Source organism: Excalfactoria chinensis, chromosome 3, assembly GCF_039878825.1.
Source record: "Excalfactoria chinensis isolate bCotChi1 chromosome 3, bCotChi1.hap2, whole genome shotgun sequence".
Classification (NCBI taxonomy): Eukaryota; Metazoa; Chordata; class Aves; order Galliformes; family Phasianidae; genus Excalfactoria; species Excalfactoria chinensis.
The window spans coordinates 101,699,186-101,821,081 of record NC_092827.1 but is presented as its reverse complement, the minus strand read 5'-3'; the positions used below and the strand labels follow the sequence as shown (position 1 = coordinate 101,821,081).

The window sequence follows — 121,896 nt, the reverse complement described above, 5'->3', positions numbered from 1 at the left end:
ATCACCGCCGCTGCCGCCGCCGCCATTTTGTGAGAGTGCCTCGAGCGGGCGCCATGTTTGTAAGGAAGAAATAGGGCAGCCATCTCCGGCCACCAGCACTTCCCTTCCCCCGTGTGTGTGTCCTCTCGTTCTCCTGTGCCCCGGGCCTGCTCCTCGAGCCGCCGCCGCCGCCGCCTCCTCTCCTCCCGCCCGCGCGGGGCGGCCGGGCGCAGCTGTGCAGCCCGCCCTGCACTGAGTGCCCGTTAGTGTCCCACTAAGTAACCGTGAGTGCAACCTTCATCATCGCTCCGCACGGAGGGACCGGCCCTCCTCCTCCTCCTCACCGAGCCGCCCCCGGAGCGGCCGTGCGCGCCGCCGCCGCCTCCTCCTCCCGCAGCGGCGGTGTCCTGCCTTCCTCCACCTCCCTCCTCCTCACCACACCACGGCCAGCAGCATGGCCTTTGAAAGCCTGTTCTCCAAACCCCCAAACCCAGTTCTTGACCCAAACATGCCCGACTCTGACAGGCAACATGCAGGGGACGAAAGGTCGAGTAACATTCTTCTCTCTCTCCGCTTCTCATGTGGTGGTGATACGAGTGGGGTGATGGTGATGATGATGATGGTGATGATGATGATGATGATGCTGTGTTGATGTGCCGAGGGGGTTAACGCTGGCGGGGAGCGGTCACCTTGGGTGGGGGGCTCCGGGGGGGGGGCTCACCGCATCCGAGGTGCCTTTGATGCATTGGCGGTAGGGTTTTGTTTTTTGGAATGCATGCGTTTTACATCTTCATTTATTTGTTCGGGCTGGGAAGGGGGGGCTGTTTTTTGTTTTTCCATTTCTTTCCATAAATTGCACTTTCCAGCGGGTGTCTGTTGAATGTCACCATTGTTCTTTTTTCTCCCTCGCTCTGGTGCTGCTAGTCAGGTAGGAAAGGGTGTTTGAGTTGTTTTTGTTCATTGCTTTTGTTTGTGTGAAATTCTCACCAGATCCATATTTAACGTCATTTTCTTGCCAGATTGCACCTTCCACGTTTAACTGGATCTTTTTTTATGCAGATTATGGTCTGACTGACGTTATCTTTGCCACCTCTCAATCCCCATGCGCAGAACACCAGAGTCCTGTTCCTGGTGGAAGGACCTCTGTTCCTCCCTCCCTTTCTCTCCTGCAGCTGCTGGAAATTCAAACCCTTTCTCTGGGCAGCTCTGGCCTTCCAAACTAGTTCCAAAAATACCGTTGCAGGGCGACAGCTACCAGTCCTTCGGCATCCATCTGCTAGCACAAGGGCAGGAGTTAGCATGCTGTTTTGTCACAGTTGCCTGTTGGTTCTGTCCGCCCCACACAGCTCCACAACCCTGCTCTGTCCTTGTTTCAAAGGGCTGAACAACACCTAAAAAGCTCTGGAGTGAATGTAACGTTCCCTCACTGGAGGAAGAGTCATAAGCTCTCTGTTACAAATTGGGAGACAGAGGGCCGTATGAGCTGACTAACTTGTCCAAAAATCACCCTGTGACATAGCGAGGGGTTCAGCGCAGACCCCATTCCTGCTTTCCCCTTCTTACATTTAATGTTGAAGTAGTGTATGTTGTTCCTCACTGTGTGTTCCTAAAATCGTGGTATGTAAAAAGCAAAACAGCAGCACACTGGGATTGCTGAAGATGCAGCGCGTACTTGTTACATCTTTGCAGCAGGAGTGTTTTGTTGAGGGTTCACGAGTTCATAAAGCTGTGGCTTTTACTGTGGGTACTTTTCAGGCATGGTGTTTTGAAGTTCTCATTGAGGCCGAGCCCCCCACAAATGATCCCCTGTTTTGCTGTAAGCATTGTTTTGCTAGTTACTAGTTCCTCATGTGATGCGATAAGCAGAGTTCCTCTTAGCAGCTGTTCTCACCAGTGCTTGTTGTTAGGCTGGGAGATTGTGAAATAGAATAAATAAGTACTCCTTAACAGCCTGATGTGCTTCCAGGACGTGATCATTTATAAACATTGCTCTATAACGCTTTCGTTTCAGGAGAGCAGAAGACTAATGATATAATACACCTTCTAAATAATGCATTTGTAAAACTTCTGCTCCCTTCTGACTTATTCGTTGTCAAGTGGATCCTTAACACTGTTAGTGTGTTATAAAACTCCCCAAATAGAAATCTTGCTGTTGTATTAGATACAGAAATGTAATCCTGTGTAATACCTTGCCTAGCTGAAATGCAGTTTCCCCACCAGCTGCTAAACTTGCAAGGCCCAAACAAAAGCCAGGGCTTTCCCTGCTGCAGAAATGTGGCTGGCTGGAGGTGGGGGGGCAGGAAGCTTACAGCGGAATGCTTTGGAAGTGCTGAGTTGTTTTTGTCCAGTCTCCTGAATTGGGAGCTGAAAAGCAAGGTGTAGGATTTTAGGTCCGTTCTGTAGATATGTTGTGAGTATGCTCATGTTATAAGCTCACGTGGACTTTTAGTCCATAACTAGTTTGGTGTTTTAAAGCTAATATGTGTGGCTTTTAATATGTTCTGCTTTGCGTTCAGTGTTTTGCTGCACTTGTAGCTCAGACTGAGCGGCTTGCTATAGATACAGCCCATAATAGGAAGCTAGCGAGGTCATTAACAGATCAATTTTGTGCAGCATAAGTTAATGGCATTTCTGTAAACATTTATGAGTTTGGTATTGAGCTGATCTGTGGAGTTAGGAGAAAGCGGGTGAGTGTTTAGAGCAGTAGGAAATACTAAAAACCCTTGATTGTTCTGAAATGGAAGCTTTGTTCTAATCCAGGGGCTTTTTTCCCTTGTTTATACAAGGGGCATCTAATTGCATAAGGAAAGCTTTTCATTCTTTACATGTTTTTAGTTAACTCATGCTCTCTAATGTGTTTGTTCTATACACACAGAAAACAAGTGTCTCTTTTTAAGTTTATCCCGTACGGTTTTCTTTTATGAAGGGTCGCTTCTTCTGTAGGTCGTGCTTAGAGGATAAGAAGGAAGTCAGAGGAAGGGTGCGGGCAGATATCAACACAAGAGAATCTTCTTTATGGGCATGTCCTGTACATAACACTGTGGGTGAAATATACTGACTGGTTTCCCTTTGTGTCTAAGATGGGACTAAATGCTTGCAACAAATATACAAGAATTCAGTTCTCATGCAGGCTTCAGTGGACTTGGATTTTCCGACTGATGCTGAGCTGTGACAGGCATGAGAAGGATTTGTTTCTTTCAGCTAGTCCTGCATTTCAGAGCGGTGTCAGATTTAGTGTAAGAAACATTAGAAAACAACTTTTCTGTTAAATTTGAATTTATTATTTTTTTTTAAATACTTAAATCATCAGGTTGGTACCTGGTTCTTTCTGTTGGCCATCTCTGCTTTACTGTCATTTAATCTCCATGAACTGCAGTAAAAATAGCAGTCACCCTGATGATGGTCTGAGCACTGAGATAACTCAGAGCAGTGTAGGTGATGCTTTTGTGCTCAGTGTGGTCTTGGGAACTGCACTGCTAGTGTAGGGCAGCGTAAGGCCCCTTTTAATCAGCCCACAGTGCAACAAAGCAAGTGCTGTTAAAGCCAGCTCTGTGATGCACACCCAAATGTCCCGTGTAAAGTTCCTGGAGAAAACTGTCCTGATTTTATTTTGCCCTTTTGTTGTTGTTTGTTTGTTTGCCGATCAGACTTTTCAGTTTTATTTCAGCTTCCTTTTCCAAGAGCCGTGAAAATCATCCTTGTACACTTCATCATCATATTGGAGACAGCTCTTATGTTTTAAAATTACACGGATAGCTGCTCTCTGGTCTGTGATAAACCAATCTGAGTTTGATGGTGTAGCCAGAGGGTTTGGTTACTCAAGTTTGCCAGCTTCCAGAGCCTGCTCTGCCAGCTCAGTGTGGTGCTCTGCCCACTCTCCTCTGTATTATTTTCTCCCAGATTCTTCTTCCAACTTCCATCTCTCTCCTAGGAAGAAAGCATACCAGTTTTCTGCTCTTGTCGTTGGCAAATGCCATTTAAAACTGCTGATAGAACAGGTTTGTCTGGTTCCCTGTAATGGAGAGCTGTTCTGGGAAATTACGGTCAGTGGGAAGCAAAGGGAAAAGCGCAAGTGGCTGGTTGTAAACAGGCTGGGTAACAGTAAATTGAAATCCGTATTATACACCTCAGTTAGATGTTTTCTCAGTTACTGCTTAGCCAGCAATATTTTGCATGCTGCTCTGCCTGCATCTTGCCTTGATCCCTGTGGCTCACCAGCTCTGTGCTGCACCGCAACAGCACAGATCAAGGAAGCTTTTATTGAGCTGGAGGGCTCAAGATCTCCCTATAATCCTTGCTTGTGCTGTCCAGCCCTGCCACTCTCCCAGGCTCCCTTGCTGTAGCCATCTTTAGTGTTAAAGTAAGTGATTTCAATGTGTCTTTTATTCTGCCCATGCTTTGATGCCCTCTGTCTGTATGTGCACTGTTTGACTTGAAAATATTTACTTACAGCTGCCTTTAGAGAGATTTTTTGTTGTTGTTGTAATAGTTAATCACCAAAGAATGCATTCATATGCTTTGTGATCCCAGCAGGCAGTCTTGTCATGATTTATTGTCTATGAGCGTGATTTCAAAACTCATTTTGACATTAAGAAAATAGGAAATGAAGAGAGAATCGCTCCCTGATGTACTCTATGGGTAAAAGAAGCTTAGTTACCATCCAGCAAACCCTGCAGGAGTGGCAGAAGTGCATCTGACTTGTGTGGCTGTTACTTCTCATCCTGTTGGGGCAGAGGAGGTGGTCTGTGCAAATGTCTGTAACTTAGTGCAGTGCCCAGCCCCCGTTAGCAGAGGTGGGTAGGTGGCAGGGTGAGAAAGCAGGCCTTGTAGCCTGCTTGTTGGCCTCTGCTGCAGGAAGCTGGGTTTTGGCACGTCTTATCCCTGCCTTTCTGGCTTCCTTCTTCTTTATATGGGAGCACAGTATCTGCTAGAGCAAGCTTGGGGATAAAAGTAGGAGGGCTTGAAAGCCAAGCAGTTTGCTCTGTTAACTTCTCACTGCCAGGCCGTAGGTTAATATCGCTGTGCATTTGCAGAGCGGTCAAAACTAAAGGACAGCTGAAAGCTCTGCCCTAAGGTACCTGTGAAATGCTGTGGGAAAGGCCAGTGCTCATTAAACACTGGCTTGTTGCTAACTACAAGAAATCTACTTTTTGTAGTTTGTGTTCATTCATAAAAGCTGTAGTGTAGCGGATTGCAAGGAGTCAGTCAATTTTAGCCCTCTGGCATCCTATTTTAGGCATGTGATTTTTGTGATGTGGTTGTGAGAAGCGATGAAGTAAAGGGCTGTACAGTCACTAGGGTGGTCTGGAGCAGCGGGAGTGCACAAGAAGCTGGAATAAAGGGGTTGAAGGAGAAACCTATTTTAGGGTACTAAGCAAAGTGTCCCCATAAAGGAGTTAAAGAGAGGAAATACCCAGGGTGGCCTTCTTGCTTCTGGGCAATGCCAAAAACACTTGAGTTTTCTCTTTCCTGCATTATATGGCATTATTACAGATGGTAGCAGGATGCGTGTGTGAGGCTGTTAAGTGGAAGGCTCTTAGTTTGATGCTTCTGTGTGAGACTGAGTTTTTGGACATCCTGCATGTTTTATGATAACATGACTTTAAAACTAATTGCAGGAAAAAGAGGTGGAGATTTAACATTGTGCTCATTTTAGGAGGAGATAAATGTTACTGTATTTTATTTTTGGACTATAAAATTTGGTTATCACCAGAAATTAATAGCTGCTTAAAATTAATTTATTACTTAATGCATTAGGGTTCTGCTCATTTATATTTGCAGTCTTGTTCCTGCAGCCTTTCTCTGCAGCAGTTCTCTGTGCACCAGAAGAAGAGAGAGGTTTACAGCCTGTAATTGACTTTGTCTAGTTGGGGTAATTCTTTTGGAAGCTGTTGGTCATTAGTGTTCTCCTTAGGGCTTATCAAATAGATGCAGTCAAATGCATCACACTGTAAACCAGGGTGTAATTATTTTTAAATAATAGAGAGTAGAATGGCCTGGGTTGAAAAGGACCACGGTGCTCATCTGGTTTCAACCCCCTGCTATATGCAGGGTTGACAACTACCAGACCAGGCTGCCCAGAGCCACATCCAGCCTGGCCTTGAATGTCTCCAGGGATGGGGCATCCACAGCCTCCTCGGGCAACCTGCTCTGGTGTGTCACCACCCTCTGGGTGAAAAACATCCTCCTAATATCTAACTTAAACCTCCCCTGTCTCAGTGTAAAACCATTCCTCCTTGTCCCATCACTATCCACCCTCATAAACAGCCATTCCCCCTCCTGTTTTTGTGCTCCCTTCAAGTACTGGAAGGCCAAATTAGACCTTTCCTCGGCTGTAATGAAACCTACCAAAGATGAACTTAAAATAGTATTTGATGGAGATTTACATCTCGGCCATGTGATTTCATTCAGTAAGTTCTTAGTATATACAGCAGTGTGAGTCTTGTGTAGCACCTGCTGTGTTTGCATGCCTACTGAGTAACTGTGCTAAGGGAATTAAAAAGGCAGTCCCAAAGGGAAAACCCTTCTGGTTTCCTCAGTCATTGGTGTGCTGAGTAGCTGCATTTACTTTTTGTGTCTTGGGCTTTGGAAACTTGAGTTGTGTATCTTTGAACATAAAGGATGAGGTTTTTAAAAGTGACTTGGTGTAAGGGCAAGAAAGCATTGAAAGCTGAGTCTGAATGGTAGAAATTAAACTGTAAACATTAGAGTAATGGTGAGTTACTTCTCATGTTATACAATTGGTTTAGCAATGGTTTTACCAGACTGACTCTTCTGCCCAAATAATTTGGCTTCTGTGCCTTTCTAATCCATTTTGGAGATGCACTAAAATACATTTGAGGCAGTGGAAATGCTTTCTGATTTTATTCCACGTATCCACCGAGTTCCAAATATCTGGAAATGGTGGGTTAGGAAGTGATCCATCAGCACTGTTGGTTCTTTCTCCTGCCTGGTTCCTGGAGGAACCTCTTCCTGGAGAGGACCCAAAGCTTTCTTTAATTCCTTGGTACGTTGTCCTCATACAGGGACCATAGGAAAGGATCAGTGCCAATATGCTGCCTTGGCTTAGGCTTTACTTCGTGGTGTTTGAGTGATGTTATTTAGTTTTGTATTGCTTGTGCTTTGGATATCAAGATTACCTTCGCTCTCCTCTGGGTTGTGAGGAAATAGTAGAACCAATTGCCAAGTTGTTTTAATTAAACTTCTCAGGAACTTCTCATGAAGTTCCAACAGGTCAGGCAGCAGTAGCCAAACAACCTCCAAGTAACTTAAACTGGATATTGAATGAAAATGCTGTGGTTTCTCTTCCAAAAGGGCTTAAAATGCAATAGGAGGTGTCTCATCTGTGCAACGGGGCTGCCATGTGAATCCAATACGTGACCTGTGGAGTTGCTGCCAAATGTTTGGGATAGGTCACCCATGGGTGAGCTGGGTGCTGCAGAGAGGAGTGTGCTTTTTCCTAAGAGTCTGCTGCTTAGGATGGTTGACAATGTAAGGAATAAAAAGATGATTGGTATGCCCTTACAGCTTGAGTATTGTCTTCCAGCTGTCACTTTGTGCAAATGGATGAGGAGCGCTGTCTCAGAGCTTGGTTTTCCAGCTTCTGATTGTGGTTCGGGTGGTCCCTGCCAGCCTGGGGAGCTGCTTTTAATGGCAATCTGTGTTCTCATAAATGCATACGACATTCACTTTCGGTGCAGCATGTGTGGAATCCACTGAAGTGTGCCTTTCTTCTAGTGATGGCTGTTGCCCCTTCCCCATGATTTCTTTGCTCTGATTCTTTGTTATCCTTGGAAATGTAGAAGAACATGTACCAAATACAGAGGCAGCAGATGCATGGGGTTAAGTTCAGCCTTCACAAATGCAAGTATAAAATTCAGAAAGATAACATGTGGCAGAAGGTAAGAACAATTGGCCAGTGTTTGTTCCTTCAAAGCAGAGGCCATCTTTTGACTCCTGAGGTGTGTGGGTCGTGTAGGAGACACATCACAGATTGATCTCAGCGAAGGATGTTTCTGTGCTGTGTTGCAGGATAGTTGAAAGGTAGCTGGAGCCTTATAGAAAATAAATTGATGGTTTCCTGTTTTTATAGATCAAGAAAATGCTGTTTTTGTCAGACGCTTCCAGCAATAATATCAATGTGTTGGGATACTGTGTAACTTCGGAATCCTCTCTGTGCCCTGCAAAACAGAAGTTCCTATCATCTCTTGTTACATCAGCAGCGTGACTGTAGGGATGTGCCAGAGGGGAAGCTGCATGAAAGTAGAACCCATTTCCTAGAAAATCAGCCGCTAGCTCTGTATTTTCCAGACCACAGCTGTTTGTTGACTTTCATTACTCAGAGTGGGAAAGGAGGCTAGTCCTGGTTTGCAGCTCTGAAAGCCCTGTCCAGAGCTGCTTGCTCGTAGCCAGCTCTGTGCAATAAGTGCTGGAAAGGGGTAGGCTCTGTGCTAACTCAGTAGCGTAGCACTCCCATTCTCACTTCTAAGAGGAAAAAAGGTCTGAACTGAAGGTGCTTTCTGCCCTGTCACTTCCTTCAAACTTCCTTTGAATTAAATTATTTCCAAGAAATGGTACGTTTTGGACCATTATGTTTTGAAATTAGATTTATGCAGCGATTCTGATGTTTATGCATTCCTGTAAGTTTGGCAATTGGAAAATGCTAGTTTTTTTGTGTGGAAATAATGTAAGCATTTGGAGAGTAGAGAACTTTGGTAACCGTACCTTTGAAATGCAATCCAAAGGATAGTGTTACTGAGATTCTGCACAGTGGTTCTACCTGGAAAGTTACTTGAGCCCTGCACATATCCCAGAACAATAAATAACTCGACAGCAGCTCCCAAAGGAACTGGTAACTGGCAAATGCCTATTTCCCATAGAGCATTTACAGTGTGTATTTTACTGAATTACTTTAATTGGGTAGATGTCCTTGGTGGAGCCAGCTTTGCTTTCTGTGCATCTCTTCAGTCCTTTCTGGAGTCTTCTTCCAGAAGAATCAACTCTTAGTTGGTGATCCACAATCCTATGTTGGGTTTGTGCACCATGGTTGTTAATAGTATTGGGTTCTAGCAGGTTCCAGGAGATGCAGCAGGACTAAACACAGCAGTCATGCCTATCTTTTCCCCTTTTCTCCTCCCTGGCACATGCCTTTATTCTTCTTACATGAGGTCAGAACTGTGCCTTGCTTCTTTGTGAGTTCAGGACACTGAGGTGGACAAATTGCATGGTGATTTAATCTAGCCTAATTATTACCACTGCCCTAATACCTGTTAGCGCCCTCAGCACTCCTTTAAGAGTCACTGTGTGCTTAAGGGCTTCAGCAGTCCAAGATTGTAAACTGTTCTAGCTGGAATAAGCAAATTGTGTTCTGTTTCCCTTTTCTATCATTTAAGTATGGTCTGCTAATTTTAATGTGTTCAATTTGTATTGCTTTATTATGATCCAGGAGGCAAGGGAGAGGTGGATATTTTTCCTCATAGGAGGAAATACATCCTGGCTCCCCTCACTAACAAATCCTGAAAATATTAAAACCAAACCCAAAGCAAACAAAATAACTGACAGAGCTCTGGACAGAAATTAAGCACTTCGTTCATAAAGCTGAAAACCTGATATTACAGAGATGAATAGCCTTAACAATTGATGCCTTCCAACTCTTCTAAACCTTTTAAAGTCTCAAGGCAGTGAGAACTTCAGTCTCTCTCCACTAGCAGTTTATTTTGTTCTCACATAATAGGTACAAAGTTATCTTAAAGTTCTGTTGTTGGAAGGTTACCAGGATTATCTCTGGGTCCCTGGTTTGTTTCATTTCTGCTGCTGTTTTCTTTTACACCAGGAACAATTGTTGAATGGAAGTGGCTTGTTTAAATCAGGGTCCCTCAGGATCATTCTGGAGCAAAGGAGCATCAGATGTGGTGGATCATAAGTCCTGTTAAGTAGTTATCCCTAGCAGCAGACTGCATGCAGAGTGAGTTTAGTTCAGGCATCCTTTGGTTCGCATGCTGTAGTGGATATGCTAAGCCACAGCCTGAACCAGTGACTGAGCACCTGGTGGGAAAGCAGGGCCAACCCAGGGGATCCACCCCTTCCCAGACCTCATTTAAAGGCTGGACATCCCTTCCTGCCTGAGGCCTTCCAAAGGCGAGCATCTCTTTTCCTTCATTTCTGCCTCCACATCTGCTGCATTTGGGCTCATTCTCATTTTCTGTAGCCAAAGACTGCTACCTTGCTGTCATTGTGGTACTTTCCATCCCATTGTGGCATTACACATACCACATCATTTTACCTTTTTTCATCTAGCTCTGTTGCAAGTGGGATCAAGACCTGCCACCTGCCTTTTCCTTTTTCAGCAGCAAGGCACAGGCATATAAAAATGTCACCTCTTGGCAATGACAGCAGTATTCCTATATTGGCTTTAGGTCCCTGTATTTCAGGAAGACAAATCATCTCTAAATATGTGAAAGTCACAGGGCTTGATAAATCATAGCTTCCCTGAGCTTTGCGTTCTGTCCTGAGGTTCTTGTAGCTGTTCGTCACTTCTTCCTTCTCTGGCAGGAAAAAAAAGAATATCGGCAGCTTTGAGGGTTTTTTGTTACCAACTTGTTTCTGTTCAAAAACCAGCAGTTTTCCCAGACCTTGGACATGGATGTCAAACAGTTTTCTGCTTAAACAATTGTACGTTAAAAAAAAAAAGTGTCTGTGCAGTTCTAATGGTGTAATTGTTCTCAGCTGTTTCATAGCGCAGATCTGAGCAGATCAAAGATCCTCGTTATACCATGTGTAGAAAAGGCTTTGAAGGCCTCTGATGTCCAGTTTCTCCGTTGTTTGAAATACACAGATCACAATTTATTATGACTTACGGACTTGTCTTCCTTGTCTCCCATTCCTGCATTCCCACGGACATCAGAATATATCCTGCAAGGAACACAGCTGTCACTGACTGTGCACAAACTTCCAACCTTCATTAGCGTGTAGCTGCAGTCCTGTATCATACAGCACCAACAGTGCTGTTTTAACACTGGTGGATCAAGTTGTATGATGTTTGTTTACTAGTAAATGAGGATTCTGACTTGTAACAGTTTGTAGAGGTTTCTAAATAAACCTCAGTTTCCTATTGCGTTCTTGTATATGGTTTTCTGCTGTCTGTGGGCTTCTCCCCTTGCTCCAGTTGACAGCATTTCTTGAGCTTCTACTTAGTCTACTGCAGTGATGGGGAGATGGTGTTCAGCACCAGGCCACCAGTGGTGTTTTCTGACAACCTGCATAGAATTCAGGATTGAGTTTCTATAAGGTTCTGAATTCCAGAAGCAGTAGAAAGTAATGTAGAGATTGTTTTACGAAGCCCAGTTATTGAAGTTGGAAAGTAGTGTATTCTTTCACAGCTAGGAGCAGAAAGTGCCAATTAGTAGAAGACGAATTGAGATTGCTTCAGTAGTACTTAAGGTGTAGGGGTTGGAAAGACATTGGTTTGTGTTGTGTTGGATAGATTTCTTCCCAGGTGAAATATTTTCAGGGTTGTTACTTGGGCCAGAATGTAAAATGTGAAGACTTAGTAAGCATAAATTTTATTTTTCTCCCCTGCTACTAATAATTACTTTTAAAGAATCAGCGTAACCATGACTGTAGTTCTCCCTTTTGGAATTGCTCAGGATATTGGCTGTTATACCGAGGTGCTAAAGACACAGCTATAGTTGCAGGAACTGGTTGGTGTGTTGAAGGAGATGCATTTGTATTATGGTGCATTCTTTTCCCTGCAGTTCCCAGCTGCTGGTTTGTGTTATTGCTACTCTGGAATGTATGATTTCCACAGAGCTTTAATTGTCTTTGAATTGGATACTTTTAAAGGGACAATTAATGACTTAATTCCATTTTTCTTCAGAAGAAAACTTTGTTGAGTGTTTTTGGGGTGTTGGGTGTGTTATAGTGTGTACTTGTGTGCATGTGAGAGTGCAACTGGTGGAAAGGAATACTTCCTGCTTTGCTTTTTACTGTGCTGTTATACGGTTGAGCTGGGTAATAATGAGGCAATTTTATTGTATTGATCTTTTCCTCCTACAGAGAAGATGGAGAGCTTGAGGATGGTGAAATAGATGATGCAGCTTATGAAGATGTGAAAGAGCATGGTTCAAAAGATGATAAGCAGAAAAATGAGAAAGGACATCGAAAATCACGGAAGAAACGCAAAAAAGAGAAGGAAAAGAAGAAGTCAAAAAGGAGAAGACGGGATAAGCATAAGGTTAGGAACTGCAAACCGGAATAACGGAAGGGCCTATTTTAATAGCAGCCTCACAGGTTTAGACAAGAATCCAAGGAATTAGAGAAGTCATCTGAAAACAGTATTGCTATTTTAGACAGTCTTTGGACTCGGCATTTTTTGAGTGTCTTTTCTTAATGGTGTGTTTCAGTCTTGAAGAATTAGTTTAAATAGATTTTTTGATACATGGCAGTGCATATTCACGCGTTTCAGTGATAGTTTGTATGGGGTGAGAGATCGATGAATAATCGAGCTGTAGCACATTCCAGATGACAGGAAAAGCTAACAAGTAAGTTTCTAAACCAAATGTGTGTTAAGAAACTTGTGTTTTCATTGACTTCTCTTTAAAAGATGAACACAATCAGATTGAGTCTAAGTGTTATTTTGTGATACACATCTTCACTGGATGCTTGTTTGCTATCAGTAAGGGTGATGGTAGCTGAACAGTAAGGAATAAGCTTCCTTGCTCAGTTGTGTTTGTTCAGTTAATTACTGTAGTTACGGAAATGGAAGATTTCGTGCTAGGTGAGTAAATTCTTCAGTAAACTTCATTAAGATAATGCCTATAATGTACATTTTAATTGATTCTGAAGTAGATGCAAGAGATTTTTTACCTAAAAGAAAAAAAATTGATTGTCACTGACTAAAATTTACAGAGCTGTAGTATTTTGGTGTGGTTTTGAGGAGAGTGGCAGAAGAATTACAATTGATTTGTATTCAGCTAGTTGTCCCTCTGAATCTGCAAAACTACACAACTAAATGCACCTGGTGTGAACTAATGCTCTTTTCTCTCAGCAGAAAATGAGAAGATGCTAATCTGTTCTGTGGTCATATGCAAGTTCTTAGCCCTCTCCAAGATTTTTTTTTTAGCCTTCCAGCATCATCTCAACTATGTTGCAAAGAAGTAGGGCCTGGAGGCAGACCCTTGGGAAACTGATGTAACCCAGAGTAACTGCATAACCCTCAGTGTTTTCATGCAAAAGCATCATAGGATCCGATCTCTATCTGATAAATAGACTGGGTCATCAAAGAATGTGTTTTCTTTGGTCTCCCCCAGAGACAATTTGGGACAGTTAAAGAAAATGTTTTTGTATACCGGGCTGGTGCTCTCTTTAAGTTAATATGCAGCAGACCAGTTGCATAATAAATTATGTAATAGCATTTTAGACAGCTGTTTTCTTCTGCTTGTTGTTTTTCCAGCATAACTCCCCTTCTAGTGATGACAGTTCAGACTACAGCCATGACTCTGATATTGAACGTACAGAAAGATCACATAAAAAAAGTAGCAGTTCTTCATACAGAGATTATGATTCTTCCTTCAGTCAGGTAATACTTCTTTAAGCTGATTCCTCGTGTGTCTGTTTGGATATACATTTAAAAATGCCAATGTCAAAGTTGCAGTTTTTGTTACCTGATTTGATCGCAGTGCCCCATCTCACAGTTTCAGGAAATACATGTAGTTGTCATGTCCTCTGAGTGGATTTCAAAATCATCATCTCTAACTTAAATGTAGGTGGTGTAAACAAACTTGATGCAAGTTTTCTGCTGTGGGGAAGTAATTAAGGCTATGTTGGATTTAGGCCGTACTGAGAGGAAACAGGCTCTTGAAAAGTCACCTTTAAATATCTAGAGTTGACGCTGTCTTCTGATAGCTCAATTTGTTCTGGCTTTTCTTGGTCTGCGCAGCTCAATAGCTCTCCTGAGACCACTGGGTGAAATAAAATGCCATTCTTGACAAGTGAGATAGAGTAGCTGGAGGCTTGATGGAACTGCATTGCTTCAGAGGAAGGGATGCTTTCCTTTTAGCCTGAAACCGTTCCAGAAAAGTCCAAACGAGCTTGATTTATTAGTGAGCTGCAAATGCTGTCTGCTGAAACTGGAGAAGGGACAGTACTGGCTTGGGACTGGCCGTAAGGAATATTTCATCCCAACTGATGGAGACAGGACAGATTGTATCATCTGTGTCCAAGATTATCAGGATATGCAGAACATGAAGGGAAAGTTTTTATTTTAATCATGGTTCCAACAAACCGCTTGTATATTGGTTTTAACAAGTTAAAATTTAATTCTGCCTGCTGTTACTAAGAGAGCTTTGTTATTAATGTAAACACAGGAGTTTTGTTTCAGTCCTGCTGACTTTCCCTGAATGAATACTCTTCAAATTGTTTTACTCTGTACACCAAAGTAGCCCTAGTTCCAAGAAGTGGCTCACTTGCAGTCTCCAACAGTTAATCAGCTTTGCTTCTTGACAAATGTCCAGTAACTTCTCAATTTCCAGCAAAACAAGCATTAAAGAATCTTGTTGACATATACAAGCCTCCAAACTAAGTGTGAAAGCCTTGCAATTGTTTGCGTATTATATTGCCTATAGTAACATAAAGTAATTCTTGAAACATGAGTGCCACTGTGTATTCTTACATATGTAAGCTCATCTGTGAAGGATCTGAATATACAGTGTTTTTTCTGAACACGTTCTAAGCAATAATGTATTTGTTTCTCATGCTGTGCTACCTTCTGTTTGTTTTTAGAAGAACATCCTTATAGAAGTACCACTCAGAATGCAAACGATTGTCTGCATAGAAATTGTTTGTCAGTCCCTTTGAGAAACATTCCGGAGTGTAAATGCTGATGCTGTGATATTGGCTGGTTTCTTTTTAAGAAAAGAAAAGCCAAAAAATGTTTCCTTATGTGCATTCAGAGCCAAAAAGTACTAATTTATACTGGATAGCTGATTTTCTTTGTTATTAATACTTGCTTGTGCAGATGCGTAGACAGCATGACGGTGTAACAGCATAAAAACTATTGGTTTTGTAAGAGCAGTTTGGAGGGGTGGTGTTTGAAATAATTGAGCTGGTTCTAAACAGTACAATCCCTTTCATACAGCATGGACACGTATCTGGAAATTACATGAGTTCACAGAAAATGCAACATAAAAAAAATGTCAAAAGTAAGGATTATGATGACTATAGTCATTACAGTGATGAAAACTTTGGTAATTATAACGACGAAGAAAAAGATGAAGATTTTGCCGATCAGCTTAAACAATACAGGCAAGCTAAAGAGACGTCCAGTAGTGATTTAGGACCTCCATTTATGAAAGAACCAGTGAAAAAACAGGGGATGAAAGGGATCCAGAAAGGTAAGATGATTTGAATTGTTAGCTGTAGTATTGATGATGGTAGCAGTTGTGTACCGTGTCATTTCAGAGTGTTTGTTTTGAGAGGTGTGTAAGGATTGCTGCCAGCAGTGGCTCTCCTTTGGGCTTGCAGTCTCTCATCAGGATGTGGCATGCTGTTTATTGGGGAGGAATAATATCGTATGGGTGCACTTCTGCCTTTACTGAGGAAAAAGATCAAGCGTTGGGTAATGTGTAAATAGTCAATAAATAATCTGTTTAAAAACAAACAGACAAGATCTTGATTGTGTGGCTGCCTGACTAAGAAATCATGCAGCTGTAAAGTGACTTTCTGGTGGAGTTCATGAAAGGGTGAAGAAAAGGTTATGTGACCTGTGAATTCCGAAACATGACTTAGGCCAAAAATGTATACGTTTGTTTTAGGTATCTAGAAATTTTGATGAGTGCCGAAATGTATCAGTATGCCCTATAAGTATGCTACGATCCTTTTCAGTTTGCTTTTCTCAGATGTCTACAGAACTTGTTTTCTTTAGTTTTAAACTGGTAAGAAAGTAGATAGAAACTTGGTCTCAGTATTTTTAGTTAAAACCATGACTCATGATGTTCTGATAGCTGGAAAATTACCACCTTGAAGCTTCCAGACAGTTGAGTATTATTCTATTCAAAGATATTCTGTCCTACTAGGTTATGATCTTTGGTTTCTTTCATATTTTCAGGTATATGTGCACACCTGGGTGTCAGTTGTACAGATCAGTTTTGTGTTCAGAAAGTACTGATCAGTTCTGTGTTCAGAAAGTGCCCAAATAGCACAAAATGTTTCAAGTATTTGGGCTCGTTTGAAATAATCTCTGTGCTTCCAATTGTGAGAAGCTGCTTTGAATGGGATTAATTGTATGTGCACTTTGTCAGTCTGCTGTTGATTTGAAGAGCTCTTCAAAGAGCAGGCAGTTGCACAGAATTATAATTGGTTGTTGTAGTTCTACCTGCCAGCTCACGATTCAGGATAGCGTTTAGGAATTGACATGGCAAAAAGATATTGAGTTTTATATTTGTCTGTATTTGATGTCTCTAGATAACTGTAATTTTGGAGGACATTTTAGAAGGTTACTGCTGTGTTTCAGGTATTTCTCAACGAGGTAACAATTATGGTGTTGGTCGAGGACGTGGAATGCAAAAGAAATTGAAGCGTAAAGATCGTGGAAGAGGAAGAGGGGGCAATAAAGGGTCTGATGGCTTTCATGAGGTATGTGGAATTCAAGTTAAACTTCTCATGCAGTTGTTTCTAATGACTGGATGCCTTGCTTTAACAGAAGTGCACTTATAGCTATGTGTTTTTTTTGCTTGTTCTCTTCCCTAGAAAAGTTAAATCCCTTTAGTTGAGTTTTCCTGCACTAGATCTACAAGGTACAGTTGATAGCTGAAGCTGATAGATCATTTTATTGGAAATAATAACAATAAAAAAAAAGAATATGGTTTATAAGCTTTGGTTATGGATGGCGTATTGACTTAAATATTAACTTTCTGAAGGGTGATGTTTTGCTGCTACCAATTCACCTCAGCTTTTCCAGCAAAAAAAAAAAAAAAAAAAAGGCAATTTTCATCTGATTATGAAGGATTTCTCTTCTTTCCATAGCTAATTGTGGAAAAGGAGAGATGCATACCTTGCTTTTCATTTAGATGAGACTCCTCTGATGGAGAGCCTCATCCCTGGAACTCTCAGTTGGAGTGTTTCAACCTTCCTTATGCCACTGCTTCAAGTATTTCGAGGTGTGAGATGGTCACTGATTTTCACTGCCCCCAGAAAGATGTGGGACGTTGATTTCATGTAATATTTGTGATCGTCTTGAAGGGAATTATTTATTAGATCCAAAACTTTGACTGAAAGAAACAGCTGAGATTTCTCCAAGTTTAATGCATTCAGAAAAGAGAACAGATCTTAGCTGATCTAACTTGAGGATGTCTGCTTATGAATGTCACAAAATCCACTATTCATTCTTAGTGTTAATGTTTTGTGACATTGCATGGTTTGCCAAACGAACTGATGTTCACATTTTCAGTCCAGTTACAGTGGAGAAACATCAATTCCATTTCAGAAGTTCCTACCCAGCGGTCAGATCCCTGCCCGTTTTTGTGGAAGTCTGCCATTGGAAAAGCCTGATTTCTGTCCATGATCAGATCAATAGATGAGTGTCTTGTGTTGCAAAAAAGTCACATGATAAGGGAGTTGAGGGGAAGGATTGGCTAAATATAGTCCTATGGCTAAGGAGGTAGACTAGAGGTCTGATTGTTCATCTTCTGACTGGTACAGGCAGTACTTCATATTCAGTTAGACATTTGTTAAACTACTAAGAACAGTAAATAAACTTGTTTGAACATTAACACCATGCATGGTGGTAATGTGGGTAAGAAGGATTTGATAACAATGGACTTGTGAAGGAACTGTGAAGGTAAGTGGGCTGATGATCTGGGATTTCTTCAGCAACAAGAGAGGAATGCCAACAGGTCATGCACCACCTGAGCTGCTGTTCAGTCCTCTTTGCTTGCTCTCTTCCCAGAAGTGCTAGTGAGATGTCAGTAACACTTCTGTACCCAAAGTCTTACCAGTCATCACATGGGGGAGCAAGTCCATCACAAAAGAGTCATGCAGTTTGGATCCAGAAGGGCAGAGGAGGGTAGAAACTGGTGGTTCAGGCCAGGGCACACAATGCTGGAACAGGGTGTCTGGAATAGGGTGTCATCTTTCTGATATCTGTCTGTAGGATGGAAATGCCAGCTATTAATTGATGTGCTTACCAAATGGACTGATGAAGATTAAAGGCTGACTCCAGGTGTGCCAGCAGGCAGCAAACACTGCATGGTTTGAGGGAAAAATGGGAAATGTTGCATTTGGGCTGCTGTGCGACTTGAGAGTTACTTATTTGACCTAAGGGTTTAGAGGTGGTGACAGGTCACAGAAGTGGTTCCCAAAGCCTATGTGCAGAGGCACCCTGAATCAGGGGATGCTTGACTTGACTGGTAGCCATGAGTCAGCCCTGCTTTTTAGCATTGTCAAATGAAGTGTGAGATGTTCTGTCCATTCACTGAACTTATTTAAATCTTTTATACTGTAAGAAATTCCTGATTTGATTATATTTGCAAAAAGCTGTGAGACTTGGTAGTAAAGCAGCTAAGAAAAGGTATGTGTGTTTACTTTTACCTTGAGCTGTGGGTATAGTATTAAGAACTTAATCCTGGTGTAGTCACATTTTAGGGTAACTGCTGCACCAAATTTGCTCTTAACATTTTTTGCAGCTTCACTAAATAAGTAAACATCAGCAGAATGTTTATTTTTCTTACAGGATGGCAAACCAGTGAAGAAATGGGTTAACATGAGTCAGGAATTCATAAATCAACACACAGTGGAACACAAAGGCAAACAAATCTGTAAATATTTCCTTGAAGGGAGATGTATTAAGGTAAATATGCACTGTGTCTTGTTGGCTTACTTCTTTGCTGCGAGGGAGGGGAGGAGATGTGCTGTTCTTTGTTTGCTTCAGCTGATGCAAAGAAAACTCGTAGGTTGAAACTGTGTTTTGACTTCCTCTGTTTTATGTATTCATAGATAGATGCTAACAGAAGTGCTTGTGGAAAAATATCCCCTCTGCTAAACGCTTAGGATTATGACTGATTCTAAGGAGTGATTGTGTTTGCTTGCTAATATGTGCAGCAAAAATGTCTTTGATAGTATTACAAACTTAGTCTGACAGTGTCTCCTGTGTAAATACATAACAAATCACAGAACCTGTAGACAGTCAGTGATTTCTGAACGTATTAGATTATTTTTCTGTTGTTTTTTTTTTTTGCTACTGGTAATTTCAAATCACTGAAGAAATTAATTATGCTGAATTATTTCTGTCTGTAAAGAATGAGACTGTAGTAATAGTTCCCTTACCAAAAAATTGAAGTCATCTTCCTTCAGCCAGCAAGTGGAAGGCAACAGGAAGAAGAGAATCCTATTCAGAGCAGTCAGCTGTCAAGCAAAATCCCTAGCAGGACAGTCTGTTATTGCATTAGAACTTTGCTATTGCTTCATTTTGAAGCTTATGCTGCTGTGAAGTTGAATCCCGTGCTGTCAGAATAGTTCAGTCAGTTACAAATCACACTTCTTCTCAAATAAGTGAGTGCGCCATTTATATCTAGTTTCTCTGTGTATTTCATGATAGAACATTTTCTGTTGCTTTTTTTTTTTTTCATTGTGAAATTAAGGATGAAAATTAGCATGCTTTTCTTCCCAGACGAGGGGGGCAAATGAAATAAACACGTGTTTTGCTGGCTTTATGTCTTTTAGTACGTTGTGCCTAGTGAGATGAGTATTTGCTGCCACCTTCAGTTGTAAGATGAGTAGTTGAAAGAACTCTTAGTGTGTTTTAGTTGAAAGTGATTACAAAGAATGTGCAAAAAAAAAACAAACCCACAACCCTCTCTAGCAGCTTAACACTAATGTACAATGTGCCAGGGTTGGCAGCTTGATGTCCTACATGGAAGAGTCAAATATTTTGCTTACTGGACTTCACAGTTATCTCGTGCGTTGTTAAAACAGAGTCAGGTTTACTGATTAAGCACACTGTTGTTTATATGTGAAATAACTTTGAGAAGGCAATGGTTTAAATGTCTTTTTTAATGCTAATTGCTAGGTGGGAACAGAGAAGACAACTGGTATAGTTAGAGCAGCTTTTTTTTTCCTGTGACCATCAAATGTATTCTTTAGAACCCAAATTCCGCAGTTGTTTCTCTGTGTCCCACTTCCCCCTGTTGGTGTTTTTTTTTTTCAGGGACACACTTACAATATAATCCTGTGTTAGCAATTATAAGAAGCTTAAATTCAGTGAAGGAGAATGCTTTCCTTGAGATGTGAAATGGAACCACTCAGTATTTTGGACTGATAACATGTTTCTCTTCTTATTTATAGGGAGAGCAATGTAAATTTGATCATGATGCAGAGATAGAAAAGAAAAAGGAAATCTGCAAGTTTTACATACAGGGTTATTGCACCAAAGGAGAAAACTGCATTTATTTGCACAATATCCTTTAAAAAAAAGTACTTGTATTCAACCAACTGTTCATATTTACTCCTCGTTCACATAAACAATTGTAGAGGATGGCTGTTTCTCTTCTTAAGAGTCTATACCAGTTTCTGTGTAGATGCACTAGAAGAAAATAAGTTTTCTGTTCAAATTGGAGGAAAAAGTACGATGTGTTTATCCATATATTTTATATACCTTTATAGCTGTGTATTTTTAAATCCGTGCTGTGTTTCAGCTTTGTTTATTTTTTATCATAGTCAAGTCAAAAACAACGCTAAGTGACAGTAAGATAATAATTAGTAGAATGATGAATGAATCTAAAAGGTAAGTTGGTTGTTAGCTTTCAAGATTAAGATAGTGTTTTGGAAAGATGAAGTATTCCTGAAGAACTGAAGGATAACTGACAGCTGAGTTTCATACGTGTGTCACAGCACAAACTGATCATTAGCTTTTGTTAAGAATCCTTAATATATTGCTTACATGAATTCCCGTGCAAGTTTTACCATACAGGAGCAAAATGTTATCAAGGAGATAAGTGCAAATTTTCTCACGCTCCCCTGACTGCAGAAACAAAAGAGCTGCTGGATAAGGTGAGCAGTTTGTAGTCTGTAAAAAAAAAAAAAAAGCTTTGTTCCCAAAATGAATGGGGGGATACTCCTGGAAATTGTCATGGGGTTCTGGGGAAATGTGGTGCTATACACAAACAACTTTAAAACTTTTCTGTTGCTGTTTAGCACTGCAAGTCTGTGACTGGGTCCTACACATCAACCAGTTATTTTTCCTGCTGTGTTAGACTTGTTTAATTTGACAGCTTTTATTTTTAATCCAGAATTCTTCTTTACTCCCTTTCAGTAGAAATCCCTGTGCACTCTGTAAAAAGGAGCACGGCTTTTATGTTGCCTACCTTTACCTACCCAGCAGTCAGATATCATCTGGGTGGAGAAAGGAATGAGATGCCTCTTTTGCGTGATTCTTGACATACTGACCTTTGTGCTAAGTAGTTAACTTGAACAATTACTGTATGATGGGTCTTATCAGAAAAATGATGCAAACTTAATACTAAAAGGCATTAAGAATTCTAAAATTTATGTCACTTAAAGTGGTTCTGTGAGAGAAATGGACTTCTGTACAGTTGTCCCCTGGTGACTATAAACTATTTGCCTTATTACTTCATTCTAGGTTTTGAATAATGAGGAGGAACCGCAAAATGAAGATGAGAAGGAACTGGAGGAACTCAGAAAGCGTGGCATAGTTCCTCTCCCTAAGCCACCGCCAGGTGTTGGACTTTTGCCCACCCCAGCTGAGCAATATCCATTTTCTGAGTCCGATATAGAGAATTATCAAGATCCTTCAGGAGATTATAAGAAGATTCCATCTCTCTTTGAAATTGTTGTGAAGCCCACTGTGGATTTAGCACACAAAATTGGAAAGAAGTAGGTTTTTGCATTTTCTTTAGAATTCTCCTTAGGACGTGGCTACATAAATGCATGACGTACTCTTTATTTCCCTTAGAAGTGTATGCTTGTGAATACACTGCTAAGTTAATTATCTGTCAGACGCGGGCTATCAGTTATTTTCTTAATGCTCTTCTTGAAAGGATTACTTATTGAGCCTTGACCTGTCAGAAGGCTACTCCTTTGGCTCTTGTTTTGACTCTGTGCCTGCCTTGTCTGTCTCAGCTTGCAAGCTGAGCAAAGTTCAGTCTCCCAGTTCATTCTCCTCCTAAGAGCTTTTTATGGTTAGCTCTTGACCGAAGATTTGCTGAGATCCAGCAAGTATGTACAGACACTTGTAAGAGTGAAGAGAAAGAGGAGATAGCGAGTAGACTGTTGACCATTATAGATGCAGAATTTGATTCATTACATTTTTCTTTTGCTTACAGGCCACCAACCTTCTATAACAGCTCATCACCACCTAGACCACCATTTCAGGGAAATGACCCGCATTCTCAGCATATGTATAACCCAGGCTCAAGCCCAGGGCCAGGACCTGGCATGCCACAAGGACATAATGGACCACCAATGCATCCAGGTTCTCCTGGACATCATCCGTGTGGAGGGCCTCAAGGAATGCCACAGAGTCCTCCTATGCAGGGTGTTCCACCAGGCTTTCTAGGACCGCAGAACCAGAGTGGCATGCCTATGCAAGGACAGCAGGGCGGTCCGCCTATGACGCCACCGGGTCTTGGTGGATCTTACAATGCCCCTGGAGTTCAAGGACATATGGTGAATATGCCAAGAGATAATCATTGTCCTCCGGGGCCACAGTACCAGCAGATGCCTGGTGAACGACAGCCGAATATGAATTACGAGCCTATTCAGAACCCAGCTGATTTCTATGACAATTACTATTCTCATCAAGCTGTACATAACTTCCAGCCAGCTAATAACTCTGGTGGTAAGAACGTTTAAGAATTGTTGTTTCTTGATGTGGTGGTTTGTAGCAGTATAACATTGAATCAGCATGAATTCACTGCTGTGCAGCAGAAAGAATTATAGAGAGCCACACCTCCTTTAAAGTCTTCACCATGTATATATGTTTTCAGCTGATGCTTTCCAGTCATGTAATACGCCCCATTGATTTTGCTTTGTTGTGTTTTAACTGCTCTGCTGCAAAAGCCTGTGCAGAGTAGCTGCTGACTGCTTTGGTGTTTGTTTTTTTTTGTATTGCAGATGGAACATGGCATGGAGAATTTACAGATCACCAGGCACACCTCATGGCTCAAGAGTCTCATCAAGGTGGAAGCGAGTCAGACTGCATGAGTGGCCACATGGGCCATAAACCAGCCATTAATGTACCAGATTTTCTTCCAGCAATGCAGAAAGCCCTGTATGTAAGGCTTAGTCAGAAGCATCAGAGAGATGGAGACTCTGTCAGCAGCCAGGGTCAAAGGGCAATGAGCAAAGAAGAAGGTAGAGTTAATTTTCTTCACGTTCAAAACTTATTTGTTGACCTTATGTTATTCTTAAACAAATCTCTTGATTTGGATTTTCATCACGTTACCATTTGTTATTGTGAGTGCACAAGTAACAAGTCAGTATTATTTAGGTCAAGCAAGGTACTTGATTTTCTTTCCAGTTCATTCTAGACTGGATTCTGAACTGGTTCTAGACTGGTTCTGAACTGAATGCTTCTCAGTAACTGGGCCTTCTATTTAGAGGACATTCAGAGATCAGTGTAACAGGAAAATGGTCCTGCTTAGCTGCCTTCTTGCGGTTGTGTCTTGTCACTCCCTGGCAGTGAGCATTAGTGTGATGCAGCTAGCGCTGATCAAACTGTGCGTTAGGTTGTGCATTAAGTAATGCATTACTGTGCATTAGGAAGTGGTGATGTTGGTGGGTTTCATCTTCATTTCTCTTTTTGCTGAGCCAGAATAGACCACTCATCTCCTTCTGTGAGTATGCAAGTTCAGGTTACAGATCAGAGCGTGTGGCTGTGTTGTTTGGCTGTATTACTTTCCAGTAAATTGGGGAAGATGGTGGTTGAGAATTTAGCCTTTAAATATTCTTATTTCTCCCCATTCTGAATCTTGATCTCTCCCCAGATCCTTCTAATTTGGACTGTAATGAAGCAGCAAATTGCACATTTGTAGTGTGTCTGTTGTTAAGATGACTGTAAGGCACTATTCTATTTTTCACCCATACCGCAATGGAGGTCATTTTCATCTAGACTAAGATTTTAAGTGTTGTTTTCTTACTAGTACTGTTAGAAATGGTTGCTTGGAGGTAGGTTCTTGTTCTAGTTTCAGCTGGGATAGAATTATTTTCTTCATTGTGTCCAGTATGATGCTATGTCCTGGTTGTAGGAGAAAAACAATGTTGATAACACAGTGATGTTTGTAGATGCCGCTAAGCATTGCTGCACAGAGCCAAGGCCATTTGCAGCAAACGGCCCAAGGAGCTGCGAGGGGACAGAAGTAGGACAGCTGACTTAAAATGGCCAAAGGGATATTCCTTACTGTGTGGGATCATGTGGAAGGAGTTTAGATGGGGGAAGAAATAAGCAAAGGACTGTGTGGTGCCTAAGCTACCTGCTGGGTTAAACCACAACAGTAATTTACTCACATTAACGCAGAGAGAGAGAAATGTGGAGAGAATGCAGCAGAGTTTGGGAGTATCTGAGCTAACTTGATCTTTTTTTGTTACTTCATTTAAATTTGTTACTTTATTTAAATTAATTTCTGTCACGTTGCAGTTGTTTTAATACAGTGAATGAGGATTTGATACTGGATGTTATTACTCCATTCCTTTTCACTGAGAAGTTATTTCTTTATGTGAGTAAACATTGTTTTATTCCCTAGTGACCATTTGTTTCCGTAATCTTTTTTTTCTCAGATGACAATGTCAACTGGTACTCCAGCAGTGAAGAGGAGGAGGGGAACAGTGTTAAATCAATACTGAAAACACTGAAGAAACAGAGTGAAAACTTTAGGAATCAGCAACAGCATTCCACAGAGCAGCACATGCTTGGTATTCCTACTGATCCCAGGCTGGCAAAAGATAAAGGTGCAGGGCCTCAGGCTGCTGACCCAAGGCTTAGGGCCTCACCAAGATCAAATCCCAGAAAGCCTTCGGAATCCGCAGCCTTGGACCCCAGGCTGAGAGATCCCAGGATGCATAAAGTCAGCGATAGTGGTCACGCGAGCTCGTCTCTTGTGGGAGCAAAGTTAGATTTACACCACCCTCACACAGGTGTAAAAGTCAAGCAGAAAGGGATGGATGATGATGAAGAGGATTCAGAAAGAGAACTGAGAGAACGAGCTTTTCTGATTCCGTTGGAACCTTTGCCTGGTGTAACATTAAGGGATCCCCGATCTCAGCTTAGGCAGTTCAGCCACATTAAAATGGACGTTACCCTGATGAAACCAAACTTTGCTAAGCATATTGTATGGGCACCCGAAGACTTGCTCCCAATACCTTTGCCTAAGCCTGACCCCGTCTCTTCAATTAATTTACCTCTTCCTCCACTTATAGCTGACCAGAGGCTTAATAAACTGAGGAATCTGAAAAACGATCCCCATCCAAATGTAATGCCGGCTGACCCGAGACTAGCTGCAAAAGCAAAAAACAACTTAGTGGGCAGGAGTGGCTATTTGGATCAGCCTGCAGATTCTCATGCCAGTAGCTCCAGCAAGTTAGGAGATCCTCGATTACAAAAAAACGTTGACCCCAGGCTCCACAGACTGTCTAACACAGATACGTATCATGGGGTCACAAAGGAGTCACACCCTTCAAAGTTTGACCCTCGCCTTGCCAGATCTGCTGCCAGTTCATCACAGCCCTCAGAAGCTGCCACTTCTAAAGCTGACCCAGATGCTCTGCCTCCGTATGCGCCCAAGCTGTCGGCAAGCGGCGTCAGGCTGGGGACTTCGGGCTCCTTACTGAGTGGTATTAGTTTATATGATCCCCGAGATCACAGCTCGTCATCGGACGCGGCTCCAGCCAGTTCCGGGGAGAATGGAGAGAACCAGAAAAAAAGTATCTTGAAGAATTCTGCTAAGAATGACCCCAGCCTCTCGGAAGATGCGTCGCTGCCCAAGCCTGCTACCAACGTAGAAAAAAATCCTGAAGGATCAGCAGAAGCTACTTCAGATAAAGCAAACAGCAACAGTAAACCTCAGGCTAAACACTCCAGCGCTGCGCCCGCAGTGCATAATCTTCCTATCCAAGCTTTATCGGGGTTAATCAGACCGCAGTACAGTGATCCGAGGCAGGTGAGACAGCCTGGACAGGTAACTCAGACACAGGACAACGATCCGAACGGGGAATCAGATGACAAGTCCTTAAAAGATGTTTTCAAGACTTTCGATCCGACCGCTTCACCATTTTGTTAGCAGTTGATTTTAAGTCTTTTTACTGTTGTGAATATTGCAGTTTTCTGCTGTTTTTGTAACTGGTTTACCTCTTTGCTTTATTTATTTTTAAATTATAATTATCAACACTTTTCAGCTGCTAATCTCAGAACCACATGCAGTTATACAGTACGCTATAGTGTTGCAAAGCTGTGGTATTTTCTATAGAATACTTTTCCAATTTCAGGGAGACTAATAATTGACGTGTAGGAAAACAACCAACCAACCAACATGGATCGTGTTAAGAGCTAATGAAAGCACTTTCATTGTAAATAAGTCATTAAGAAAGTCCGAAGACCTGTATATGTGTGAGCCGTCTCTTTCATAAACAGCATTTAGATATGATTGCCACATTTGTATGATTGTATAGATACAAGCAATATTATGTACATTACTGTGAGAGACACTGTTTGACAAGGATTGTCTGATGCATCAAGCCAAACCGACTAACTTAAGTACACAGAAATGATCTAAAAGGAACACGGTGATCCTCCTTTTCCGATCAGTCAACGCAGGACATTGGTTTTTATTCACGCAGTCGATATTCTTAGTGTAAAAGAGACCTATATCACATATTGAGGAGTAAAAATGTCATATCTTTTGAAAGTATTTTATTCTATGCTGTATATAGAAGAAATTGTGAAGTACATAACTAGAAGAAAGTTACTGTTAAAAGTGGAGAATACCTAAGTTGTCTAATACAAAAAAGGTTTTTATTTAATTTCTTTTTTTTTTTTTTTTTTCACGCATACAACAATTCCGATTAGTGCTATAAGTTACATTGTGGTGTTCATGTATTTCAATGTATTTTTGTATCCAGCCGCTTAATTTGTATTGCTTTTTTTGTATGGATGTAACTGCAGTACTTGTATTCATTGTGTCTTTACAACATTTTTAACAAAAGAATTAAAAAGGGTACAGTTAACGTCTGGTAATGACTGTGGTGTTGACGTGCTGCCAGCTGGCTTAGGCTTGGAGGAACAGCAGAGGGGGTGTCTGAAGGACACGAGTGACGAAGCCTGGTTTCGCACCGCTCGCCAGTCGGATGGCGTTGGGTTTTTAAGCAGACCTCGTGTCGAATCCCAACGTAGTTTGTGCTGGCTGAGTGGTCCTGAGATCAGACCTTCTGATCCGGATGATGTCGGCGTCGTTCTCTGATCACGGTTATCATCACTGCTATGAGAAATGTCATGCATGTTCTTTAATTTGCAAAGATGTTGCATGCTGAGAGCGCGACTGTCCTCGAAGCCTCTCTCCTTTTTGCCTTTTGGGTTGCTTTTTATATAGAGGAAATGTAGTTATTCCTAGCTAGCTACATTTAAAATAAAATGTTGCAGTCTGCTCAATTGCTACCTGGTTCCCTCCCACTTGGAATGTTTCTTTGCATTAAGCCTCTTCCTTGGTGGACCTTTTCCTCTTGCTCTCTGCGTGTTGGCTGGGTAGTGCTGGCAACTGGGATATGATGGTGTTGCAGATTCGGTATTGCTGAAGGCAGTAGTGGTTTCAGTTCACCTTCCTAATTTCTGAAGAGTATAATTTGTATGAATGATGTTCTAAATAGCGCTCAGAATATTTTGAGATAACGAAGAACTGGACACAAAACATGGCTGTTAGACCTACGTAATTACTTCTGCATCTGATGATGTTTGTTTGGTCATGAACTCCATTGCAAAACTGAGCCGGCTGAATTGGACAGCCAGGAAGAGCAGTTTGGTGAAGCAGCACGTGGATTGATAGGGGTACAAAGAGAGAGAGCACCAAGTCTGAGTTAAGGCCAAATGCAGGGCTTCGTGATTAGATGTGAGAGGTTATTAGATCATACTTGCAGAGTGGACGGCAGTAACCTGAAGTTCTTTAGAGCAGCAACGAAGGAAAAATGCTGATACCAGGGATAAAATGTTATGCCTTGCAGTGTAGATAGCCGGAGGATCTCAGGTGGTTTGCTGTTGGCCCAGGTATGGATTTTGGACTTGCAGATGAAAATTGGTTGTAAGGGGACCCAGAACGCTAGTTTCAAACCCAGGAATTTGACTGCCGTGTTAGTACCTTTAATATAATTTGGGGCTTCATTTGTGGCAAGAAGGAGGACAAGGTAAGGAGAAAATGTAATCTGAAAGGGCTTGGGTTGTCCTTGCAACTTATTGTCTCTATGTGAAACCTTTCTCCTCCCATCCATCCATGATCCAGCTGGGCCTGGCCAGGAGCTCTGCGAGGGCATCCCCGGCTGCACTGCAAGTGTCCATGGGCTGCTTCCTCTCCTCTGCCTGTGCTTGTTTGTTTGTTCGTTGCAGATTTCTTCCCTGAGCTCGAGGTTGCTGTGGTGTGCCTGCTGCTACTGCTCTCTCTTGAAACATGGAGAGGATTCATCGCTCAGTGCAAGCATTGACCTATCCTGTAAGCCACGGGGAAGGTGCTGGGGGGTGTCTGAGCCCAACAGAGGGGCAGAAAGGTGTGTGGGGACACAGTCCTGCCACACTGAGCACAGGTCTGCTGTAAGAAATGATTGTATCTCTTGCAGGGAAAGCACTTGCTTCCATCCCTTCCTCCAGCAAGGAACACCCGTTTCCCTTGGACACTTACAACTGCTTTCTGAGGCTGTGAAGAGCAGTAACAGGAGCAGCCAGTACTGGGGGTCCCCGTGTGTCCCAGATGCCCATAGTTGCAAGGTGGGTGAGCATCAGCACTGAGTGTTTTACTGTGATGGTGTGCCCTGGAATTCTGAAGAAAAGGCTTCAGTTCAGGCTGTAGGATCTGCTGAATCGGGGCCAGCAGGTGTGACAAAATGCTTCTGCTGACCCTGGGCTATTGAAAGAGTAAAATAATCTCTGCCATTCAGAAAGACTGAGCATTGCTACATCAGCACCTGCTGTTGCTGCCCTGTAATGAAAAGACTATTAGGGAGTTTCCTGGCTTCCATATGTAGCCTGTCTACATATTTTTCTGCCACAAATGAAAATATGAATCCCTCACACTCAAAGTTATTTTCTCTATTGCAAAGTGCACAATGTTTAGTTGCATGCCTCCTTTGCATTTCAGAAGTCAGTGACCCCATCCCTTAGAACTCCTCACTCAGTTCTTCTTTTCTCTGGGGTTTGTAGTACCATGGGTTGTGTTACTGTAGAAGAAAAGGTGATGGTTGCTGTGAATGCCCTTCAGCTCTCCTTACCAGGGTGGTGTCTGTTGTGTAATACTGCTAGATGAAGAGTGTGACAGGGCCCTGAGAATGACCTCCCAACTCTGAGGCGTTCTGGTGCTGCAGATGAGCAACACCCTCTGATCCTACCAGCCGCCTTTGCTGCTGCTGTTACAAATGTGTTCCTGCATCCTTCTGTTTGCATCTGGAGAGCACAAAAACTGCCAAAGGTACCTCCTGAAATGGCATCTTCCCTGTGTCAGCATTTCAGGAGGCTCACAGACTGCCACAGAGCCCCACCTTTCTCACACCTGCAACGTTGGGCAGCTCACCTGCAGCAGAAATCCCTTCCTCTTCCTAGAGGTGGCTGCCCATAATTGCATGTCCTTTAATAAATTTAGGACACTTGAGGGTACCACTGGTCACAGGCAGCTGTCCTTGCACCATGGCTGTGAGTGTGGGCTCAGCCCATGCTTGAGTCTTGCGGAGGCCTAATTCATCCCTGTCTGAGTTTAAGCATCGCTTGGCTCTGTGCCACAACAGGTATTTCCTCCACTCGGTGCAAAAAGCAGCTGCTGCTGCTTCTTCAGAGTCAGGATCAGGCTGTCGCAAGCCCTGTTGGAAGGAAACAAATATTTATGTACTTGAATCCATTAAGACAAATGATATATGTCAGAATGTAGTGACATCTGTATGAGCAATGGGATGTTTCTTTTACTAAATGCTTTAAAAGTATTTCAAATGCTTAAAGACCTGCTTACAGAGAGAGAAAAATGAGGCTGTCTTGTCGGCTTATTGGTAAACAGGCCCGTACATTTTGAAAGGGGAGCAGCTGGGTGATAACGGACTTTGTAATCTGGACAGTTGAGATAAAAGAACAGCTCATTACATCAGGCTGCCAGCAGGTAACCCAGGCAGTATGCCTTAAACAGCATAGGTAATGATGGACAGGAGGAGCTTTCCCATGCTTTTTGCTGATTGTCCATCAACCAAGACTCTAATCAGTACTCTTTCAAAAAGGCACGGAGCTCAGCAGAAGTTGTAGGGCTACGTAGGAGATTAAGGCATGCAATGGAGAAGTACACCGGTACAGAGTGCAGTTGTATTTGTGCTTGTTTTCAGATTGCTTTCACATCAAGTCTGCTCTCACAAACTATTTACAGTTGGATCAGTCAGCCGTTGCTGGCAGCTGCAAGGCAAGCTCTTGGGAGTTCTGATCAAAGCCCGTCTTGAGACAACCCAGAGGCTGAGGCTGACACAGACTATTTCCAAATAAAGGCCTCCGTGACATGCTGCCACTCTCCTCTCCAAACATGAAATGGGAAATGGACCAGCTAAAGTTGACTTCAAAGCTGGTAGCAGTGACAGAGCAGATTCAATGCCTGGAAAAATTGCAGAGGAGGCTTTGGAAACAAAGCAGGAAGGCATAAAACAGAAACATAACGGATAGGAATCTTGACCCCTAGCTATTGCTGACAGAGGTCCCGCAGCAGCCAGCTTCTGCATCCCCAACACCAGATGTGGCTGGAGGAGCTCCCCATAGCACAAGCTCACCTTGCAAAACCTATTCAGTGTCATCAGCATTAACTTACTTTGATGCATGCTGCCTCGGTTGCCTTCAGAACATGTAAAACTGCTTGAATTAGGTTCTGTGCGTTGCTCACGAGCAGCTCAGAAGAGGACTTGCTCTCAGCTGTGACTGCTTTTACCCTTAAAGACACGTTGAGATATTTTACTGGAAGAGCATGGAAACACGCCTCTATGCCACCAGGTGCTCCAAAGCCAGAAGCTGCATCCCCTGCACTGTTGTAGTTTTCCAGGGGAAATGAGGCAGGCAAACAGGAGGAAAGGGCTGCTAGCAGCAGCAGAAAGAGAAGAGCCTGCTGAACTGTAACCAGGCTCTAAGCACTACACTCAGATCCAACACAGACCTCTGGAGCTCACTGTACACATCCCTTTGAGCCTCAGGGAGACTCCTTGTTTCCAGCAACTCACCTGGCCACGATGGCGAGCTGGCTGCTGATGGTTTGGGTCTGCTCTGCAGCACACAGCAGCTCTGCAGAACATCTCTTGTCCAGGCAGATCTTCGCAATGATGTGGCCGAATGTAACAAATGCCTGCCCATCAGAAGCTATTTGCCTAGCGCAGGCAACAAGCTGCTCCTTGCTCTAAAACAAAGTGGAAATATGATGGGAAGAAGAAAAAATAAAAGCCTTCCCTGTAAGATGGGAGTGTCCTGAAAGGCCAGGTGTATTCTGAAACGAGGACAGGACTGGTCGTGAGACTTGCATCTTCTTTCAGGAAAGTAATTCCTGAAATTACTGGGCCAGATGCATCCAGCGCCACTTTCAGAAGGATGGGATAACACAGGTTTTTCAGCAGGCACTGGGCATTTGGGTACCTTCTCTAGAAGGCATCTTCATACCTATGAAATTGATGGGGTGGAGGGGGGTGAGAAACTCCATACCGTGATGGGGCCCTTCTTCCTCAGGAACTGAGTCATGTGAAGCATCCTTACTGCCACGTCCTTGGTGATCTGGGACATCCTGCTGGGACCTCCCTGCGTTCTGTCACTGTCCTCACTCTCTTGCTTCCCAAAGCTGCTTGTGAAGGAGGTACAGAGAGGACTGTTCCCCTGCTGTCGAGACAACAACCGAATGGTTAAAAATGTAGAGTATTGCTCCTGGCAACTGGCAGCAATTGTGGGAGCAGGGTGGCTGTTACTCCTGAGGAAAGCTCACTGAGAGGTCAGGAGCTGAGCAGAGAGAGGTAGCACTTTAGGGAAAGGAAGGGCAGTGCAGCCCCCTGCTCCTTAGGAACAGTGTTTGGGAGATGGATTTATTTGTGCAAAGGTCTCTATTAGGTCAGATATCCAGAACTCAATTGTGTGGGGCACCCAGCAGCTTGAGCTTACAAAGAAATCTGCTCTGCCGTGGGCAGGGGTTGGACTGTTGGTCACCAGGAGATCCCTGCTAACCTCAGTTATCCTTGTACTGAAGAGTGTCCATCACACTGCACTAAAAGATAATGGGGGAAAGAATTAACCTACCATTTCATGTGCCTCTCTGATAGCTCTGCTTGCTTGTCCACTCCTGCTCAGGCAAGTTTCTGCTGACTTGGTGGGCCTCAGAGCATCAAGCTCTTGGGCTGGGGAGATCTTAGCTGTGCTGCTGTGCTCTTTTGGAGAGCACTGGTCCCCCATGTTTTGCAGGTGTCGTCTCATGAGCTCCAGGATGTGTCCACTGATGCCCTGGACAGCCTGAAGCTGCGTGGCAAGGTAGTGTGCTTTAGCTGACCAGTACCAGACAATGCTATCCAGGTGGAGATGCCTTTTGTCCTGGTGGCTTTGGAAGAGCTGGCTGGCACTGTCCACTGCATCAGAAGTGAGGACCAGGAGGTGGTCTGCAATAGAGAGCAGGTCTCCCCATGACTGCAGTTGAGCGGTGGTCTCCAGGACATCTTGGAGGGTTGTTTTGACCCACTGAATGTTGGCCATTAGCTGACTTGCCTTCTCTTTAAAAGCTTTTAGGCTCATTTCCCTGCATTCTTTGGGGAGGGAAGACAGGGCTGGTCCAACCACATCCCGGATGACTTGTAGGTGTTCAGTGTTGGCCTTCTCCAGGTGGAGCAGTAACGCCTTGGCCCTGAGGGCCAAGTCTCTCTGTAGGAGCTCAAAGCGAATGTACAAGCTGGCAGTAGGCAGTGGAGAGACCAAGAGGGTATTGGAGGCATCCAGCAGTGCTTCCATTAGCACCTTTATTTCTTCCCTGAGAGTGAGGATTTCACTGGGGCCGCAGTCTTCAGGGCAAGTGAAGTAAGAGAGTTGGGCAGCTTCCTGCAGCCTCAGGGAGGCCTCAGACACAGCAGCTAAGAGGCTCTGCAAACAGAGCTTGTTCTCCATGGCGCTTCTTAGCTCCCTCAGGAACAGGATGTCTCTGCCTATGAACTGATCCACAGCACCCAGGAGCACATGCATGCTGATAGCCCAGTGGACACAGTGCAGCTCCAGGCTGGCCTCTTCCAACTTGCAGGAGCCTTCAAAGGACATTGCTTTCTCAAGTAACACTTTGGTGTTCATCTGAGCATGTGAAAATTTGGCTTGGACCTGTAGAAAGTTTTCCCAGACACCAGGACAAATGGGATTCTGCTTATTACAGGCCATGCTTGCAATGTTCTCTGCTATCTGAACCGCTCCTGCTAAACCCATCATGGTCTCATCCAAAGCTTGTTTGCTGCTCGTAAAGTCAGCGGCCAAGATAAAACCAAGCACTTGTTGAGACAGACTGTACCAGGAGCCTGCCAGGGCTGCCAGGCACTCTTTGGTCTCACGGATGGTTTCTGAGAGGGAAAGTGCAGTTTGGAGAAGTCTGCCTTGATGCTGGAGCTGCCCTGGGGCTGTTTCCCTGGCCAAGCTAATAACACGCCGTGTCAGTAAGATAATCTTCTGGTACTGCCCCAGCATCTCCATTAGGGGAGAGGAAGCAATAGGCAGTGCTTCCTTTGCTGCATCAATACAGCAGGTAGAGACTTCAAGCAAGGCAGAGCAGGCAGCGTTCACAGCTTCTGTATCATGGGCTCTTATTGCTGCTAGGAGTGCTGTAATGACAGGGTGAATTTCTCCTTCCCTTGAAACAACATCTGGGTGTGAGTTACCTGCTTGTGGAGATGGATTACTTAAGACATCTTGCAGTTTAGCTTGGCTGGTAATGTTTTTTAACCCAGCATAGAATGAGTTGAGTTCAAGCTCCTTTGCAACGTCAGTGCTCCGTACTTGTTCCCGCAAAGGGCTGAGGATATCTGGGTGGTTGGATCCATCCAGCCCATCCTGAATGCAGTGAGCAGCATCCATCAGGGAGCTCACTGTCTTTGAAAAGACATCCCTAGTTTGAAGGCAGGAGCATTTCCCCGTGCAAAGGGCCGTGGCTGCTTTCAGCTCAAGAATGGACTTGGCCAGCTGCTCAACCCAAACCAGCAAGCCGTTCCTGAAAATGGGGTCTGTTGCTCTATCCACATACCTGACAGCAGCTTCAGTGACCCACCGAGCCCAACTGGTGAGGACAGTAGCATGCCTAGAGAGCCTTTCGGGGTCCTGATTTTGTAGTGCCTTATCACACCATTCCTTGTGCTTGGCCATTTCCTGGATGGACACCTTCACAAATTCATGCATGCTGATTGTGTCCTCAAAACACTGCAAGAGGTTTTCTGTTGTCCTGGCCCACGTGTGGTACAAGGACTGCAGCTGCTGAGCAGTGCTTGCGTGGGTTGGATTTCTGCTCATTTCTGTGAGCACCAGAGGGAGACTGGCAAGGAGGCTCTTCAAGTACTCTACCCAGTCGTGGATTTCTCTAGCTGCTTGAGGTTTGGTGCACCTGGCCAGTACAAGGTCTGTCACTCTGAGCATCTGTTGGGCATGTGCAAAGAAGGTGGCAGTGAGGGGCTGAAGCTTCTTCAATAATCCTCCCTGCCCTGCTGGAAAATACCCCGTACCTGCAAGGGTAAGAGCTTCCTCTACTAACTGCCTCAGGGGCTCCTTGGCCTCAGAGAAGGTGTTGAGGATTTCATGCAGAGTAGCTTTGAGCACAGCCTGATCAAGGTCCTTCACCTCCTTTCTCATGGTGTGACATTTCTCCTGCAGGCTGCTTTCTCCCCAGCTTGGCCTTGTCCATTCCTCCTGCTGACTTACGTGGCAGCAAATGCTCTTTCTGAGCTGCAGGAGAACCCAGCAACGTTTTACCAGGTCCTGCTTCAGATCTGCCCTGCACATCTCTGCTAGAAGCATGCAGTAGAAAACTACTGCTTCCACGTGAGCGCTGAACTCACTGTCAGAGAGGTGAACTGGGTCTGTGTGGTAGAGGAGAGCCAGCAGCCTATGCACATGATGGGAGAAGGTCTCGTGTCTGTCCTGAAGCTCGTTGCTGCCCGTGCTGTCGACAAGCAAAGAAACAAGCTCTTGGATGGTCCTCTCCATCAGCTGGAAAGCATAGTTTTTGGAGCAGTTGACTTGTTGAGGCCAGGAGCATTTAAGGTGGCTGCGCTTGGATTCATGGATCAAAGGAACGCACTTCTGAAGGAGCTGCAAAGTCTGGGCCAAGCCGTTCCGTCGAGGAGAATCTTGGAGTTCCTCGAGGCGCTGTGCTGTCAGGTTGCTCAGCAGAAGAAAGGCCTTGGAAAAGTCCTGGAAAGCAGCCAGCAGTCCTGGCACATCCCCCGTATCCCGCAGCGTGCCCAGGCACTCCAACAGCCAGCTGGCAGCCTGCATTATCCTCCTTGCCCCGGCAGCACCTTCAATCCGAAGGATCTAGCGCAGCAGAAAGCACAGTCAGGGTGGCTAAGGTTACGCATCACTGTTGCATCCCTCTGGAAATGATACTGTATCTGCTGCTGGGATAAAAAGAGGTGTGTTGTGCCCAGCAGGCCTGCTCTAGTGAGCACACAGGGAATCCTGGCATTATCAAGGTTGGATGAGACCAGCAGAATCATCCAGTCCAACCCCACCGTGCCCACTGCCCACATCCCTCAGTGCCACATCCCCACGGCTCTGGGACACCTCCATGGACGGTGACCCCACCACTCCCTGTGCAGCTGTGCCACTGCCTCACCGCTGAAGGAATTGCTCCTAATACCCACAGTGAACTACAGCCTGGCACAACATGAGGCCATCCACTCTCACCCTGTTGAAGAAACAACTGTTGCTCCAACTAGAGCTCCCCCAGCCTGTCCCAGCCATCTCATTCCTCCTCCAGCTGCACCCTCCCCTCCGGCATTACCTTCACGGTCTCAGTTAGGACGCCCTTTGCTGCTGCAGCCAGCACCTCCCTGTGGCTATGGCTGTCCGGCTGTCCCTGCAGCTGGCGGGCTGCCTGCAGCACGTGCCTCCCTGCCAGCATGAGGGACTCGGCTGTGAGGTGCGTCTCCTCCTGGTATCCCTTGTCACTGGACTGCTCGGCCAATCTGGAAGAAAAGCCACGGGGCTCAGCATGTCCCCATCCCATAAGTACCACCCATCAGCCAGCAAAATTACCTTCTTGCAGCAGAAGCGAGTTCATCAGTGGCTTTGGCTAATTTTTCTGCATTCTCCTCTATATTGGGTAAGGTCTGACACACTCCATCTTCCTGTTCTAGGGCAAGGATTAGATGACAGAGCTCTGCGGCCATGGGGCAAAGGATCCTCTGGATAGCTTTGTTTTCTGTCTGTATTCCAAGATTGTAGAGATAAAAAGGCTCCATTGTGTCCTGCCTGGAAAAAAAAAAAAAAAGGAAATAAAATCCGGAATGGTTTGGGATCCTTCACAACGTGTGATCAGTTTCAGAGCAGCAATCTCGGGTTGGAGGAAACCCTGGAGGCCATTGGAGCGTTGAGTGCAGCACCAACCTGCAGGAGGGAAGGTGTCGTGCTGTGAGTAACCCAGAGCTTCCCAGCCCTGCTGTAAGTGGAGCCCGTGTGTGTGCGTCCCATCGGCGCCCGAGGTGCCGCAGTGCTGACAGCTCAGCTCTTAGCAGCTCCCGTTGCAGCTGGTGTTACGTGAGCCTGGGCAGCACAGCGATCACCTGGCCTGGCCCCTTCCTTTCCCTGGTATTGAGTTCTGCACCTGCAGAGAGCTCTGGGGCAATGATCCAAAACCACGTGGGCAACTTAATTATTGATTGATTCATTCCCTTTGCGGATGCTTTGAAAAGCACAGGTCTGAAGGACAGGCTTTGGAGCTGCTGCTCAAAAAGGGCTGTGCTTTTAGCTGGGGAGCTGAAAGCGTGACTTACTGGCCTTGCAGATGCATTGCGATACCGTCACCTTAGCACCGTGCCGGGCTGTGCTTTGGGGAGGAGGGAACAAGGTGGGCAGGCTGTGTAATCTGTGTGTCCCCATGGAGCAGCAGCAACAACATGATGTGACACCTGGAGCTGGGCACACCGGGAGCTGCAGTCCAGAGGCACACAGCCAGGTTCCCCTGCGGGCTTTCTCACTTTGGAAGCAGCAGGTTGTGGCTCCTGGGCCTTTTGGCAATAGGTGAGACCCACTTGGCAGCTCCAACCCCCGCTGCATCATCCAGATGCAGCCCAGCACATTTTGGACAAGCACGCTGCAGTGATGGCGCTGGCATCCAGCACACCATGGGGATGCTGGTGCCAAACTGCTTTGCCAAGAAGAAGAAATTCATCTCTACTTTGAGGAAGGAGACAGAAAATGGGCAAACTTATTGCCTCTTCTTCTGGCTTTTCCTGTACTCATTTACTGATGGAGAGCAGCCGCAGGGAGACTGGGATCCAAGGCTTTGGCCCTGCGGGGAAAACCCTACAACCCGCTGCTCGTTCGCCTTTAGGGTGGGCATCGTGGCCCGGTTGCACCCCGTGCGTCCTGCAAGGTGCATCCACCGCGCGCCGCCTGCGGGGATGGTTTTGGTTGCACATCACCTGCAGCGCGCCTTGTGCAGCCCGAGGCCGTGCGCTGCGTGCACGCATCGTGCAGTACGCATCGTGCCCCGCCTCCGTGCGCGCTCCCGGAGGAGGAAGAGGAGGAGGAGGAAGAGGAGGCGGCTCCGGGCCTGGCCGAGCGCTGCCGCGATGGACAACTCGGGGAAGGAGCGGGAGGCCGTGCAGCTGATGGCCGAGGCCGAGAAGCGAGTGAAGGGCTCGCACTCCTTCCTGCGGGGGCTCTTCGGGTGAGCGAATTTGGGAGGGGAAGGGGGAGATGTTGCAAGAGGAAAAGGGGGCTGCAAAATAACAGGGTGGTGCGGGGAGGGGGGGGGGGGGGGAATTGCAAAAGGGAGATGCGATGCGGAGGGGTTGCAAAAAGGGGGAAATTGCGGAAATGTGGTGATCGGCGTGCAGTGGGGTTGCATAAGGGGGATTGCACGGCCAGGACGACACCCCCGCCCCATAGGCAGAGCAGGGGGTGGCGGCTCGGTGCACGCAGATGCTGTGCTGGGCGACTGTGGATGTGGCTGCATGGCAAAGGCCGTCTGTGTTTTGCTGAATAATTGCTGGCACGACACGGGGAGCGGAGCCTGGGAGCCGCGGTGCCCGCAGGGTGCTGTGAGCAGCGCTGTTCAGGCACTGTACAGTAAAAAGGCAAAAGCGGCTTCATGCTCTCTCCTGCTCTCGTCCAGGGGTAACACCAGAGTGGAGGAGGCCTGTGAGATGTACACCAGGGCTGCAAACATGTTCAAGATTGCCAAAAATTGGAGCGGTGAGTGTGGCCGGGGGGAGGAGGGGAAGGACCGGGTATTTGTGCTGTTAAATGGGCCCATCTGGGGACAGCTTACCACGCTAAACTGGAGCTATAGCAGCCCGCAGGGTGCTGATGTTGTGGGAGGAGGTTTGCACGGATGCTGCATCGCTGTGCTGACCTGGGTTGGAAATGCCTTTGGGGCTGTTGCAACTCTAAAGCTTTCCTGGTGCTGGGGAGTGCTGGGTGGTTGGCTATTTCCCTGCAATTCTATTCTCTCTGTGGAGTACACTCGGCGCTGTGCTTCTGTTCCAGCTGCAGGGAACGCCTTCTGCCAAGCAGCCAAGCTGCACATGCAGCTGCAGAGCAAGCACGACTCGGCCACCAGCTTTGTGGACGCTGGGAATGCCTACAAAAAAGCAGACCCACAAGGTACAGGGGATAAAATCCAGGATTGTTTAGTGCAAATCTTCTTAGCAGCGTAGGAGCGCAGCGCCACGGCTTTTGGAGTCAGCTGGTCCGTGTGCCTAGAGAGCCTCCGTGCAGCCTGCTGGGGATTACTGCCATTTCTTCCTTGTGCCATCTCTCCGGCATGAGAGAGATGCTTTCTGTTGGCTGGACGTGGCTCATCCTGATGGCTGTGTCACCACCTGGTGTTGGGGCTGCTGTGGGATGGTTGAGGTGGGCTCAGTGGGTGAGATTCCCCAGAAGCTAAGGGCTCAGGGTCTTCAGCCCTATGGACATTCAGATGTGCCCTCAGCTGTTCCACATCTCTCAGGTTGTTTTTTGGGGGGAGGTCTTAAAGTGGGCGCTCCGACGCGCCAGCTGACTTTGTGTTGTTTTTCTGAACACACATGCTGCAGAGGCCATCAACTGCTTAAATGCAGCTATCGATATCTACACCGACATGGTAAGAGGCTGCGCCGCCGGCTGGGGTTGGGACTGAGCTGTGTGTCCAAAGCACGGCCACTGTGCCCACATTATGACTGTGTGCCAGGTGGGGAGAAACCTCCCCTCATAGCACTTCTGTCCTCCCCAGGGGCGGTTCACCATCGCAGCTAAACACCACATCACCATTGCGGAGATCTATGAGGCCGAGCTGGTTGACATTGAGAAGGTAAGAGTGCCGGACCCTGTGTTTGCTAATGTAGGGCACTGAGATCCCAAAGCATCACCTTTATTAAACATGCTTTGGAGTTTGGGGCTGTTAATGAGCATGCGGGCAAACGTTCAAGGGCAACATCACGTTTGGAGTTTGCTGGGTGCCCCTCTTGACCCACAGCCCTGCAGTGTGCCGTCATCTCACTCCTTTCATCTGCAGAGCAGAAAAGCTTTTGTGAGCGTGGTCACTGTGCACTGATCTAACCCAAACCCCCACTTCAGAAGCGGTGTTCAAGCGTAATGTTTCTGTCCCCAGGCGATTGCGCACTACGAGCAGGCTGCGGACTATTACAAAGGAGAAGAGTCCAACAGGCAAGTGGGTTTTGGGAAGTGGTTCCTTCTAGCAGGGAAGGGTTGGAAATGGGGACTTGCCCTAGATTGCATACATCCTCACACTCCTCACCCAACAGGCTCTTCTAAAACATCCTTTGGTAGGATGCCTAAATCCTACGTGATTATTTTAAGCCTAGCAGGTGCCCGTGCGTCATGCCAGTTGGGTTTCTAAAGAATGCTTGCATTTCTGTGCAGGGTTCTTATGCTGCAAGCAGACTCGTCTTGGTTGGAGTGCCTGTTCTAGGTGCACAGAAAGCACAAAGAGATGAGTGATGTCTGACATCTGGTCGGGCTGTGGAGGTCTTTGTGTTTTTCCCTGGGTGTTTGTTAGTCACCTACATTGTAGCTTGTGGGTCCTGCCTTTTTAGGCAGCAAGCAGAGGCTGGGATGCATGCAGATGCTTGCAGGTGGCATGGATGCTCTCCCCCATGACTTATTTCCTGGTATGGATTGCAGCTCAGCCAACAAATGTCTGCTGAAGGTGGCTGCCTACGCCGCACAGCTGGAACAGTACCAGAAGGCGATAGAAATCTACGAGCAGGTGAGGTGGGGCAGCCTGTCCTTCTGTGCCTGCAGGCACCGCTGCCTGGGCTGGGCGCTGGGTTGCCCTGTTGGGCCTCAGTTAAAGAAATCTGAGGATGGGGATGGGTTTTCCTCTTCGGTGTCTCCCCAAAAACTGTCTGGCTGCCCCATAGCTGTTTGCACAGACACTGGCATGTGTCATGGCTTTTATTTGCAGACACTTGGGTGGTACTCTGTGTGATTAATCAGGTGTTGCGCTTTTAATTCAGTTCCTAATGATGCATATTTCTTTCCCAACTCCAATAATTCCTTTTTATGCCTAGGTCGGCACAAACACGATGGATAATCCTTTGCTGAAGTACAGTGCAAAGGAGTATTTCTTCAAAGCTGCTCTGTGTCACTTCATTGTGGATGAGCTGAACGCTAAGGTCAGTGGGCTCAGAGTGGTTGCCTCAACCTCCTGCAGCCATGCTGACCAATCCTTGACAGCAGGGAGGTGTTTCTGCAGGCTTTTACAGGGGCTTGTAGCTAGTGCTGTCACCTGCTGATAGCTGAATCACTACCAGATTCCAGCATAAGCAGAATTGAGGGTGAATGGCAGCACATCCAGAGTGATGCTCAGGGGTAAATCAGGGCACGTGCTACTGCAGTGTCCAGTGCAGAGTTTTCTGCTTCCTGCCCAGCCTGTGCTCTGGCTGTGTCTACTTGGTTCTTGCTTAGTGATATATTGGGCCATGGCTCTGAGCAAATTGAGGCCAGATCTGCCTCTTTCTTTCCCTGTTCTTACTGGGTTTGCTCCGAACGTTTTCTGTGTGGTTTTAGGACCAGAAGAGAAAAAAGTGAAATAAGAAGTGAGGAATTGTGTGTGAAAAGAGCCTGAGGGTGTGCTTCTCTCTTTCAGCTGGCGCTTGAGAAATACGAAGAAATGTTCCCAGCCTTTACAGATTCACGGGAGTGCAAGCTATTGAAAGTAAGTAAAGACAGCATTAAAATAACATGCTCACATTTAGAACTGCAAACTGCCCTTTGCTTTGTGCTTTTTTTCGCCTTGCCACGGGTTTGGCCTTCTTTTCAAAACGCCTGAAGGGACATCAGACTCGCTCTGCGTTGGATTCAGACCAAGCGGGTGGGAGTAGCAGCCGCAGAAAGATGATTATTGTGGTTAACTTGAACAAACCTGGGTTTGCGTTTGCTGTGGGGAGTTGGTAGGTTGCAAAGGTCCCCCCTCATGGACCTGTATATGGTTGTCTGACTTGTCATGGTGTTCTCCTAGAAACTGCTGGAAGCCCATGAGGAGCAGAACTCTGAGGCGTACACCGAGGCAGTAAGTACCCACCAGTCACTGCATTTCTATCTGGGGCTCTTTGAGGCGGCCTCCCTTTTTCTCTCTCTGTTTAACAGAGGTCTTTTCTACCTCGGGAAGAGCTGAAGGTTTAAGAGATTACACTTCAAGAGATGCACGGTGCTTGTTTTTGCGGCTACTTTCCAACTGCTTTTTTCTTTCCCTTTAATAGGTTAAAGAGTTCGATTCGATATCGCGGTTGGATCAGTGGCTCACAACCATGTTGCTTCGCATCAAGAAGTCAATTCAAGGAGAAGGGGACGGGGACCTGAAGTGAATTATTCGTGGTGTTTGTGGCATGCAGCCTAAGTCATTTGTTCTCGTGTTACAGCCAAGGACCACTCCAGGATACGTGATCAAATATCTAGCTTAATTTTGTTGCTTCTAAGTCCAATGACTGTGTGTTTCTTTAGTACCCTGCTCTTTGTTGTGGCAACGTGGGTAGATGAGAAGCCGTGCTCTGGGTATCACTGGCAGGTTTTTCTAAGGTGAAAGGAACACCTCTGGCAGAAATCTCTGTGTTTTTTGTTATTGATCAGCCTGAAGTTTGCACTTAGAACTCCTTTTTTCCCTTCCTGTTCTGTCTTAAGGTTCAATACCATTGAATTGAGCATGTACAATTTTGTGCAAGTGCAGTACAAATAGTAGATGCTGATCTGCTGCTGTATTACTGTTTCCTGTTTTTAAATGGACCTCTGCCAGATACACTTGGATCTTGTGGTTGTTTTGTTTTTTAACGATTGAGCTTTTTAAATGGTGCTAGTGAAAGGCTTTGTTACTCCTAGACACAGATACACGTGTGCTGGAAGCATTGCACATCAGAGGGCAGGAAGCAGACCTAGTTAACCGTGTATTTTGTATTTAAGATCTAAATATAAAGTGTAAGGCTCTTCTCTATTTTCTTGGATCTATTTTTCCACTTTGTTCTGTGGCACAGCCCCCGACCCCGCTACCCTACGATGACTTGACCCACGTAATAATATATTTTTCTAACTTCTCATTTAAATCAGCTCCCGTTGCTGTCTCCTGCAGGTCTTTTGTGTGTGCCAGGCACTACCCCTTAGCTTCAGTCCCTTTTGCTGTTGACTCAGCTGCCTCGTTGTTGTGACGTGCAGAGGTGTTGGCGGAGGCTTGGCACCGAGCAGGACCCTTGTGTTATTAGGTGTTTGGGTAACAGATGGATGGAGCGTGCTTTGAAGAGATGTAGGCGCTTTAGAAATTCTCCTTGTCATTTTAGAGATGTGTTTTCAAATGGCTGCAACCAAAGCTCCTCTGTGCAATGCGCTGTTTGACTAGCATTGATGAAGCTACCTACAGCCCAGCATATATACTGATGGACCTGTGAGCCTATGCAATCTGTCAGCAGTTGTCACTTGGCATTTCTCCGCAGTGGAGTGAGACACTAAGAATGGAAACATAGCTGCTTTGACAGCAGTGGTGGTGGTGGCAGCTCTGGTGGGTACTGCTGCAATTTGGAGTCTGTCTTTTGTTTCTCTTGCTGTAAGGATTGTGTCTGCTCCTGTCCTGGCAGCCCATGTGTTGGCTTTCACTGCTCTGTTACTAATCTTGATGTTTATTGGAGTAGAAAACTATTGGATTGACAGACTGACCTAAAAGGGTTCAGTAGTTGTGAAGCAGTACTGTTATTTCCTGCTTGCTCGAGCATAAGAAAACCAAAACTCACTGCTGCTTTGCACGCTTGGTTTTTTTCTGACTCTTCTCTCCTGTCCCTTCTTCTCCATAGGCTGTTCTATGCATCAGAACATGAAAGATGAGACCCAGGAGCTGTGCAGGTCTAGGGCAAGTCCAGTAAGCTGGGAAGATGCTCGGTCTTGCACACAACTTCAGTTTCCTCACTTCTCAGGTGTGTTTTTATGGCCAATGTCTGGTTGCGACAAATCCATCACTGCAGCCTAGCCCACCTCATTTCACATCTGTCGCATGTCCTTGCCAAAGAAAGTCTCTGAACTGCAGCTCTGTCTGCTCATCTTCATCAGAGATGCTCAGCCTGTCAGAAACATGAAATAAGGGGTGTTTTCCCAGCATGTCCTGGGGCTGTACCAGCATCCTCCATTTGTTCTATACCCAAAAATACTGGGCATGGGCATAGGACACAGCTAGTGTGGTTGGCAGGTAGAGAATCTCAGAGCAAGAGTTAGATTAGCTGCAGGTATGGTCCCATTTTGTACAAGAGGGCCCAAAGATAGTTTAATTTGTCTCTTTGCTAAGCATAGGCATAGCCTATAGAGAGGTTTGTCTTGACTTGGCTCCAGCACCTTTATAGCCCTGCTGAGGGGAGGTTTTACTTCTGTTAACGTCACACAGAACTGAGGTGAGCGTTTTATGCCTTTTTTTGGCTTGTTTTTCCAATTGTCAGTATTGTGCACAGCTGTGATAAGATGCTTCTGTTGCTGGTGGACCAGAAGACCGTACCCATGGGGTTCTGCGGTCTGTTACCGTGCTCTGGAGTAAATATCATTAAAATACAAATGTTAGTTCTGTATAAATAGGCTACAGCATGACCTCCGGTGTATCAGTCGTAAACTGTTAACAGTTTTAAAATGACAATCTGCCACTCTGCTGTCTTTTCCCCCCCCAGTACACATACTATGAGAACTTACTTATTAATGAAATGGCCTTAGCAAGAATATGTCTTGTGTGAACCTGTACATGAATAAAGTGAAAATCATGAACGTACAGAGCGAGCAATGTTCTTTATGGGAAAATACACAAGGCAGGGGAAGGTCCATCTTAATATTTTCAGTCTTTTAATAAGAATGGTTCATACGCGTTAACTCACATCTGTCCATTCATGGAGTACAAAAGCTTCCCTGGCTACAGGTACTAATGCTCAGATTTACTTATGTGTATCTACAAACTCTTCACATTGGTCACTGGGAATACTGAGTTTCAACAGGACGTCATGCTTGAATAAATATTTCAAATATAACCTCTTGGAATGTTCTCTTTAAAAAAAAACAAACAAAAAGAAAATCCCTTCCTCTAGATTAAGTTACGATTCTATGGAAACACATCAGGCATCCCTTTAAGGTTCAAAAATAGCTCTGTGCCACAGTTTGGATATCTTTATTGCTTTGCCAACCCCTAAGCCTTAGAATAAGCCCTAACCAGGCTTGATTGTGCTTACCTTTGCGCTAATGCAATCTTTCAGTTTTTCCTCACAGCTTCAGCTGAGAAAGCTTCTGTGGAAATACTATATTAATATTAAAATAAAGGGAAATGGAAAAGCAAAACAGAGAAGTGAATTAGATGAGCTCTGGGTTTTTAACATACTGACACTGGGAAGCTGGTGGAAGGGTTAATGATACAGGCAAATTGCTTTTGATTCGTTGCTGCTTCCCAGAACCAGAGTCATCCCAGTCAGAGTTGTCACCTGGCACCTATTTCAAAGCTTCTGTCCCTGCACAAGGACAGCACCCTACTCCTCCCCAGTTACTCCAAGGAGGTTAATCTGAAGCTAAACAAAGTAATGTTTTCATTTAAGTTCAGCTCCTGTGTTCGCAAAGATGCCCAAGTGCAGAAAACACAGAGTGTGCTCACCCTGGGCAGTGACTATCAGGCTTTACCAGCTACTGGCCATGATGGAAAAGAACAAGGGGATTTGCTCCCTGTAAGACTTACTTAATTTAAAAGGAGGCCTGTAGAACAGCAATGCTTAAGTGATGGTGGAGAAAAAGAACACTGCTGACCTATGTGGACCAGCATAAAAGTGCTTAGCTGCAATTCAGCAGGGAAGTGTCAGTAAGCTGTCTGTTCTATTCATTACCAGGTTATATCCTTCAACTGCTCCAGCTTATGTAAAGGCTGACTGAGTACAAGCATCCAAACTGCACCAAGATATACCGGAAAGTAACAAGAGCACCCCCACCTGCACTTGGCTTCCACTTGCCTATGCAGCAACCAGAGAGTCACAATTCCTGGAATGAAACTTCATCTCTTTCCAGAGCTTGCTCCCCCTCTCCTATTCCCAGGGAGTGAGCTGGTTTACTGTTCAGCTATTTGGCAAAAGCAGAGACTTAACCACCATTTCCTGAAATGCAAATCAGTGAAACTTAACTTATACAGAGGATTTCCACACGAGGAAATGCTGATTTGTTTAACTAAACTAGTGGGCTGAGAAACACAGCATGGTTTCTCTTGATTGTACAGGTGTCATCACAAACAATGTGCACCTTCTTTGTAGCCTAGCTGAATGCAGGTACTTAGGCTCAACCCACCTCCAACCTTCTTTTATCTGCAGGGAACAACCTTTCTTCAGCTGATGAAACCAAACTGGATTTGGTATTACTCTCCCCTGCCTTTAGGAGATAGAGCTACAGCTCCACAGTGGATGTGGATAATTACATTTTGGAAGAAATTCTGGTAATCCAGACATGTCATTCACATCTACTTCTGCTTCCTTTTCATAGCTTCTCCTAGTTCCCTCAGCAGGTCACTGGCAAAGTCAAATGACTATAAAAATCGTGCAGCTTGAACTGGATTTATAACACCAAATTACTCCATATTCACCAAAGCGTGAAGCTGTGGCTGAATAGAGTCTGTCTGTGATTGCAGTACTGTCAGCTCACTGAGAGCGGTAGCTATAAGGGCTCCCTGGGGTTCCGGAGTCCCATCTGACTTACAGTCTGTCCCCGTTGCAGAACTGCTGTCATGCAGTGCAGTCACACCCCCTGGGACAGCAGTGAAGCTCTGATAGTGGCCGTTTTCAGAGAAAGACAGCAGCTTGTCTGGCATCTTAGGTAACACATCATATTCTTCATCTGGGAGCTCTGTTTTGTGAGCCTCATCATTCTTAGATGCTCCTTCAACGATGACAAGGAAGGACTTCCACGGTGTGTTCTTATCATGGATCTGGAAAAACAAACCAACCAATCAACTCAGAAGGTTGAAGGCGTGGAGAGAAGCCCTCTCCAGGCACGGCAAAACTGACATCAGCACATGGCCACCAAAGGAGGCAGTAGGGTCTCACCGAGGTGTGCCGCCGCAGGGTGGACTTGTCGGTGAAGGTCCGACCGCAGGCATTGCACATGAATGGCTTCTCCCCAGTGTGTATGCGATGGTGACGCTGCAGCGCATTGAGCTGCGTGAACTGCTTCCCACACTGGTCACAGCAGTAGGGCCGTTCACCTGAAAGCACAGCACATGGTGTGTTACTCACTGGGTAACCTCCGTTAGCCCCTGTCCTTCACCACAGAAAAAGAGATGATGTTCCAGAACAGGAAAATGTCCATGTCAATATATATATACCATGTATACTATAGGATCAAAGTAAAATGAACAAATTGCAACCCATGGTATCAGGACAAAATCCAAGTAGAAAAGACTGCAAAAGTGAAAGCTGGGCAAGCAGACAAAAAGGGGTTGGCTCTCTGCAGTGCCTTGTTAAAAAACAGACCGCATCAAGAATCAGAACTGGTTTGGAGGGTAGAAGTTCAAGTAATGGAAAAACCAAGAAATGAGAAACATCCTGTCTGAACTAAGCACCGGGAGAACAAAGACTTTAAATCGTAATGGTTTGTTTCAAGCAGCATCTAAAAAAAGAGAACCTCCTACCTGTGTGAACTTTTATATGCTGGTAAAGTGAATTCCTCTGTGCAAACGTTCTGAAGCAAACTTCACATTTAAAAGGCTTGGATCCCGTATGGATTCTGTTGTGGTGCTTCAGGTACTCCTTAGAGGCAAAGCTCTTCCCACATGTTTCACACATAAAAGGTCTTTCCCCTGCAGCAAGGATGAAGAGAATTAAGCCAACATAGCATCTGGGAACACTACTATACAGAGAGAAGACTACTGCACGCAAATTAACCACCTCATAGCAGGATCTGTGCAGACTAAGGTGACAGCAAGGATCTCTGCGTAAGGCTTTCCCCAGAGGGAAAGCTGAATGGACCATGCTAAGCGTGAGGCCAACCATAGCCATCTAGAAGTACTCTAAAGTGCCAAGTCAACTTCATAATATTCCTTGGGCTAACAGTTCAGAGAAAGCCCTTTTTTAAAAGGAGTTAGCCAGACCCTCTATGGATGACTGACAGATCTCTGGACATTGCCAAAAACCCAAGGACACAAACCATGATTGAGGTGCCAGATCCTGAACGGGTGGGAGCTCCTTAATAAGCTCCTTCCACTGACAGCCTTTCCATCTGTAAGAACCTTTCTCACAGAAGTTCTATATCGGGATGAGAAAATCTAATGTTATATCAAGAACTGCAAGAAGGCATTTGGCTTCTGAGTGATGGTAAGATCTCCTGGTTTCACAGCAGGCTTCCTCCTAGGTGCAGCACGCTGCAGAAGCAAGCCTTACCTGTGTGACATCTTTTGTGATATATAAGCATGTGATTCTGAGTGAACCTGGCACCACATTCATCACAGACAAAAGGCTTTTCACCAGTATGGATTCTGAAATGAGAAAGCAACATTAGAACACCAAAGTCTTGTTACTTCTCACAGTCTCCACTGTGAGAAGAGTGACTGCATGCCTGCACAAGACTTCACTGTCTTTTGCAAACACCTTCAGCTGGGCTCAACTGTGCTTTCTGTAATGCTGCTCTCATTTTCTATTGCTGCATGGTCAAGGCTCAGAGGACTTTTTTAAAGGTAAAACACAAAACGTTAAAGTTAGAAATTAAATCAAGAGTAGAAACCTTATATGCAGATTAAGAGACTGAAAGAAGAACGTCACCAGGCTGTGACCTAAAGTGAAGTGGTCATCTTCCCATCGCTGGCACTACCAATGCAATATTCCACACAGAACACAAGTGATGCCTTCCTTGACACACTGCTCCAGCAGGGCCATCAGGAAGGAAGAGCTACAATGGACACAAGTGGCAATAAGGAGCAGAACAATAACACGCCACTTCTGTGTGGGCAGTTTAATTCCTGGCACTTCAAGCCAGCAGTGTGACCTCCTGTGAGGCTGTGTACAGGAGGGGCAGCTCAAACAAGTCTTGCCTGTACCAGCTTCCTAAAGCTTAGATCTTCACCCTGTGCACACTTCAGAGGTCTTCTGAGTAGCGTTGCAAGAACACTGCCTTAGATGTAAAAAATACACAGAAAGATGGAAAATTCTCACTGCAGACTGTCATGGTACACATATGAGCACAGTGCTCGGTTTCTAGCGTTCAGCCGGCTTACTGAATGTTCATGGTGGAGAAAAATCTGCTTATGTCAAAGTGCTGCTTGTGAGCAGCAGAAAGCATTTACTTGTGGATAGGACAGGACACACAATGGAAAAGTTTCAGTTATATCACAGGGATAGTTTGGCTGAAGAAGTCTGTTCCTGGGTGTGCTTCCTATCACTGGGAATAAACCCATTGCTCTCAAAGGCAGTGATAAAGCCCTTAAAAAGCAAGAGCCTTGCTAAAGAGTATCTCCTTTGAACCTCCAAGACTGTGCATTTATACCTCCTGCTTTGAGCCCACACCTTATCTCACCATTCTGCTCTGGATGCCCTCAGTGCCTCACTCACCTCCAGACACTGACGTGGCCTATTCCTGGGTAAATTTCAGCTGTTTGCTATGCTTAGCACCCATAATATGTGGCATTCTTCAATTTAATACACAGCTGTGTCTTTTTAGATTATTTTCATACTTACTGCATAACATTTTGCTACTGAATATAAAGAGGCATCCAATTAGCTGAAGTAATGATAGCCCTAAATGAACAAATAACTCATCATGGGGTTGCTTTACTCATAATACTCCTATGATCAAAATTAACAGTGCACTTCAGCAGCTGGCAGCCTGAGCCCACACACCTCTCCTTCGGCTGAAAGGAAATTACAGAACTCCCTTAACCTGAAAAGCAGGAGAAAAGCCACGAAACAAAGAAATACTGAAGTTTTCCAGTCAGTCACTTTTTACAACCACACTTCACTGGAAGGCTCAAGGTGTGATCCAGGGGATTCAGCTTCTCCCCCCAGAATCTAACAAGGCCAGTTAAGTCTGTTCATACCTCATGTGTGTTTTAAGTGCAGAAGGCTGAGAAAATTTAGCCTCACACTCTGTGCACCCATAAGGCTTGTCGCCTGTATGCGTCCTTTCATGGAGCCTCAAGGCAGTTTTGGAGCTCAACCCCTTTCCACACTGCTGGCACTGATGACGCTCCCCACCACCCTCATGAACCTGGAGAATGTGCCTCTTGACGTCCTTCTTCCTCTTGAACTTCTTACCGCAGAGCTCACAAGGGAAGTGGCGCTCGCTGCTGTGGACATGGCGCTGATGGCTTTTTAGGTTGCACCGGTTGGCAAAGGTCTGACTGCAGGTTTCACACCGATAAACGATTTCGGCTGCGATGCCGTGGCTGTGTTTTATGTGCTTGAGAAAACTTTTCTCATACAGGAATTCCTTCTCGCAGGTGCTGCACTTGAAGTTACTGCCCCGTTTCTTTTTATCCTCTTCTGATTTTTTCATGTTTTCTTCCGTTTCAAAGCTGCCGTCGCATTCTTCGCTTTCAGGTTTGATGCTGTCTTCTGCTTGCTCCTCCTCCCTCTCTATATCACACAAGTCCTGGTCCTGTAGGTAACTGCCCTCTTCGACAGCAACCTCTGCATTCTTCTGCTGCTCTCGCAGCCGCCTCGTGTATTTCTTCTTTGGGATTTCCACAAATACTTTCCTCCCAGCCAGTCTCCCGCTCGCCCTTCTGATTTTGGCATAAGGAGGCTTCATCATTTCCTTCTTTTTGTCTGCTTTCTCTTTGGGTTTGGTAGCTGGCACCTCAAGAGCCAGTCCAATTCTGGGCCTGCCACCTGGGGAGCCTGCAGGATCTGGAGGACGGCCCATCTGCTCGGGTTCTGCCACAGCAGCTGCTTTAGACTCGAGGAAACTGCTTGGCTGGGCCGCACTCTCTTCCTCAGAGTTCTGTGATTCAGAGAAATTCTGCAGCTCCAGCAGCACCGATTCAAGCATTTGCTTCTTTAACTGGAAGCAGGTTTCTGAGAGGTCCAAACACTTCAGCTTTTCGGCTATTTCTAGCATACGCTGCACTCTGTCTTCTTCCACTTCTACCTTCGCAGTATAGACAAACTCAAGAAAGGAAGCAAAATCGGCAACCTGGACCTCGTTCAGGAACACGTTGGTTCTCGGGCCATCCATGCTCTTCTCATTAAGGAAGACCTCCTTGAAAAATTTGCTCGTTGCTGCCAATACAGCCTTGTGTGCTACAAACTCTGCCCTGACACCCTGGTACTCCACGCTGACCGTCACATCACAGAGGTGGCCCAGGAGACGCAGCTGGTGCATTTCATTCAGCAGGTTGATGGGAGAGGACTTGGATTCCAGTAAAACCGCATTACTTTCCATCTTTCTTCTCTCTGCAAAGAAAAGCTGTTAACAACACAGCGCGTTAGCTGTTAGCATGAAAGCTGATAAAGTTCAAAGACAGCAGCAGCCCAAAAATCACCTCCAGATTTCTAAGAGTGCTTCATGTCAGGTTTAAGCACTTCTGGTGCTGAAGCGAGCACACTTTCAAAAGGAGCACTGTGAAAAGTCTGGCTAGGAGCACAGACAGGACTCCAGAAGTGTCACCCTGAAGTGGCAATATCTAATAGCACGCTGTCAGTCACACACATTTCTCTGAAGTTAGTTTGCTTTTAAATCTCAACCGTAGTTTCACCTGAAACACTAGAGACTATCACAGAACGTAACAGGGGCAGAACAAACAGGGAGATCAAAAGAAAAGCTTCCATTAAGGCATGTGGAATTAAGCAGTTCTCCTCCCCCACAGTCAGGCAGTAAGAGGAAGGCAAGTTTAACTCAGTAACAACTCCTTTAAATAGGCTCTTCAGTTAAGACTTTCAAACAAGATTTGGATAAACTTCCAAATGCTCATTAACTGACAGAAGCACAGGAAACTGCATAAGCACGTTCTCCAATTATAAATTCAAGAAAGCAGAAAGCTTCCCCAATGCTGTTTCTCCTATAAAGCAATTCACCACTCAAATTAGGTTTAGGTTGGTTATTAGGAGGAAGTTTTTCCCCCAGAGGATGGTGATGCACTGGAACAGGTTGCCCGAGGAGGTTGTGGATGCCCCATCCCTGCAGGCATTCAAGGCCAGGCTGGATGTGGCTCTGGGCAGCCTGGGCTGGTGGACAACAACCCTGCACACAGCAGAGGGTTGAAACCCCCTGCTTGTGGTCCTTTGCAACCCAGGCTATTCTATGATTCTATAAAACTAACCTTACTGCCTCCAAGTTTTGAGCACCTACGCGTAGCCCTACACCATTTCCAGAACCATTCAGGTAAGGCCTTGCTTCCAGCTACTGTTTTACATTGCTCTAAAGTTCTCAAAACAAACAATGAAGAAAACCTCGAGGTTTTAAGGCACTTTCAGCAACGTCTTCCCCTGCAATGCATTGACTTCGCTGTGCCCCTGCTAACTGTGAACGCACACCCTTTGCATCTAAAAACCTTCTCTCATAAGCAGTACATTGAAGTTTCCGTGATCGACCTCAGGCACAGCAGACTCGCTGTATTTTATACGTGGCACACTACAAACCTTACTCTGACACATAGCAATCAGAAAATACGTGTTTAAATGGAACGAAGTTTGTATCAACGTAACGGAAATAAAGCCGACTTCGTGAATAAAGAGACGCCAGAACAACAGTCACAGAGTCACACAGAGCACACACGGAGCGCGGCGCACAGCGCGGCCCCAAGGCGGGGCGGCAGCTCCCCGGGACAGCGCGCTGCCTCCCAGGCCTGTCCAGCTCACCGGCCGCCCGCGCCCAAGAGGAGCCGGGAAGCAGCACTGCGGCGGCTGCGGGGCCGTCCCCAGCCGCGGAGCCCCTCCCGAAGACCCGGCACCCACCTCAGCCGCGCCGCGAGGCAGCGCCTAGGCCTCGGGCCCGGCCCGGCCGCGCCGCTCCTCACGGCCCGGGCTGCGGGCGGCGGCCGGAAGCGCTGCAGAGCTAGCCCCGCCCCGCCCCGCCGTCGCAGCGGAAATGACGTCACGAGCGCGACGGCTGTTGCTAGGCAACCGCGCGCTTGTGCCGGCTTCTAGTAATTAATGAGCTTGTTCTTTATTTAGCTGTTCACATCACTCCTGAGAGAGCGCATCTTTATTAAAAACCCGCAGTGACGCACAGTGACAGTACGGATATATGCGCATATACACATCCGTACACACTTTCCTAAAGAGATACCGTATAATGCAGTCATAACTTGGAAAACAATTAAGCCGTATACAGAGCTAAAACCTACCCGGCCTAAATACCTGCACTAGGCCTCACGAAGCCTCCCCTGCCCGCACGGCCTCCTGCTGTTACAGGCATCGGTCGGTATGTTCTGTGTCGCTAACGCTAGATGGCACATGCTGTACTTGTTTAAGAATGACGCTTTCTGGTTTATAAAGTTTACCTCGGTCAAATGACCACATTTCTGGTCCGGAGTCTTCGGCTGTGCAGGATCCCGAGAATGTCTCTATTTTGGACCAGTTGTGGGTTTTTTTGGTTGTAAGGTCTATTAAGAAGCTTCTCCAGTGAGCGTTCCGGTCATGAATCTAGAGAGAAAGGGGAGGACAGTGACATCTGAGACCTCCCAGCAGTCACTGCCAAACATCGAATTCAATGCAGCATCACACAGCAGTGAGGTTTGCTCACCGTGCTAAACATGCTACTGTGTGCACAGGAAAAGCTGGGTTTGCAGCACAAGAACAGAGCTGTTTTTGCCAACTCCGTGCTGATTTTCTGCCAGAGAATGCTTCCAAAAGAAACCAGATGTTTAGCATGGAGGCAAACATTACACTTACAACCTTGCAATTGGAAAAAGAACCACCTTATGTTCTCCCTTATGTTATAGTGTGAGGGTACGGAGGTATAGCAGTTTTCTCAGTGTATCACAACTCTGGAAATGTGTAAAACTATATTCATGGAGACGCTATAAACCATCACACTACAGGCTTAAAACACTGCAAAGCGTAGTTAGTATATATTATACTAATACTGCTCCTTTTTGTTATTTAAATAATTAAGATACTTAATATAAGCATATTAAGTAACACACTGTCCTTCCTCACCTCTCTTAAGATTTTCCTTTTGAAGACAATAAAGCTATTTGGGAGCTGACTGATTCGGCAGCCAGCAGTGGGAGCTGCTGTGCTGCTAGATAGGAGAAAATTCTGCTCACTGCAGAAATACATTTTTAAAAGCCATGTACACACCAGGTCCACCTCCTAATCTTAATCTTCATTCTTCCACAGTTATTAAAGACCAAAACTCAAGCAACAGTGTGAACCTACAGTAAGCCATGAAACTTCTCTCAGTAGCTAAGAGTCACCACCACAGCCTGACTCTCACAAAGGTTTGAGGGTTCATAGAATCCTGGAATTACTTGGGTTGAAGGAACCTCAAAGCCCATCTAGTTCCAACACCCCTGCCATGGGCTGGTTGACCCTCACTAGATCAGGTTGCCCAGGACCTCATCAAACTTAGCTAGAATGGGGCATCCACAGTTTCTCTGGGCAGCCTGTGCCAGAGCCTCACTGCCTCCTACTACGTAACTCTCCCCCCTTTTTGTTTTAAACCAATCCCTCTTGTGTCTCATCTGCCCACATTAATATAGAAATCATTTTCCCTCCTGTCTGTAAGATCCAAGGGGTTGGCGTACCAACACGTGTCTCCGCAGGGTGGACATGTCCGTGAAAGTTCTCTCACACGCTCTGCACTTGTAGGGCTTCTCCCCAGTGTGAATACGCTGATGGCGCCGGAGAGCACCCTGCTGGGTGAATGTTTTTCCACACTGTTCACAGAAATATGGACGGGTCTCTAAATGGCAAAGAACAGCAATCAGTGACTTTGAAGGCAGTTTCTTTTGGCTCCAATTTCAGCAGACAAAAAGCGTATGGAAGTTTGAAAAGATGAACATTGGGATAAAGCTACGTATCTAGGAGGAATGTGCTTAGGGCCCTGGCTTCTAAGGTTAGGTGATAGATGTTCTCAGTCTCCCCTGGCTGTGATAGAAAGCCCAAGAACAGGACCCTGATCTTGCAAGGGGAATAGCAGCACTAATAACAGTCACTCCGACGTCCTCCAGCAGCACACAATACACCTCACTCTTCTGGACAAGTGTCACTTGATATAAGATGGTATCTTGCCCCATTTAACAAGTCAGGATCAGTAGCAGCCCTGTGTCTCCTCACCACCTAACTCAAGAAGCTTATAAAAGTGGTTCTGGAATAACATGTCACCATCTAAACTATAAAGTATTTCAGATCTCAACTTCCAGTGCAGTTTATTTTCTCAGCCCCAATTTGTGTTTCATTACCTGCGTGGACATTACTGTGCTGAGCTAGTGAGGCTCTCAATCCAAACGTCTTCCCACAAACCTTGCACTTGTACGGCTTAGCACCCATGTGGCATCGTTTATGGCATTTTAAATATTCATTGGTGGCAAAATGTTTTCCACACACATCACACTTAAAGAGACGCTCACCTGAGTAAGAAGGAAAAGGCACTCTGAATTCTTGCAGAAGCTTGCACCTACCCATAACTCCTTTCTGGCTCTATGCTGAGAAAGATTCTCTTTCTCCATGTTTATCTCGTAGAATCATAGGATGGCTTGGGTTGGAAGGGACCTCAAGAATCACCAAGTTCCAAACTCCCTGCCACAGGCAGAGTTGCCAACTACTAGGTCAAGTACTAGATTAGATTGCCCAGGGTACTATCTTTCTGATGGCTTCTTGATGGCACCCACACAAATGTATTTTTTTTCCCTGAAACTATCATGCTTCATCATTTTTATCTTTTGGTTATCCAATTTCCACGTGTCTTTGTCCCTTAGTTCTCTGTATATTCTCTGTACACATGAACTTACTCACTCACTTAACCCTTTATCATAATTTCATTCCACAAGACTCCAGCCCCACCCCCACGTATCCAGTTTTGTACTTCAAAGTTACTTTTCAAGTGTCTCTCTGTCCCTGGTAGTTCCCTCCTGGTACCCTTCTGTGAGTTAGAAAAAGAAGTGTTCACTTCCAAATCCCCACTGATTCTTATCATGCAGCAATGGGAGGTGATGGAAAGAACAGAAGTATTTAAAGCTTACCTGTGTGTGTCCTTCTGTGGCCAGTGAGTTTCCCTTTATCAGCAAAGCAAGCACCACAGTCCTCACAAACATATGGTTTTTCCCCTGTATGGGATCTAAATGAAACAAAACACAAAAGGCTATTAATGAAAGAGTTCTTGTACTTAAGAGAATATATATCTCTATTTTAAATTATTTTCTATACATAAAAAAGTACATTTGTTCAGTCAAGAAATAGAGCATTTACCACTATTTGTGCTACACTGAAGTGTTCCCATTTAAGAGTTTACCTTTTTCTCACTCCAAGGCCCTAGAAAATCCCCTCCCCCTCCCCCCCCCCCCCCCCCCCTTTTTTTCCACAGGTTATAGTTCATAGCGTAGCACTGGTAGGGAGGAAGCAAGTAAGATGACATGCTGCTGTAGTGCACATCCATACTGCCTTCAGCACAATGCCAGCAGCAGATCTTAAGACACTGCAGGCCACATTTTCAGCTTCCATAACCCCTCAGCCCTACATCCCCTGGCCTGCAAAAGCTAAAAGGCATTAAAAAAAAGTCAGGAAAGCTTTGTTTCCAAACACATACCAGACACCTGACTTTGAACTATCTCAAATCAAATAATTCTGAGGCAGGGATCCTGATGCTTGATCTTAACATTTGATCTCTCCTTATTCCAAACCAAAAAGCATGATTTGAAAAATCATGCCTAGTTCTTGAGTCGTCAGGAAAAACACTGCATGTATGAGACAGACAGTTACCCAACACAAATCCCAGAAGTCACTGTGACAAAACAGCGTAGGCTCTGCTGTTTCAGCCGACACAGATATTCAGATGTTTCAGATGTTTCACTGCTCCAGAATCAGCACACCTCACAATCTTTAAAATCATTGCAAGAACACTCAGGAGACAGAAAAGACCTACTGACCCCATCACCTGGGTCCACAGTCTCAAAGGATAGGAGTTTATTTTTTAAGTTTAGCCCTCAAGCACTACAAACTATCTGCTAGGCTCACTGTTTGTTGAGAAAGATGGGACATTCCATGGCATGATTCACTGTCTCTTGGGGAGGACGCATTTAACAGATACCACCAGAGAGCAATTCATCTATCTAGCTCTGCTGACTACAGAGGGAGCCTAAATGAGAAGTCCAGCTTTTGTAATGTGTAGAGGAAATGAAATCCCAAACCAAATGACTTGCTCAGTCATACAGGAAGGTCTTTTCGTCCTGATCTCTGAAGTCCTTGGCTCATTTTTCAGCCTATGTCTCACCAGTGAGGGTCACCATCTTATTCTGAAGGCTCCATTTCAAATGACTAGCTTTTGCTTCTAAGTTCAGACAGAGCACCTGTTTCAAAATCCTGACCAAAATTTATGCAATGACCAGCTGCAGACAAAGCCTTTAGACAAAAGAATTAATCACAGATATTATATCATATCCCAGCACTCCTGTCATAAAGTCACCAAAGGAGAATGACTCAGAACTGGGAGATGAGAGAAAAAAAGTGCTGAAGTACAATGGGGCATGCGGGAAGCAATAATGGGAGAAGCAGTACCGTAGGCTGACCTGGTATGGATCTTAAGCTGTGATGGCTGAGCAAATTTTGAATGACAAATGCCACATTCATAAGGTTTTTCTCCTGTATGTGTCCGCATGTGAAACACTAGTGCTGTTTGGGAGCTGAGGATCTTCCCACAGACAGAGCAGAGGGGACGTTTGACTCTACCTTCGTGCTTCCGCACATAATGTGTCCTCACATCTCTCTTTCTTTTAAAAGTAGCATTGCAAAGGCTGCAGGCAAACTGCCTTTCATCAGTGTGGACGCATGCTCGGTGCTCCTTCCAGCTGTTGTAACTAGCAAACGACTTGCTGCAGATGTCACACTGATAGACTTTACCAGGCAAGCACTGATGGATATCTCTGCAGTGATCCACATACTTCTTCCGGGAAACAAACTGCTCATTACACTTATTGCATCTTATTACATAGGCGGATTTCTTATTCACCCCACTTTTATTTACCTTCTTTATTTTCAATTCTTCAGCTGATTCATGTTCTTCAGCACATTTTTCATTGGAGCATTCATCATCCTCATCGTCCTCCTCAGTACAGGCTTCATCATTATCTTTAATATCTTCAACATCCGAATACTCTGCTTCGTAATCTCCCTCCTCCTCTCCCTTCACACTCCTCTCACCTTCAGCTTCATTCCCTTCTTCACTCAGTGCTTCCCTTCCTCTTTGAACTTCTGTACATTTCTGCTTCTGTTCTTCTTGCAGTTCACTACAGTCTGCCTGTGTAACAGGTGGCCTTGCAGGGTCTTCCTCACAACTTGCAGATTCTTTGGGCATTGTACCCTTTTCTAGTTCAGCCTCTGACATCCCATCCCATATCTCCCTATTGCTGTCTTTGCCACAGCTTGCTGCATTTGGTCTATGTGTAGGTGGAACTACCATCCAGTAGACTGGCATAAGTTTCCTCTCTTGCCCAGATTCATGGATTTTTCTGTTAAGACAAACAAACACAGGGAACAACTATAATAGGTTCAATTGTTTCAATTCAGGCATGTTTATCTTAGAGGAGCTGTTTTCCTTTTAGCTGTTCTTCACACCATTTAAAGAACGTACAGCAAGATTAGAGAACCAAACAGGGAAATTCTGCACAAAGCTATACCAGGGAGTTAAAGAAAACTAAAACATCTGAGCCCATCAAGGACAGAGAATACATATTTGTCACCTGGCTACTACCAAAAGACAGATATTTTCCTCCAAGACCACAGTGGAGAGTGTAAGAAATGAAGGCCTTAAACCAAGAGAAGTACAGATTAAATATATGAATAAAACAAAACAGAGCCCCTTGCAAGTCATCAGTTGCAATGGTTAACTCTCCTTATCGCTAGTCAGGGTGTGGAAAATGAACTGCAAAGGTTCTAAAAGCAAATCAGACACACATCTGCCAGAAATAATATCAGTACAGCAGAGAGAACCTTAGAGCACACGAATCCACTGAATAGCTTTTATAGGCCCCTTATGGACTTGGCTTTCAAACACAGAAACGTGAGAATTAACAGATGCATTTTCTTACTCAAATACAGCTCAAGGTCCTCCTGATGGACGTGTGATTATTAAAAATCAATAAATAACAGGCACAGATTCTAACAGCCCTCATGCCTTGGAGAAGAGCAGGCCCTATGACTGGCTTCCCTGAAATCAGGATTCAAGGCGAGTTAGCAGAAAGCATGCCCACAGTCTACCATTCCTTCCCTATGTCTAAAATGCTAATATGTTTAAACATAACATTTTTTCACAGGGAATTAATGCACACAATCTGTATTACCCTCAGTATTAAACATAATCCAAAATATAAAACACAGTGCCAACTCAGATGTCCTCTGAAAAGCACAGAGCAGAAGTGCAGAAGAACAATAAAGAACAACTTCCAGCATCTTATATGCCCATAGTTACCTGGTGTAGCTACTGCCCTTTCCCTGCTGTCTCATTTCACCAGATTTTTAATTGATTTGATGATATTTTTATATAATTTAGCACTCTAAGTCTTCATTTTGGAGTGAATTACTAGTATTAGCATTTATTAGATATATTATTAAGAATCAATAAAGCACCGACATATATTTCAAGACAGAGGAAAGATATTTTCACATACGTATTAAACAGCACACTTAAAACACCATTCTTTTGGGGTTCCAGTTTTGATATCAAAATCTTGAGGCTTCTGCACAAGACCTCTTTGATTCAACAGGAAATTCTTGCCTGAATTCCCAGTTTGGGAAACCTCAATCCAGACTGAGAACTTGATGAAGTAACCTGAAAAAAATCTGTACAGATTTCAGCACCCGTCAGATCAAGTCCAAGGAATTCTCCAAGTGAAGCTTTTAGGACTTCAGAAATGATTCTACCCTGCTGCTCACAAACAAGTGAGAGCTCATACACACAAACACAGAATGCTGTACCTTACATGAGTCTTGTAAGCAGACCTGTGAGCAAAGCTGGCAGGGCAGCGCTCACACTTATAAGGTTTCTCTCCTGTGTGTGTTCGTATGTGGACTGTCAGGCCACACTTGGAGCTGATGACCTTGTCGCAGTATGGGCATGCCTGCGGGTCCCTCTGCTTCTCATGGACCCTCTGGATATGGTCATTTCTGTCCTTCTGATGCTTAAACCTCTTGTCACAAAACATGCAAGAGAAGCCCTGCTCAGCGCTATGAACAGTGAGGCAGTGCTGCCTCAGGTTCTGGTGGCTGGAAAAGAGCTGCTCACACATGTTGCAGCTGTATTTGACAGACAGATTAATGCCATGCTTGAGCTCCATATGCAACTGGTACTTCTTGATTACGTGGAATGATTCATTGCACTTCTCGCATGCCAACTTTGGCAAGACTTTTGCCACATGCCGCAGTGATCTCCTACGTTTGGTTTTACAGCTAAGATCAGAAATCAAACTGTTTCCATCTTCCCACTGCTCAGACAGCATATCCCTAATTACTACACAGGCTTCCTCTGACCCAGTCTGACTCATGGGAGAATGAGTATTCCTCTGCTCCAGACTAATGACATCCATTCTAAGTCTGCCTCTGTTATCCATTCTGTCACATTTGTGTATCTTTGCTGTCCTAGATTTTTGTTGTGGAAAAGCAGTGCCTTCTTGCTCAAGATTTGCTGGTTGGCCTTCAATGAGTTCATAACCAGCCAGCAACTTGTTACACTTTTGCCTCTCCCAGAGTTTCCTCTGCATGGGTACTGCCACTACTTGGGAACAGCTACTCAGTCTGTGGTCCTCCTCTTGCTGGACGCAAGGCCACTGTGGCACACCACTTTCACACAGCTGACCTTTCAGATGGAGGCTCAGATCCAAACCTTTCTTTCCCTCTGCTCTCACTTCTTCACAAATGTCAAGCAAGTCCTTGCACTCAAGCCTTTCTGCTATTTCTTTCATTCGTTGCAGTTTTCCTGCTTCAATCTCTACTTCTGCAGTATAGACGAATTCCAGAAAGGAGGTGAACTCTTCTGTGTAAATGTCTTGCAGAGTCACTGTGCAATTCTTGGTGTCCAGCATCTCATCATGCAGGAAAAGCCCCTTAAAATAGTTGCTGGAAGCTGCCAAGACAGCTTTATGAACCAGAAATTCCTCCTGAATTCCTAGATGTTGCGTGTGAACTGTCACATCACAGAGGTGACCAAACTGGTACAGAGAATGCAGTGCCCTCTGGAGATTAGGAGCCGCAACCTTGGATTTCATTAGAATTTTCTTCTCCATCCTGCCAGAAAAACAGACAGATGTTTGAATACTCGTTCTTCCATGAATTACCTCTTCATAAACATACAATATTGGTCACTTACATAAAAAGCTCCGTGGAGAGCTGTGTCCCAATTCCCAATTTACAAGATGTACTAAAGGCCTCAAGGTTACTTCTGTCAATGCAACTGTCATCAGCAAACATAGATTATGGTTTATTGCAGTCACAGATTTAGAATTACACTCTAGGATAATCCTTCAGAGCCAATATTCTGGAGTACAGATGGTAACAGTAACAAAATGTGAGTAACATAATACTTCATACCAGTGCTTTTCAACATCAGAGGTCACAGCAATTCACAATAAAACTAAGCAACCTTCTCTATGTCTGTTGTATCAATAGGGGAACCGAAGTATAGCAGGTCAGTTCCAGTTGTTTCCAGGCTGCTGTTAGAGCAAAGCCTATGCTTTGGCAGTGCCACACCAGGCTCTACTCACTGTGACAGGCAGCTCCTTATCCAAAGCAGGGCAGAAATCTCTGGACCTTGATCACTTTTGTTTCTGTTTCGCAAACCCCTCCACATAAACAATCAGACCTGGTGGTTAAAAGTGTGAATTAGTAACTTATATTGTATTCAGGCACTTAAAGAAATGCAGAAAATGTACAGGGATAAATTATGTATCTGGAAATATATATTTTTCTTTTTCCCTCGAGGAGGCAGTAGTATTTTATTTGGTAAACGTTTCCAAACAGCTTGCTCCTTCTCAGTCATCAAACAGAGGGGTCAGAAGTTTTCTGACATCTTGATGATTTCACAAAGAACAATTTGCACTTTCCCATCAGCTCTAGGGACAGATGCTACGCATCATTACAGTAAACCACATGCCTGAGAGCACTGTGGCTTTCCTATCTCAACCCATATACGACACCTATAACTCTGGAACAAGAAGTCTCATTTACCCTTGCCCATAAAGCACAGCAACACTGCTGACACCCTTACACCAGCCTTTAGATGATCCTATAATATAGGATACAATCCAGTATTCTAAGCTTATATTCCTGATACAACATAGTTTCTAAATGCCTGTTATTTAGCACATTTGCAACAGATTTGTCACCAAGGGAGGAACGTTAGGCCAAAATAAACAGACAAAGTAGCTTGCTATTGCTTAAAGGCTCTGCTTAGGGTTGGCTTGCTGTGCTTGCTTTCACTCCTCATCTGAATTATGTTTGACATTACATTAAATACATTCTTGGCAGATATAAACTGTCTGATTAAGAAGACAAATGCGTCTTCAACATACAGCACTAGGAAGTTGAATACAGTACAGAGCCTAGAGAGAACAGCTTTGAATAGCAAGCTTAATAAGAGATAGCTTTGAGAATACTCTTCCTATTACAAGCTACTGCAGCAGGAACCACAGAGGATAATCATCTTCTAATCTGTAAGGCGTGACTTGCAACTTGTGACATCCCAAATAATGTTTTTAAAACTGTATTTACATGTTTCAGTTGATTTTCTAAAGGTGCCATTAAGAGTCACCGGAACGTGTACTGTAATGTTCTTAGGAAACAAGGGAGATTTCTACTAGACACTAAATGTCTGAAAGCGTGAGTTATGCAAAACCTCGATATATGTACCCAGTTAGGAGTTTGATCCCAAGTCTTCTCTCCTACGAGCTCTTGTTGAGTAATCCCACCCATATCAGTGGGACTGCTTGGGACCTCAGCCTTCCTGCTCAGCTGGTGCAGAACCTCCTGCCTCCCTTGTCTGCTGGTTCAAAGATGTTTACTCAAAGAAAACAAACAAACAAACAAACAAACAAGCTATTAAAAGACAAACAATTTGGAGAAGTAGCCAAAAGAATGAGTGAAAAAGCAAGGCAGGTGTTGAAAGAGACCACTGAAACTGGAAATTATAGAGGGATGTGCAAAACAGCATTGACTAAATTCTATCAGAAAAGGACTGCTTATATCCAGATTCCTCCAAACACCTAATTAACACTTTCTCTGCCTTACGAATTCTGAACAGCAATGACAGTCTTAGTGAATACATTCAGCACTGGTTTGCACCTGTGCTGATCATAATTTTTGCAATCTGCTGAAAGCCCAGCTACTACTAAATGTTCACCCTGCAGAAGGAGCAGGGAATGCTTGAAAGCTGCAGGAAGAAACACAGATCCAGAGGCTAATGCCTATACTTAGCCCACAAATTCACAACAGCTACCACCTAATCTGTCCCCTTGCTTGCCCTTCTCAGTGTTTTCCAGCACAACATCATTCCTCATGTCTGAGCAGGGCTGACCTAGTGTTGAGAAGCTCAGTGATCGGTAGAGCTTAAGGAAATCAATGAGCAGAGCATGTGCTAATTCTCTCCTCCTCCTTTTTAAGATCCCCATCTGAGATAAATTCTCAGTACACGCTCGCATGTGAACTCAGCTAACACTTAGATCAGATCAGAACACTTATATCAGATACAGAGCCAAACAAAGAGTTTTGTTCCAACACGATCTCGTCAGTTCATCTGGTTCTAGATTAAATCAGCCTGGGAACTGTTTACTGAAGTGTCTTTCTAATGAAAAAAATACCACAAATAAATCAATTCTCACCTTTTTGCTTCTTCAGAAGAAAACAGACTACTCTTTGTTACTTCTTGGACAGGAAACCTGAGTTTTCTCAAGTAGCTTTGAATAATTTGTTCTCTCTCATTTCACTTTAATGAGAAGGAGATCAGAACACAACGTTGCAATGGTGTTGAAACAGTATCTAAGTTGCTTTCTTCTTCTTCTTTTGTTTCTGAAAACTTGTCAGTAGAGAGTTTTTAAGTATGCTGCTTTCCTTTGTAGGGTAAGAGAACAGTTTCTTATCCCCAGTGGATTAAGAAAGCTGATTCCTCCCTATTCTTTATATGTCATTAAAGCTTATTGACAAGAGAAATATTATGAGGAATTCCCACCCAAAGCAATAAGAACAAGGGTGACAGAACTGTGGTAAATCATTCCCTTATTTAATCAAAGAGAAGGATGCATTTTATGCATTATGAGTTAATGCTGGCTTGAAATAACACCCAGCAACCAAATAGAAAAAAAAAAAATTAAAAAAAATGGTGACATAATTATTAGTATAAGGCTTAATCTGGTTCCTCCACATATGAACACAAGACACCTTGGTGCTCATAATCTTAACTTTGGCTCCCAGACACATCATTAAAGCAAGCTTACCCAACCCTTTTTGCTTTAGCCAGCTCAAATCTCAGAACAACTGGTACTTCTCTTTCCTGCAGGTCTTATATATGCCTTATATATGTAACCTAAACCCTGGAGAGTGGCAGAACACTAAACTGCTTGTGGCTCACAAAACCAGTAGCAAAAATGAGGAAGCAGGAAGCTGACAGCCCTAATGAATATCATTCTGCTTTACCTTACAGCTACTTCAGAGATCTGGCAGCAAGTTACTAGCTTCAGACACTGACTTCTGGGGAGTCAAAGAATTTGGATGGATGCAAGACTTCCAGAAAATTAGGCTAAAAGATCCACTGCAAAAGCCAAAGCATATTTCTATTCAATTACAGAACCTGATAACACTACTGGAATAAGTCCATCTGTTTTCCAAAACCAAAGCCTAGTAGTGGCTTCTAATCCGCAAGGAGTGATTTACGTTTTGTTCTGTGCCCCTCTTCTTTTTAATGGTACAGCGATGCATTCAACACTATCTCTCTAGTTAAATGAAAACAGGAAAACCGTGTCTGTAAGAGCAACAGTAAATGTTTCTAGAACAGAACTGCTTCTTGGCCTTCACTGTTCACCTCTACTTGGAGATTTTTATGGGCCAGAGCCTTAACTGATGTGATACAGTACAGCCCATCTGAGGTGAAGACAGTAACAGTATCCCCATCTGTCTGGGAAAAAAAAATAAAATACAAGAAAGGTCTAATGCCACAGTTTTAGATAAGCATGCTACTCAGTTTAATTAATGCTCTGTTTTTTGCAAAGTACACATAATCTTTGGTTGCTCGAGTCTCCCAAAGTCTTTTAAATTAAACTCTAAATTTCTCATTGGGAAAGCAAAGAGGGACTTATTCCCTAACTTATCTTCCCAGGGAGGGATCCTTTATGCCCTTGACAGCTGCTTGCATATAGGAACCCTTAACCTACTGACAGAGCGAGAAGAAAATGAGACCTCCTCTGACCAGTTATTCCCTGCAGGAGCTGCCCAAACACCTCTATGAGTGCACAGTTGTACTTCTGGATGCCTTGGCTAAAACTTTCCCAAGTAAGATGCAGGTGGGTAGATTTCTTGTTTTTTTTTTTCCCCATGTCAAGTCAGATAGCAATTCGAGAGTGACTGTGAGGACAGAATGTGAATGACAGGAAGATAATTAACCACTGTAAGTGAAAAAGAACGTTAAGAGCACATAAATAAGTGCTGGAGTTACTCACCTGCATTAATCACCTGGAAAATCAGATTTATTCACACAAATTCCCACACTAGGTCTAGCAAGCTGTCAGAGCAGCAAGAACACCCACAGCACACCTGTCACAGCCACAAATGAATTCAAATCACTCTTTCCGTGTGGAAAAATCGAGGCCACCCACCCAGGCCGCGGGGCTGGGCCGCCTCGGGACACCCCACGCCCCGCCCCAGCGCTCAGGCCTCGCCGCCTCCACGCTCCCTCGTGAGGCGTCAAGCCCGGCCCGCGGCCCAGGCGGCGCTCGGCCCTCCGTCGCGGCAGTCTCCGTGTCCAATTGCTCTCAATGACCCCTCGGTTCCGGCCGGGCTCGCCACCGTCCTTACCCTACCGTGCCCCACGCGTGGGTTTGCGTCTGCCACGCTCCTCTCGCACCGCCTCTGGGAGAAACCACCTTTCCCCCGCATTTCAGCGCAGTGGTCTTACCCGCCTGCCCGAAAATAACATGGACGCTTTCAGCTTCGTCCCCGCGACCGCTCAGCCTTTCCGCCATCTTGAGTGAGGGAAGCGGCATGTCAGGAGTGGGCGACCATCTTGGAGGGGGGCTTTGGCCACTCCTGCGTGCTTTTCAGGCCCGTTTTGGGGCTGTGTGGTAAAAGGCTGCCGAGCAGGGAGGGGAAGGGTTCGAAGAAGGTTTCGGCCAGCAGCTGAATAACAGAAACAAAACCAAGCCGGGCTTTCTGAGTGAAGAACCCCTGCTGCAGGCTTATCTGCCTGCTCGGAAGAGGCTCGGTGGCCCTCCCACATGCCCACAGCCCCCAGGCAAGCCCTGTCCTATGCCCCAGAGCTGCTTGTCTGCAGCAGCTTAGCCATGATGTTAGCCAGAAAGGGGTTTTGTTGTTCTGGAGCCAGGCTACTTCATGAGAGGCAGATAGATGATATCTCTCGCTACAAGGAGACAACAGGGAGGTGGGGAAATAGACAGCTTTAAGATGTTTTCCAGCCCTCAAAAAGAAAATCTCCAATCTCAGGGCAGTGTATCCGTGCAAGCTGTGTGAAAATGCTTTTTGGTTTTCTTTTCCCTGTGAGAAAGTGAGCCAGAGTTGCTGAAGCCTTCCAGAAGATTGGCTTGCAGGCCCTCAGTTCTGCAAACAGATCCAAGCTGGAAGCCACGACTTTGCCTTGTGTTTGAGGCTTTGCTGTCTCTCTGTATTGCCAAGTTGGATGACAATAAAATGAACAGCTTCTGTGGGGACTTTGCTTTTCTAACAATTCATATATGTCTTGTCTAGGAAGATTGGGTTGAAAAAATGCATGAACGTAAGAAGCTTTTGCTCAACTACTTTCAAAACACTTGAAAAAAGTATCCAATAGACTTAAAACCAATCTGTTTTCCCATCTGCAAAATGAAGGGTTTCATGGTTCTTGCTCAAAACACGTCCCAAAGACTTGCATCTGCCACTGAAATTTATTAGGGCCAGAAGAGTTAAACAGAGAAACCATCTGAAACTAAAAACTGGTGCCTAAGCAAATAGTTTTTGTGGCTGTTTTTGAAACAATCCATAGGCTTGCACAGGGCATGAGGTTGCCTGGTGCTGTCTGGGCACCAGCAGGGCCCCATCTGTGCATCTCACTGAGTTACATAGGACACAGCCTTAGATGGGCTACAGAAGAGTGCAAGGTAACGTGTCTTTGTCAAATAGCTCTTTGTCCTAAGAATTTCTGGTTTTACTCAGAAATCTCAAATGGGGTGTAGTTAAATGGCTCATGTTGCCAATGGCTCTTCACGTTGTTGTTCCTCAGCTTCAACAAATGTCTTATCTCACAGTGTAGCTTTCTCCAACAGCTAGATCCAGCCCTTCCACATCTCCCAGCATGGATACTGGTTGTTCGCTTCTAGGGATTAGATTTATAGTGACCATGTGTCTAATTTAAAGGGCATAAGCTTTTGTGGGGTAAACCTGGACTTTGGAGTAGTATGTTCAGGGGCTTACATCTCCTGCAGCCATTGTTCGTGCAGGACAAGTTCGCTTCTTGTCCATAACCCAACGTGGTCAGCTGGAAAGGCACTCCACAAGCTGGCCTTTATCATGTGAATTGATTTTAAACAGCTGATGGATGTGACAGGTTCACTCTGTGGGCTGCCAACTACTTAAAACACACAGGTCTTGTTTTCAATACAAATCACAGATAAATTCCTCGTGGAAACCATCATTTTAGCTGAAGTGGAAGTTTTAATCTTTAGTTTGCAAGAATGTTGGATGATGATTGTAATTCCTTGAAGTAAAACAAATTCCTCAGTTTACGATCTCGCTATGAAGCCAGCATCGCTGGGACTTATCATGCTGTTTACCTTTCTTTACTCTGCTTCTATTACACAAGTTTGAACCTGGATCCTGTAATTATCAGGCTACCGGCCAAATATTAGGAAACATTCACACAGTTGTATGGCAACAAGACTACTGTCGGAAAGAATAAAAATATTTAGAATAAAAATAACCGGTGGAAATTCAAATGACTTAGACTTGGATAGGCCAAGAGGCGAATCTTATCTGCTAGATTTCCCACTGAGAGTGTGCGCTTCCACCGTGAATTTGGTTTTCATCGCTGATTATTTTGTTTGTATTCGGAGAATGTTTCTATTGTCAAGATACAGCTCTAGGAGCAGAAAGAATGAGCAGCAATATGAGTGATCCATGCTAAAATGTCAGGATAATATTCCTATATCTTAGCACAGGGGAATGGTGTTTGCTTTTACTTTATCTGAAACCTGGTCTGCTCAACAGTTCTCACCCAGAGGAGTTGGGAGGGAAGATGAAGTGCCAGACTCCTGTCCAATTTAGTCTTGTGAAAGCAAGACTTGAGTGAATTGCTGCAAAAAGTTGGCAGTGCTGTTGTATGGGGTCATGCTGCATGTCAATCCTTGTGGGTCCCCTTTGGAGGAGTTCTCTGAACATTGGTTTTGCATGCTGAGGGCCTTCAGGGAGCAGGGCAGGCTGGGTTTCCTGCTGCCAGTAGTGTATTTCTGAGGTCAGAGAAGAAAAACTTAGCTCTCCACGTGTCCTGGGTGCTCTAATGCACTTTGAGTGTTGCTCATGAGTTACTCCATGGCTTCTTAGGGCAGAAACAGATGTCTCCCTCATCTCTAAGAAAGATCCTAATTTCTGGAGGGAAAGAGAGAGGGCAAGTGGCTTATTTGCTCTCTATATCAAGAGCTCTTTTTTGAGCCTTTCAACAGGAGGGATGAAACCAGCTGAGAGCTGGGAGGAAGATGCTGAACCTGAATGCCCTGTGCATGGGATGACTGATCTCAGTGCAGGGCTGCTGCAATACAGCAGGACACAACAACTCATTTCATCCTCTCAGCTGGAATACTGCAAAGTCCAGAAGAGAGCAACAGCCTGGGAAGCCAGATTTTATCTGTTTCCTTTGCCTGGGTGTGAATGCCTTGGGCTTTGATCATTATGAATAAGACCAGAAAAAAGGAAACGTTGGGAAAGAGATCTGACCCAAGTTTTTCTGCCAGCCAGGTCACTCTGCTGTGAACGCCAGTCCTGCTTTTGGGCACCAAGGTCTTTGATAAGAAAAGTGAGGAATGGGAATGCAGTGCACCAACATTAGCCAGGCTAATTGCTGACCTGTTCTTTCCTCTCTGAAGCCCACAGGAAAGCTCCTGACACAGGGAGAACTGCTGGAGTGGTCATGCAAAGTGATTCCTGAAATCCAGGGCTTGTGTGAAGCCTCCCAGAAAATCTATTCTAACTGCTCTTCTGAAGAAGACCTGGTCTAAAATCTGTGCTTGCAGATGGCTTACGCTGCGGCACATTTTGAGAAGCTCCAAACCCTGCCCTGGCAATGCAAGACAAAACCTCACTGTACCTCTCCTCTGGGCAGCAATCCTTTCCCTGTGGCTCCGCCAGAGGATGCTGCAGACTTTGGGAAGAGCCCTGCAGCTCAGCTTGTCATTCACAGCATTTTTAAATGCACAACTGGTCTCTCACTGATAGAATGCCAGCCTCCTTGGATGCAAGATGAAATGACTGCAATGCCCATCCCATCAGAAGTTAGCTCTGTGGCTTTCTGGGGCTCAACTCCAGCCACTTTGCAAGCAGGGAGCAGGGATGGAGCAGGTCCATGAAGGGTGTCCTTAAGGGATGAGCTGTCAGCAGGATCAGTGCTTGGCTGCCCCTTTGAGAGAGAGAGAGGAAAAAGAGGAGTTAAGTGGTTAAGGAACTAGGAATCAGATTATACTGGAATGAGAAAAAAAAAAAAAAAAAAGTCCAATTTGAACAGTTTCCTTGGGGGACAAGTTCATCCCATGCTGTTCAGATGACTGTGACATTGAGAGGAATCCAAGCACGTGTCTGCCAGAGCCTTTGAGGAGGAGAGGGCTTCAAAATGCATTTTTCCCAAGTTTGGAGCTGATGAAGCTGAAGCTCTCCTGAACAGGAGCCAAGCCACTACTCAACAAACCTTAGTGCTGTCCCCAAAATGGAGACAGAGCTTTCAGCATAGTCTACAAATGCAAATTCCAGACAAAGTCCTAATGAGAAACAAACAGCAGACTTTTGGTCTCTGTGTCAGTTGTACATACTGGTTAACCTCGAGTGCAATTCTCCATAATACATTCTGACATATGATTTTGCTGCAAATCTAAGATGCTGTATATACTCCCTCTTACACTGCTTTTGCTTTAAATCATAAGAAGCTGGAACTAGGTATGCTCTGGAAAAAGATTCCAAGGTCTTGGTGTCATTTGATAAGCAGATGGGTTGAAGCAAAATGCATTGCTCAGTGAGGCAGGGTCTTGCAGAGGAGAGGCTGTGTGCTGGAGCGATCCAGGAGGAAAAAGTGGTTTCTTTACCTCTGGCTGATTGTTAATGCCCTTCCAGCAGGGAGGCTGCAGATACCTGCAAGGAACTGTGCTCAGGGTGACACAGCACGGTCAGTGATAAACAGGACAGCAGACGAGATGGACTAACAGCTCCTCCTGGCTTCGGAAATCGATGAACCTGTGAATTATGGGAAGCAGGGCTTTTTCCATCTACTTTTACTTTGCAGCTCACCCCTGCGTTCAGGCCCTTGCGACACGATATATTCCCATGGCTCCGGAGGGGCTGCTTTTGGGTTAATTCACTGCAATCCTGACACCACGCTCTTGACAAGTGGTGTGCTAGGCGGATGGGAAACAAGATGTAAGAGGTGCCTCAGCAAATGGTTTGCTACGTTACCAAATAAAAGCCCCCACGCAGCTCATCCCTTATGTGCTCTTGTTTATTACACATATTTAAGCTCTTGGCACATTGTAACCTTCTGCTTGCCCCGTAACTTTGAGAGAAGCAAAATATTTTAACCCGTAATAAACTACAGGCATCTCCCCCAGCAATTGCCTTTGCGAGCCTATGATTTCCTATCCTGCTCTAGGAAGCACTGAAGGTCTGATGCAGCTCTGGGGAGCTCAGCCAAGTTTTCCTTCTGTATGCAAACCTTTTTTTAACTCCATAACTCTTCCTGTTTCCAGTCAAGCCGATATTTAAATGGTTTCACCGAGTCTGGGGCTCGGTGAAAGAGGTCTGTCAAGAGACTACAAAGCAGGTGGATGATGTTTAGTCTCTGGCCAGCAGACACTGCTGATAGCTACAGGATGCTGGTGCTTTCCCCAATTGGAAACAAACTGCCTCCTGTTTAGTTGCAGGCGCTTAAATATTAATAAAAAATGTAATCAGCAAAAGGGGGGGAAAGCAGCTTATTTTTTTCCTTTCCTCTCTTGCATAGGGCCAAGTGGATTTTAGAGTGAATTAATATTAGCACCTTGATCCAAGCCAAAAGAAATAAAACAGAAAATCAAAGTTATTCTTAACGCCAAGAACATTGCAATTTCTTGCCAGATTTACAATCCCAGCTTCACTCTGCTAATGTTATCCTTTATTTTGACCAAGACATCATTAACATAGCTGCTGACTTGACAGAGGTGATGCCAGACAAACTTCACCTGATTCTAACAGTCAGCTGATGAGATTTTTCAAGAAAGAAACACAAACATCCCAGACAAAAGGGCCTCATGAGAGGCTCCTGCAGGGTCAGAGCTGGTGGGACAGAGGGAAATCTGTTTGGTCTCCAAATGGGATGGGGAAGGGCTCTTCTGCAGTGACAGCTGAACTTTAGATTGATGTTGCCTTGCTTGACTCTGAACTTAACCTGGTGCCTGCAGTTTGACTCTGGAATCACAGTTCTTGCTCTGCACCAATGTGGATCCCCAGAAACTGTGCTACTGACCTCAATTCAGGTGGGAAAGCAGACCCAGAAGAACAGTCACAGCCTGGAAAAAAATCTGTCAGTCCAAATTCTTTGGCAATTGCAAAGAATTTAGGTTTGCATCAGGTTTCTCTGGAGGGCCAGAACTGATGTTTGGACCCAAGAGTATTCAAGGAGCTGAACTTTTTGCCTTGGGCGTTCCCATACCTCCAGTAGAGATTGCTTACTCCCTAGTTGGACTGAGAAATGCCCTTTCAATCACCAGATTGGGCGTGGTGGCTTTGCACGATGAGTAAACACCAAATGCAGCTGCCTGGAGAAATAAACACCTGGCAAAATATTTTTGGAGGATTAGTCATCATCTGTGTGTTTGAGAAGGTTGCATCCCCAGCTGCACAGCGCCTGTCATGGGGAGCCTTCCTGAACCCGTTCCTTTGGATTCATTCCTGATTCTGTTGTCGAGTGGCTTCGCACACAGCGTGCCTGTGGTTATTCAGCATGGATGCTGCCTTTCTTGTATTGCTAGGTGTAGCTGTGGGGCAATAAACTGTCCCAAGAAACACCCTGGTTTGAGCCAATGGTCTGAGCACATTGGCATGAATTTACACATCAGTGTGACACAGGAGGACAATCCCTGCTTGTAGCTGCTGGGGTCCTGCAGCACTGACTTCTTGCAGCGGGCTTATTCCTTTGGCCAGAAATCTGGGTTAACGTCAGCACAAGGAGCCACATGCAGAGCTCTGGGATTTCATCCAAGAAACACGATCCACGTGATTTGAAATACAGATAAGCAAAAACACCACAGAAGGGGAAGGGATAGAAGACATTGGGAAGGCACGATGATGGGAGATAGCTGCTTGGACATAGCAGCAGTGACCTGCAGCCCATGCTCAGGGGATCATTTGTACCCCATTATCACATCTACATTTGCTGCTTTGGGAAAGCTGCATCAGGTAGGGCTTTATTGTTACAGTGCAGCCCCAAAATCCCAATTTTTGATGATGTGAAATGCAGCTGGATCAGATAAATCGTCCGTCATCTTGCAGTGGCAACTGGAGATCAGCAGCATTTTCTGTTAGGCTCAGAGAAGTCTCTTCCCAGTTGTAAAGCTCTGGATAAATAGATTCTCACCTTGCTCCTTACTGCAGAGAGATGGCTTGGAAGCAAATTACAACAGCAGCATGGAGAAGGGCACAGGAACGCTTGGCAGCAAATTGCTGCTTCCTGCAGTGGCAGCTGGTGAAGCACCTCATGTGTGCCAGCAATGGGCAGGGATGAAGTCTGCCTCCCAAGTACATGGTTCACATGGATACCGAACTGCAGTGCCTCCACAGCCTCTATTTTGGTTTGCAACAGTTTATCATGTCGACACTAACTTAAGAAGGTGTGTAATTTGTAGCATCACCTCTGATCCTACCAGGAACCCGCACAATATCTACCAGCTATCAGAATGAACAAGAGACACAAAAGCTTCTTTGGACTATTTAAATAACACTGACTTTATACTTCCTATTAGGTTATTAGATAGCAGATTAATTGGAGGCTTGTGATGCATCTAGTCTAGCTACAATACTTCCCTAACTTGGCTTTGCTGGGCACAGAGAAGTCCTGCCTTTCCCTTTTATCCCACCTCCCCTCATTCCCTTGAACTGCATCCTGAACTGCATCCTGCAACGTGAACTGCATGGATGGTGCTGGAGGAACATGGGGCACTTTCATCTCCTTGTGTTCTGCAGCAAGCATTGCTCACTGCAAGAGGAATCTTGTACTCATTAAAAACACAATGAATCCCTTTTTATCTATCAGTGTTTGTTCCCAGCTTGGACATTAAACGAAGGACAGAAATTTTGTCCTGCTACCAAATTGGTTATTTTTGGAATCCTACCAAGCCCTTGCCCTCTCCCAGTCCCAAAGTCTCCATATATGAGTGGGAAATACTGAATTATTTACCTTAGAGAGTCACAGTAAAGGGCAGCAACAGAAAAGAACAGGAACTTATTCTGCTCATCGGTCTGGTGGTACCATAGGGCTGGTGCCTAGCAGACCTGGCCTTGCTTCCTGGCACCTTTGGTTCCATTACCTCCAGACAATGAAAGGAGACAAGGACTATAAAGGTTTACCCCAGGGTCACGGCTGTTTGCCAGCTCTGTGCCCATTTCCAGCAGCTGTGTGGCACCATCTCACAGCCAGTTTTCCTTGCTGGCAGCAACAAGCAGGACCTCCTGCTCTACAAATATGCAAATGAAACAGACGTGTTTCCAGGCAAATAACTGATATGTGTGTGTGTGTGTGTGTGTATATATATATATATATATATATAAAAGAACATGTTTCCTGAACTGCCATTATAAGGGGGAGAAAAAAGTTTCCCTACTTCTCACACCTTTGGACAAAGCAGTGATGACTTCTGCTCAGGCCACGAGCGCATTGTTAAAAGCATCTGCTTTCACTTAAGGATCTTGAAGGATTGCAGAACTCCAGCAACATGCAAATTCAAGAGCTATAGAAGTGCCAAAGTGGAGAAAGTTAAATGTCCCCTCGAGGGCATTTGAGTTTACAGAGTTTTAGTTCACTTTAATTAGAATCCCAGAGCATCATCTGCTGAAGGGCTTTTTCATTTGTGTTTTATTATTCTACATAATGTGTGCATATTCCTTTCTTGACCCCACAGAGCTGTGCTCTACAAGGTGAACTCACCTCAGATCACACTGGCTGGGGTAACACACGAGTGTGCAAGTGATGCTCCCGTACACAGGGGGAAAAATGTAGAGGGAGGCAAGTTTGACTTGAATTTCCCTGCAGAGGACCTTTCAATGCACCTTCAGTGTCCATCTGTGTGTGAGTCTCTGAGCTGCCTTAAATGCACTCTGACCCAACTGCTGGGGAACTCTTGCCTGTTCTGCTGTTGCAAGGAAAGCAAAGCTAAATCCCAGTGCTGCTGGGGCTGAGCGCAGCAGTGCTGGCTGATATCCAGCTGAGGCTTCTGCTTTGGTGTTTTTTTGTCTTATTTATTTTTCTTTTCTCAGAACGTACATTGCAACTTAGCACCAAAATTGCTTCTTTTCTCTATTGCTGCTCTCATCAGAAAAAAAAAAAATCATGTTACCAAAATTGATAACGTGATGCAGAACCCGATCTTGACTCCACCCTTTGCTTTTGGCTCGGGAACTGCATGCAAGCACTTCAGCCCTCGGCATCATCCTTGGGCTCTATTTGCTTCCCATTTGCTGTGGTTTTAGAGGAAAAAAAACATGTTTGAGAGCAGAGTGGCAGGCTTTGTATGCAATTTTATTGCTTTCACAGGGCTGGGACAGGAAGGGCACACTGGCCACTCATGCTGTGCCCATATCCCTGCCAGCCTGTTTGCTTCCCATTGTATCATTTTCCTTAGCTCGTTTTGGGAAAGAGGTCAAGGAATTTTGCTGAAGTGTTCCCAAAAGGTTTGCCTACGGGGTTGCCAATATGGAGGAAAATCAGTGGCACTGGGAAGTCTCAGACATCCTCACTGTCGCAGATTTTAATCTGTGAAAACGTCGTGTCTGCAGATGGCAGTAAAGAATGCCTTTCATTCCTGGGAATGTGGGCAATAATTGCACTTTGGCCACAGCACCTGCTTGCTTGCACCAAAATGTCGCTGTGGCAGCACAAGCTGCCAGGACCCACAGGGAGCAGGGACCTCTGGGACAAGGTGAGCTGTGCTGGAATGCAGCAGGTGTTGTGGCTGCTTTGTTCAGAGCTTTGTAACCTTGGGAAAGTCCTTTCATTTCTGGGCTGGTGGCACAGCTGGGGACATACTGTCCCATGCCACAGCTGGCACCAGCAAATCCCAACCATGCCTGATGTATCTCACCATAGACGGGTGATCTCTGGCTCTGCTTTCTCATGATTTCTCATTTTGCTTCCTCTGTCTCAGTAAGAAAATATCATCCAGCTCATGACATTTCCTTGAAGTTCCTTGTGAGCTGTTCCTGGTGCTCGCCAGGGCAGCGCTGCACACAGCCGGCAGGACCTGAGCCAGCTTCTCCACCCAGCGCCGGGGCTGATGAACTCCCCGGAGATGTGTTTGCCATCACCATGGCCTTTAAGGAGTCCTGGAACATGTTCTCATTTCATGATTTTTTCCATCTGGTTTGCCAGTTTAAAGCCGTTTTCACACATGGCCAAAAATAACTTCATTTTTTTTTTCTCACATGAGCTCTGGAAGCAGGGGCTTTTGTTGGTGAAAGGACACCAGGCATCCACGGGAGCATCTGGGACACAGCAGGTGCCTCCTGTCCCCTGTAGATCATGAGGTAGGGGGTACACAGGGACAACACTCAGGCAAAGAGGGGATGAATGCCTGTATGCCAGCACTGGATTGCTGTCACAGCTCAGACATCCCAGGGTCAACCCCATGCTGCCCTCTTGTTCACCACATGTCATTGTCCCCGAGCCCCTTCTCACGGGACAGCTTTTAGCCCTGCTGAAAGTAGCACCAAAGGGAGGAGGCGAGATGCCGATGACCTCGCTGCTGATGTCAGAGCAGAGCTCTGCACTTCGTTGCCATGGCAATGGAGCGAGGACCACAACACACATTTTCTGGCACAACGTCGGCTGCTCCCACTGCATCCCAGGGAATGTTCTCACGGGACCACGGGCTTCAACTGCTGCAGTCTCATTCTTGGGTTCCTCATCTTGCAGGTACCTCCCGATGAAGCAAAACCATCCCATCTCTGCTGCTCCTTCCCCCACTAGGATGTAGTGCAGGAGTGAAGCTGATGATTAGAGATGCACCGTGGATGTGCTGAGAGATGCCAAGAAATACTGTGGCCCTGTGCCCATGTGTAGCTTTATTATGGCCTTGCTGTGATCTGGTGTCTTGCTTGAATTTTTCTTCATTTTATTATTATTATTTGAAACAGCTTCTCTCAGTGAGTATTTTCAGCATCTCAAGGTAATTTTCTAAAAATGACACCAAACTACCCAGGAGGTGTTTAACAGAGATGAATCAGCTTTGTCAGGATGAGCAAAGGGGACTCGGAGCCTCAGTGCAAAGAGCAATCTTAAGTGGAAAAAAGGCAGTGAGTCTGTCACTGGGGGGAGCTGATCCCCAGGCATCCCGTCGCTGCAGCCAAGCCTTTGGGCCCAGGCTCAGCACGTTGTGAGGCAGCTGAGGGCACGCATTTCTCCCTAAATCCTTCTGTGCATCCCATCGTTAATTCTCCACTCCTTTCCTTCCTGTGAAAACAGGGGGAAGGAATGTTTGGGGAGTGAGGTCAGTGGAAAGGCTGTACTTGCCTCCATCTGGGCTTGGCTGGGGCTGGGGCACGCAGGTGGCCAGAAGGATGGGTGTAGGGATGCGGCTGTGAGCATCTCCTTTGCACCTGAATGACTTCTGGTGTTATTATTTGATCCCTTGAAAACTAAATGATGTAGAGCCGTGGAATTTTGCTCCTCCCAGAGAAAGGAACAAAGTGGCCAGCTCAGCGCCCTGGCTGCTGAGTTCCACCGCTTGCTCCCCACCTCTCTCCTCCTGCTGCTCCTTTTGGGATAACAATGGCAGGATCCAGATGCTTATCTGACGCTCTCACCACCGCCCTCGGCTGTAGCACGGCGGCTGTGCAGGGGCAGCGAGCCCAGTCCCATTAGGATCAGGCTATAGAGTGAGAATTCACTGGGATTAGGTGTTATTGAGCAGGAGGCACCGCAGTGAAATGGCAAAGATTTCACATGTGAATGGTACTAATGCAATCCCACAGCAGCCACAGCTCCAGCGCACATGGGTTTGTCACCCTTTGGTAAATCACTAAAATTCAGGGCAAAACTAAGCTGTGCAAAGGACATAGAAATAAAAGAAAAAGCCTGGCTGCTGAGCTTCAGCTCCTGCATGAGATTTCCTTTCCCTGTACCTGTGCCCTGAGGACTGGTATTTCCAGTGTCCACATATTAAGGTGATGCATTGCAGACAGTCTGTATTTCCCCAAAGATGACCAGAAAACATGTAATTATCAACCTCATATTGAATTGAGATCCACAACAGCCCTGAGGGTCCTTATCAAATGAAGCAAGTGAGCTTTTGGAACCAGATTTTCAGAACAGCACCACCCTGAAGTGCTGGATCGGGACAAACTCAGGTCACACAACATGGACAAAGCTCTGATGTGGAAGAGATGGGCTGTATGGGATATGTGCCATGGTTATACGAATAGACTTATGGGAGATGTTGCTGGAAGAATCTCTGGATTTTGAATTTTCTTTGACATGGGTCAGTGCTCAGCAGTGAGGTCTTGGAGCAACAGTGCCAGCCACTTTTCCTACTGCTCTAGGGAGTAGCATGCCAGGTTCTCTACACCAGTATTCTTCCCTCTGAGCCCCACTGGCTTTTCAGAGAGAGGGGAGTGCTGTTTGCTTCTTATTTAATGTGATGCTTTGCTATGTGGGGCCATAAGGGGGCACACAATGGATACAGCAGCAGGGTTGCCCTGAGTGTGCGATAGCAGTAGAAAACTGCTGATGCTTTCCTGTATTGTGGGGTGCCTCCCTGCAGGAAATAGCGCTTTGTGGTGCGGAGCGCTTCGCCTTCCTGCGTGGGCCCTCTGCTGAGCACTGGGAAAGTTGGGGTTGTACCCCATGGCTGGGGAAAGGCAGCATAACACTGAAGTAACACTTCCCAAAAAACCCTCCAAGGTCCAGCATGCCACCCCATTATATAAAGGTGAGTGAAAGGTTTCAATCTGTGGATGCTGTTGGCTCACAGCTTGATGAGCAGTGATTTAACCATGGCAGCAGATGCAGCTGACTGCTGATTGCTTTGCTGCTCTCTCACTGGTGCCATGGTGGTGAGGCTGAGGAGCTGGGAGGAGGATGAGGTGTTGGGCACTGGAGCATGGCAGCCCAAGGAAGGGGACACTTCTGCCTCTGTGACCTTTGGTTGGAACCCCATCTTCACATGAGTCACTACGTGCAAGGAGGGTGTGTTCAGCTTTTCCGGTGCCACCTCCCTCTGGGGACCACGATGCTCCCCTTCCAAGCACATTTCTCAGAGACAAAGCCTGAAGAAATGGTGCCAGAGCAATGAAAATACCCTGCAGACCCAAGCACTGCCTGCACACGTGGTTCTTAATGTGCGGCACGCCTTTCCATCAAGCTAAACAATGCTGACCATCATTTCCAGGACAGACTGCCTTTGGTAACGCCTTAATAAACTTTTCCCTTTGTTTGAGATCTTGGTTTCCTTTTTTTTTTCAGACATTAAGCTGCTTCCTCTAGTTCTCTGGAGTTCTTCAGATTGAGGTGGAGACACATTTCAGATAAAGACATGCTATTGTTCTTATAGGGAGGAGCTGGGCAAGATCCCCATCCGACCTCATGTGTGCACCTATGGGATACGCACCATCTCTCTGGGCAAGAGTTCCAGTGCCTCACTACCCTTAGTGCAAAAAACTTCTTCCTTATGTCCAAATCTCCCTTCTTTTAGTTAGAAACTATTTCCCCTTGTCCTTTCACAACAGACCCTACTAAAGAGTCCTTCCCCTTCCTTCTACAGCCCCTTCAGATACTGAAGACCACTCTCAGGTCTAATGGAGCCTTCCCTTCTCCAGGCTGCACAGTCCAGCTCTCTCAGCCCTGGGATCATTTCTGTGGCCCTCCTCTGTGACCCAGGGACAGACCTTGCACTTAGCAGAACCTGATGAGGTTCTCCTGGGCCCACTGCTCAGGCTGTCTAGGTCTCTCTGATGGCATCCCATCTCTTGGGTTTGTTGACAGAACCACACATCTTGGCATCATCCACAGACTACTGAGGGCGCACTCGATCCCACTATAGATGTCACTGATGGAGATGTTGAAGAGCAATACCGACCCTGAGAGACACCACTCGCCTCTGATCTCCATGGACCACCACTCTCACTCATGTTCCATGAGTATTTGCATGCCAATGGACCTGGTCACTGCTGATTTCTGCCAAAGTCATCCCTCCAAGCCATAGTGTTTATACTTTTTGCCATTCTCAAAGAAGACATGGTGTGGAGCGAAGCCTTTCCTGCTGGTTTGGGGCTGGCACCCATCACCTCCATATGTGAAGAGAGGGCTTGCTTGGCATCACCACCTTGGTAAGGGGCTCCTGTGTCACAAAAATCTCATGGCTTCTTTTTTTTTAATTAAAGCTCTCTCTTAATTGCTTTATTTTAAGTGCAATACTTCACATCAAAACCTCAGCATCCAGGCTCATAAGCTCTGCTTCCTCCAGCCTAACCCCAGACTTAACTTGGTGTAAACAGACCATCCAAAGAAGCGGCCACCTAGCATGGGTGGTGCTTATCTTTGCCTTCGCCTTGACTTTCTGTTTATACATTATTATGATATGAGGCTTATATTGAATAATGTTAGCTGAAGATAACTCGCTTGTTTACATTGGCTTTGATGACACCAGAAATGAAGCTCCAGCAGCAAGCAGCAGCTGGCTCCTGACACATCCTCCATGTGAGAGCTGTGCAAAGGAGATCATTCTGGCTTTGTAATAAATGCAATCCCCTTTCCCTTCGCAAGCGTCGGGTTGAGCTGAGTTGCATGTAGTCAAGTGCTGTAATGCATTAACTGAGTGAGATTCATCAGATGCAGCCTCTCAGGGGATTCCCACCTCCTTTTCCTTCCAGTACTTGCCACCCAGACCCTGCCTATTCCTCAGAACTATCTTGCACGTATGTGAGGCCAGCAGCTGTGGGGTGTGGGATGCTGCAGCGTAGCCACACCAAGTTCAATTTTAGCCATTTTGGGCCACCTTTGATTTTTTTCCTCTTTTCTGTGTTTCCTGCTTGGAGGTCCCAGGCTGCAAACCTTAGGCAGGAAATTTAGGGGAAGATCACAGATATACAAACTCTTGCAGGAGGATGAATGAAAACAGGCAGAAAATTGTGCATTGGGAATAAACATTCCATAAGAGGAGGAAATTCGTGTTTAATACAAAACCCACCACTCCCATGGCTTTGCTCCAGTAAGGAAACCACAGAAGTTTGGAGACACCTTCACTCATGAACTCGTGTGGGTGTCCTAGATGTAAGTGAGGGCCTTCCAAAGTCAGTGAGGGGCCCCAGAATCTTCACTTTGGATGCTACTATGTCCTGACATTCTCACCTAACAAGGATGAGTTACCCGTGAGAAAGAATCCTCCTGATCAGCAGACACCAAGAGCAACAAGTCCTTGCTTATCCCCCAAAATGCTGCAATTGCCTCTCATCATGCCAGCACAGCCTTTATGCAGGCAGCAACTTGAGCAACAAAAAAAATAGGCAGTGTTGCCTCATCTCTGGGATGGAAGGAAAAAAAGAAGTGCTGATGGATGGTGCAGTCCACTGCAATTTCAGCAAGTGGAAAGGATCTTCAAGGCTGCAGGGCTTGGATGTGCACCTTGAAGGTGAAGAGGAATGAGCAGCTGGAGAAGTGGGTGAGAGGCTGTGGGACACGCTGGTCTGGATGACTGCTGATGTCCATCCTTGGAGCAGCTAAAGTCTGCACAGAAGAGCTGTTTGAGTTCTGTTGAGTTTGTTGGAGTTGTGCTGGAGTTTTCAAATTTCAAGAGGTACAAAAAAGGTACAAAAGCTTCAGAAAAAAAAACCCATTGTGAGTGAAAGCATTTCTCCCCAGTTCTGGGGAGCAGTTTGAGATGAAAGCTAACACACAGGCATTCAGCCTTCAGTAAGCCAAGGTTCACCTGCTGCTATTTTGAAATGCTACATAGCATTTTGGAAACATCTCTCCTGTCAAGCAGCACTCCTCCATGGTCACTCCCCAGGCATGAGAGACCGCAGGGTGATGCTTACTATTGACATGGGAAACTCCCAAGCTATGCCAACAGGAGGAAAAAAAAGGCATTAAAGTGTGTTAAAGATGTTTTTTCATCTGCTTTTTTTCCCTAACTTCACAGCCAGCTTGGCTGTTTGCTCAGGCCCTTCCTGAACACACTGCAGACATTGCTTTTGGAAGCTGGGAACTCTTAACAATGCTTTCTTTTTATTATTATTATTTTTTTATTTTTAATGATTCCTATTTTTTCCAGCTACTGTCACTGTCGTTGTGTGATGTGATTTATTTGCCATCCCAAGCTTACCGGTGGCTGCCCAATGAGAAAGGATGGATGAGAGTTTGCCAGCCTGCATTCAGACCAAGGGAAGAACAGCCTTGGGAGCTAGGCAAGGGGCAGATCTCCCCTCCTCCTCTGCAGGCAATGAAAGGGAGGAAGGGAGGCATGCAGCGCCAGTGCTCAGAAGTGAGGCGGTACTCGGGTGGGAACTCACCACTCATTTCCTTTCATCCAGATAAGTATTTGCTTACTCCATCAAAAAACATCATCAATTGCCTCTCCACTGCCCTACAGTTACACTGGGATTTTGCAATGCTTTTTGTAGAAAAGGGTGAAAATGACAAAGGATGAAACTCCCAGCATGAGCAACTTTGAACGGCGTAACAAGTGGAGAGTGACCCAAGTCTTCCCACTGCTCCCACCTCTCCAAATAAAGCTTTTTTCTCTCCCTGTCATTTTTTCCCCCCTCCTCCACTTTCTTCTCCACAGGAGTTGAAGGAGAGCCAAGGAAATGGGGAAAGGAAGGGAATGTGGAAGCTGTTGGCTCTACACCACAAGAGCTGCTGTGCACTGCACCTTTGTCCTTGTGGTCTTGCTATGGGTTGTTGAGCATAGCGTTTGAACCGTTATGCCCTTCTCTGAACAGCCCCCTTCCTGTTAAACTAATTGGAAAACAAGCAGAAGCCTTCAGATGGTGAATGTCTGTCCAGTGAGAGTCGTTACATCCACTCCCTCTAATGATGTCCATGCTTCCCAGTGGTGCTGCAGCCACGAGGCTCATGGGTGGTCTCATTGCTGGATGCTTTCTGAGCCTGCAGCAGACCCAGCCTTCCAAAAACCATCTGCATGAAAACGGGATAGAAGCATTTCTGTATTTATGGTGGGTGTTTCTGTTTCTGGGGTTTCTTTTGTTTTTTGTTTTTATGTTTCGGTTTGTTTTTCCCCCTAAGTGGAGTCCCAGATGATAAAGAATTAATTAAGTTTTTTTCTGGGCAAATTGCTCAGAGCTCAAAGAGCACTAAGTGCTGCAAGATCTCTGCCCTACCCTGCTGGGCAGGGTCTGGCCCATTGCCCACAGCTGTTCCCCCGTGTTACCTGAATTTTAGGCTGGAGCAGAGGGCATGCAGTGCTGATGGAGGGTGGTGAAACGCCCTAGGGTCTGCGAGGTACTGAGCTCTGGCAAATCTTGTTGCTGCCTTGGAGCAGGGAGATGTTTTCTTTCTCCTCTGTTAATCCCAAACACATGGCAGGGAGCGTGCAAGCTCAGAACGTGCATTGCAAACAGATGCAGAGAGCTAACCTCTGCTGTGAGCTGATGTCAAAGCGTCCCCCTGACTTCTTGGGTCTTTCTTTAAATGTGCAGCAATGGGATGATGGAAAGGCTGGGGAAGCAAGTGAAAAACTGTTGCTCATTAATACAGAGAAGTGCACAATGTTGTCATTAGTTCTTGTGGATATAGGGTCACCTTGGAGCATGCCAGAAGGGATGGAGCAGTAAGGAATCCAGCTCCAGGAATAATTTTCCCCCTGAGCAACCTGAATTGGGGAACAAACCCCATAAAGAGATCATTTCAGAGCAATTTGCCATTCTGCAGTAAAAGCAGATACACAATTTACGTAAGAAACACCGCCAGGAAAATAAATGAGCATAATGAGTGGAAGGGGAACAGTCTAAGAGTTTGGATCTTCCCTGCACCATGTCCTCACCACATATGTTTTAAGTTTCTTCCCACTCCACTCCTCGTTATTCCCAGGGAGACAACAAAGAGCTCCTCACTTGGACTGCCGGTGGGTGGCGAGCTTTTTGCTTGGCAGGAATGGAGGTGTCTCGAGCTGTTAGGAAAAACACCATTTCCCCTGGTTTCATTAGTAAAGAGGGCATGGCTGGCCAGTGGAGGGCTACTTGCTGGGAAACCCAAATTGTGCAGGCACTGCCTGTGGGAAGTAAGCTGAGAAAGGAAAACCCACAAAACTCATCCCTTTTGGAAGCAAAAACTAAAAGATGTGCTTGCAGGAGTAACTCAAACACTGTCTTCATCACATAAACTAACTACTTGAGTGGGTTTTTGTTTTGTTGTTGTTGTTGTTGGTATGGGATTCACATTGCTGGGATGTTTTGCTGAGGTTAAAACATTGAGGAGCACTAGTCCCAAGACAGACCCCTTGGGGGGCTCCATTCATGACCAGCCTCCACCTAGATGTAGAGACACTGACTGCAATGCTCTGGCTATGACCGTCCCACATCCAACTGAATAGCCCAGCCTTCAAATCCATCTCTTGCCAACTTAGAGATAAGGATGTGGTGTGAGAGCATGTCAAAGCACAAGTCCAGGTAGATGACTTCAGTTACCCTTCCTTTGTTTACCAAAACAGGAAGAGGACCCTTCTCTTTGGCACAGCAGTCCTCAGCCAGGGAACAGACTGCAAGGCAGCTGTATTTTCCTCACCTCTACAGTCCTCTTGGCACATGAGTAGCTTAATTCCCAAGCCAGCAGGCTGTGGAAAATCCCACCAACTTTACAGGGCATGGGAGCCATCCCCATGCTCCTCATCCACTGAAATGATGCCAAGCAATTTTCCTGCTGATACGTGTGTTTAGGTTTGGAGCATCCCTACCCGAGCTCAAGTGCTCCCTGTCTCAGCACTGGATGAAAAGCATTGCCTGCAGCACAAAGGCAAACAGAAGACAAACAATGAGAAGATCAGAGCAAGGTGTGATGCCATGCTCTGTTTCGTCTTGGTTGTATGGATGGAGGCTGGTGGCAGTGGGAAGCACTCCCCTTACAGAGCTGCTGATAGCGGTGTGTTCACAGCACTCACTACCTGTGGACATCCTGATCCTGCAGCTGTTGTGTTTGCATCACTAGATATGCATCTACCTATGTGCATCAGGGTCCCTCTGATGGTGGTCACGGCCCTGGGGCTCTGCAGTCTCACAGCACTGGAAAGAGGGCTTAAGAAAATAACTCTCAATGATTACCACCAAAGATTCTGATATGTTTTCCTTTGCTATTCTTATAAGTTCTCTTATAAACACTCATTGATAAAAATAGAAGAAGGAATGAAGATTTTCCGCAAAATGAAAAAATAAGAATGTAATATTCATAAGTGCATATCCAAATAGGCATGCTTGTGCATGTGATATCATAACATGTGTGTGCGCGCACCTGGTTTGCAGAGCCTTGCCAGGCAGAGTCACCGATCCGTCCTGTTACACCCTGAGTACTGGAAGTGTTTTTTATTTGTTGTTGTTTTTTTCCTCCTTGTATTCAAAATTCCTTGCTTCTCTACTTCCTTCCAGGCTTTTTAAAATAACCCCAGGGCTCTTGACAGCTTGGCTGATGCATTGCATCGCATGCGCTGGCTCCTGGTAGTGCTGTCTGAGAGAAGCTGGAAAAGAGAGGGCAGGGAGAGGGGGCCACAGTTCCATGGGTTGGGGTCCAAAATCACTGGATGCCAGCATTTCATCAGAAAGATGATGTACCACTGACAGATGGAGACAGATAGAAACAATCAGAAGACACTGGTTTGGGGAGCTGTCCCTTCTGTAAGATCCTTATAGAACATCACCGTTCTTTTTCACCTGGCTGCCAGGCATGCAAGCCAACATGACCATTGTTGCCATAAGCATAATTCAGATGATAGTTAGAAACTAAATGAACTAAATGAATCACCTGATGGTCATTTTTGTCGCATCCCCACTAATACCAGCCACTAGGCATCATCCTTAGAAATGTTCAACTGGGAAACATTCCAGTTAGTAAGCTTTTCCGACTTTAAAAGCAGATGATAAAGATCTGACGTGGAGGTTCCTGTCTTACAGCATGCTAATCCAATCAGGTGTTATTGCAAGCTACAGAGGAGGCTATATAAATGGTGTTCTAAACCGTCATCAGGAGCCGACTCAGCTGCACATCACTACATCTCACCCCAGCCTCTTAAACTGACTTACAGTGTCCATCCCCATGGCATCAAGGTGGTGAGGCCCCGCTCTCACTCGTCCTTGGGGTCCCAGAGGAAACCCAGTTCCTCCTATTCTTCTCAGCAGCTATTTGTACAGGTGTCCCCCCGCCTCCCGGGCCATTGTCCCTTGTCCTAGCCTTGAGCTGTCTGCACAAACACTTGGGGATGATGTCAGGCAGACTGTATACATTTCCTTCTTTGGCCTCTGAGAAATGTTTTTTAACCAACTCCTTCATTATTTTTATTTGCAGCATGCCTTTGGGCAGGATTTCTGGTCTTGAGCAGATAATTCGGTTTTGATTAGCAGCCCAGACAGGGGTTTATAGACTTGTTCAACCATGGGGGTTGAGAAACCAAACCCCTTTAATTTAAAAGCAGGATTTTTCTTGCTTTTCAAATAGGAGCATCAACACAACCAAGAAGAAATCTTAATAAGTGTGATGTATTTAATACAAGTAATAGAAGCATGATGTGTTTTTAAGTTACCAAAACAGACTCTCTTGCCAAACCTGTGGGCAAAAATACTAACATCAGCTTTGCAGATGAAAACCTTGCTAAGAAGTACAGGGAGATGGGGGGGCTTCCTGTCCAAATTACAACTAGCCTGTAAACAGCTCTAGCAGGAAAAGCCAAACATTTGTTTAAAAATAAAAAGCCAGTGGAAAAAATTATTACCTGTATTCTTGCAAATGGAAGGAAAGGATCTGATGGCATGGTCCTGATCTCATCCATAGTACAGGGACGCTGACTGCCACATCTTAGACCCCATTAGAAGGAGAAACATCACCAGCACCTGGGGTAACCTCTTCCACATCACTTCTCATTGCACATCTAAGTATTGTTGGTTTTGTCCAGAACTCCCATTGGAAAGGGTTCAAAGGAGCTGGGGCTGAGAACAGGCCATTTTTGGCAGTGAAACATTGACAAGAAATGTTTGTATGAGTTGACAGAAATACATGGTAGACTGAGTGCTCAGTTTGTTGGGCTGTGTCAGATGGAAAGAGAAAACATTGGCAGTGTTTTTACAAAAGGAAAGATATGTTCTGGGGTAACAGAAAGGAAATACTTTTGTGTTGAGCACTGTTATTTTGTAACATATAAAAGGGAATTCTTCCCATTTCTTCCAGTAGGAAGTTTTGAATAAAAATAATTCTAGATGGCATCAAAGTATTTTTTCCTTCCAAACCAGTGCTGGAGTTTGGTTGCTGAACCAGAATGTTCTGTGGCTTGCAAGTGCTAGCTGTGCTTTCCCTAAGCAACACTTCTCCTTTGCTCAGAGCAGACAGGTAACACCATCCCATAGCTGGCCAAAGTAGATTGCATGGGATGTTGGCAATAGGGTTGCATCTCCTGCCCTCTCTGTTGGGCTGAAGGTTGTGGCAGCTTTAGGTGTGCCAAGGTCTGGAAGCCAGCATGGGTACCCAGCACCACTCTTCTTCAGGGATGTGGTGCATGAGAAAGTCTGGAGAATAAGAACATAAATCTGTAGTTTTTAGGTTTAGGAGATTTTATTATTTAGGGTGTGAATAGAGATGGAGCCCAGGTAGCTCAGAACCCACAGCTCTTCAGTCCCAACAGAGACAGACATAGTGCCCCAGCCTCTGGGTGGATGTGGCAGGCATGAGAACATCCACAACTGCTGCTGTTCCTCATCCCAGCTCTGCTTATCACACCACTTGCCTCACATCCCATGGCAGCCCCGTGGTGTGCCAAGATGCTGTGCTCCTCATTAGCACTTGGCTCTTTTGTTCTTCCACTCTCTCATATACCAGATGTTCAAATGATTGGGCAAATGAGCTATCCCGTGTTGCTTGGTGTCATCGAGCCTCTCCAGCCCATTCATCTCCATCCAAACAGTGAATGAAAAGCAAAAGGAGCATTGTATCTGGAGAGGCTTTTGTACAGCTCTGAGGGACAAGCTATTACTCAGCCTGTAATGCTGTCACCAACTTGACCCCTCCACAAACAAACAGTGCTCTAACTGGCAGGAATCAGCTTTGGAAGGACAGTTTGCAGAAAATAAATAAATAAATAAATAAATAAATAAATAAGTAGCTGTCATGTGTTTGTTTAAACATCACAGAGTGCTGCGTTCACAACTTCACCCTGGAAATGACAGCCTCCTGCGGAGCCCCTGACACCAATGTAACCCAGCAGACTGCCCTGCACTGGGATCGGGGTCAGGTGATGGGATATTGGGATGGCGCTGAGGCTGCAGCGGTGCTTCAATGGGCTTGACTCTGTTCTGGCAGCCTGGAGGTTCTCACGACCCAGCTCCTATTCCAGGGCTTGTCCAGCTATTTAAAGCGCACCAAGAAGGGAAAAGTGCTTTGAAAATGCAGTTTCTGTGCACTGGACGCTGTGCCAAATATTCAGTCTCTTTCATAGGCGAGGGATCCCATGGCTTGTCGTGTTTGGTTTTTTTTTTTTTTGCCCACTTTCAGGAATACATGCTTGAAAGCTACAAGGCCCTATTAGGGATTCGAAAAGTCATCTAGCGGGTGAGTATACCAAAAAAAAAGCAGGATTCGGGCGGCTTTCTCATCCAGAAAAAGTGCCGGCCAAAATAAAGAAAGCATTTCTGCAGCGAAATGCCTGAAATGGGAAGCAGCAGCCTGGGGAGAAGGGAAGAAACAGAGGCAAACATCCCGCCCATGACCAACACGCAACCATGCTACAGGAAGCAGTAGCCTCCGGTGATAAATAGGAGCCCCGGCAGCACAGGATGCGCGTGGGGTGAGCTCGGCGGGCTGAGGGGATGTGAGACAGTGTCCGTCCATCTGTCCAGCTGGCGGGATGGCTGTGGCCCTGCTGCTGCTGCAGCTGCTGCTGCTGGTGACGGCCGTGGCACCGGCTGAGGACGCCGAGGTGTTCTGCGCTGACACCGCTTGCTACACGCTGCACCGGGCCGAGCTGGGCTGGAGCGCTGCCCAAGAGCGCTGTCAGCATGACGGTGGCAATCTGGCTCCAGCAGGCAGCCGGGCCGAGGCCGAGCGACTGGAGAAGCTGCTGGCAGCCAGCACGGCCACCTCAGCCTGGATCGGGCTGCGGTTGGAGCGTGGCCACTGCGTGCAGTCCCAGGAGCCGCTGCGGGGCTTCGCCTGGGTGGCCAGCGGAGAGCTCAGCAACTACTCAGCATGGCTGGCCGAGCCCTACATCACCTGCCTCAGCACCCGCTGCGTTGCCCTGCGGCCTGCCAGCCCTCATGGGCCTCCGGGATGGGTTGACCGGCCATGTCGGACCACGCTGCCCGCCTTCCTCTGCAAGTTCAGCTTCCGGGGGATGTGTGGGCCCCTGCGGCTTGGGGGACCTGGCTGGGTCAGCTATGAGACACCCTTCAGGGTGAGCAGCCCTGCATTGGCGGCTGCCCCCTTCGGCACGCTGGCGGAGGTGGTCTGCGAGGGGGCTGCGAGCCCAGCCTTCTCCGTCTGCAAGGGACAGCTGGATGGGGATGGCTTCTCCTGGCATCCTCCTGGGCCCTTCTGCCCCAACACCTGCACCCACAACAACGGAGGCTGCCAGCAGCTGTGCGTGGAGGCACCTGGGCAGCCATCCCGCTGCACCTGCCAGCCTGGCTACGTGCTGGGCCCTGACATGGCCTCCTGCCTGCCTGAGGATGCCTGCCACACCAACCCCTGCCAAGGGGCCTGCCGGCCCCGGCCTGGAGGCTTCGAGTGCATCTGCGAGGCTGGGTACGTCCTGGCACCTGATGGCCACCACTGTGTGGATGTGGATGAATGCCTGGAGGGGCCCTGCAAGCACGAGTGCCACAACACGGCCGGCAGCTTCTTTTGCTCCTGCCAGCCTGGCTACCAGCCAGCAGGGCCTGGTGGCCGCGACTGCCGTGATGAGGATGAGTGTGCCCAGCCTGAAGCCTGCCCCCAGCTCTGCCTCAACATCCCCGGCTCCTTCCGCTGCACCTGCAGGGCCGGCTACCAGCAGCAGCCTGGCAGCGATGCCTGCCTGGACGTGGACGAGTGCCTGCGGGACCCCTGCCCTGGGTCCTGCCGCAACCTCCCAGGCAGCTTTGAGTGCATCTGCCCACCTGGCTTCCTCCTGCAGGATGATGGACATGGCTGTCTTGCTGCACCCACCACTGGAGAGCAGCTGGCAGGCACCGTGGGGACCACCACCATCCTCCAGAACGCCAGCACCATGTGGACCATGGGCACCCGCAGCCCTGCAGCCGTTCCCAGTGGGTTGACACCACCATCACCCACGGTGGTAGGGTCAGAGCACAGCCCCGAGCATGGCGCTGATGGTCCCCGTCTGCTCCTCTACTATATCCTGGGCAGCCTGGTGGCCATCCTGCTGCTGCTGGCCTTCGCCCTGGCCCTGCTGGCCTGCAGGAAGAGGGCAGCCAGGCGGGAGAAACCAAAAGCCAAAAGCGCAGCGGACAACTACTGCTGGGTGCCCGAGCAGCCTGAGAGCCGCAGCAGGGCAGGCAGTGAGCGCAGGTAACGGTGCCAGCACTGCGGGGCTGCAAGCAAAGGAAAACCAAAGGGAAGTGGGGTGGGTGATATTCTTTCCAAGATGATTTTGCATGCCTTCATGTCTGAGATCCTGTTTTGGGGTGTTGGGCAAAGCAGGATCCAATCCCAACCCCAAGGCAGGTGTAAGTGTTGGGTGCACAGATATGAAAGCAGCCCAAAGTCATGCTGGGAGTGTTAGCTGAAATGTATAAACCTCTGCTTCCCGAACTGAAGGGTTAATGGGGAAGGAGCAGAGAGGCCGAGATGGATTAGTGTAGGGGTTCCCTGCCCACATTGCTCTTCAGCTCTGCAAAACCTCACCGGACTTGGAAATTGCAGCAAAGGAGAATATTGATTTGGCTTCCTATGAGAAAACGATTAATCTCATCTGTCATTTGGTCTACCCTTCTCAGATTTAAACTGTGGAGCTTCCAAAGCGATAATTTCCCTGCTCCCCCACCACTAATCCCTTGTCATTCAAAAAAATACATATGACTGTGCCCTTCCCCTTACCTACACTGCATTCTGTGGTCTGCTGTTCAACCCCAATGTTCCCCTTGTTCTCAGTGAAACAGGGTTCATATTTTGAAGTGTTTCACTGTGGTAAGAGCCAATAGCTGCAGCCACAAGCAGCTGGTTCTCACTGTTGATATTTTTGTTGTTGTTGCTTTTAGAAGATATCATTACAGAAGCCATAAAATAAGCATTTTAGAAGCCCAGCAGCAGAAAACTCCTCCAGTGAAGCAGGAGCTGCAGGGGTGGTGGGGCTTCAGGACTGTTTGAGTTAAGCATGCGTAGGGTCTGGGCTGACTGTTTTCTTCATCCATCCCTGTAAACAATGCACTGGATGTTGTGTGTTCGCTAACTACTGTTCCAAACACCCTTCAAAGCAAATGCTCTCTCAGGGCAAAGTTTCTCCCCCATCTCAGGCTCAGTCCTGCAAAGAAGTGGGAAGACACATCTCCCTCTGGATTTGTATTGCTGGGAAGCAGCAAGGAGATGGAGATGCTGGCTTGCAGAGAAATGGGAGCACCTCCAGCAGTGCTGCATCCTGATTGTCCCTGTGCAAGCAAGCACCTTTCGCCAGAGCAGCAAGGAGGCAGCTCGTGGCCTGCATTCATTTGATGGGTACATCGGTTTCCTGAAGATTCTGCTGTTTTTATTGTATACTTGAGGCTTAATTGCAACCAAAATGGGAACTGAACACAAAGGATTTTGCTGCGGGCAGTGACCTGCATCCTGTTCTTCCGCATGTGGAAGAAACCGCTTTCCTGCTGTTCTTTCTTCTTCATTCCTCCATTGTAAAACAAAACAAAACAGGAAAGTGTAGCTCCTAGCTGATAGAAATGTTTTTTTAATGTTCTGCTCATGCTTCCTTTTCTCCAAGCAGTGGTTTGGAGCAGCAGCAAATACAGCAGTAGCGTTCTTGGAAGTCCTGTAGAAAATTCATAGCGTGTCTTTGTTATGACAACAAGCCAGCAGAGCTTTCTGAATGCATGAATAAATTAAGCAGATGAATAATCCCACCCAAATCAGTGGGATAACCTACATACATAGAAAGAAGCCTGCACAGTCGGTCTGCGCTAACTCAGGGTCTGTATGGGGAAGGAACAGTCACAGTGATGTGCCCCCAGTTCAGGGCTGCTTGGTTTGTTGGATCAAAAGCTGAGGTGTTTTCAAAACAGTAATAGTCTCGGGAGCTTTTCTGCCATGGTTTTCCTATTATGGTATAATTTAATTGTTCTACACAGAGCATTGATTCCACTCTGAAAAAGGGAAAAAGAAGCATAAGTGCAGACTCAGAGCAGGCAAAAACCTGGCAGTTGTTCGTTCCCAAAACCCCTATGTAAAACCTGTAAGCTTGATTTCTGTTGCCCATTTGGTGTGTTCTGGTGCACATACTGCATCACCAGTGTAGCAGATCCTATGGCAGGAAGGCACTAATACGTGCCTAGGTTCAGTGTGGCTCTTCCAAGCAGAGTATTTCCTGATGTTGCTTCCTCCAGCCTGGTGCTGCTCCACTTTGACAATCTCATCTCCCTTTCTTACTGCCATGAAAGCAGCAGGAACATTTCAGTCTGTGTCCTCATCAAGTTATCCAGGGCCCAGGGTGAAAACCATGGGCTAAATCAAATGGAACAGGATCAGACAGCTTGGTACCCCCAGCTTATAGTCACGAGAGAGGGAATGCTCACCACTGCTCCATCTGCACACATCAAGCAGGTCCTATAACCTGTCAGGATGGCAGGACTGGCCAGCCAACACATCCCAAATGTTTCAAAGTGTTTTTATTTAACTGTTTATTGCTCAGTTTGTATGGTCCAAGAATCCAGACATACCTCACCCTATGTGAAAACTGCACGTCAGTTCTGAGTTGTGCTTTGTGATCCCCAGAGCAGTGGAACAGCACCGCAGCTGTTGGGTGACTTCAACTGCAAGAATAAAGTTCTCACACACTGAACAGTGTATATGTTCATATGTATATGAACAGTGTGTATGTTGCTTTCCTGATCAAACACCAATAAAGTCTTAACGGAATACGTCTTTGGTGATCGTTTGATACATATACTCAAATCACCAACCCAAACCTGCAATGACCAAGCAGTAGTTCAGCCACCCAACCCACTTGTGCTTATTCCCATTTGTGACAAAGGCGCTGCCAGGAAACAAACACTGCCAGTAGAACTTAGAGAAAAGATAGTGAGTAACGTTAACATATAATCTGCAAAAATACCACGTGCCTTGCAAAGTCAGATGCTGCAAAAACAACTACTTTAAGTATCTGCTCATTTCCTCTTTTTTATCTTTATTTTCTGTAAATATTTCCTGGCATTTGGCTCCCTGAAGCTCTTTCAAGGCTGGTAAGTGAGGCTGATGCCTTGCCAAGCAGATTCTCTGGTGACAATGTGACAGAGGAGAGATGAGGCTTTCCTGAGGACTCAGCATGCTCCTTGAGCAACTCCAGCTGCTGTGCAAGTGCTGGGGATGATGCAGGGCACAACAGAAAGCTCACGGAGTTCAGAGCTTACTGTGCTTATGTAAGCAAAACTTAGTGTTTCATCCAACGGGCTGGCAAGCTTTGTCCAGATGAGCACAGAGGAACTCAAAAACCCCTCCATCCTCTATAAATTGAGCCATGTGTTAACCATCGTTTACAGAAGGTATCAGTTAATTCCCCCAGATTTCCTTAGGGTGGGGAGATATTAAGAAATATCTCACTGAATGCCTTGGGTTGGAAGGGACTTCAAAGCCCCCCCAACCCCAACCCTTGCCATGAGCTGGCTGCCCCACACCAGCTCAGGCTGCCCAGGGCCCATCCAACCTGGCCTTGGGCACTTCCATGGATGGGGCACCCACAGCTCTCTGGGCAGCACTGCCAGGGCCTCACCCCCTCTGAGTGAAGAATTTCATCCTAACATCTAACTTAAATCTCCCTCTTTTTTAAGAAGCCATTCCCCCTTGTCCTATCACTATCAGACAATGTAAAAAGTCATTCCCTCTCCTGCTCCCTACAGGTACAGGAAGGCTGCAATGAGGTCTCCCCAGATTCTTCCCTTCTCCAAACTGAACAAACCCACCTCCCTTAGCCCTTCTACATAGGAGAGTTGCTGCAGCCCTCTGAGCATCTTCATGGCCCTCCTCTGCACCCACTCCAACAGCTGTTGTCCCTGCACAAGTCCAGGCAGACACATCAGTTGCCCTTCCTTTGTTCACCAGTGCCATCACTCCATCACAGAAGACTGTGAGGTGGCACAGAGGTGAATTAACCTCATTTTGGGGGTCTCCTGTGGGCCCCAGGTCCACAGCAGAAGGTTGTATGCTCCCAGCAGCCCACTTTTAATTCTTCTCTCATTCTTGACATAACTTGAATATTAAAAAGGAGCGCTCTGTCAGCATCCTGGTATTAGGAGTCCCATTCCCCACAATGGACATATGAAAGAAAACCCATGACGCACAGCCCTGTAACCACAGCTCAGAAAACCCATTGCAAATGTCCAGTATCAGCATTCCCTTGGCAGAAGGGGTGACGGTGGCATTTGGGGTGACTCAGACCGGACTAACATGAAAACTCACTGTTCTGTTATCACAGCAGACAGCCAGTAGGAGCCTTGCAATAACTGTAAGTTGCAGAGCAATGTGATTAATCAACCTTTATCGAGGAATAGCAGTATGTCAGCAGGAAAGGCATTTCTTGATCTGTGACTCAGGGCCATATGAGCAAAAGCCTGGGATGGTTTGGGGCACCAGAGGGAAAAGATCATCGGAATAGAAAAGCATTGTCAAACCATGATTAATCCCATGTCTTCTGCCTCACATGTCTCCTGCTACCAGCAAACACAAGGGCAAGGACGTCTGCATGGTGGTCCCATACCTCACCCTTCTGGGAAAGCTTTGTTTTGGGATGGTTGGAAGTTTTTTTCTTGGAAAATGTCAAAATATTGGTTAGCACACACAGCCCTGAAGTGAAATTTATGTTTCTACGATATCTTTATGGAAACAAAACGCATGGTTTTTATTCATCACTGACTGCATCCTGATGTTTTGCTTTCCCATTGTTTCCTCCGACCTTCCCCCCGGTATTCTGCTGTTTCACTTCTGAAAACAAAACCAAACAGAAGGGGGAAGGAAAATCGAGGCACAAGAAGTGGAGGGGGAAAGAAAAAGAAAGCCATTAAGATGAAAACTGGGGAAACAAAACACTGCTTTACTTTTTTTCTTTGAATTTAAAGTTGTTTTGCTTTTTTTAAAGCCAAGAAAGATGGGCGTTACCAAGCATTGGTGACAGCTCTCTTTCTGGCAGTGGCTGGAGCTCCTTTAGAAAGTCACTGCTGTATGAGTAACTCGTCCTTCCTTTCCTAAGGAATAACTTTCCATGAAGTCAGAGCAAGGGACGCATATTACATAGAAAGAGGGATGATGCAGGGAAACGGGAGGGAGGGCAAGGATGAAGGGTAGCCCTGAGGCAGCAAGCCAGGGGAGCTGTTATCCATAGTATTGATGATTATTAATGATCATCATTATCATTAATCCCCATCTTTCCCTTTTTCCCAATGCCTGCAGCCTCCCAGGAGCAACAGGAATCGCTCAGGGCTGGCAGAGGGCACATCAGGCTGGAGGGTGTAATAAAGTCACCTCCTCGCTAGGAGTGGAGTGAAGCAGCATGGATTTGTTTCTCTGCAGGGGATCCCGAGGGCTAATTGCTGCGGCTGAGCCTTCCAAGTAAAAAACATCCCTCTCTAAATTGAAAAGAAGGGTCAAATGCCCTTTTCCTTGAGTGGCGAAGCTTTAGATGTTTGCTTTTCATTTTTATTTTGCTCTCGGCCATGTTCTGATAGGAGAGGTGGATCCCGCAAGGATAAAAGCACGGATGGGGCCAAGCTGTCATAAAACCATGAGCAGGAGGCGGCCTCGCACTCCTTCCCCTGGAGAGCCACGTGATTGTTTTTAATTTCGAACCCACATGACTTTCTTTAATTCCAAGCCCTGTTCCGTGCATAGCTGCTGCCATGCAGAGCACAGCGGATGTTCTTCTGCCCTCTCACCTCAAATCTCCTGGCCTTGCAAACTTGCAAAGGAAGCTCGCAAAGGGATTGCCGCTCACTCCTGCTGACACCGAGCCCCACAAGTGCAAGGAAGTTCCCCGCTAACAAAAAGCTGCGAAACCCCGGAGAGCTTATGGACCGACTTTCCCCTTTCGCAAAAAAATACCCTCGGTTTCTTCTCAAAAAGCGACCCGAACACTGTCCTTCCCCCCACGCTGCCACCTGCCGCCGGCGGTTGGGATCGCACAGCCGTGCCGTGGGGTCCCGCTGTTACTCGCCATCTCCTCCCTGGAGCTGCCGGGCAGCTCCGGGCTACCCCCACGGCCGCCACTCTCAAGCATGAAGCAGCCCCTGACCTATTGCCCTCCCATGCCGCTACCGCTGTCCCCTGCCTGTCCCGGAGGGTCCTGCGGCAGCCTCAGTTCTCCCGCGATTGCCTTCTGTTCTCGTTCTTCTGATGTCCCCCTCTCCCCCTTCTCCTCTTCTCTCCCCCCCATCCCCCCTTCTCTTCGCCCTCTTTCTCCTCTCCCCCCTTCTACTCTCTTCTCCCTCCTTCTCCTCTCCTCTCCTCATCTCCTCTCTTCTTCCCTCTCCTCCTTCTCCTCCCACGCCTCCCCCTCTCCCATCCCCTCATCTTTCTTTGTGTTTTCCTCTTTCCTTTTAGTTTTTCTTTTCTTTCCTTCCATTCTCTCTTATTTTTCACTTATTTTCTTTTTTTTTCTTTTAAATCAATCTCCACTCTTCTACTGTTTTTCTTCTCTCCTCTCTCCCCTCCCCTATCCCCGCCTCCTTTCCTTCTACTCTCCCCACAACTCCCCCCCTCCTCACCTCTCCCCCCCTCCCTTTCCCTCCCGCATCCCCGAAGGGGCGGCCGCCTCGCCCCCTCCCCGCCGCGGTCACGCCCGGCCGGGCCCGGCCCAGCCCAGCAGCACCTCCCGACTCGCGGGGATTTCCTCCGCGCCGGAGCCGCCCCCGCCGCAATCCCTCCCGGCCCGGCGGCGGCCCGTCCCCGGAGGCGCTTCCTTCCTGCGGCCGGAGCTCTATAAAGCGGCCGCCCTGGTCGGCGGCATGACAGAGATTCGCCGCGCCGGCCGCCCGCCATGCGGCGGCTCCCGCTGCCGCTGCTGTTGGCCGGACTGGGACTGGGGCTGGGGTTGGGACTCGGCGAGCTGCAGCCGCCCGCCCCGTCGGGGGCGCAGTGCCTGGAGCACGACTGCTTCGCCGTCTTCTGGACGCCGGGGTCCTTCGCGGAGGCCAGCGCGGCCTGCGAGCGGCACGGCGGCCACCTGATGACCGTGCGCTCCACGGTGGCGGAGGATGCGATCGAGCTGCTGCTGCGGAACCGCGGCGGGCGGCTGTGGCTGGGGCTGCGGCTGCCTACCCCGTGCACCGAGCCGGAGCGGAGGCTGCGCGGCTTCCAGTGGGTGACCGGAGACACCCGCACCGACTACGACAACTGGGCGCCGTCGGGGCGGCGTTGCGGGCAGCTCTGCGTGGCGGTGTCGCGGGAGCTGAGCTGGGAGGAGCGGCGCTGCGAGGAGCCGGCCGACGGCTTCCTCTGCGAGTACAACTACCCCGACAGCTGCCCCCGCCTGTCGCCCGCCGACGGCGCGTCCCTCACCTACCGCACTCCCTTCGGAGCCTCCGGCGGCGACTTCCTGGCCCTGCCGCCCGGCTCCACCGCGTTCGTCTCGCCGATGGGGCTGCAGCTGCTCTGCGAGGCCGCGGCCGTCGGCGGGAGAACGAGGTGGGGCCGCTCGGAGCCGGGCGCCTGGCCGTGCCGCCTGTCCAACGGCGGCTGCGAGGGAAACTGCGAAGAGCTGGATGGGACTTCGCGCTGCTCCTGCCCTGCCGGCAAAAAGCTCGGCCCCGACGGGCGCGGCTGCCTGTCGCCGTGCGCCGGTGCTCCCTGCGAGCAGCACTGCGTGCCCGACGGGGAGAGCTTCCACTGCATGTGCTCGGAGGGCTACCAGCTGGGCCCCGACGGCAGCAGCTGCCAGGACGTGGATGACTGCATCAAGGTGCCAGAGGTGTGTGAGCAGGTCTGCCACAACACCGAGGGCGGCTTCGAGTGCCGCTGCCACCGTGGCTACGAGATGGTGGAAGGGCACTGTATGCCCGTCCCCAACTGCAGCACCGGGCCCTGTGACCACATCTGCGAGGACGTGCCCGGCAGTTACCGCTGCAGCTGTGATGATGGTTATGTTGTCAACCTGAAGAATCCCACCGAGTGCGTGAGGCAATGTGAGGATGGCAGATGCCTGGCCGAGTGCAACTCCAATGGCCTCTCCTGTGATTGCCCCGATGGTTTTGTGACGGACCACCTGCCTGATGGTGTCGTGCTCTGCGTTGACATCGATGAGTGCGAGAATAACTACTGCGACCACAACTGCACCAACACACCCGGCAGCTACATGTGCCACTGCCAACCCGGCTATGTGCTCGTTGATGTCGACAACTGCAAACTCATCTCACTGGAGGAAAACGTGGATGAGTACTCAGGAGATTCTGGGCCCTCCCTGCCCCTCCCCAGCCGCGTCCCACCCAAAGCAGAGCACCTGCACCCTGGGGCGCTGGTGGGCATCACAGTGGGCGTGCTGTGTGCGGCTCTGGTGCTGCTGGCCATTGGCTACCACCTGGCAAGGAAGCGCTACCAACCCCCCAGCTCTATGGAGTACAAGTGTGGCAGCCCCCGTGAGAAGGAGATGGGGCTCCAGCAGGTGTCTGTCAGCCAGAAAGTGTAGGGAGCCTGGCAGCGAGCAGGAGGCGGATGGAACTGGGTAACGTTTGGTTGTAACCCCCCTGGTTTTGTAAAGAGAAAGCGAGGAAAGCAGTTTGTGTCATTGGCTTCTTGTGTTTCCCGTGCCTGTTGCATACAGACTTCTGGCAGCAGAGCACTCAGATTGCCAGCAGTGCAAGGATCCCGTGGAGCTCACCGTGGTGGGGCTAAAGTGCTGATTTCTTTTCACTCCCACCACCTGGGGACTGTTTGGGGGTGAAATGGGTATTCCAGGAGCACTGAAGTCATTTGTAGGAAGGGCATTTCCAGCGCTGGTGATACTGTGCCTTTTTTTCTCTTGTGTTTTTCCTTTTTTTTTCCCATCCTTTTTAATTTTTCATCCAGGGATCAATTTAATTTGTGTGGATGTTGAAGGCAAAACTTCCTGGTGATGTTTGCGTTCCGGACCTTGCTGCTTGCTTTGCAGGCGTGGGCTGGAGGGTAAATGGGGTGGGAAAGAAGAGTTGGAGGGGGAAAGATCCCTGAAACAGCCCTCAGGGTTGTCAGTGCTGAGGGTCTGTGCCTGAGCAGGGGCAGCTGCCACAGTGCCAAGCTTTCCGGATGGGATTTTGGGCTTGGAGCTGAGGGATGTCTGTGCACAGGCACAGAGCAATGCAGCAGCCCCTGAGATGAATGCCAGCTCCACACTGCCCCAGTTGTTGCTTTCCTGATGTAAATGGTTGAACCCACTGTTTTGTACACCCAGCACATGTGTAAATACTTATTTATTTATTGGAAATATACCCTACGCCACGCGCGATCACCTCGTGATGTTGTGTGCAGACCAATAAAGCTTTTACTGTCTGATTTATAGAAACCTGGGAACGAGCTGTTCTTCCTGCCCTCCCTGCAGCCTGAGCACCCCCCCCTTTCCCCCCCCTCCCAGCATCTCTTGGCCTCTTGATGAAGTTCACAGGCTCCCCAGAAGCAAAGCAGAGCTGTGGGTTAGCAGAGAGCCGTGCTGAAAGCGTGTCCTTCACCAGCAGCATTAAAATAGAACGAATGAGCCAGAAATAGTGGAGAAAGGGAATAACACGAAAAGGACGACGCTCAACCCAAACAAGCTGGAAGTGGCTGATTTAACGCTGCTCGGTGCAGCTCCAGCTCTGCTCTTCAGTTCCCACGGCTGTGCTCAAAGTGCCCTTGAGGGCGATGCTTCTCTGCAGCACAGTGAGCAGCCTTCCTGCTGGAAAGCGTCAGTTTGGTCCCTCTGCTTGGGGATATGAGGAGGGTCTATGGGATATTTTTAATTGTAGACCTTTGTGGAAAGTTTTGCTTTTCCCTTTAAGATGAGGGGAGAGACTCAAGGTGGGCACCTGCTAAGGACTCAAAGCTGCAGCTCCATTTGGGAGGTGGCTTTTTTTTCCAGCCTGTTTTTTTTTTTTTTTTTTTTTTTTTTTTTTTTTTTTTGCCCAGGCAGGGATCAAACAGTGGGAAATGCTGGTGGAAGCCTGGCAGGGTCCCATGCAGAAGCAGAGACTGGGCCATGCCGTGCCGGTGATCTCATGTCCCCTGGGGCAGCACGTGGGTCCCCTCTGTGCCCATCCCATTGACCCTCCCGTCCTGCATCCTCCCTTGGCTGGAACCCAGCCATTAGCCCGGGGGCTCCCCAGTGGCAGTAATCACTCAGCCAAGGCTGGGAGCTGTGTCTCGGGCCAGTGTTACGGCTTTTTATTACATCAGGCTGCACAGCGCGGTTGAAGAGTGGAGAATGCCAGGGGGACACCCCAGCAGAGATGGGGGCAAAGTCATCAGAAAAGCATTCTGTTCCCAAAAGGAGGGCGGTGTGGCCCTCTCCAGCCAGCACCCTATTTGTGGGGCTGCAGAGGTCACCTTAGAAGGTGGTGGTCTTTGCCAGGAGGGTGCCGGGCTTGCAGCAGGGTTCAGGGCGTGCAGGCTCCTGCTGGCAGGGCAGCGGCGGGCACATGCAGCCCTTGCCCTTGGGGTCACTTCGGGGCACGGCGCGGTAATCCAGGGGCTCTTCCTCCTCCTCCTCCTCCTCATCACCAACAGCCCGCACCTCAGGTGGACAGCAGCAGAGGCTGGCATCGAGGCAGCGCCGCAGCACACCGTGGAAGGAGTGCCGGAAGTTTTCCGAGAGGAACCCGTAGAGGATGGGGTTGGCACAGCTGTTGGAGTAGCTGAGGATGAGGCAGGCGTTGTTGACGGTGGCATCGAGGCGGCCAGGTAGCAGGAGGTTGACCAACTGCACCACGTAGAAGGGCATCCAGCAGACTACAAACATGGCCACCACCATCAACACCAGGCGCGTCAGCTTACCCTCGGAGCGCCGGCGCTGCTGCCAGCCCACCCGCTGTGCCACAGCCCGCATCTTGCCCACGATCAGCAGGTAGCACAGACCCATGGCCAGCACTGGCAGCAAGAAACCCAGCAGCGTGGTATATACCACAAAGGCTGCTGACCAGGCTGGGCTAGGCCATAGCAGATTGCAAGCCACTGCTTGGCCATCACGAGTGACTGCAGTGCCAGCAAAGATGGGTATGGGTGAAGCCACCAGCAGGGAGAGGAGCCAGACAGCCCCATTGACCATCTTGGCCACCCGTGGGCGGCGGTAGGTGGCTGCCCGCAGTGGGTGCACCACGGCAATGTAGCGGTCCAGGCTGAGCACCGTCAGGCAGAAGACACTGGTGAACATGTTGAGGCCATCAACACCCAGCACGGTGCGGCACAGCGCCCGGCCGAAGGGCCAGTGGTGCAGGGCAGCCGAGGTGGCCACAAAGGGGATGCTGAGCATGAAGAGCTCATCGGCGATGGCCAAGTTGAGCAGGTAGATGTTGGTTGCCGTCTTCATCTTGGTGTAGCGCAGGATGACAAAGATGACCAGCGAGTTGCCCAGAAGCCCCAGCAGGCACACCAGGGCGTAGATGCACTGGATCACCACCATGCCCGCCAACTCGCCCACCCGCCCACCCCGTGCTGATGGCCCTTCCATCCAGGCTGCGCTGGCATTGGGGGGCACCGCAGAGGCGGCCCACGGCAGGAGATGCTCAGCGTTGGTGCTCATGCTGCAGGGTAGCCCATGGGGGACGAGTGCCGGCCTCTGCCAGAAGGGGAGGGCCCCACACCGCCGTCCTCACCAGGCTCCGGGGGCCTCAGGGGCCGTGGGGAGGGAGCGGGGGTGGGGGGCACCGTGGCTGCATCAGGAATCGGTGCTGCCCGATGGAACCCCTGCAAATCTCAATGGTTTCCTTCACCCCCGCAGTGGGAAACCAGAGGAACGCGAGGGCGATCCGGAGAGATTTTACCTCCCAGTCCTGTGGGGATGCACAGCCAGGGGGCTCCCGGCCGAAGGGTTGCGGGGCTGCTGCCGAGGAAAGTCCCGCTGACCTGGATCAGATGACCGACGGGATCCGAACCTTTTAAAGCGAAAGGCAGACCGCACTGTCCGGATTTTCATGCAGCCGAACCTTGCCGGCCCGCATCACCTGTGCCATGGAAATAAGCTTTCCCGCCTTCAAAACAAATAAATAAACACAATGAGACGTCGATATTAAAAAAAAAAAAAAAAAAAAAAAAAAAAAAAGCCTAATTTCTGCTCGCTGCACTCCCATTGAAAACAAAGCATCCGACATACCCTTCCCCCTTCTTTCTCCTCTAGGTGAGCGGGATTCCTCCCGCTCCGGCCATGGCCACTGCGGAGGCGGGGATGCCGCAGCCCGGCGCTGCTCTGGGGGGGCCCGAGCCGCACGCCTTGAGCCGAGCGGGGACCCCACGACTGGGAGGCGATGAAGGCCTGTTGCCCTGGTGACGGCGGCGGCCCGCCCCCCCCTCTCCGCGCTCGCTCCCGCATCCTTCATGCTTCCCTATCCGTACGCTAATTTCCCAGTGCAAGAAGTAACAAGGGGCCGTGCAGGGCGGGGGTGAGGGCTGCAATAGATGCCCTAGTGAGGCCAGGTGCTGCTGGCCCTTTCATGATAGGTTCTGTTTGTAGGGTAGGACCCCCAAAGCAGCACAGACCCCACAGCACATGTGTGCATCCCCATGAGTTTTTCATTTAACAAATCCAACCCGCGCACTCTGGGAGCAAAGGACTTGGTAATGTGATATCCATTTACAAGATGGGCTGTAAGGAGGACCTGAAAGAAGGCTGTGTGAGGTGGGGTCAGCCTCTGCTCCAAGGGAACAGCCATAGGAGGTTCAGGTTGGCTGTTAGGAACAATTCCTTCTCCCAAAGAGCGGTGAGGCAGTGGCACAGCTGCCCGGGGAGTGGTGGGGTCACCGTCCATGGAGGTGTCCCAGAGTCGTGGGGATGTGGCACTGAGGGACGTGGGCAGTGGGCACGGTGGGGTGGGCTGGGGTTGGACTGAGTGATCTCAGTGATCTTTTTCACCTTCATGATTCTGTGAATCTATGGTTCTCTCCCTTGCCTGCATGACAGCTCCCAGCTCACTGGGCAGTGCCTATGGGAGTTTTCCTGGGATGCAGCCGGCAGCCAGCTGGCTGCATTTGTTTGTGGAAGGAGTTTGGACTGCAGCAATATAGATAAACGCACATATTATGTTACTGAGAACAGACTCAATGTGCATGGGAACGCAGGTGCCTATGTCTTCTTGGTGCTTAAATATATGGCCATCGTTAATCCTGCAGCTGGCAACATTTTTGGCTAGGATGTCCTGGCTCAAATGTCCTGGCTGTGGTGAAGCACAGAAGGGGCTGGCACTGATTGAGGGCCACGGTGAGGACACTGAAGAACATGGTCAGTGGGCATGGTGGGAATGGGTTGGGGTTGGACTAGTTGATCTTAGAAGTCTTTTCCAACCTTAACGATCCTATAACACATGGGTCAAGCTCCCGGTGGGTGCATACATCCAGTATGTATCTGATGTATGGGGAGAGCAGGCAGCCTCAGCCTGCACATGGCTTTTGAATGCTGAGCACCTACCCAACAGTCTGCATCCTATTGACTTAGAGGCCTGTAAATGCAGCACCACGCACTTTCCTAGGCTCATACTTGATGTATTCCCTCCAGTTGCCGCTAGCTAAATATTTGTAAAGGCAAGCCTGCCCCCTGCCCTGCCAGGCCTCCCAACAAAAGGTCTTTTTTCTGGCTGCAACAGAATATCCACCTTGAAATGCAGCCAAAAGAGGGGGAAATGGCTGATGCTGGCCTGTATTCCTGTTCAAACAGCACGGGCAAGGGGGGAGCAGGCTGGCACTTAGCAGGCTTACCCACTCACAGGGCACAGAAGAATTGGGCTCAGATCTCTGTGGCGCTCCCAGCAGTTCTCCAGATTCACCAGAAGAATGGCAACCAACTCTTCCAGGGTTTGGCTGCCCCTGCAAGCATGGGGCAGGCAGAACCCTTGAGTGAACAGCCAAGGCAAACAAAGAAAACAAATAATCCTTCCAGGCAAGCCCCAAGTAAACTCATCTTGTTCTTCTCTGGTCAGAATGAACGTTCCATGAGATGTGAAAAATGTGCACAGAGGTTTCCCAGCACCCAAAACCTGGGGTGAGCCTGGAGATGCGGCATGGATACACCCAGCAGCAGTGCACGCAGGCTGTAACAGCACATGATTGCCTTGAATTAGGCCAATTTCCATGGCTCAGCGTTGATGCACACGCTCCTCATGATAAGGTATGTATCATTTCCTTCAGCTAACGGTCCCCGTGGCTGATTACATCACTATCACTGACTTACATCTGGTTTCTAATCTGATTCTCTTTCCAGTTTCATAGCCAGTACACTTATTTTTATTATTTTTTTGCATGCAGGTGCTCAGAGGCTGCTAGGAACTGAGAGCAAGGTGCAGTTTCTGCAGTAAAGTGAAGCACAGCAATCAGCTCCCAGAGGCGTTGCTCCTTGCGGGAATGCATGACGCCAGCACACAAAATCAACATTTCCATCTCTTCTTAGTGTAGATGTGAAACTGGAACAATCAGAACCCTTTCCTTCTGCAGAAGCGCAGGCATCCAGATGGCATTTATGGCGCCTGGCAGGACCTGCAGCTTGCTTGCAAACAGTTCATTCATTTTGTTGTCATTAATTCGGGTAGATCCTTCAGGATACCAGTTGTGGCAAGGGGCTAAGGAGATTTGCCCTTGCTTGCATCAGCTCCAGCAGCAACATGGTAAGCTATAATAATGCAGCGATCTTAATAATGTTGCACACAAGTTAAATCAATGAAGTAGTAGTTAGTAAGTTAGTGTCAACTAAGTGCTGGAGCCCCGGGAAAAGGAATGGTTGAGGGTACCCAGTGTGCCCAAGAAGTCTCACGGTTGACTTTGCATGGGCCAGTAATGGATTTGTCCCTGAATCTCTGGGAAGCACAAGCCACAGAATCATAGAATATCTTAAGTTGGAAGGGGTGTTAAAGGTTATTTTGCCCTTGGCCTCGTAGGCCCACTACTCAGGCCTGCCCAGGTCCCTCTGGATGTCATCCCTTCCTTACATTGTGTCCACTGCACCACTCAGCTTAGTGTCATCAGCAAACTTGCTGAGGGTGCACTCAGTCCCACTGCCTATATCACAGATAAAGATATTGAAAAGCACTGTCCCAAGATGGACCCCTGGGGGACACCACTCCTCACTGCCTGCACCTGGACACAGAGACATCGACCTCAGTCCTCTGGCTGTGACCATCCAACCAATTCCTTATCCACCAAACAGTCCCTGCTTCAAGCCTGTATCTCTCCAATTTAGAGACAAGGATGTGATATAAGGAGATAAGCCATCTCCGGCTACGTCTTCACAAACCAATCCACACAGAGAGCCACAATTTAAATTATATATTAGAAAAAGAAAAGATGCATACAATCAGCAGAAAAGCAGGTAACATCATTACCACTGGAGCAGAATAGTCAAGCACAGAAGGTAAAGAGATTTAAAATGCATTCGACTGCATGACAGGGAGGAGCAAGATTGCGCTGCGCATCCCACCCTTTCCCCCAGGCAAATACGTGTTTTCTTCAGTTATCAGTTGTGCAAGGAGCTGGTGAGAAGCCAACGGCAAGCACTGCCACTGAGGCATAAGCTCTGGGCTCCTGGCTGAAGGAGGGTGTGGTGAACCCTAAAAACCCCCACCAGAGCCCGGTGGCTCTTGTAGAAAAGCTTCGGGGCTGCCCTTAACAAAGTACAAACCAAATCAGTTTGCATCAGGCTTGGAAGTGAATGCCGTTTGGTTGTCACCCTCCAAAAATGTGCAAAGCTGTGCCAAAGCTCTGCTGCCGGGGGACAGGACATTATCATTCATCCTTTCACTCTCCTGCAGCACGCAGCCATTTCTACAAATTGCCTTTTGTGCAGAAACACATGGAACAAAGGCGACAATGGAGTTCACGGAGATGAGAGCCTAGCCGCTCCTCCAGGGTTTCGGATTTCCTGGCAGAACTCACATATCCTTTGTTGCTGAAAACAAGGATCAGCAGAGAGCACCACACCTTCGAGCGAGTGCTTGTGCCGGGCCCCAGATCCCGTGTTTCTTCCTTTGAGATTCAAACAAAAGCTAAAAGGTTGTGGGGTTTTTTTTCCCCCCATTTCTGGACAGAATGCACCAACGCTGCGCCCACCTTTTACATCTGTGAAATAGAATGCATAGAACGTGTTGTATGTTACATGTATTATATAGCGTGTAGAATGGATTAGGTTGGAAGGGGCCTTAAAGAACGTGGAACAAAAATTAGAGCAGATGGCATATCAATCCCAAAATAATGAGGAGGGGAAAGAGGGGAGCAAGAACAGCCCTTGGGTCCCACCAGGCACACAGCCCAGCCTTGACTGCGATGTTTGGGCACATTGAGATGCTCTCGGAGGCACGGAAACACTGAGGGAGCGCCCAGGAGGGTCCCCGGCCCCAGCACAGGGGGATGACAGATGGCACATCCTGCCTTTGTTTTCTGAGGGTGGAGGGCTGGGGAAGGCTGATAGCATCGTGCTGAGCTCGCTGCTGTGAGGTCCCGCTGCAAGAAAATAATGCTTTTTTTCCTTTCTGTCTTTTTTTCTTCTCTTTTTCTTTTCTTTTTTCTTTTTTTTCACCCCCTCTGGGTTATATTCAGAAATCAATCTAGGGACACATGTTGGAGGTTTCCAAAAGGGAAGTCTTTGCTATGTCTGATGTCCATGCAGTAGAGACCAGACCTCCCCCTCTGCAAAGGAGCCCTGGGTCAGGCAGCGGTGCAGTTCCCTGTGGCACACTGATTTGCATGGGGCAGGTCACACCTTGTGTCTTATTTTCCCTCCTCACTTCAGAAGTTGTAGCTTAAAGCCAGGAAAACTTCCCTTTGCCTCAGACCCTCTGGTGTAAGCAAGGAGTGGGTGCATTCAGTGGTCAGCCTGAAAATCACGTTGAATTTTTGGTATTATTTCAAGACATATTAGAACTTTCCTCCCATATCTACAAGTCCTTGTTCCTTTGTGGCCCTGTCAGTATTGCCAACTTCTCTTTATATATGTTTACTTTAGCTGAAGCAGAGTAAAGTCCTGGTCCTGTGGGAAACCTCAGCCTCTCCAGACTGGATTTCTTTTCTTCTGTGGGGTACTTAAAGCACAGAAATTAAAACCAGAGCCAACAACAGGTGCTATATTGCTCAAGGGGCTCTGCTTGGTCACATAGATGACCCCAAGTGGAACAGCTGCAAATCAGCTGGAAACTGGGAGATGGTTTTAGAAGCAAAATGTTCATAAAATCATAGAATAGTTAAGGTTGGAAAAGACCACTAAGGTCATCAAATCTGGTTGTGCCCACTGAGTCATGTCACTCAATTCACATTGGTATTCCTCCAGCCAAAATGCCTGGCTGGGTTGGAGACAGTGAGTAACAAGAGGAGGATGGTGAGGATTTGCAGCAGCCCAGCGCAGCCTTGGGGTTGCAAGGAGTTTTAACAGCACCTCCAGCACCAGCAGTGATACTCTGAGCATCAACATTAACAGTAGGGATGGTTGGCTCCCGTCACATCATCTTTCTGTGCGTTGCTTTGGATTGGGTCCATTCGTATGTCAAATATTGGGAAATGGAAGAGGGAGGTTCAAAATCCTGCCTGGAACAGTCAAGGTGAGCCCATGGGGTCAGCATGGGATGGGGGGAAGGAAGAGGTGGAACACAGATCCCTGACAGAGGCAGTGGTTCCCCAAGGCAGAGCCCCACTGGCTTTTTAGGAAAAGAAAAAGGAAAAAAAAGAAAGGGGAAAAAAAAAAAAAAAAGAAAAAAGAAAAGAAAAAGAAAAAGAAAACCTGATTTTCCTGATATTGTTCTGTACCTTTAAAGGAAATTCCAGGACTGGGGCCGTCAGTGGAACAATAGAGTGAGATGGGGAACAGGGAGGGCTGACAGGCAGCTCCCTGTGCACCCAACTTAGTGCTGTGTCAGAAAGGAACCGGGTCCATCAGATTAGTACCATACCCAGGGGTGGGATGTGGGCATGCATTAGAAAGACATGCTGCAAGGCAAGTGTTAACCTCCCAGTTTAACAACTCGGGCTTTGGTGTCAAATGATTCATTTCAGGACTTTTTTCTTTCTTTTTTTTTTTTTTTGCAAGGAGTCAGTTCATTTACAAATCACCAGCTGGAAGTTATTAGGCCCTTAAAACAAAATAAATTACGACCAAATTGCGTCTCCCTGTGGTCGGTCTGCTATTAATCTGTGCAAAAAGCTGGAGCCAGCCAAACCCCGGCATGCCGGCTCACTGCTTCCCCTTTGGCATTTTCCTGTGCTGTTGCCAGTTCTGCACAAAGGAGACGGCCTGTAAAGCCTTTAGGAAATGGCACCGAGGTGGAGGTGTGCTTTGGGAGGGAGCTAAGATCTGGGCCTCTCTGGGTTGCCCAGTGTTGGTGCTGTGCTGAGCTGTGGTGAGGAGCTGCTACCTTGGTGATGTTGCATGGGGTTATGAAGGGACTGGTGGGAAAAATAATGTAACGTGGGTTAAATATACTCCAAAATGCTTCAGTTCGGCTTTATCTGCGCTGTTTCAAGAGGCAAGTATGCTACCCAGGCTTCCTCCCCTGCTTTTATCTGCACCGCAGACACGTTGTTTCTTCCAGCTGACAGCAGCAGTGCCATCTGGTGACGCAGAACGACAGCAGGTGGGGCACACTGTGTCAGAAGTCTTGTCTGCAGCCCTAAAGGGAACCAAGCACATGCCCGGAGGTATGCGTGTTCTGTAAGGGTGACACAGTTGTGCACAAGTGATGAATCTGTGTGTGAGGGAAGTAGTTGTGCACAAGCAGTGCAGCTGAGCCCACTCTTCAGACCCAACACCAGGGAGATGGACATAAAACTGAGTGCAAACATGGAGAGTGCTCTCCTGCTCCCAGGCAGCCAAGGTCAGTGTTATGTGCTGTAATTCTTACTTCAGGCAATAAATCCTATAGCCCAGACTTGCAGGAGTTTGTGAGGACATGTAGGGATGCCTGTGAGGCCTCATTAAATAGATGTTCTGCAATCATCTGCCTCCATATGCCCTGCTATTCCAAGAATTCAGTGAAGACTTCATCACCAGGGAGCATCTCAGCATCTCAATATCCCAACATCTAATTATTTGAGTATCCCAGCATCTCAACATCACACCATCCCACCATCTCAGTATTCTACAACCTAGAAACCCAACATCTCTACACCCTATCATCCCAACAACTCAGTATCTCAAAATCTCAGCATCCCAGTGTCCCATCATCTGAATATCTCAGTATCCCAGCATCTCAGCCTTTTGATGTTCCAGCATCCCAGGATCCCAGTATCCCATCGTTCCAGTGTTGCAGCTGTGGATCGTGGCTCAAGCATAGTTGATGAAGAAGGGAAGATGTCTTGTGATACTGGAAGACGAGGATGGGTATAGGTCTGTTAGCCATCCTCTGCTTGACAATGAGACTCGTCCCTAGCTGTACAGTTGAATAAGGTCATAGCTATGCCTTCATCACTCCTTTCACCTTATTTATGTCTGTCAATGTGGGGCCTGGAAGTCATGTCTTGGACCTGAACTATGACCAGAAGTTGTCAGAGAAAAAAGAAAGTGTCTCCTTTGGCAAAAGGACAGAGACCATAAACCACGTGTGTAAAGACAGAACTGTTTTTCTTTTGTTGTCTCAAAGCTTGCTTCGTGAGGCCTTTCTGATGCCACAGTACCTCTGCTTATGATTGCAAAGATAAGCAGAAGCAGGAGAAGCAGTCTTTTTCTTGGAGGAGCTGACCACTGCAAAAAGTGGTAATTTTTGTGCAGGGCAGCGAAGGCACCACTCCCTGGCTTATCTGTTGGGCCGGGATTGTCACACTAAACTGAGAGAAAAGAAGAAGAAAAACAACCCCACCGAAATGGGGGATAAAAGGCCCTCACTAAACTGGGAACTTTGGAGACAAACTCCCAAAGACACCTTTGACGGAGAATTCCCTGAGGGGAAAACCTCTTCACAAGGACCCTGAGGCCAGCTTGCTGCGGAGCTTCCTGGCTTTCTCCCATCCCCCGCGGTGATCAGATGAGTTCCTGAGATCAACGGACCAACGGTGTACCTGGCTGGACTCACGGTGGTGACACTCTCTTTTTGCTCTCTACAGACTCCTTGCTTATATTTCCAACTTTTCCTATCGCCCACCTTCCCTTCCCCATCTCCCAATAATGACTAGGACCTTAATAAACTGGTTGGACCAACATTTGAACCGTTGCTTCTTAATCTCACGCCGGGTATACACATGTCAAAGAACCTTGCCTCCCTCCTACAAATTGGAGCGAGACACCATGAGATGATTAACATGTAAACAATCCCATGTGGTTCTGGGAATTGAAAACAAACTGAACTAATGAAAGTGATTTTCACTGCTTTTCTGCAAAGTCACGTGCTTTTCATACCCCTGCTTATATCTTAGTCTGCATACAGTGCAACACTTCACCACACCCTGCCTGTCCGCTTGTCCTGGCAAACCACATGTAAAAGGGCTTTAAAGTCAGGACACTGCAGGACGGCTTTTGAAGCTCCCCTCAGCCACCCTGAGACTCTCCAGCTTTCAATTCCTGCCCCCTTGGTCTCCATCTCATGACAGATACATTGACAAGAGAGGCTCTGTAACCTTTCCTACCCTGATTTACCTTCCCCAGAATTTGTATAACCATGCCCAATCTATTGTACCCTTACCTACTCTAATTTACCTCCCCTCTGCTCCAGAATACAGATTAGTCATAGACTAATACATGGTTTTCTTAGACTATATGTGATTATAGATGATAGGTGCAAGAGTTTGCCCAGAATATGTTTAATAAACTGTTTTGGTGCACCTGATCACCTGTGTCAGTGAAGTGCATGATTGTCATTGTCTTTTAGATAGCCAAAATAAACCAGGGAACAGGGTGTGACAGCAACCCCTCAGCATTCTGACATCTCAGCATCCTAATATTCCAGCACTGCAACACCTCATCTTTTCAGCACCCCAACACCCCAGCATTCCAGCACATCAGCATCCCAACATCTTGACGTCCCAACATCTCAGCATTCCAACGTGCCAGCATCCCAACATCCCAACATACTAGCATCCCAATATCCCTGCACCCTAGCATTCCAACACTCCAGAACTTCAACACCCCGCATCCCAATATCCCATCATCCCTACATACCAGCAGCCTAATATCCCAGCAGTCCAATATCCCAACATCCCAGCATCCCAACATTTCATCATACTAGCATCCGAATACCCTTGCATTCTAACACACCAGCATCCCAATATCCCAACATCCTAGCATCCTAGTATCCCAACATCTCATCATATTAGCATCCCAATATCCCTACACCCTTGCATTCTAACACCCCAGCATTCCAACACACAAGCATCCCAATACCCCAACATCCCAATATCCCAACATCCCAACATCCCAATATTCCAGCATCCCAATATTTTAACACCCCAACATCCCAGAATCCCAATATCCCAGCATCTCAGCACCCCAGCATCCCAACTGCATTCCTCAATGCAGGGTATGTATGTGGGGCAGGAGCTGGTGGCTGTGTACTCCCCCAGCTGCAGGCTCACAGCATGGTGACTGAAGCCTGGCTTGCACAGCAGCACAGATCTATCAGTCACAGCCACGCTTCACTCATCACCTGCTGTTGGCCAACACACACATTTCTAAGAGAGTAAACTGTTGGCAAAAGCATTTCCTAGAGCTCCCCCCATCCTGCGGTGTCAGACACATCCACTTCATTCTTCCCACATCTTCCTTAGCAGCAAGTCAGGTTTCTTTCTTTTCATACTCAGTTTGCTCTGGATTAAAAGGAGATAAATAAGCTGCAGTAATTTCTATGACCTGATTCTGAACTGCTAATTCAGATGGACAGTTTGACTGCATTCTAACATCCCTCCAGCTCACAAGAATGAAGTTCACGTGGCTCTGCAATGCCTGTCTGCCTCTATCAGCAAAATTCTGCTTGTGACCCCAAACGGGACTTAGAAGGGGTGGCTCTCACCATGTACCCTGCCCTGTCCCCCAGCACAGCCCTGCAACAGGAAGATCTGAACCCCAGGAGAGCAGTGTGTCAAAAAAGGAGAAGGAAATTGAGAAAAACCTCACTTGTACTGAGGGCTTCTGACAGCACGTACTCGGCCCCAGCCAAACTGGAACAAAACAAAGCCAGGGTTCAATGCCTTGAAAAGTGCTTGCTTTGCTAAACAGGGCAAAGTACCTTCCTCTCACTCAGCGGAAAGGGAGAGCAACTGTCAGGGATCCAGCAGCCCTCCCTCCCGAATATCTAGAGTTATTAAAAAGACCAAATGGTTTCAGCTGAATCAGAACAGCTCCTGGCAGCCGCTGAGATGTGGCTCATCAGTGCAGCACCGTGGTGCAGACACGTCCCACTGGCAGCAGAGCTCCGTGCTGCCGCCCAGAACCACCCCCCTCCTCATCAAACCATCCAGGTGTGGGTGCAGGCTGGCTTCATTCCAGGTAACCCAGCTTTTCAAACCCCAAGCTTATGTGAGTTGTTCAGTGGCAGCTGTGCCTTAGATTTGGCGACCGCCAAGATCATTCGGGTTGTTTCAAGGCAGGCATGTCTCAGCTTTGGCAAACCCCACACTTGTTTGAGTCGCTGAGCGGCGGCACACGCTCTGTCGTAGGTAAAAACCAGTAGGGGCTGCCCCGGCTTTGGCGAACCCCAGGGAGGTCTGTGTCGTTAAGCCCCTCGTCTGGCACCAGCAGCGACCCATTTTCTGGTCGTTGTCACCCGCTGACGAGCCTTTAGCACAGCGTTGGGCCGGGTGCGCAGCTGCTGACCGGCACCCAGAGCTCCGTCCTACGCGCGATGGTCCCAGGGATAAATAAATCTCTGCTGCCCTCTCCTGTTAGCTCTGTCCTAAACCCAGCGCTTGCCCTGCCGTCAGCCCTACCCTCTTCTCCAGGGTCCAGAGGGCTTATAAATGTGCTTCTAGCCCCGTGTGGCTTGCAAACAAAGCAGGGAAAGAGCTACTTAGCATCCCGTCGATATTTTCCAAGTATTTTGAACAGTGATAGGACAAGGGGGAATGGTTTTAAATTGAGACAGGGAGGTTTAAGTTGGATATTAGGAGGATGTTTTTCACACAGGGGGGTGGTGACGCACTGGAACAGGTTGCCCGAGGAGGCTGTGGATGCCCCATCCCTGCAGGCATTCAAGGCCAGGCTGGATGTGGCTCTGGGCAGCCTGGTCTGGTGGTTGGTGACCCTGCACATAGCAGGGGGTTGAAACCAGATGATCCTTGTGGTCCTTTTCAACCCAGACCATTCTATGATTCTATTATACGATTCTATGATTTTCCATGTATCACCACTCACAGTTGTTGTGGCTGATGGCCCAGTGTTCCATATCCCACTGTTTTGCAGGGCTGAAGCCATGGCTTCATAGTTCAGTGGTTGTGGTTCAAGGACCATCTTTGGCCAAACTCCTTGTTGGCTGAAGGCCTTGGGCCAGCTGAGGGGAGGTCCAGTCTTTCATCAAACCATAGATCGTAGCATTGTTTGAATTGAAAAGGACCCTTAAAGGTTATCTAGTCCAACTCCCCTGAAACAGTCAGCACCTGTAGGAGTGCCTTCTTCAGTATATTATGGCTGCTTTGTCTGCCAGAGAATGGCATCTCCAAATTCTCACATCTCTTTTTAAGGTTTTGCTTTCAGAAATGGAAAGAAATATTGTATTTATCTGTATTTATATATTTTAAGGGTCCTTCAAACCCAACTTCTCTTCCGCATGTCATCCCAAGAAGAAGTGAGCAGCAGTGATGCTCACATCCCTTAGGCTTTATCCAGGCGACCTCGTGCCGGTGCTGGATGCATTTCAGGCCATGAGAGGGAGCGAGCAGGTATTTATTTACTCAGGTTGGGCATCACAGTGGTGTTACTTATTCCTGCCCTGGCTTCTGTCCCAGGAGCTCCTGGGCGCTGGCAGCCCCTCGGTGCCGCACAGACACTGCCACATTTCACAGCCCCACTCAATGCCGCTGTTTGTACTCTATGGAGCCTCGCGCCTGGGGATGGGCAGCTGCCAGTGCAGGGTCTGCGGGGTGGGGGGCAGCTGGGGGTCCCCAAACCTTCTGAGGTCATCCCCGACCTTCCTCATCCACAGTTTGGAGGGGTCAGAGCTGCGGTGACGGGGTTGTGGCGCATGTCTGGCCACTGGATTGCACTGGGATGGTGGCCAAGGTACACAGGACGAGTGCCGGGGCACATCCCTGCAGCGGATGGGCAGACGTGGCAGCGCAGACTGCAGGACATGGCCATCAGTATTTAGGGATTGCCATCAGTGTCTGGATTTTGCCATCAGTATTAAGGATCTGCCATCATTGGGGCTTGCCATCAATGTCTGGGGGTTGTCATTGATATTCAGGGTTTCTCATCAATATTCAGGGCTTGCCATGAGTATTGGGGTGTGCCATCAGTCTTAGAGTCTTGCCATCAATATTAGGGATTTGCCATCCATGTTTGGGACTTGCCACTAATATCTGGGGCTTGCCAGTAGTATTCGAAGTTTGCCACCAATGTTTGGCATTAGCTATCAATATTTGGATCTTGTCATTAGTAGTCATTTGGGGTTTACCATCAATGTTTGGATCTTGCTATCAGCACGTGGGTCTTGTCACTAGTATTTGAGGTCTGCCATCAGTGTTTGGGGTTTGCTATCAATACCTGGGGCTTGACATAATTTTTTCTTTTCAGGTCTGTCATCAATATGGAATATTTGGAGTTTGCTATCAATATTAGGGATTTGCTATCCATATGAGGGACTTGCCATCAATACTTGGGGTTTGCCATCAATATTAGAGATTTGCTATCAATGTTTGGATCTTGCCATCCATATTTGGGGTTTGCCACCAATGTGAAGGGATTGCCATCAAGTCTAGATTTTGCCATCAATCTTAGGAGTTTGCCATCAATGTTTGGGGTCTGCCATCAATATTCAGGGCTTGACATGAACATTTGGGGATACCCATCCAATGCTGAATAAGGGTCCCAGAAAAACAACCCTGACCATGTGGGGAAGGGACATAGCCATGCATTAAGCAGGGGGGTTGTGCCCCTGGAACCCTGTGGATCAGCAGGGCTCATGCCCACAGGTGTGGGTAACAAGAGGAAGGAAGCAGTGAGCAGATGGCTTTGCCAGGCACCTCGGATCACTCTGGCACTGGGACGTGCCAGGCTGTGCCTCCTGTTTGCCATGGAGCTCCTCAGAAAATGCCTCCCAGCTTTGGAGGGATGAAAGCTGTTTGAGAGGATATGCAGAATGCACCGGTTGAGAGAGCTTAATTAATATTTAAACAGCGTGGTGGAATTTGTCTAAATCCTGCTAGATTAAACGTGGGCATGGTAATGGACGAACTTGAATTGCTGATGGAAATTGCAGCGAGTCATGCTATACACAAATGGAACAGCCAAATTAGTGCTCGAGAGCTCGAGTGTCTGATCAGTGTGCTGTGGTACAACAGCACGGAGCTTCTCGTGATGGGGATTATGTTTGTAATTTCTCCTTTCATCTATGGGCAGAGCCAATAGAAAGGAGGAGAGCACTGAAAGCAGGTGGAACCCAATAGGGCCTGCAATCCCTGCACCTCACAGCCGTGCTGCTCATGGAAGAAGATGGGGTTTCTTCTCAAGACCATGGCTGCAGTGGGAGGGTTTCTCTCTTTGGTAAAAGCAAACAGAACCTGGGCAGAGAGGCACGCAGCCGGCACAGAGATGCATTTATCCCGCGGCGCTGCTCGCCCTAAGGTGACATCATGTAGCCACTCACTCACACCATATTAATTTAGCTGCACCTTATTTTGGAGGGCTGGGACCTGAGGTTTTGCCATTTCCTATGGTCTCCTAAAGCCAGCTTAGGTTTCCTGGCTGCCAACACAGGCAACTTTTATGACCAGGCACCACCGAAACCTGATGGTGGATGAATAGAGCCCATAAATAGCAAAGCTGGAGCAGCTCCCTTTGCAGAACTGATCTGCCCAAGCTGCAGAAAGCGCATGATCCTATGGGGACAAGGGCTGCTGGCCACAGGAACAGGATCCAGCCCCCCAGGTTGTCCCCAGCTGGCCCACAGCTCCCCCAGCTTCAGCCATGGTCTGGTCTGAGCTGCTGGTGCTGCAGCTATGCATCGTGCTGCCAGCATCACTGAGCACTGCTGCATCAATGTGGACTGCTGCATTGCCATGCACTGCTGCATCAATGTTCATCACCGCACCACCATGCTCTGCTGTGACAGCATTCATTGCTGCATCATTGTGCAATGCTGCATCATTGTGCACTGCTACATCACTGCACACTGCCAATATTGTGTCACACTTGTGTCAAAGCATGCTGCTGTATCTCTATGCACTGCTGCAACACTGTGCACTGTTCGTTGCCACACACTGCTGCATCACTGTATACTCCCACAATGCTGCACCCTTGCATCACTGTGCTCTGCTGCATCACTCTGCAACATTGCATCACTATGCACTGCTGCACCATCGTGTACTGCTGCATTGCTGTGCACTGCTGCTTCAGTTTGCATTGCTGCATTGTCATGCAATGCTGCATCATTGTACACTGCTGCATCACCTTGCGTTGTGGCATCACTGTGCACAGTCACATCGCTGTGTGCTGCTGCATCATTGTGCATGACTGGATCACCATGCACCGCTGCATCCTTGCATGCTTGTGTCACAGCACACTGCTGCATCTCTATGCACTGCTACGCCACTGTGCACTGCTGCATTACCGCACACTGCCGCATCCCTGTGCACTCCCAAGTCACTGCACACTACTGCATCCCTGCACATTGCTGCATCACCACACACTGCTGCATCACTGTGCACTGCAGTGCCACCCTCCCTGTGCCGCAGCCTGCCGCTCTGCTGCTTATGCATGGGCAGAGCAGCTGCACCTCCCCCCCATCCCACTCCCACCCTCACCAGTGGCTGGTGCAGCCCCAGCCACCTGCTTCACATCTCACCGTTTGCACTACGCTGGCTGAGGAAACACCTCTCTGCTTTCTGCAGTTTCTGGCACTCGCAGAGGAAGGCCGCCACCACCTCAAAACCATTTGCAAATAGCTGCTGTTTGCGCAGACAAACACTGGAAAAAATATTTTCTTTCCTCCCAGTCGTGCGTTTATTGCCCACCACAAGTTAGCACGGATTTAGCCTTCGAGTGCAGCTGAGCTCCATCTCTGCTGCTTCACTTCCAACGTGGCCACAGCCCTGGTGCGCTTTAATTCCTTTCATCCAAGAGCTGAGAATCCTGCCTTTAACCTTGGCTGCTCCACCTGGGTTTTGTGCAGGGGATGCCCTGGAACCAGGGAACATTTTGGTGGCTTTAGGGGTTATAAATCCCTTGAAAATCTCTCTGAAAGGCTTTTCCATGACAGCAGTGGGGTTTCTTTTCCTTCCCCTGTCTTTTTATCTAGCAGATGGAAACAACAAGCAAGCAATGAGAAGATGATGCAAGGGGCGGGAGGCTGCTATCTGAGCTATGTTATTACAGAAAAAAAATGACCTGGCACTGAAAGAATTAAAATAATGTCATTCCTGTTTGCTCTGGCTCATTTTTAATACGCCAGTCACCTTGACATTTCTAAAAGAATTTTTCAAGTATGCAAGTTCAGAAATTATGCAACTTGACAAAAGGCGGGGGGTTGCGGGAGGATGGAGGAATACATTGGGAGATGGAGGCTGGACAGGGCAAGGGAGGGGCAAGGGGATGGCTGTCACCTCCTGGGGTGGTGCTGCCATTGATGCAAGCCCAGCTTGGATATCTAGGGCATTCATTGCTGTTGCAATTTAAACAACGTCTTGTGAAGCAAAGAGGAGCAGTTAGGAGCCTTGCTCCAGCATCCCAGCATCTACTTTCCCAACATCTCAGCATGCCAACATCCTAGCGTCCCACTACCTGTGCATCCCAGCATCCCGGCATCTCAGCATCTCGACATGCCAGTGTCCCGGTATCCCAGCATCCCACTACCTCTGCATCCTAGCATCCCAACATTCCGGCATCCCAGTTTGTCAGCATCATAGTGTCCCAACATACCAGAATCTCAATGTCCCAGCATTCCAGCATCCCGTATCCTGCTACCTCTGCCTTCCAGTGTCCCAACATCCCAGCATCTCAGTGTCCCAAATAGTCAGCATCCCAGTGTCACTGCATCCAAACACACCAGCATCCCAACATCCCAGCATTCCAGTATCTCTGCATCCCAACATCCTGCATCCCATCATCCCGGTGCCCCAGCATCCCCAAATCTCATCATCCCAGCATTCTGGCATTTCAGCATCCCCACATGCCTGCATCCACGCTTCCCTCATGCCCTGCAACCAAGGCTGGCACAGGGGATGGGCAGTCTCAATGGGTCAGCTCAGCACCCTGTGACCCAAGCCGAAGCCGTGCAATCACTCATGCTCTGGCCACGGAGGAGATCATTTGCCTGTGTAATTGTATGCTTTGCCGTTAAGCGTATTGATTCTGAAAAGTTAATCAGACAATTTGGAAGTGCTATATCTAAAAACATAAAATCCCATTAAACTGATTAAATTAAAAGTGAATCCATCTTAAATAATCACATGCAACTTAAAACTGTTGAAATAGCGTATTGTATTCAAATAAAATTATTTCAGTCAAACAAGAAGCCCAGGGCCGGGGATGCCTGCAGAGCGGGCACTGATCTCAGCGTCTCAGAGACAAGAAAAGGGTTTTATCTGCCCGAGCCGGGTTCGGGATTGTTCCTGATCGCATCACTGCGGAGATCTGCCTGCCTCGCGATGCTATCTCCCGGCTCCGGAGCAGCGGAGCTGTGACTCGGAGATAACCGGAGCGTTGCTCAGCGAGTTGGCTGCCGAATTTGTTTATTTTCTCCTTTCCGAGACGGCCATCTCTCCGACTTGATAAGTTCAGCTGACGAGCCGGCCTCTATTTATTTCTAAATACGGTGTTCCTTTTCACCCTTACAGCGGGCAACAGTGCGAATCAATGCCGGCCCCCGGCAGCGACAGCGGGGAGCTTCCTCCCGGGGAACAGAAGCCCCATCGGCGTGGGAAGCAGAGGGGAAGATCCCCCGTTGCAGCGGGCACCGCCGGTGGGAATAATTAATAGCCCCGTGCCACGGGGTGCCATTAACATGTGCATGGCGGGGGTCTGGGGGGGGGAACGCTTCCTGAATCCACATCCGTGCCCCCCCCCCCGCCCTCCTGCCCAGGTGCTGTTTGCCCACCCGAGGACGAGGAGGCAGGAAGCATCCTCCCGCCGCCCGCATCTCAAGGCCGCGGGCATTTCCTCGCCGGGCAGGCTGTGTTTGCGCTGGGCCCCGGGGAGCTGATGAGGTGCTAATGTGAGGGCTGCCGGCACCTGCACGGCCTGGAAACCGGGGGGGTGGAAAGCAGAGAGGGGCTCCTGCAAAGCGCCGGTGTGCGGCCGGATCCCGCTGCTCGCCTGCAGACAGCACAAATCAGAGGACATCAGCAAGGAGCAAGCAGTTGTGTGCCGCGGGAAGTGCCCCAGGGAGAGGAAATGCCCTGGAGGGAAGGGGACAGCGGTGGGCTGCTCTGTTGTCACTTGATTTTTGGGTGACTCTCCGGGACGCATGTGCTTCCCTGTAGGCAAGCAGAAAGCATAAAGCTGAGGGTATCAGCCGTGCTCCACGTACAGATGGACAAGGCTGTGCACCCAGCAGATGTGTATCTGGGAGATAAGGGCCCGGCGCTGCCTGCACGCGGAGCCAGGGCTGATGAGCTGCCAGGCGGCCCCTTGTCCCCATCACCATTAGAGGGGAGCTCTGTCTCCTGCACACAGATTGAATCACGAGGCACTGGGGCCTCCAAACTTTCTTCCTGATCTCTTCTTTTCCAACTTGTGGGCTCGTCTGAGTGTTTATAAGAAAGAGAAACCAAAAATCACATCCCTTCAAACACATCCCTTCAATCACAGCTGTTCGATCGCATCTCCTCCATCAATCACACATCTTTACTCACTGGGGCTTTGGGAAAAACATCCGGACCCTAGAGGGCATTTTGGCTCGAGGTGATGCTCATCAGGACCCACAGCCACTTGGGGTCTCACCTTGTGTTGCCACGTCCCCTGGCAGGGGATGCATCCTTCTGTGTGTGGCACACATGGGCAGGGGACACGTGGGCACTGCCCTGCTCCTTGCCTGGCAGATGGAAATAGCAGCAGCTCTATTGATTTACAGCCACAGCCCTGACTTTAATGGGCTGTTTTTGCTCCCCAGCAGCTCCGGCTCGGGTCTCTTTGCAACAGACCTCTCTTTTTTCCCTCAGCTTGCCCTGTGAAACAAGGGGAGGCGACGCTTTGCCCCGCTCACCATCGGCACACCGCGCGTCTCCCCTTGGAGAAAACAAACCCCAATCCCACGAGCATAAAAGGGCTTTGTGGTGGGGACATCAGTGCCGTGCCGCGGGCCGGGGCTCACCGCCCGCCTGCCAACCCGCGCAGGAATGCTTGTTGCCACCGCAGCCTGCGGGTAGGAAATAGTTTCCAGGCAAAAAGGCCTCCCAGTGTATTCCGGCCCGACAGCTTCCAGCAGCCTTCTGTAGGCGTCTTGTTCTGCCGCCGCCGGGACACCTACCCGGAGGAAGAGCGGAGACGAAGGTGGGAGAGCTTTTAAAAGCTCTGGGTAATTTTGTTCCAGCCCTGTGCTCCAGCTTCGAGGCTTTGGAGGATGCTTGGGGTTGGCGTTTGGGGCAGAGCGTTCGCAACAGATGAGCATCGACCCCATGATAAGCCCTATAAAGAGAAGTGGGGCAACGCTAGGGGGTTTGGGGAGCCCTATGCAGGCTGGGCTGTAAATGTAGGTCACATCCCTCTCCTTGCTCAAATCTGGCCATGACGAGGGTGTTGCAGGTTGGGCTGAAATATGTACCTCCAGCTCTTTACTCTGGCACTGAAACAAAACCCAACTCAGAAAACTGCGAAAAATAAACCCAGCTTGTGAATGCTGCTGATTGGAAGTTTTTCCAGCAGGCAGCAAGCACTGTCCTACCCGTGTAAAATCACTCCTCGGGCATGTGTTGATCTGGGCAATGTTTCCTCTGCAAAAAGAAAAAGGAAAAGATCAGAGTGAAGGGAGAGAAAAGTATAGAGGGGAGCTTTCCACCAGCTCCTGCGATACACTTTATTTAGCAGCCTGCCACCTGGGACACGCTGTGGGGACACTGCTGTGGCTGTGCTCCCCCAAAAGGGCTGGGGAAGCTGCAGGAAGAGATGGGTTATTTTTAGGGGGAGAGGTCCCCCGGGGAGGGCGGGCACTTCCAGGCAGAGCACCGCCCCAAGCAGGTGTCCTGAGGATAAAAAAAAAGGGATTACTGAGTCAGATAAAAGCTTGTTTGGCCAAAGTTATGGCAATCCTACAGCTGGAGCCGGAGATTTTCACCTGGCAGTGGGATCTGCCGGAATATGGGGTGCCCATCTAAGACCCAAATCTCGCCCCACCCCATCAACCACAGCAGTTTTGTGCTAATTAAACAGAACCGTGCTTGTGTGCCCGCGTCTGACCCACGCCAGATTTATGGAGTGATCCCGCAGGGCACAGGGCTGCTATTAGTGGTCACAAAACCGCAGGCTCACAGACGGGCTCCCAGCCCCAAGCAGCTCCGTGTTTTTGGGAGCAGAAATCTCCGCTCTCTCTGTTTTGCCGGTAACATTGCCAGGGACACACAGTTCCTGAGAGCTGCTGTTCCCTGTCCCAAAGGGGATGGGGTCCCTGGGGGCTGTCCCAGCACTGTGGGGATGGGGACTTGCTGGGGGTGCCAGC

General features: G+C 47.4%; 7 protein-coding genes across 17 annotated transcripts; 4 read left to right on the top strand and 3 right to left on the bottom strand.

Moving 5' to 3' along the window:
- The first annotated feature begins 235 nt into the window (after positions 1–235).
- ZC3H6 (zinc finger CCCH-type containing 6) lies at positions 236–27,630 on the top strand. The gene is made up of 12 exons (XM_072333268.1): positions 236–525; positions 12,034–12,211; positions 13,430–13,555; positions 15,113–15,368; positions 16,487–16,608; positions 18,704–18,820; positions 20,314–20,425; positions 20,909–21,018; positions 21,608–21,861; positions 22,311–22,825; positions 23,101–23,340; positions 24,763–27,630. The coding sequence occupies exons 1-12, from the start codon at positions 434–436 to the stop codon at positions 26,259–26,261; spliced, it is 3,621 nt and encodes a 1,206-aa protein (XP_072189369.1). The 5' UTR covers positions 236–433; the 3' UTR covers positions 26,262–27,630.
- A 10,194-nt stretch (positions 27,631–37,824) lies between these two features.
- Positions 37,825–44,630, top strand: NAPB (NSF attachment protein beta). The gene is made up of 11 exons (XM_072332970.1): positions 37,825–38,069; positions 38,517–38,596; positions 38,891–39,007; positions 39,439–39,485; positions 39,615–39,692; positions 39,993–40,048; positions 40,526–40,610; positions 40,915–41,019; positions 41,493–41,561; positions 41,865–41,915; positions 42,106–44,630. Exons 1-11 carry the CDS (start codon positions 37,972–37,974, stop codon positions 42,208–42,210), a joined length of 891 nt encoding a protein of 296 aa, XP_072189071.1. The 5' UTR covers positions 37,825–37,971; the 3' UTR covers positions 42,211–44,630.
- Positions 44,631–44,896: 266 nt separating this feature from the next.
- GZF1 (GDNF inducible zinc finger protein 1) lies at positions 44,897–53,391 on the bottom strand. 2 transcript variants are annotated; one of them, XM_072332969.1, is made up of 6 exons: positions 53,310–53,391; positions 49,905–51,274; positions 48,256–48,350; positions 47,508–47,675; positions 46,924–47,081; positions 44,897–46,805 (listed from the first exon to the last, which is right to left on the bottom strand). In XM_072332969.1, the coding sequence occupies exons 2-6, from the start codon at positions 51,248–51,250 to the stop codon at positions 46,449–46,451; spliced, it is 2,124 nt and encodes a 707-aa protein (XP_072189070.1). In that variant the 5' UTR covers positions 51,251–51,274; positions 53,310–53,391; the 3' UTR covers positions 44,897–46,448. The 2 variants fall into 2 exon arrangements, with proteins under 2 accessions (XP_072189070.1, XP_072189068.1); XM_072332967.1 differs by lacking the exon at positions 53,310–53,391 and adding an exon at positions 52,762–52,880.
- LOC140250305 (uncharacterized) lies at positions 52,979–66,244 on the bottom strand. Of its 10 annotated transcripts, XM_072332959.1 has the most exons (11): positions 66,019–66,110; positions 65,664–65,757; positions 63,834–64,027; positions 62,866–63,016; positions 61,722–61,819; positions 59,941–61,245; positions 57,537–58,475; positions 55,995–56,089; positions 55,215–55,382; positions 54,558–54,715; positions 52,979–53,451 (listed from the first exon to the last, which is right to left on the bottom strand). In XM_072332959.1, exons 5-11 carry the CDS (start codon positions 61,805–61,807, stop codon positions 53,215–53,217), a joined length of 2,988 nt encoding a protein of 995 aa, XP_072189060.1. In that variant the 5' UTR covers positions 61,808–61,819; positions 62,866–63,016; positions 63,834–64,027; positions 65,664–65,757; positions 66,019–66,110; the 3' UTR covers positions 52,979–53,214. The 10 variants fall into 10 exon arrangements, with proteins under 10 accessions (XP_072189060.1, XP_072189059.1, XP_072189061.1 ...); XM_072332958.1 differs by lacking the exons at positions 62,866–63,016; positions 66,019–66,110 and adding an exon at positions 66,119–66,244; XM_072332960.1 differs by lacking the exons at positions 63,834–64,027; positions 66,019–66,110 and adding an exon at positions 66,119–66,244.
- A 22,251-nt stretch (positions 66,245–88,495) lies between these two features.
- Positions 88,496–92,136, top strand: CD93 (CD93 molecule). Its single transcript, XM_072331909.1, has one exon. It carries the CDS (start codon positions 88,704–88,706, stop codon positions 90,366–90,368), a length of 1,665 nt encoding a protein of 554 aa, XP_072188010.1. The 5' UTR covers positions 88,496–88,703; the 3' UTR covers positions 90,369–92,136.
- A 4,684-nt stretch (positions 92,137–96,820) lies between these two features.
- Positions 96,821–98,670, top strand: THBD (thrombomodulin). The gene has a single exon (XM_072331910.1). It carries the CDS (start codon positions 97,023–97,025, stop codon positions 98,664–98,666), a length of 1,644 nt encoding a protein of 547 aa, XP_072188011.1. The 5' UTR covers positions 96,821–97,022; the 3' UTR covers positions 98,667–98,670.
- An 826-nt stretch (positions 98,671–99,496) lies between these two features.
- On the bottom strand, positions 99,497–102,472 carry SSTR4 (somatostatin receptor 4). Its single transcript, XM_072331911.1, has 2 exons — positions 102,297–102,472; positions 99,497–102,174 (listed from the first exon to the last, which is right to left on the bottom strand). The coding sequence occupies exon 2, from the start codon at positions 101,724–101,726 to the stop codon at positions 100,536–100,538; it is 1,191 nt and encodes a 396-aa protein (XP_072188012.1). The 5' UTR covers positions 101,727–102,174; positions 102,297–102,472; the 3' UTR covers positions 99,497–100,535.
- Positions 102,473–121,896: the final 19,424 nt, after the last annotated feature.

Excerpts from the sequence above, each read along its gene's own strand:
- SSTR4 (XM_072331911.1), bottom strand. The coding sequence starts at position 101,726 with ATGAGCACCAACGCTGAGCATCTCCTGCCGTGGGCCGCCTCTGCGGTG.
- CD93 (XM_072331909.1), top strand. The coding sequence starts at position 88,704 with ATGGCTGTGGCCCTGCTGCTGCTGCAGCTGCTGCTGCTGGTGACGGCC.
- NAPB (XM_072332970.1), top strand. The coding sequence starts at position 37,972 with ATGGACAACTCGGGGAAGGAGCGGGAGGCCGTGCAGCTGATGGCCGAG. Across the intron at positions 40,049-40,525 it reads AAAGGAGAAGAGTCCAACAG|CTCAGCCAACAAATGTCTGC; the intron begins GCAAGTGGGTTT and ends TATGGATTGCAG. Across the intron at positions 41,562-41,864 it reads GGGAGTGCAAGCTATTGAAA|AAACTGCTGGAAGCCCATGA; the intron begins GTAAGTAAAGAC and ends GTGTTCTCCTAG.
- LOC140250305 (XM_072332958.1), bottom strand. The coding sequence starts at position 61,807 with ATGTGGAGGGGTTTGCGAAACAGAAACAAAAGTGATCAAGGTCCAGAG. Across the intron at positions 56,090-57,536 it reads CAGCTTAAGATCCATACCAG|ATCCCATACAGGGGAAAAAC; the intron begins GTCAGCCTACGG and ends TGTTTCATTTAG. Across the intron at positions 54,716-55,214 it reads GCACAGTAATGTCCACGCAG|AGACCCGTCCATATTTCTGT; the intron begins GTAATGAAACAC and ends TTTGCCATTTAG.
- ZC3H6 (XM_072333268.1), top strand. The coding sequence starts at position 434 with ATGGCCTTTGAAAGCCTGTTCTCCAAACCCCCAAACCCAGTTCTTGAC. Across the intron at positions 16,609-18,703 it reads GGTCTGATGGCTTTCATGAG|GATGGCAAACCAGTGAAGAA; the intron begins GTATGTGGAATT and ends TTTTTCTTACAG. Across the intron at positions 21,019-21,607 it reads CAAAAGAGCTGCTGGATAAG|GTTTTGAATAATGAGGAGGA; the intron begins GTGAGCAGTTTG and ends ACTTCATTCTAG.
- GZF1 (XM_072332969.1), bottom strand. The coding sequence starts at position 51,250 with ATGGAAAGTAATGCGGTTTTACTGGAATCCAAGTCCTCTCCCATCAAC. Across the intron at positions 47,676-48,255 it reads TCACAAAAGATGTCACACAG|GGGAAAGACCTTTTATGTGT; the intron begins GTAAGGCTTGCT and ends TCCTTGCTGCAG. Across the intron at positions 47,082-47,507 it reads GCATATAAAAGTTCACACAG|GTGAACGGCCCTACTGCTGT; the intron begins GTAGGAGGTTCT and ends CTGTGCTTTCAG.
- THBD (XM_072331910.1), top strand. The coding sequence starts at position 97,023 with ATGCGGCGGCTCCCGCTGCCGCTGCTGTTGGCCGGACTGGGACTGGGG.